At 37.2% G+C, this 144,179-nt stretch overlaps 4 protein-coding genes across 8 annotated transcripts in view; 1 reads left to right on the top strand and 3 right to left on the bottom strand.

Annotated features, from left to right (window-relative positions):
- LOC128024923 (pleckstrin homology domain-containing family A member 1) overlaps positions 1-31,814 on the bottom strand; it is a 43,651-nt gene extending 11,837 nt beyond the window's left edge. For all 5 annotated transcript variants that reach the window (XM_052610804.1, XM_052610805.1, XM_052610803.1 and 2 more), the window contains exons 1-9: positions 31,660-31,814; positions 20,490-20,650; positions 16,076-16,132; positions 15,752-15,797; positions 14,280-14,377; positions 9,758-9,886; positions 9,377-9,514; positions 8,508-8,576; positions 163-227 (exon numbers count right to left, since the gene is read on the bottom strand). In XM_052610804.1, the coding sequence (XP_052466764.1) occupies positions 163-227; positions 8,508-8,576; positions 9,377-9,514; positions 9,758-9,886; positions 14,280-14,377; positions 15,752-15,797; positions 16,076-16,132; positions 20,490-20,630 (743 nt within the window). In that variant the 5' untranslated portion in view covers positions 20,631-20,650; positions 31,660-31,814. The remainder of the gene's footprint in view (positions 1-162; positions 228-8,507; positions 8,577-9,376; positions 9,515-9,757; positions 9,887-14,279; positions 14,378-15,751; positions 15,798-16,075; positions 16,133-20,489; positions 20,651-31,659) is intronic.
- Positions 31,815-35,550: 3,736 nt separating this feature from the next.
- On the bottom strand, positions 35,551-50,039 carry btbd16 (BTB (POZ) domain containing 16). Its single transcript, XM_052610808.1, has 16 exons — positions 49,995-50,039; positions 49,744-49,897; positions 43,897-44,002; positions 43,149-43,237; positions 42,655-42,783; positions 41,561-41,686; positions 41,313-41,424; positions 40,512-40,581; positions 40,274-40,404; positions 39,258-39,377; positions 38,950-39,035; positions 37,977-38,059; positions 37,741-37,815; positions 37,449-37,550; positions 36,198-36,386; positions 35,551-35,940 (listed from the first exon to the last, which is right to left on the bottom strand). The coding sequence occupies exons 1-16, from the start codon at positions 50,037-50,039 to the stop codon at positions 35,842-35,844; spliced, it is 1,716 nt and encodes a 571-aa protein (XP_052466768.1). The 3' UTR covers positions 35,551-35,841.
- Positions 50,040-61,327: 11,288 nt separating this feature from the next.
- Positions 61,328-121,640, top strand: LOC128024922 (wings apart-like protein homolog). Its single transcript, XM_052610801.1, has 20 exons — positions 61,328-61,657; positions 63,373-63,854; positions 76,351-77,026; positions 77,618-77,940; positions 80,379-80,494; positions 90,526-90,621; positions 94,764-94,925; positions 96,822-96,958; positions 98,065-98,176; positions 98,273-98,500; positions 100,218-100,329; positions 100,485-100,582; positions 101,861-101,937; positions 106,573-106,745; positions 109,617-109,732; positions 112,922-113,086; positions 113,916-114,120; positions 116,829-116,917; positions 117,858-117,953; positions 119,871-121,640. The coding sequence occupies exons 2-20, from the start codon at positions 63,395-63,397 to the stop codon at positions 119,934-119,936; spliced, it is 3,507 nt and encodes a 1,168-aa protein (XP_052466761.1). The 5' UTR covers positions 61,328-61,657; positions 63,373-63,394; the 3' UTR covers positions 119,937-121,640.
- A 334-nt stretch (positions 121,641-121,974) lies between these two features.
- On the bottom strand, positions 121,975-122,724 carry atoh1c (atonal bHLH transcription factor 1c). The gene has a single exon (XM_052610809.1). The coding sequence runs from the start codon at positions 122,718-122,720 to the stop codon at positions 122,115-122,117; it is 606 nt and encodes a 201-aa protein (XP_052466769.1). The 5' UTR covers positions 122,721-122,724; the 3' UTR covers positions 121,975-122,114.
- Positions 122,725-144,179: the final 21,455 nt, after the last annotated feature.

The following is a 144,179-nucleotide window of genomic DNA, read 5'->3' as shown; positions in this document are numbered from 1 at the left end:
GATTTGTTTACACAGTTTTTCAACCTCTGGCTTGACCAATGGTGTACATATGAGCCGTAACTTCCGGTTTGTGGAACACTGAATGACAGGGGTTATGGCAAAGTTTATTTGGGAAACATTAAACAAAACTAAACTAAAAAAAACAAATGAAACACTACTGACCTTTGTTTACACTCCTGCACCTTGTTGACTTCCTTCAAAGGAATAACTCGCAACGCCTCCCGCTCCTAAAAACAAAGTTTCATTCAGTAATCTATTGAAAACGGTCTTTATTTCATGCGAATGGTTGATAAGCACTGAGCAAACATTCCAGCTATGCTGAGTGTGTGCAGTGAGGAAGTACAGGCCCGAGCAGGTAAGCAGTGAGCGCAGGCTTGTGATTATCAGCCCTGAAGTATCCTTTATTGACATCTACTGTATGATTTAGCCTTTGACCAAGCCTCGTTCCTATGCCTGCCCTCCTCAGACACACACACATCACAGTTGTCTTTTCCTACGGTGTTTAACACATACAGTACTTTAGAACCACAGATCATAGTCCACTAGCCTCTATTTAGATCAACAGAAATCTGAATCTAGTCATGGTTTGGTTCAGTTTAAATAGATTTGATTTAATACAATAATTTTTGTAAGATTTGTAACAGCTTCTCAATTGGAAATAGGTAAAAAATTGTATTCTGGATATGAAATGAAACCTTGGAAACATTCATAGTAAGATTTTGCTTATATGACTTAACTCCTAGTGATAATTGCATTGAAATTTCACTGTTGGAGAAAGAAGATCAGTTTACTAGTTTCTGCTATTCTTAACTTCATGGGAATAAAAATAATTAGGCTACTATAAATCCGTGGGAAATAACGTGTCAAAAAATGTTCAACAGGAAGTTGTTTGTTTGAATAGTGGAACAACTTTCCATTGTTCTACGGCCCCAGTCAAAACTATTTAAAACAGTTTACCATGATTTTAAAAAACTACTTTTAAAAAAAGTGAGCCAATGTTGGTTTCTTTATCAGACATGGTTACTTTATTTGAGAGGAAACGTATGTTGGATGCCAATCGATTGTCTAATCATCCCTTCTCCAGTGAGTTATTAAAGGCATCTTGTTATTATAGGCATCTATTATAGTTATTATAATAACATCTTGTTATTATAGGCAGTTATTATAGGCATCTTGAAATTGTTAACCCAGTGTCATTTTCAATTTTGGATTATGAAACTGTTAATTTCCCAAGCTTATAGCTGTAAGGTTAATAATTCACATGGTTTAGCTCTAGAACTGAGATTTGGAGCAGGGCTTTATATATCAGGGTCAAAGGTGGTGTTAACCTTTTCAAAACTTACACATGGCCTTGACTTGGGTTTAATATTACACAACTTAATCATAGCATAAAAAGCCTATTCATACATTTAATTTGTTATTTTTGCTATTTGCATTTGGCTTTTAAAAGCAGCTTTTCCAAGTATTAAATACAGAAATTACGACAAAGAAAATTTAATTTAATATTTGGTCCCGCTTTATATTCTGTATTCATGTCAAAAAATTAATTGCTCGGTACAATGTACTTTTTTTGATGATGTTGTATTGCAAAACACTTCTGCTGCTATTTAGGTGGGACACAGTTAAGGTTGGGAACAGGTTTGTCATTATGGTTATGTACAGGGCAGGGCAAGCAGTGTGATTATAGATTTAATTACAGAAATATTTAATGCATTAAAATGTTATTTTTTAAAATCTAAGTACAGAATAAAAACAAGAGTGTACATAATATGTACACTGGTTCAAATGATTCAGTTAAATGATACACTGTAAAAAAAAAAAGAGTTGCGTCAACTTAAAAAAATAAGGCAACTTATCGCAAGCGCTTTTTTGAGTAAACTTAACAAATGGGGACTGAGGTCCACCCAACTTAAAATAACTTAATATCACAAGTTGTCACAACATAAATAGTCATGTTAACCTAAAAAATATCAGAACAAAATATTTTTTGTTTACTGAACACAAGGCCTATTATCTACATTTAGCTGACGCTTTTATCCAAAGCGACTTACAATTGCTATATATGTGTCAGAGGTCGCAAACCTCTGGAGCAAATAGAGGTCAAGTGTCTGGCTCAGGGACACATTGGTGTCTCTAGGGCTGTCAAAATTGCTCAAAAATGATGTTCGAATATTCCCTCTAAAAAATACACGAATATTCGAACTATTCGAACATCTGGTTGCGCATGTTGTCAAAGACGCATGACCATCTATACACATGACCAATTTTTTATATTATTCAAATAGTTTAAATAAATGAAAGACCATAAAACGGGTCAAATAACTTTTTGATTCTTGTGGCATGAAGTACCTTTCAACATGTATTTAACCTTTTTGTTTGTTTTTAAAGGAACTATTATTTGAAAATTACTATATTGCGAATTTTAACATCAACCTAATCCACTAGGCAAAGTTACGTCCAGTGGACGTCTTTTTATGTCTTTGCAGACGTTGAAAAGACGCCCACCGAGGAGACAATGTTTTTATGATGTCTTTTTTAAAAATGTTTTTTATATCTTCTGTATGTCCAATATTGACGTTCACAGATCCTCCTTACAAGGTTCTGTGACTTTATATCTGTCAGACATCTAGAGAAGCTCTTATTGAGAATTAACAGAGGTTTAAATGTTGATACTTGATTCATTCGAAGTCACCATTGTGGTGGACAGTGTTTGGTTTAGTTGGGATCTTGGTCCAGTTGCTTCTTGTGTTAGCTTGTTTCTTGCTGCTGTAACGGTGCATTAGTGATTGTCACTCTTTATGAGGTCTCTTTTTGCCGCGTTCATCTAGTACGTGTCTGTGGGAGCATCACAACAATCTGTGACGCTGTATAGGAACTGTCACGCTATCAGTCTCTGTTTCCTGGGTGTCCCCTAGTGAGCGCACTTCTCCTTAGGCACTTCACCATAGGCACTTTAATTCCGCTTGTCTGGTCATGTCGTCACAGTAATTGCACTCCAATTAAATCGCACAGGTGTTGACTATCCTTAGTCATTAGTCTCCCTATATAGAGCTGTCTTTCTCTGTCGTCTTTATGGAGTCCTTACCCTATGTGTGAGTTGTGCTTGTCTTGTGAGTCTTCTCGTTACCTTCTTGTTCTTCCGCATTCTTATCCGTTTCATCCGGTTCCCTTTTTGTTTGGTTTGTCTCTCTAGACAGTTTTATTTTGTATTTAACCTGTTTGTGCAATAAACCTCACCTGCAATTGGATCCTACCTTCTCCTTGTGTTTTTCCCATAACCCAACCGTCACAGAAGGACTCCATCAAGCCTAGATCCAGCGGTGTGAGATTTCGAATCTGTTCCCCAGCCACCATGGAGGAACGGAGGGGGAGATTCCGGAACTTAACCACCCTTCATCAAAAGGGAAGCGAGGTGGGTGGCCTGGCGCAAGTGTTTTGGACTTTGGCAGTCGGGTTAGGTTACAATGATGCAGCACTAAAAGATTTGTTTAATAATTGCCTGGATGATCCTTTACCTCAATGGGAGATGAAGGGGTTAGAGATCCTGGACTTTTGGGGGTTTACCAAATACCTGCACCATCGTGCTCAGTGGGATGCAACAACCACACCTGAGTTTCCAGACAAGACTGCCACCTGCCCAGCGCCACAGCACAAGATGGCCACCAGCCTAGCACCACAGCACAGGATGGTCGCCAGCCCAGAGCCACAGCTTAAGATGGACGACTCAACGCCTGAGTCTCCAGACAAGGTGCCGCCGACTCGCCAGCGTGGAGGACGGAGGAGGAGGAGACAGGCGTCGACCGTCCCTCAAGGCCTGGAGAAAGTCCCAGAGGCCGAGGCTGTTCCCGAGGCGGAGCCCGATGCAGTTCCCGAGGCGGAGCCCGATGCAGTTCCCGAGGCGGAGCCCGATGCAGTTCCCGAGGCGGAGCCCGATGCAGTTTCCGAGGCCGAGGCGGTGCCCGATGCTGTTCCAGAGGCCGATGCAGAGGCGGTGCCCGATGCTGTTCCAGAGGCCGACGCGGTGCCCGAGACTGTTCCCGAGGCGGAGCCCGAGGCTGTTCCCGATGCCGAGGCGGTGCCCGAGGTGGTGCCCGATGCAGTTCCCGAGGCGGTGCCCGATGCCGAGGCGGTGCCCGATGCTGTTCCAGAGGCCGATGCTGTTCCCGATGCAGTTCCCGATGCCGAGGTGGTGCCCGAGGCTGTTCCCGATGCCGAGGCGGTGCCCGAGGTGGTGCCCAATGCCGAGGCGGTGCCCGATGCTGTTCCCGAGGCCGATGCTGTTCCCGAGGCCGATGCTGTTCCCAAGGCGGTGCCCGATGCTGTTCCCGAGGCCGATGCTGTTCCCGAGGCGGTGCCAGAGGCTGTTCCAGAGGCCGATGCCGAGGCGGTGCCCGATGCTGTTCCAGAGGCCGAGACCGAAGTGGTGGCCGAGGCGGTGCCCGATGCTGTTCCAGAGGCCGATGCGGTGCCCGATGCCGAGGCGGAGCCCGATGCTGTTCCCAAGGCCGATGCGGTTCCCGAGGCCGATGCGGTTCCCGAGGCCGATGCGGTTCCCGAGGCCGATGCTGTTCCCGAGGCCGATGCTGTTCCCGAGGCGGTGCCCGAGGCTGTTCCAGAGGCCGATGCCGAGGCGGTGCCCGATGCTGTTCCAGAGGCCGAGACCGAAGTGGTGGCCGAGGCGGTGCCCGATGCTGTTCCAGAGGCCGATGCGGTGCCCGATGCCGAGGCGGAGCCCGATGCTGTTCCCGAGGCCGATGCTGTTCCCGAGGCCGATGCTGTTCCCAAGGCGGTGCCCGAGGCGGTTCCAGAGGCCGATGCCGAGGCGGTGCCCGATGCTGTTCCCGAGGCCGATGCTGTTCCGAGGCGGTGCCCGAGGCGGTGCCAGAGGCTGTTCCAGAGGCCGAGGCGGTGCCCGATGCTGTTCCAGAGGCCGAGACCGAAGTGGTGGCCGAGGCGGTGCCCGATGCTGTTCCCGAGGCCGATGCGGTTCCCGAGGCCGATGCTGTTCCCGAGGCCGATGCTGTTCCCGAGGCCGATGCTGTTCCCGAGGCGGTGCCCGAGGCTGTTCCAGAGGCCGATGCCGAGGCGGTGCCCGATGCTGTTCCAGAGGCCGAGACCGAAGTGGTGGCCGAGGCGGTGCCCGATGCTGTTCCAGAGGCCGATGCGGTGCCCGATGCCGAGGCGGAGCCCGATGCTGTTCCCGAGGCCGATGCTGTTCCCGAGGCCGATGCTGTTCCCGAGGCGGTGCCCGAGGCTGTTCCAGAGACCGATGCCGAGGCGGTGCCCGATGCTGTTCCCGAGGCCGATGCTGTTCCCGAGGCGGTGCCCGAGGCGGTGCCCGAGGCTGTTCCAGAGGCCGATGCCGAGGCGGTGCCCGATGCTGTTCCAGAGGCCGAGACCGAAGTGGTGGCCGAGGCGGTGCCCGATGCTGTTCCAGAGGCCGATGCGGTGCCCGATGCCGAGGCGGAGCCCGATGCTGTTCCAGAGGCCGAGGCGGAGGCCGATGCTGTTCCCGAGGCGGTGCCTGATGCTGTTCCAGAGGCCGATGCCGATGCTGTTCCCGAGGCGGTGCCCGAGGCTGTTCCCGATGCCGAGGTGGTGCCCGATGCAGTTCCCGAGGCGGTGCCCGATGCAGTTCCCGAGGCGGTGCCCGATGCCGAGGCGGTGCCCGATGCCGTTCCAGAGGCCGACGCGGTGCCCGATGCTGTTCCAGAGGCCGATGCGGTGCCCGATGCCGAGGCGGAGGCCGATGCTATTCCGGAGGCCGATGCCGAGGCGGAGGCCGATGCTGTTCCCGAGGCCGATGCTGTTCCCGAGGCGGTGCCCGAGGCTGTTCCAGAGGCCGATGCCGAGGCGGTGCCCGATGCTGTTCCAGAGGCCGAGACCGAAGTGGTGGCCGAGGCGGTGCCCGATGCTGTTCCAGAGGCCGATGCGGTGCCCGATGCCGAGGCGGAGCCCGATGCTGTTCCAGAGGCCGATGCCGAGGCGGAGGCCGATGCTGTTCCCGAGGCCCATGCTGTTCCCGAGGCGGTGCCCGAGGCTGTTCCAGAGGCCGATGCCGAGGCGGTGCCCGATGCTGTTCCAGAGGCCGAGACCGAAGTGGTGGCCGAGGCGGTGCCCGATGCTGTTCCGGAGGCCGAGGCGGTGCCCAGGGCCGAGGCGGTGTCCGATGCTTTTCCGGAGGCCGAGGCGGGGCCCGAAGCCGAGGCGGTGTCCGTAGCGGTTCCGGAGACCGAGGCGGGGCCCAAAACCGTTCCCGATGCGGTGCCGGAGGCCGTTCCCGATGCAGTGCCCGAGACCGCTTCGCCCTGGGGGACTCCGACGGTGACCATGAGGACGTGGTGGTCATCCGCTCCGCCCTGGGAGACTCCGACGGTGACCATGAGGACGTGGTGGTCATCCGCTCCGCCCTGGGGGACTCCGGCGGTGACCAAGAGGACGTGGTGGTCATCCGCTCCGCCCTGGGGGACTTCGGCCGCGACCACGTGGAGGTGGTGGCCTTCCGCTCCGCCCTGGGGGGGCTTCTGCTTTGACCACATGGGTGTGATGGCCCTCTGTTCCGCCCGGGTGGGCATCACCTAATGTCCTCCATTTACCAATGTTTTTGTTTTCATTTGTTTTTTGTTTTTTCTATTTTCCTCCGTTGGACCTGGCCTTCCGTCCCTCCCCTCTTTCCTTCCGCCGGTCCACCACCCTCCTGGACTCCTTGTTTTGTGTTACACCTTCCTGTCTCTGCCTTTCCATCACGTCTGGTTGTTCCGTCTCTTTTCTTCCATTTTACCTGGTTGTCCTGTCTTTGTCTCTCCTTTTCACCTGGTTGTTTGTCTCTGTTTTCTGACCCTCCGTCCCTCCCCCTAGTCCGCCTCCGCTTCACCTCCCTCCTACCTCTTTTTCTGTTGGGTTTTCCGGGGTTTCAGGTGGAGCATCTGGTAGCTGCTCCGTAGGGGAGGGGGTAATGTCACGCTATCAGTCTCTGTTTCCTGGGTGTCCCCTAGTGAGCGCACTTCTCCTTAGGCACTTCACCATAGGCACTTTAATTCCGCTTGTCTGGTCATGTCGTCACAGTAATTGCACTCCAATTAAATCGCACAGGTGTTGACTATCCTTAGTCATTAGTCTCCCTATATAGAGCTGTCTTTCTCTGTCGTCTTTATGGAGTCCTTACCCTATGTGTGAGTTGTGCTTGTCTTGTGAGTCTTCTCGTTACCTTCTTGTTCTTCCGCATTCTTATCCGTTTCATCCGGTTCCCTTTTTGTTTGGTTTGTCTCTCTAGACAGTTTTATTTTGTATTTAACCTGTTTGTGCAATAAACCTCACCTGCAATTGGATCCTACCTTCTCCTTGTGTTTTTCCCATAACCCAACCGTCACAGGAACTCACTCGGCTAATAGCTGAACTGATTGCTACCTCGCTCTAGGAAATCAATTAATTACTGTTATAAATACAAAACGTCACTAAAACCTATAATTCTCAGAATCATTTTTAATGTTAAAAATATTTGTAGGGGACCCCCCCAAAATCCCCCTCATTTAGAATGTTGTATATATGTTAGGGATGCACAATAATATCGGCACAACATCGATATGAATATTTCTGCCGATGAGCCAAACCGATATTCTCCAAGTGAAATAATTGACCTGTTTTTCAGATGTGAATGTCTGTCTACATTTGTAAAATAATACATTTATGGTAGAATCAGTACAGAAGAGATACATGGATTTCTCTTCAGTAAAATTAAAGTTTAAATATATCAGTATATATTTGTAAATATATCAGTATATATTTGTATATATATTGATATCGGTATCGGCATCGGGCAAAATTATTTAGAAAATATCGGCATATCGAATATCGGCCAAAATCCAATATCGTGCATCCCTAATATATGTATATATATAGCACCCCAAAAGTTCTTTAATGTGCTCCTAAATTTTTCGACTCCTTGAAAAAAAAAGTATGCAACAGGCCCTGCGGATGTTTTTAAATATAACAGAATTATATTTGTTTCTAAATGTAATTATGAATTCCTCTTTAAATTTTAAGAGGAAGATGTGCTTCCTGTGTTGTCCTAAAGCAATAGCCACTGATGCAGACATGTTCAGACACAGTCAGCCTGTTGACACACAGCAAGAGGAATTCATGACACTGTGAACAAGCTCAAACAAACACCAAGGCATGCTCACAGACACACACACACACACGGTCTTATAGCCTCTACTGGACACAAGCTTTGACTCCCACATGAGTCACTGTCTAATTCTAGGGGCACATATGTAATTATGCTTCATTGGTGAAATGTGATTGGATCAGATGGCATGAACAATACACATTCCGGACTTTCACTTATCAGATGGGAGCTTATAGACAGGCTCACAGACCCACAGGTGCAAAACACAGTGAAAGCAAAGAGCTGCACAGGTCAATGGGTTTAAGTAGAATTCAAGGCCAACAGCAATGTGCAAGGCTGTGGAGAGATGCAGGAGGACGCGAGAGAGGGAGAGACTAACCATGTCTGATTTGAAGTAGCTCAGTGTATTGTCATCCAGCATGAAATATCTCCTTTTCCAGTTTTTCAACTAGAGAAAGACAGAAAGACAGAAATCTCTGTAAGAGATGCCAACCTAGATGGAAATTTAAATCATGTAGGTTGTATGATTATGCATTTGGTGCATGACAGGTGTTCATTCTGGATCATATTTGATATGCACATTTTTTTAATTCTCTAAATAAGTAAAATGATCATGCTGAAAAACCTGTTGTACACAGTTTTGTACAAACGATTACACTTTTTTTAAAGGAAGTAAACGGCCTTTTAGTACAATTTTAATATAACATCCCCCTTTAGGTTGTGCTACACAAGTCTTTTTTCTGTGAAATCTTTACTGGTTTTGATTTAGTAATATTGCAAGTAATATTTTAAGATAAACACTTACTTGATTGAAGCAACATAGATTTTACCTATAGGTTTATCTATATATCGATATTTTAGATTTTTTTTTTTTTAAATGGGAGTATTAAAAAATATACATCAGGTTTTAAGGAATATTTATTTGTCATTGTATTGCATTACATTGTATGTTTTCATATGCATACGTTTTATTTAGCAGTCAGCTATTTTGTAATAAACATCTCAATAGCTTACATTTCAAATAAACAGAATTCTATCTTACTTTTTGGCCATATAAATATCAGCAACTGCATAAAAGTGTATATTTTCCCTCAGTTTGGCCACTAGAATACATTTTTTCCCAACTTCTTCGAGGATGAGCTATGTATCTTCCTATAACATACTATATAAGCCATAAAAGTCTGATTGATGAAATATGATACTCAACAAAAAACTAAAATACAAATTTATTCTGTATTTCTTACTCACCACACCTCCCTGTTTGACACAATATCCAGCTTTAATGACTGACTGGTCTTGGTTACTCTGGCTCAAGTAATACGGCAGCTGACCGGGAGGTTTCCTCTGCACACTCCTGTCTGCACCATTCTGATCCTCGCCCTTTTCCTGAGAGCCAGTGCCATACAACAAAGTTTATTACATCATCCTTTTTATTCTTCTTTTCTTTTACATCAGTATTGATACTGTCCCAACATATGGTACATGAAAGTGGTAATCATATAGCACCACAATATATATCAAAGTATAAAACAACTGATATAATGCTACTGCTCAGTGTATCTTACAGAGTTTTGTTTTTGCAGTGGAGCCCCCTTTAATATATGTTAATGTGTCATGAGGTTAAGTGACCTGTGTGGTGGTGATGATGGGCACTCCTGCAATGATTTCCGTCTTGTAGGACACTTGTTTCATGGCACATGATGTGTCCACACAAGCTTCTGTTGTATTATGCGCCACTTGCTCTCCTGACTTCGGCACCTGCAGAAGAAATGAGAAAAGACAAACAATCGTAACAAATCTGTATGCGACAGCTGCTTTCTTTATAGGAGTATTTATATAAGTTCTATACTTAAAAAAAAGTCTGACAAGGACCATCAATTCCAGATCAAACCATTCCATTCATGAATATTTTCATTTAGAAAGGACACATAACATTAATCAACAGTGACAAAGACATTTATAATGTTACAAGATTTCTATTTCTATTTAATACATTTAAAAAAAAAGTCAGCTATCACTGAAATACATTTTAAATACATAAAAAAATAAATAATAATAATAATAATAATAATAATTCACAATATTACTTCTGAATTTTTGATCAAATAAATTCAGCACTGGTGAATAGTATTAAATACTTTTTCTTTTATTTTATTTTTATCTTACTGATGCCAATTACTCTTTCCAATGCTGAAGAATAATAATAAGTAGAAAAGTTTGTAATGCTTTTCATGTTGTTGCAATAAAAAAAAAAAACTCAACAAAACTAGACATATCCCCTCGGAGTAAATGAATAATTTGTCTGTCTGGTCAGTCCGATACAGTGATCAGCCTGACACTACAGTAGCTTCTTTGGGGATGGCAGTTCATTGTTTTGTGCCTTCAGGCTAAAAACACATCCCTGATCAATACATCATCATTACACATGCTACCTCTGACCCAAAACAAACTGTCAGTTGTAATCATATTAGCATGTTAGCATCCAGCGGCAAACACATCCTGCACTGCATGATAATACTGCCATTAACATTCAGAGAATGTTGTTATATTAGGAACAATTCAAATGTATTTGACAGACAATTCAAATTCATGAACGATTTAATTCAGTATTTTTAAGCATGCATTTATAAGATTCTTTTAAATACTTCTAATCTACTTAAATGAAAACAAACGAGTAAAATGAGACCGTTTGCTGCCATGCAATAGCATTTTAGAGAAGTGTAGTGACGAGCGTCATTTGCTCATGGGATAATTATTGTATTCCAGCAGTCGTGAGACAAAATCAGACACGAGGTGCTCGGAAAGCTTTTTGGAAGGAAAAACATTACCTACATGAAGCTGAGTGGAGTGAATGTCTGTGTGAGGTATACTAGAAAATGTTGCAATACTGTGTCCCATTAATGAACACATATTCAAAAAAATATGTATGTTTATGTACGCATGTATTTTTTTAAAGGGGTCATATGATGCAATTTCAAGTTTTCCTTTCTCTATGGAATGTTACAAGCTGTTTGTGCATAGATAAGATCCATGAAGCTGCAAAGACTAAAGTCTCAAACCAAAAGAAACATTCTTTATAAAAGTTGAGAATCATCCAAGCCTAATGTTCATGCAAAGATAGAAGGCTTTAACTTTGATTCCCGCTGTAGTATTGATGCTGCCGCCATCGCCATATTGTGGAGACACTGTGTACAAAGGCTGTTTCTATAAAGTGAATCAGTTCCAACTTTGAAGGACAGTCTGGCACTTTTGACAGCCTGTAAGTATTTTCATATTTAAAGAATTTGACTCTGATGATTCAAAAGTTTTGAGCAGTATAGAGTAGCACTTGGGAAGTCGTGGCCTAATGGTTAGAGAGTTGGACTCCCAATTGAAGGGTTGTGGGTTCTAGTCTCGGGCCGGACGGAATTTTGGGTGGGGGTAGTGCATGAACAGCTCTCTCTCCACCTTCAATACCACGACTTAGGTGCCCTTGAGCAAGGCATCGAACCCCCAACTGCTCCCCGGGCGCCGCAGCATAAATGGCTGCCCACTGCTCCGGGTGTGTGTTCACAGTGTGTGTGTGTGTTTGTTCACTGCTCTGTGTGTGTGCACTTCGGATGGGTTAAATGCAGAGCACAAATTCTGAGTATGGGTCACCATACTTGGCTGAATGTCACTTCACTTCACTTCACTTCTTGTTTGTAATTTCCCTGATCACAAATGCAGACATGGTTTTATTTTTACGCGGCTCGATATGCAACGCATAAAAGGGCAGTATAAGTCATTATAATCAGTAGTTACGTCATCATTGGATACAACAAATACCTCGTTAGTAATAGGTTTAATTGGTTTTGTCTCGTCGCGCCGGGACACGGCATCACAGTATGGTAAAGGATAGAGGTATTCAGCCAATCACGAAGCACTGGATAGCTGGCCAATCAGAGCACACCTTGCTTTTCAGAACGATTAGCTTTGTAAAAATTGATACGTTTCAGAAAGTCGGGTCATATGGGAGCAATAATAATGTACAGTATGTAGTAGGGGTGCCCGATCACGATCGGCCCGATCGTTAATGCGCATCTCGTCAGTAAAGCCGGTTCTCTAATTAGCAGTTAATTCCATCAGGTGCGTGATTTCACATAGAGCAGCTGTTACTACACAGAGCCGTTGTTAACTGAGAAGATGCGCCAATAAACGCTGAAAATGAAGTGGATTTGCACATCTTCTCTATTAACAATGGCTCTGTGTAGTAACAGCTGCTCTATGTGAAATCACGCACCTGATGGAATTAACCGCTAATTAGATAACCGGCTTTACTGACGAGATGCACATAACGATCGGCCGATCGTGATCGGAGCACCCCTAGTATGTAGAAAATAATGTGTTTCTGAACCTTAAAGCTGCAGTAGGTAACTTTTGTAAAAATTTGTTTTTTACATATTTGTTAAACCTGTCATTATGTCCTGACAGTAGAATTTGAGACAGATAATCTGTGAAAAAAAAAAAAAAATCAAGCTCCTCTGGCTCCTCCCAGTGGTCCTATTGCCATTTGCAGGAATACATCGCTCCCAGTAAGAAACAACCAATCAGAGCTGCGGTCCGTAACTTTTTTTATGTGTTCAAAATTTTAAAAAAAAGTATATAATAAGTGCGTACACCATGAATCCATTTTACAAACCATGTTTGTAGCCTGTCCTGAATCACTAGGGTACACCTATAATAAGTGTTTATATTCAAACTATTTTAGATTGCTTCGGGGGCACCGCGGAGGAGTAACCCAGTACCTTTGTGATTCTTCATAGACATAAACAGAGAGAAGTAGATCCGGCTACAATGTTCTTTCGCAAGACGCAAGCAGTTCTGTTTATTAACTGCTAGAGCGTCAAAAGTTACCGACTGCAGCTTTAAACAACATAAATACACTGTATTACACCAAATACACAAAATAATGTTATTTTTAGCCATGTAATATGAAAAATTGTTGAGCTGACATGTTTCAAATATTCCCGCTGGTGTTTTTTTTTTTGTTTTTTGTTTATTCCCGCTGGTGTACCTTACTGTCATGTAGATGCAACATACCGTTGTTTTTTTATCCACCACTCTCTTGCCATCACCATTTAGCTTACAGGGAATCCAAAGTGCACCCAAACACCAGACCTGTTGATTATTGGAGGATCTGGTCTGTTAAACGCATTGGCCACCGCGTACCGTGCATGAACTGCTCTCTCACTCAGCGCGTACTGAATGAGCCAGCGCCTGACTGAGTAGCCTAACATAAACATATAAGTTTGTGTTTTTTTCTTTTTTGGGGGTGTCAGGGGCGTTGCCTGTTACGTCGTTTGGGTTATTGGGCTACCTTGTTGAACGCATATCATTATATTTAAAAAATTTTTTTTTTTCAAATATAATTAATTAGTCCAACAAACCGTTCGGTACATAATGCGTACTGCGTACCGAACCAAAAGCGGTTCAATACGAATACGCGTATCGTTACACCCCTAACATACATACATACATACATACATACATACACACACACATACATACACACACACACACACACACACACACACACACATATATATATACCGTATTTTCCGGACTATAAGTTGCACTTTTTTCATAGTTTGACTGGTCCTGCGACTTATAGTCAGGTGCGACTTATTTATCTAAATTAATTTGACATGAACCAAGAGAAATGAACCAAGGGAAAACATTACCGTCTACAGCCGCGAGAGGGCGCTCTATGCTGCTCAGTGCTCCTGTAGTCTACACTGAAAACATTGAGCGCCCTCTCGCGGCTGTAGACGGTAATGATTTCTCTTAGTTCTTGGTACTATATAAATACGACTTATAGTCCAATGCGACTTATATGTTTTTTCCTCATCATGACATATTTTTGGACTGATGCAACTTATAGTCCGAAAAATACGGCATATATATTTGGCCAACACAAGTGATTCATAAATTAAAAGCCAATAAATTAACATATCATAACATTTCTCTTGTTTGATTGTTCATCTTAATTGTCTATGGCCCGAGATGCTGAAATAGGCTAATTGTGTCCGTTCACTAACAGGATCCAGTTCTCCAAAATCTGCAGTTTGGAGAACCATCTTAACTCTTTTCTGGTTAGTAAGAGGAATCTGATCCAGGATCAGTGACTTACTGTGATTTTGGTGGCGTTGTTGAGTGCACTGACCCACTCCACTAAATCTTGCTTATCATTCGCCTGCAAGTAAAACTTCCTCATTCCAGCGTTGATGACTGTGGGAGGACACAAAGATTTATATTTAAAGAATTTGGAGATGATGATATAAATCACATTTTACTGGCATTATGGATTTGCCAAAATGGATTACATCTCTTCCTGTCTAAGTGTGTGCTTCTAGGCCTGAACAAGAGTGCTTTCACACGACCACTTCTGGTGTGCATCCAGGTTTCTTTGAGGTAAAAGTTTGGTTGGATGATGTGAATACGGTTTTACAAACTTCCGCACCAGGGTTATTATAGTTATAAAAACAATTTCACTCCTTGAAATAAAATAAACATTAACTTGAGGAAAAACTAAACTAAACTAAACAACAACGCATTTAATTTAAGCTATTTGCCAAAACAACATTTCTCATTTTCAACTTGATGTGCTAAAATGTCTAAAGCTAAAACTGTAATAACAATATACATTAAAAACATGTATAGACATTAAAAACAAAAATATTAAACTTTAACTAAAATGAAAACATAAAATTTCAAATAGCGAAATACTAGTAAAATCTATAATAGTATCTCAGTAACTAAAATAATGCTAAAATAACACTTTCATCCAGGAACAAAGCATGAAAACAGAGTCCACTTGAAATGTGAACTCTGATACTTTTCAATGCAGATATGAATGCAATTGGCCTAAACTGTGGAAGTGAACCGCTATTAATGAGGTATGATTCAGTCAAACTGTGTGAGTGTGTGTGCACGCTCAATTTCCTGATAATTGGGACTGCATACTACAAACTGAAAGATTGTACTTCTCATTTCTAAATATGTCACTGTTAGTGAACCGTAACAATTAAAATCTAAAATGTTATGAAATGTCTTTACAAGTCACAAAAACAACATCTAAATTCCAGTTAAATCATTTTCTGTGCAAGTCTAAAAGTGAAAACTCTCACATCCCTTTAGTGCGGCTGGCTAGAGAGGCAGTTATTATAGTAACTGTGTTTATGTGGTCAACTTAACACATGTAAAAAAAAAAAACAGCTGTGATATCAAGATTCAATTTTATTATAGTAGTATTTCATAATATTGGTAAAAGTACAGACTCCATCACAAGTTAAAGAACAAACAGGTGTTCACTGGGCCTGAATTACACCAGGAAGGTCAGACTAATACTTTATTAAACACTTTAGAGTATGAGATGCAATGTATGACTAATTTTAGCATTTGTATTATGTTGCTCACATATACTCCTGACACTGGCCTCTCGTCTAACTCCACCGGGTAAAGTCCCAGAAACCCCAGTGTGTGATTGTCTCTGGCTCTGATCTCAGAACAATAGCCAGGGTCAGGGGTCATGGTCTAACATGCCCTACCTTCCGTGTACTGCATCCTCAGAGTGACGTGGAGAGAGAAACATCACTTTCTTACCTAAGCAGAACTCTGCCTTTGGACGCAATTTGGTGGCATCGCTAACCTTTAATGACAAAATATGACCAGATGAATAATATTGTACCCATATGCATACACATATTTTAAAGTGCACGAAAACATTTTCAGCATAAAAAAGAAGCTGTTTTATTATACATAAGAGTTTAGATCTCATGGCCAGCCATTACAAAATTTTTTATAAAAAATGGATAGTTACTTTTCTTAAGCCGCATTGTTAAAAATGTATCATTCATGCCTGTGTGAATATATAAAGTTTGTAATAACTAGTCATCATTAGTCAGAAATAACAGATCAATTACAAACCTTGGATATATATGTTAGTTTGAGGGAGCCGACACTGGATGTTCCTTCTGGAAGATTCTGTAGAATCAGAGGGTTAAAGTAATTAGAGCTGAAATTCTGAACAAACATGAACAGAATACATTTACGCCGAGTGTACGATATTCTCCAAAGTTGTAGAATTGCACAGGGGTCTATGAAAGTTTTAGCACACATCTACAGATGCAGTTGGGTAAATTATTCAAAGTCAGATGTGGCATCAATAAAAGATGCTGGCTGGAGCTACTGACTGAGTCTTAGATAAAGTGATTGGTATAGAACCTGCAGCAGCCAAGAGAAAAGAGAGAATCCATTAAAAGATACAAAGAAAGAACATGAAGAATCAAAAAAGACAGGTCCTGACATGGGCACCTCATCAGTGAACTTAGTTCTGGTCATGTTTCACCTGAGGTTTCCTTATTTACTCCAAGCTAAATGACATTAAGGCACTGAAAGGATTAGAGCAGTTAATGTCAAATCTTTCTCTCTGATCCAACTCCAAAACAGCCACATTAAACCAAATTGCAAATGAGTGCAGAATATATAATAAATAGTTGCTTATTAGTATGCATATTACTAGCATACCAGCTTTTATTAGTACCTATAAAGCACATGTTAATGCCTTATTCTGAACTTATTGCGTCTTGCGGAAGAAAATTGTAGCCGGAACTACTTCTCTCTGTTTATATCTATGAAGAATCACAAAGGTACTGGGTTACTCCGCCGCGGTACCCCCGAAGCAATCTAAAATAGTCCGAATATAAACACTTATTATAGGTGCACCCTAGTGATTCAGGACAAGCTAAAACACGGTTTGGAAAATGGATTCATGGTGTACTCGCTTATTATATACATTTTTCTACATTTTGAACACAAACAAAGTTACGGACCGCAGCTCTGATTGGTTGATTTCTTACCGGGAGCGGTCCGTAACTGCAAATGGCAATAGGATCACTGGGAGGAGCCAGAGGAGCTTGATTTTTTTCACAGATTATCTGTCTCATATTCTACTGTCAGAACATAATGACAGGTTTAACAAATATGTAGAAAAATATATATTTACAAAAGTTACCTACTGCAGCTTTAATCCAACCACATATCTAAACTTAAAAGCAGGGTAGGTGATTTGGTTCAAAAAACATTTTTTGTTATGCTGGATGAAAGTCTCTTCACATCGTGATAGAAATCACAAAGTTAAGTGGTCTAAATGTATTTATATTATCTGTGGAAGGCGTAGGACCAAAATATTTTCGTCCAATCATATCTGATGACATATCATGCGCAGACATGATATGTCATCAGAGCGTCCCATTATTCTATTGCAGACCGAGCGAGAATGGAAGGTAGGGCTGCACAATTAATCAAATTTCTTATCGCGATTACAATTACGGATGTCACAATTACGTAATTGTTCAAAGTCCACTTATGTTATTATGCACGCTTAACATGTTATCTTTAGGGTTTTTCCATTGTTTTAGCTTTAGTATAACATTATGATTACATTCCTATATTTTTTTTTTGTATAATTTACAGAATAAACCAATTTATATTTGACATTTGAGGCTTAATACTATATAAAAGCACTAAAGAGCTCTGTGTCCACCAAAGCGTTTTTAGCCAGCTGAAAATGCCAGGCACTCTGCTGAAAATGCCCAGCTGCGTTTCTGAAGCTTAAATTGGGTGGAGCAGGCCGTTGCCATCTTGGCAGTGCATCACCGCGTTCACTCCCGGATAATTGAAAATTAGCAAAAAGGAAGGAGCTGGTTGCTGAAATCACACCCACTTAGCTCAACCGCAGTGACAGCAGCGGCAATCCACCTGTCACTCAAGTTGCCATGCCCTTAATTATGCAAAACTTTAAAGCTTAATATAATTTAAACAGATGAGTTATAAAAAAAAAAATGCACCCCCTCACAGTTGTCATGAAGAGCAAAATTAACTATATACCACTGTAACAATGTACAAACTTCATAATCAAGGGAAGGAGGCGGGAACCGGCGAACATTCAAATGAAAGCTTTAATAACAAAATAAACAAAAAACAGCGCGACAGCCCCCCACGGACGACTACCGCGCACAAACAGAACACAAAACACAAAATAAAACCCAGGCCTGGTCCTATTTCATCCTTCACTGCCATCACTCCTCTTTTGTAGCCTTCCGATCTCCTCCGTGGGACACGAGACCGGTGAGTGGTGCAGCTGTCGCTCATTTCCAAGTCACTCCACCGGCCTCGCTCCGTTTCCACGGCTCTCAGCCCCGCCCCACTTGTCAAATAGACCAAAACCACTTTTTGCAGCGCTCCCATTGAGAACAACTGAAAAAAATACGCTAGCCGTGAGGAAAAACACTTTGGTGGACACGCGGCCTAAAGGTTTTTTGTTTGGGTGTGTTCTCGCTTGTTTATTTTCATATAAAAATACGGCATATAGAGGCATCAAATAATGGTATAAACATCAATTTAAATTGTGATAATCGTAATTAATAATTGCAATTACACTTTTAAGGGAATAATCGACAATTATGATTATTGTCATGATCATGCAGCTCTAATGGAAGGCAAGTTCTTTCACTGGTGAATGAGAAATGAGGTAATCCGACAGCATTACATTCAACCCTCCACCAATGCCATCTCTCATTGTGTTGCTGGTTAGCCTCTGGTCTGCCTGTTCACTTTCATGTGTTTTGGAGGAGGCGTGGCTTTGGATGGTGATTTGCAGGGAGGGTGGGTTCTTATGCTTTCAAAGCTAACTTGCTATTGTTAGCCTCTTTTAAATTGCCTACCCTACATTTAACAACTTTTTTTTTAACTTTTAATACGCAGCAATTTAGGAGTTTAGTGAGCTAATGGTTAGTTAATAGTGAGAAGTGTTCCCCAAACTAAAGTGTGAATATGCATAGGAATATACACATACAGTGTATGAGGGACATAAGACATAATGTACAACAAATTGTTAGTTCTATGCAGTTGTTCAAACAGAATGTGTTATTGTTATGAAAAAGACAAGACGTAGGCAGTACAATGGGGACAAAAATTAAGATTATTTTTCATCAAAGTCACTGTAATTACAATCCTTGTAAGTTCCTTCCATGTAACTCAGTACAGTTAGGAACAATTTAGTTTGCTAGTCTGGAGTCTCAGACAAAGACAACCTTACAAAGGTGCAAACTGCACAGCAAAGCAAAGTGTGGCCCACACAGATGCAAATACATTTACACATGTACAAACACTGTTCTCGATCTGAATGGTTAGAGTGGTCTGGAAGCAAAGACAGATCAATGACCTCCAATACTTCATGAGATTATAAAGTCCAACAGAGGCCATGGCACTCATATCCTTTATCCATATGCTTATGGAAAGTGAAACTTCTCTACGCCATTAGCAAAGTTTCAGAGGAAAAAAAAGGAAATGTCTGTGCAGAAAGTTCACAAACTGATGATTTCCAAACCTTATAATGATAAAAGGTGTGTAAGAGAGGTAATGTTAGTATCACACAATGTTTTGCATATCAACATTCTAACTGTGATAGCAGTAAAAGGTTAACTGTGGCTTATGGTTTTCCTGCTTCTGACAGCACTGACTCAGTAGTTCTCTACAGTTACTGCCCAAAAGCCACTGAGACACAACATCGTCTTACTGGAGAACTGTGGTGTGCAGTATATCTACCAACATGCGTTCAGTAACTTGGGATGGAAATCGTAAGAAATTCATGGTTCTACTGACAGAGTCCCTTAATGGTCCAATTAACTTATCTTTTAGGCCTAGTTCTTTTGAGTAAGAAATATTTTAGACAAAAAAAAAAAAAAAAGTAATTATTATTGCATTTTGTGCCTTCAGTAGTCTAATGCCCAAAATTATGATTTCATATTTGATGTTTTTGGTTCACTTCGAGATCAGACACGATAAAATTAATAACTTGCAGTTAAATTAGTAAGTCTGATCATTTCAGCAACCGCTATTAATTAATTTAGTAACAATATTTAGTGTTTTAGATTTACTAAAAAGATCATAAGAGTCATTTGTTTGTGAACTGGACCACATTAGTTGCTGTAAGTGTCATACAGTAGATTCTGTTGTGGAGTTTTTGTCCACATAGTTGGAAGAATCCACAAAAACGGAATGTTATGGTAATACTATTCTGATATATATAAAATAATAACAGTAATAATTTTTGGTTTGATTCCAAATCTTATCCGTAACACATACAGTATGTGAAACTAAACTGGGCCAATTACTAGCCCCTGAGGAACACCATACTACCATATTTTATAAAATTACATGTTTAACATGTAACGACTTCAACAGAATTATTAAAACAAAAGGAGGCCTTCAGATATAGAATGAAGACCCCCTGCATTTAACAATGCATTGACAGGATGAAAGAAATGAAGATGGGTACCTGAGGGTTATCCATGTACCACACCAGGCTGCCCTCCAGTGTGTCCAGAATGAAGTAGCGACGTAAAAACTTGCCGCTGTTCTCTAATTCTTCTATGTCTAGAAAGCCACAGATCCGATTCTGACGATCTACGTACGGCATTTCTGAGACTAAGCATTACCCTGCAACACAAAGAAACAATGCTCATTATAAAGGAGATGAGGACATTAGATGAAGGGTAGAGAAAGAGGTGGAGTGTGGTAATTAAAGAAAATTTGGAATCTTCATGTGTAATCATCTGGCAAACCGCTGGTGATTATTTCCTATGATGTCATCCTTGGTCATTCTCCATGGAAGTGGCACCTACTTAATTTCAGACCTCTGTGCTGATGAAAATCCTGTCAGATGAAGCTGCATTAATATAAATGACTTGACTGTGACATTACCACAGCTGAAAATCTTCACCTGCAAAGACTTGTGGATTGTGAATGTCATGAGGGTGAATAATTTATGCCTAAACTTTTATTTAGACGTAATAAATGCATTTTATTTTTTTTGATGGAGTGGGGGGCTGTTTAATGGTGGACAAACAATCAACTGATGTGTGTTTTTAATGTCTTTGGGATCTCTAATTTAAATTTCTAATATGTCTTTCATTTGCCATGTAATAAGCACTGTGCTGTGATACAGGAGTATGATCTTAGAAGGCGTTTCAAGTCCAAGCACTCAAACTTCAACACACAATTTCCTCCAGGCTCTGTTACTCACTGACAAAGTACAAAGCTTAACAAGCTATCATGGTCATATCATGTTTCTAGCAAGAGAAAGCTCTTTCAGCCCCACTCTTTGTAGCATGGGTACTCAAGAAAAAAAGAAGAAATCATTCATTGACTCAAAGGCTATGAAAGATTGTACACTAACGGTGTAGAAGAGATTGTGATAAAGATAGAAACAACATTTATTAAAAATAAACAATGAAAACAATGACAAAAAGTTAAATACTAGCATTTGTGGACAAATAAAAGAAGGTGGAGACAATGTTACTAGCTGTGAATTAATGAATCAATAAGAAAGCTGTCTTTATGTCTTAATTTTGGATGACATAATTTCATGAAAGGACCACATTTCACAGGTTCCGATGAGACATGTCAGCCAGGTACAGTGATTTACTGCTACATCATAAATGACAAATAGCAAAATATTTTGTGGACTCAGAATGTTGCTTTTCTCCATGGCTTCTATCACTAGAGAACGGTCACATTTCTGTCTCGAATGCATGATGAGAATTTCATGGCTAAAGTGTGTTTTATGAGTGACAGCTTCCATAACTTTAACAGTCTTAATCTGGGATTACAGTGATGGGATAAAACCAGTGTTAATTTCGTTGACTAAATATTTTCGTCATTATTTTCGTCACGAATATATTTTTGCAGACGAAAACGAAACGAAAACTAAAAAAGAAGGCACTGATGGAGACTAAAACTATGACTAAATTGACTGACATTATCGTCAACGAATAAAGGACGAGACGAAAATAGACTGTGACGAAAATCAAATCAGCAGACGGGAGAGATGCGAGGAATGAGCAAAAGAACCGGCAAAACGGAACAGGCGAGACTGCATGAGAGAAGAGAACCAATCCGAGCCTGACTTATTGAGACGTGAAGCAAAGGTTTTCAGTTTTTAAATGAGCTCCCGGGAAGTCGGCATTCGAAGAGGTGATGTCTAAAAGAGCGACAAAATGTCCACAGCTCACTTCACGTTTGACAACGAACAAAAAACAAAGCGTAAAGCACGCGGAGCGCTCATTCGTGGCAAGAACACAACCAATTTGAAAAGACATTTACAGACGAGCCACCCGGACATTTTCTCAAATGTAATTTCACAACGATATTCTTTTGTTAGATGACAGCACAATACTAATACGTAATATTATGATACATACATTTGATTAATACTAATGTTTAGTATATTTTATAATGTTCTACTTGTTGACAATACCACAAATATTTCTATATTAGTCATGTGAAACGTAAATGTTCACATCCTATCATTATACATACTAATCTAGCAATATTGTAGTATTTAGCAATATTGCTAGACAAATGAATACCTTATAAAATCTTGTTACTTTTTTTATCCACCCAACTTATTAAATATTTACTTTAAATGTATGCACTTATTGTTCAGCTCAGCTGTAAGCTTTAAGGTCCTGGACCTAACTTTATTTTTCTTTTATTGATGGTCAGTTGGCAGCTAGTTATTGTTTACATTATCATGACAGTGTTTGTTGCTGCATAAAAGCTTTTGAATCGAAATAAAGACACAGTTGTGTTGAAATAAAGTTGAATTTGTGTTTTATATATTTTGGTTAAGTTTGTTTCCTATACCAGCTGTAAAGATTGTCTAGTAAATCTGTTATTGATTTTAGTCTTATTTTAGTCGACTAAAATACCAAGCAATTTTATTCGACTAAAATACCAAGCAATTTTAGTCGACTAAAATAAGACTAAAATTAAAACAATTCAGATGACTAAAACTTGACTAAAACGAAAAAGAATTATAGTCAAAAGACTAAGACTAAAACTAAATTAAAATTTCGTGTCAAAATTAACACTGGATAAAACGATCAGTAGTATTGTTGCAACACTCAATGGATTTAAACTTAAGATGCATTATTTTTTTCCAATTCCGCAGACTTCATAAACAACTTGACATAAAAAATTAGCAGAGATATGATGAAACTTTGCTACAAGGTTTGATGACTTCAACACACCTTCAAAGTTAATTAAATTCACTATTACTGTAGTAAACTGGATGAAGGCTCCTTACAGTTAAGGCCCTTGGTATACTTCAAACGAAATCGAAGAACGAACTGATATGACGTAACTTCTATCAAAATCAGGCCAAAATGAAGTTTGTTTTGGCTCCTAAACACCTTTGAGCTTCCATTGGTTCGTGGCGTTTACACAATCGTGGGTGAGTTTTGAAACTCCACTTTCTTTGACATGCAATTTTTTTCCCTGGTTCATTCCTCATTCTGCGGAGGTTCTACAGGAGAGCAACATCTCCTGAATACACTCCTGATTTTCAAATAGCGGAGTTGCACAAATATAACCACACCTGTACTATCACTTGCGGAGAGACTTTAAAGATTCAGAGGAAGTATTTAATTCCTAGAAAGAAATTGCAACCAAGCTTGGTGTCAGAGAAACATCCGAGACAAGTTTTCCACAGCCATGAAAAGGATAAAAGGAAAGAGTAAAGAGTAAATATAAGGTAGCAAGTACCAAATACATGTTTCAAATAAATGTTACACCATACTGCTGCTACTGTTCTTCAATAAGTGAATTTAAAGGTTATACACTGTAGTAAATGCCAAACGAATATACAATAAACCCTTGTTTTTATCAAAAGTAGCCTAAATCATGACACCACATAAAATATAAAAATGTGTAACAATTTATCTAGTTTAATAAAATAAATGAACACTAATAAAATAAAGTAACAAACTGACTCCAATATTTTTTTCCACATCATGCTAAAGTTTTCAGACTATGAGACATTCACACTTCATATAAAGGACTAATTAAGAAATGGCTCTTTTGTATTGCAAACATGATACTTGATTTTGAACTGCTGCTAATCATTATATTTTTGTCTATAATATTCAGACCATTGGTCATTTCATTGTTGTTTTGTTGTTTTTATGAATTCAATAAAAACAAAGTCTCATTCTTCCCTCACAAGGGTTTATATTTTTTCCTTTTTGTTGATGATGTTGAATCATCAATTTTAGCTGAAATGAACACTAGTAGCAAACACCAACAACTTATATTCCTTTTCACATATGATTATGGGGCGGATTATCAATTAACAAAGACTAAACACTATATTATGACCTCAAAAATGTCAAAAACAGAGCATGATTTTGTAAACTAATACATTTTTGTCTCATATTTCCAGATTCATATGGCTTTTCTGATGTAGTAAGCTTGCTTGGTAGCACACCTGGTACAGTGGAGAACTTGTGAAGTCCTGTTGAAAACATAGTAAAAACATTATTAAATGGCAAAAAAAATTATTTCATTATACTATCAGTTTTGCCTAAGGTTGAGGTTAATGTAGAAGCTATTTTATTTTTTTAAAGGTGATAAAGCTTTAACCTTTTAGCGCCACTCAGTGTACGTTTCACTTCTGATATGCAAAGATGTGTGCATGAACCAACATAATAAAATGTTGCCAGTCACTTTTATCTGTTTCTGAGAAATTTCAATGTGGTTTTATGGAACCACTGACCAGACATTTCATTTACTTCCCCTTCTCTCCAAAGGAATTTCCAATCACTTTCTACTGTATCTGTGAGGGATGTGTGCACAACTAAATATATTACCATGAAAGTCTAGTCAACAGGTTGTCTGAACAACTACAGGTAGTTCAGAAGTTGGTCCTTTATAATTAGGCTGTGACTGTCCAATATTTCTATGTCTGCTACATTCTCAAAACTCAGGTGATTTGATAATACCTAGAAAATCAAAATCAACTGCGGGCGGCAGATCCTTTTCCTATTTGGCGCCTAAACTCTGGAATAACCTACCTAACATTGTTCAGGAGGCAGAGACACTCTTGCAGTTTAAATCTAGATTAAAGACCCATCTCTTTAACCTGGCTTACACATAACATACCAATATGCTTTTAATATCCAAATCCATTAAAGGATTTTTAGGCTGCATTAATTAGGTAAACCGGAACCGGGAACACTTCACATAACACTCTATGTGTCCTTTCTACATCATTAGAAGAATGGCATCTACGCTAATATTTGTTTCTCTCTTATTCCGAGGTCACCGTAGCCACCGGATCCAGTCTGTATCCAGATCCGAGGGTCACTGCAGTCACCCGGATCCAGTACGTATCCAAACCAGATGGTGGATCAGCACCTAGAAAGGACCTCTACTGCTCTGAAAGACAGCGGAGACCAGGACAACTAGAGCCCCAGATACAGATCCCCTGTAAAGACCTTGTCTCAGAGGACCACCAAGACAAGACCACAGGAAACAGATGATTCTTCTACACAATCTGACTTTGCTGTAGCCTGGAATTAAACTACTGGTTTCGTCTGGTCAGAGGAGAACTGGCCCCCCAACTGAGCCTGGTTTCTCCCAAGGTTTCCTTTTTGTCACCGATGGAGTTTCGGTTCCTTGCCGCTGTCGTCTCTGGCTTGCTTAGTTGGGGTCACTTCATCTACAGCGATATCGTTGACTTGATTGCAAATAAATGCACAGACACTATTTAACTGAACAGAGATGACATCACTGAATTCAATGATGAACTGCCTTTAACTGTCATTTTGCATTATTGACACACTGTTTTCCTAATGAATGTTGTTCAGTTGCTTTGACGCAATGTATTTTGTTTAAAGCGCTATATAAATAAAGGTGACTTGACTTGACTTTAGAGGCATTTAGAGTGGAAAGACAAATGACCTGTCACTGGAAACTTGTTGGATATGACACAGTGTAGTAGAGTCAGAAATCATGAGCTGTGTCCTTGTACTACTAATCTTGTGTTTGAGCGACTGGGGCAGCTCTGTCTTGATAAACATGCAAGGAAAGTAGAGATCTGAAAGCTGCTGTGCGTTCAAAGAGGAAGAGAGAGTGCGAGGTGGCCTAACCAATCATAGGTAAAGTGTGTACACATGAACAAAAACAAAACGAAAGCACACACATCACTGGCAAAATACTTAAATTGGGTGCTCGACAATAAAAGTGGAAAACAATGAAAACAAATCTCCAAAAATGCAAATATTTCATAGCGAATTATCACACAGGTGATGTTTCGAGTATATATATATATATATATATATATATATATATATATATATATATATATATATATATATATATATATATATATATTAAAACACACAAAGAAAAAAATATCTATAAAGTCTAGTTTAAAACATACAACAGTAATAATGATACTAACATTACCTGCATGAACTAAAAAAACCTCAATGGACAAATGTCAAAAGCTTCATTTAATCCTATAGGATTTAAATGTTTTAAAAGTAAATTATCAATGCCACCTCCTTGAACATTCAACTAATTCTATTCTGACATAATGTAAAGTAGAAAATGAATGACTAAAAGCAGCAAAATGCTGATCAACCAGAAATCTTGGTTTTTAATGGTGCAACAATTTTCTGAAACCTGAGTCTTTAGAGGTCTACATCTGCGGTCTACTTTTGCTCACATAGCAAAGACCACAAGAGCATCGTGACATGTCAATCACATCACTAGTTTTACAGGAAATAGTGCATTTAAAAAAATCTGCAGTATGAGTTTTATAAGAAAAGTTTCACTGTTGACAGTTGCCACATCTATAATTAATTACCGAAGGGTACATTGTTTAGAAAATGTGAGACAGGTGTCAAATCGCCTCAAACCAAAATATTGTGTTATATACTATGCATGTACACATGTGCATAATGTAACAGCTTTAAGTCTTTTGCTGTGGGCTCGGCTGCTGAAAGTTTGGAATGAGGCCAGCATTTTTTATTTTTTTTTTACAGAGTCAACCCGAAACAGGCCCTCAGTTTTCACACTACAAACCTTTTTTTGACACTGCTGCCTGCAACATTATTACATAAAGTAGTGATAGCAACAGCAGTATCTTGCATCTGCACTGATTTACAATAAAGGTGGAACCTTAGACAACTACCAGTCACTCTAGCATTGTGATATTTTCTTACAAACAAAAATGGGGTGAGCACACTTACATTCTCATTTTAAATGATTTAAACATCAGAGTATTATTTAAATTAGAGTAAATTATTTGTTTGTAACTTTAGGATATGGTTTGAATTGTTAACATGTTAACTAACATGAATTTACAAAGAGCAATACTTTTGTTACTATATTTATTAATCTTTGTTTATCTTAGTTTATAAAAACACAACTGTTCATTGTTTGGTAATGTTACTTCACAGTGCATTAACTGTTAACAAATACTGTACAACTTTTGATTTCAACAATGAAGGCTATAGCCTAAATGTTGAAATTAACAATGTTGTAGGAGTGCAGTTTAGTAATAGTAAATGTTAAATAAAGTGTTACTGATTTTTTTAATACACCAATTCAGACGTCTCGTGAGTTCAGTGTTGGACAGGTCAGTTTTTTAAACCATTCATTAAATTGAATCGGTTCAAAGGAATCATTAGTTCGCGAATCAGACGTGTACGTCACGCGTTGTATAATTATCTCCTGTGACCTGTGGTGCGCTTGCGGCTCTCTGAAAAGTTGAGATGTTTTTAACTCGATGCATGCCGGGAAAAAACGAGCGCGACCACATCACTCCCATTATGAGCGCGCATACCACGCGCCTACATTGGAAATAACGAGCTTGAGTGCGCAAAAGACGCGATATGTGAACGGCCCCTAATGGATCAACTATGACAGCCTACATCGCACATCCTGCGATGCGACTACACACACACACACACATTGATATAGTTTACATTTTTCAATGATATGCAACTTCAATGTATTAATCAACTTCCTTACTTTTTAGATCATCGCAAAATGTACATTATATTGTCATCCGGTGAAATATTTAAAGTTGGATATTAGTACGTCCGTTTAGTCAAGTAAAGCAATATAAACTATACAGTTGCAAAAAAAATTACATTTAAATTAAATTAAAGTTGGTTACATTCTCTGTTACATCAAACTTCATGCATTTTCATGTAAAACATCTTGATTGGTATGTGGAATATATTGCTTCACTTAAGTACACGGTATGTACAGTATGCATATAATGTTGGAAATGCTTATATATCCAACTTTACATATAGAGCTGTGTGATATTGATAAGGCCTACATCTTAACAAAAAGTAAACTATAAAAACCATATTTTGCAGTACACAGGCTTTAAGTAAGTATATACGTGGGTAAAGTTGGAACCTGCCACTCATATTTTATCCAGAAAAATTCCTGATGATGATGAATCATGGTTTAATCCACAAAATGAGCTATGTCTGTCTATCTCGGTCTCACAGAGACAGACAAATATAGACACACACACACTCATCCAGATCTCTGATGACCATGCAATATAAGCCTTGACTGTAAATATAGGCTACACATCACACCCATGAATGTTCACGCTTATTAAAAAGGTCCCATAATCTGCATAAACGTATATATCTGTAATAAGAGCAACAGTAGCATGCTGTCTGTCAGAACACGTCCTACAGGTTCTGCCTGTGCTCCTATTAAGATTCACATCTGAGTAACAGAGATGCAGGAGAGTGCAAGTTTATGTGAGGTAAAGTGGCAGTTCCCACTTTATTCACTGTCAATAGATTAGTATCCTAATATCACACTCTGATCAGCCGTACAGTGAGATGTATTTTAGCTAGAAAAAAAAACAGATTTGTCCAAAGCACATACACAAACTGTTTATGTGCAATGTAAACTGCAATGGCTGGATCTAGAGGAAACAGTACTGAGCTACTGGCTGTAATACAGAACAATCACCAACCCAGTCTCATCAGAATAATGTGCAAAATACAATTTCATTACATTGCTTCTTGCAAGTTTTGCGACAGTTTCAAAGTGAGATGTCCAGTGAGTGGCACTAAAAAAAAAGTACGTTTAGTTCTGTACGAAACATGAATCTGGCAATGTTTTATTACATTGGTTGGTGTACATACCATGAAAATAACAATCCCTATAATAGCGTTAACAAAAGCATATGTGAGATCAGTTGAAACAACCATGCCATTTTAGCTTGATTCTATAAGTCACATGGGACCCGAACCCAAGTGCTCCGCATCACAAGTACAACGCTGCACCAGGTGAACAACAGAGCAAGTTTACTTTTGGAGCTCATTATGCAATTCAAATGTCAATATATTAGTTTAAAAATCATGCACTATGTTTTTAGATCATAACGCAGTATTGTGCAAGGATTATGTGAAAATAAGTCTTTATTAATAGATGACAATTCATCCATGTAATCATAATTTGTGAAAAATAATAATAAAAAGGGTTGGTGTTTTAATGTTTCTCCTATTAATTTCAGCTAGAAACTGAATATAATTACATTAACTGGTATGTTTTTGGAGTTTTGCTAAAATTCTAGGTAAAGGCACATTTTTCGTATGTTTGATAAGCTTATGTTGATAATTTTACTAACAAAAAGCCCCAGATTTATTGGACAAAATTTGGACATACATGGTAATGACATGCTTTTGGACTGTATAATCACATTTTTAGACAAACACCATGATAATACAAAAGATTTTGCACATGATACAAATGTACTACTATGCTTTTTGAATATGAATGTGTGTTTTTTTGGCAGGTAGCATGGAGGTACCATGTTGGACTTGGAATCATAATACAACAAGGTTTTCTGGACCAGTAGCATGGCAATACCATGTTTTATGGACATGTACCATGGTACAACCAGGGTTTCTTGGAATATGTTACACAGTAAAATCAGTTCTTTTCACTACTGTCTTTTTTTTTTTAATTGTTAAGATATTTTGGGTTCAAATGCTTTTCAAAGAAGTCTCTGGTGCCCACAGAGGCTTTATTTGTTCAAAAATACAGTAAACAATGATATTACAATTTAAAATAATAGTTTTCTGCTGATAAAGTTGAATTTTCAGAGCAGCCATTATGCCAGTCTTCAGGGTCACATGATCCTGAGAAATCAAAGATTTCTTCTATTATTAATGCTCAAATCAGTTGTGCTGCCTCCTCTTTCTTCATGTTTTTTTTTGTTTTAGTTTTTTGCAGAAACTGTGATATATTTTTTCAGTGTTCAAAAAAAAAAAACTTTATTTGAAACAAATATTTTGTTATGTTCTGAATATCTTTAATGTCACTTTTGATCAATTTAGTGCAACCTTGCGGAGTACTCTAAAAAAAGGCAAATCTTATTTACCCCAAACTTCTGAACAGCAGTGTAGCATAGTTGCAATATAGTCAGTAATTTTTTTTTTTTTTGGTTTACAAATATATGTTGCTTTATGTGCAGATCTGTTTGGATTGACATCAGCACAACACCTGACTGTTTTCACTTCAGCACTGCAGTTTTGGAGGAGCTTTGTTGTATATTTGATACCCTTGACTTACTTGCTTGACGGGTTTGACATATCTTGAAATAACTTGAGCCTCACATCAAACAACAACCCATTAATTCTGCATTGTTTTTCTGTGGTGGAAACTATTCCATCCACTCTTAATGTCACAATCGGTTTACACTTCTATAATTTCGAAATGAATGAATTTTCATATTATCATGGCAATCAACAGTTCTAATTGAAACTTGAGAGAAATGTCCTTGAGTGGGTCAGAGCTTATTATTATTATTTTTCTATATAAAATAGAATACATAAAAACACCATTACACAGCCTTGTGCCTTTATCTTTTGTCAGATTGTATGTATTTATTTATTTTGTGCTTCAAATTTAATTTTGTAATTTGATTCCCCTTGTAGCTGGTTTGTTTAGGTTCATGACCTATAACGGTTTTTTAAATACCTTCAAAAATACTTCCAAAACCAAGGCCACTGAAAAAGTGGGCAGCACTTCTGAATTTCACAGTGATTTACACAATGGTACTTCTGTAGTTTTTTTTTTTTTTTTTTTTTGACTGACAAGATATCATATAATATAAATTTTAGCATCAGTAACATAAAGGTAATAGCACCTGATACTTTCTCGGCATCATTGTGAAATGGTATCAACACAGTACAGGTACCTCCACAACACTTACGAGCATCACAGGCGCGATTGTTGCGTTCAATTCATGCTAATGATGTCCAAAAAATACAGTCTAACGTTAGTAAGGCAGTGCTCTAGGCTTTAAAAGCCAGTAACGTTAACTTACATACAGATCTGTGTACGTTACAGACATAACGCATGTCAAATCTTCAGACATAATATATCATTTTGAGAGAGAGTGGTTTTACATATAAACACTAAATGACTTTATGTGTTCGGTGGTCGGTAAGTTTTATAATACATAACCTACTGTCGGAAACAGAAGCGACAGGTTTTGCATAAAGCGAGCTAGTACTGTGTAACTAACGTTACTGATTAGAACACAACTAATGACACATTCAAAGTTTAACATCCAAAGAAATATCTCGCTAGTATATGTGCAGATGACTTACACGCTTATAAGCAGCTGTAAAACTCCTGTGTAGCAGTGTTCGGTCTACATATGTTAGACTTTCAGCCCATCTCCCACAAACTTCCGACGGTCTGCCAGTCTGCCTATCTATCCCTCAACTGACGGGTGGAGAGCGGAATTGCTATTCCCACTATGACCGGGGTTTAGCTCATGAATATTAAATAGTTCGTGCTGGCGTCGCTAGCAAACCTTCTTAGAGCGTCCAATGACGTTCCTGTATTAATAAACATGAGCCTAGCCTTCGCTGCAGTTGGATTCGACAGAGCGTTAGCTGACCATAGACTGTACGCCCACGTTCCCATGTCTGCATCGAGCCAATCAAGTTGGCGTCTGTCAGCGGATATGATTAATATTCATGAACCATACTTTCGCCATAGTAGCTTTCGCAAAATAACGACTGAATGCGGAAAAGGCCCCTTCTTTTCCGGATATGGAGAAAAGGACGGTGGGAAGTGTAGTAATAAATAGAATGGATGCTGTTCAGTGTGATTACGTGTAGGTTACTTTTGATCCTCTTTACTGAAAAAGATTTATTGAAGTCATTCTAATGTGCTGATTTAATTATTTTTAATGCTGGAAACAGTTGTGCTGGTTTACATTTTTGTGGAAACTGATACTCTTTCATTCAAAAAATTGCGATTAGTGAAAAAAAAAAGGTTTTCACAAAAATATTAGGCAACATAACATTGATAATAATAAGAACTATTATTTAATAACTGAGCACCAAATCAACATAATTAGAATGATTTCTGACTGGAGTAATGGCTGTTGAAATGGATGTTTATTATTATTCTTTCAATTAATTAATGAATATTACTATTTTGTTGTATTTTAAATGTGTACTTTTTACAATTCTAAATTTAAAACTCTGGTGAGCATAAAAGACTTCTTTCATAATCAGTCAATCAATCAATCAAACAAAAGTTAATTGTTCCAAACTTTTGACCATTAGTGTGTGTGTGTGTGTGTGTGTGTGTATTTGTGTGTGTACTTCCACATTAGGTATAAATGTTCAGTTCATGCCTTTTGATGCTATATGTGACTGAAGAAGGAAATAGTGGTGTATTATGGGAAATCCCCCTGGATGGTCTCTCTGGATGGTGTTTTATTGTTCATGTGCAGTTTGAGATTTCAGCAAAGGTTAATAGGGGTTATAGTGTCCTTCAGACTGCATTCAGACTACAACTATTGAGATTAAAAACAAAAAACAAATGTGTACGCAAAGAAACTGGTCCAAACACAAGATTGGATTTTTATGCCTCTAATTAATCACAAAATTAATATATAACATTTAATTTAATTTAACATTTTAGCAGTTCGAACAATGCATGCATAGTGTTATTAAACAAGGCTGAAAACTTGGGTAACTGATACAATATATAAATTGTTAACAGTGCATAAGCTCTGTTTTCTAAGGCTGTTTCCATCACAGAATAAAAAATAAATAAATGAACAAACAATCAAACAAACAAATAAATAAATGTTACTTTTTATTCCACAATTCAGACATTTTCTCACAATTCTTATTTGTTTTCTATGAATTCCGAGTTGAGATTTTGAAATTTTTTAATAACAAAGGTCTATTGCAACTTTTTATTTCCCAATTTTGACTTTTTTATTCCAAATTTGAGTTTAGATCTCACAATTTGGACCTTTCATCTCAGAATTGCAAGTTTATATCTCACAATTCTGAGAATTGCACAAAAATGTCATAATTTTGAGGTATAACGTTGGAATTGTAAAAAAATAAATATAATTACAATTGAAGTTAGCTTTTTAAAAATGTTTAATCCGGTTACAGAAACAAGCTTCCATAGATTTCTTATCAGTCAAAAAGCGATAATTCAATTCATCCTTCAAGTCGTTCCAAACCAGTATATATTTTCTTCCGTGAACACAAAAGTAGATATTTAGCAGAATGTTTATAACTAAATAGTTGGTGTAGCCATCGAAAAAAAAAAAATACCATGTAAGTCACAATGGCTACCAGCCACTGTTTGGTTGCCTACATTTTTCAAAATATCTTCTTCTTTTTTCAAAGCCTTTCTAATTCTTGGTGACGAGTTAGAAAGAAAGAAACTAAAAGTTTTTCTGCTTTCTCATATTCATTTTGGAATGAAAATGTGGGTCAATGGAAGTCAGTTGTGGGTCATATCAGTAGAGTGACTTTATTTGAAGCCTGCAGCGGGTCATCGAGTAGTCTGTGGATGGCTGCTGTATATATCCGCACTGCTCCGCTGAGCATTTTCCAGAATGCATTGTGATTGGGATAGCTTTGTTTCCTCAGTGGCAGTTTGCCCATGTGAAAACACAGTGCAACACGCAAAACACGCTTCCTCTTCCCTCAGTTCGCAGCCCTTGAAAACAATAGCATTGCAGCACATTTCAAGAAGAGGGAAACAATTTCGAGGTTGCATGAGCCAAATGATGGCAGTCCACAGTGTTGATGTGGACAGTGTGTCAGATCTAGGCATGAGAAATGAGCTACAAAAACAAAAGCTAATGGTGCAATAGCTGCTCCCTACAGCAAATATCAACTTTAATTGTACTGTACATTATATTGTGCAAATAATATAAGCTTACTTAATGTATGCTTGAAATACATGGATGAGATTTTATATTCGCCAAAATGTGCAGTACACACTGTGCAAGATATTGTATCCCACAATGCAATGCACCATATACTTGACCTTAATATTTGTACTTTTTCTGTTTGGAATTTCCAGTGTGAACACACTACTAAAATAGCGTAAATTTAAATATGCCTTGAAGAAACTTTCTGAGAACTAAAAAAGAAGCAAGAAGAAGAAGAATAGAAGAATGAAGACTTTTAAGTGTTCGTGGCAGACTGTCACCAGCTGCTTTTGCTCCAACAATGTTTCAGATATGAATCTAGACAGAAGTGATGAAAACAATTGCATGCACAAAAAACAGCAAATTAATAAATAAAAACAACAACTTCAAATATATGCACAAAAAAAAAAAAAAAAATGAACTTCTGAAATAAAAAATAAAAAAAGCATGATAAATAGTAAAAAGTGCATTGTAATGATTATTTTAAAAATATTTGCTCTTTGTATCTTTACTTGCAGATATTTTAAGATCTCTGTTGCTACTTTCACTTTGTTTATTTGCTGCGTTACCATTTTTTTTGTGGAACACTAAGGCCACATTTGATTAAGAATTAAGCGGAATTATTGCGGAGTTTGGAAACTGCTATTTTTGTTGTATAACTTGTAGTTCGAAATGAATTAAAATACTCAGATGTGTTTCTAACCTTTAACCTTCTGTTGCTGTTCGGTATATATATATCACACGCATGTTTTTTTTTTTTTTTTTACTTTATCAGAATGGTGTCAAACTTGGTAAAGGTTATAGCACTTTCTATGTGAAAATAAATATTAAATATTAAATATAGAAATAAGTCTGTGCTCCAAACCATTCAATATTTACCACAGTTATGTCAGATTATTATTTTTTTTTTTTCAGGTCAGTGCTCAAAAAGTGGTAAATAATCCTTTAATGTAATTTAGTACAATAAAATCCTCTAAAAACATAAAATATTAAATAAAAACATTATCAAACTAAAATAGAATTTATTAATTTAATTAAAATAAAAAAGCGAGCAGCACTAGAGAGTTATTCCCCCCTCCAAAAAAAAAAAAATAATAATAATAATAATTTTATGGCTATATGTGTATAAATAGTATTTTCTTTACCTGCAGTTAAAGTTATGCACACACAATAAAAAGTTGCTTCACTGTTTTATTCCCCACAAATTGTGCACTCTAAAAAAATCTGGGTTAAAAACAACCCTTTTTTATTCTTTTTTTTCAGAGGTGGTTCTGAGTATTTTTTGGTACAAGGGCCCACTCTCAATGAAATCTCTCAATCGACATATGTATATGGGATTTTTTCAGTCTTTTATCATTGCAAGAATTGAAAGCCTTAAGTCTGATAGAAACAATATAAGCATTTCTGTGCTATTTTAAATAAATCACCAATAATTAAACATGGATATCAAGCATGTGCATTGCTCATGTCTAATTCAATGATTCTAAGGGCATTCATACTACAATTTAGCTGTTATTAGACATAGTGTCCACCATACATAAACATGAAAAACACAAATGCATTTTGACATTGGGTATAATCCATTCATTTATTCACTATGAAAAGTGGCCGAGATGCAAGATCTAAAGGGGAACGCCAGAGAAAAAGTCACTAGGATGGGTGGAGAAAGTCCTTCAATCTGGAACGGCTGTTTAAAAAAAAAAGTTACTTTATTACAAAGAAGCATATTGAAATATCTAAAAATTAAATTGCATATTTAAACAATAATAATAATAACAATGACAAAAAAATTTATTATTATGCATAAAATTTTTGTAATGTTGTTCTACAGTCTGAATGGTTGTCATTCTTCATGGGCTGTCAGCAATAACTGGACATTTTCAAACAGATTATTGTCCTGTTTCTAGTCTTCATTGTATTATTTCAGACTCTGGGAGTTAGTACCTTGCTCCTACAGCGGCGTTTGCATAAGCCAAACTCTTGAGTGACAGCTCCACTGCTGTGCTCTTTCCACTCGCCACTGGAGTAGCTTTGCACTGTGATGTGATAGCACACTGATCGATCCGATCTCACACTGTATGGACGGCTCACAATGGAAGACTGGCATAAAGCTGGATCCCAGTGTCTTAACCTCTACACAAACAGAGAGATTGTGAGATAGAAGGAGAATGGGAGAAGATGGCATATGTTCTGTGGAATGTCTTAAAGGCAGAGTTCACCCAAAATATAAAAGTTCAATCATCATTTATTCACCAAAATGCATGACTTTTTGTTTTGTTTTGTGGAATTCAAGCATGCATACGTCTAAATAAGTTGTGTCTAGCCTTGTAGACAGACTACAATGATGAAACTTAAATTTCAGTTTCTAACATACATCTAATGTATGGAACACTTTTATGGCAGTTTTATAGTTTGACATTGCTCTTCTGCTTTAGTGTGTCCCATGGAATAAAAAATCTAAAATAATTCAGCTTTGGCTGTACAACATAAGAATGCATGAATGGTGACTATAATTTGGGTGAACTGCATCTTTAAATTTATTGTAAATGAAATACATTGATAGCTCCCAACAGAAAGTGCCATCTGGTGGATACTTAAGACATAATAAGTCTTAACTTGGTATACATACCCTTGAAAACAAGTAAACTTTGGAATACTTATAAAAGAAAAAAAATTATTACGGTAATAATTCACTCTAAAGGTGCAAACTGAATGTAATTTCTCAAACACTTAATTACATGTTATTTAATATTAAACAAAAATGGATCATTGTTTAAATTGATATAAATTGCAAAAATATTAATTTAAGAGTGCTTTTCTGATCCAGTTAAGCAGGACTTTGAAATGTGGTTAAACTGCACTGCTGAATGTATTGACAAGCATTTATGGCTAAATAAAATATATGTGTCACTTCCATTGAAACATGCATGCCATAAATATATTTCTTATTACACATTTCTAATGAAGTCACAATTTAGTACATTTAAAATATTTTAACTTTTAATGAACTTAAACAACTGCTTTAGTATGTTTTTCAACACATCAAAATAACTGTTCTTTTTTTAAAATATAGTTTTAAGATTTGAAGTATAGCACAAGTGCACACTTGATACAATTATGTGCATTTCTTGTTCACAAGGGTATGTATTAGCTTTGTATATATTATATATTATATTTAGCTGTGAGGACTCTAACCTCAATGGAGAAGCTGTATGAATCTGATTCGCCCATTTTAGCAGCTTGGAGGAGAAAGTAAAAGCCATAGAGGCTGATGGTTTGAGTGCAGCACACTGGTTCCTGTCCAGAAACACAGGGAAAAACACAACACAAAAAACATTGCCTTACAAGCAAATAAAGAACATAAGCATGAAAGAAAATGCATGGGTTGACTTTGTTATATAGTAACAGCAGTAACTGTAAGCGATTGAACGACTGAAAAGCTCTGGGGACAGCCATAAGTGTTCAAGTGTCAGAAAGTGTAAAGCACCCTATCAAACATCATTCCAAACCGGATGGCTTGTTTGGAGAAGTCAGTCACAGCCATGTCGCCCCCGCTGTAAAGCTATGGGAAAAAAACAACAACATACAAATCAACATTGAAGCTACTGAATTAGGTGACAAAAAAAAAAATCGATACAACTTGTATTGAAACAAGCAGCGTGTGAATTATGTATGGTGGGTTGAATGTAGTGTTGTTTTTCTGTCATCACTACACACACTTACAGTGTGGTAATGATTAGACAGGATGTGAAGCAGCCAGGATTCAGGAAGAACTCTGATGTTCTGCAGCTCCTGCAGATGCTGCCCTGAGACACAGACACATATAAACCACATAACTAGAATATAATGTTAGCAACGCTCTAACATAAGTTAATTTGTCAGTAGTGTTATTTCCAAAACAGTGTAGCTTTTCCAGTGAAGTGATAGTGTGTGGTTGAACGAATAGTACACCCAAAAATAAAACAAAATTTTACTCTTGCACCATCCAACAAGTAGATGAGTTTGTTTCTTCATCAGAACAGATTTGGTGAAATTTCCCATAACATCACTTGCTCACCAATGGATCCTCTTCAGTGAATGGGTGCCGTCAGAATGAGGGTCCAAACAGCTGGTTAAAACATCACAATAATCCACACGTAATTGTCCTGACTCATCATTTAGTCTTGTGAAGTGTAAAGATGTGTTCATAAACAAATCCATTATTAAAGTATTTTAATACAAAAAATACCAGTCCAAAATCCACTGGATTGTTTTGCTCGTAAACAGTGTTTAGACAACTTTTTCTCTGGAGAAAGCAATATTACGGACGGAAGACTCATATTTTGGCCGCACCTTCGAAAAGTTTGAAAACACCTTTGAAAATGATGGTTTTGTTTATAATAAACACGCAGCTTGTTGATTACTTGTGTACTATTGTGATGTTTTTATCAGCTGTTTCGACTCTCATTCTGACGGCACCCATTCGCTGCAGAGGATTCATTGATCAGCAAATTATGAAATACTAAATTTCTTTATATATATTGAAGAAACAAGCTCACATACATCTTGGATGGCCAGAGGGCAAGTACATTTTCAGCAAATTTTCATTTTGAACTATTCCTTTAATATTACTGGAAGACACCAATCTAATGTTGTAGACTATGTTAGTTTGTGATATGAGCTAATGAAGCATCCATCACAAAGCCTCCCAACTTACATTCAGTAATGCCATGCATACGAAGAGCTTGAAAGATAGTGATGTATTTTTGACCCTGAGGCTGTTCCAAGAAAACAGCCGTTTCCCTGGAACAGAGAGATATATGATGAAAGGGATGTCATTAAAGCAGCATATGTGCATAAAACTCCCTAAGCAGCATCAAGGTCATTTCAAAAAGAAGGTATAGTGTACTTAATTGTTGTAATGTCCTCCGTAAATGGGGTTTTTATTGTCAGGAATTATACTAATGGCTCACACGTGTTGGGTTGTTGCTGACAGCTGTAAATGGCAAGAAGGAGGTAACATACTTGGAGAAGAAGGTGATGACGGTGCTATGGGCTGGTAGGGTCTCTCTGAAGGGGTTTAACTGCAGGTACAGCCAGTACAGCACTGCTCTCAAGACCTCATACTCATTAGATGTGAACAGTCTAGACACAGAAACCTTATTAGTTTCCTGCTGATTTACTCCATATGCTCATTTTGGATGTTTTAATAGCCGTTATGTATGCAGAAGGTGACTTGAAGTACAGAAAAGTGCTTATAAAAGCATTACAAAGAATGTCCAGGCCATATGCCATACCAAAATCAATAGAAATTATATTTTGCACACACACACACACACACACACACACACACACAAAAGCATATTTAAAGACCATTAAGTGTTTTGCAGAGTAAAATTGCAAAATCACATTTCACCCATTACAATAAAGAAAAATAGATAAATAATGGCATTGGTCAACACATCAAGATATTAGATGGTGCACTGTATTAGATGTTGATGTAAAATACAAAAAGTTTGGAGAAAGGATGGTTTTTCTGACTATATTACAGTAATGAGACTCTAATGAGAATTAGCATTAGTTATATTTTGAGAGCAGTAAGTGTTTGCAGAATGATATTTCTAAATCACATTTCCCCCACTAATAGATCGACAGACAGATAGATTATTTGTGCAATATTTAGATCTATCCATTATGGTAGTATTTGGTGCAATGTACTTATTTTATGTTCATGTAAATGAAGTAAACAAAGAAATGAAGTAAATGATGTAAATGAAGAAAACATTTGCAGAAATGAGAGTAATGAGAATCTAATGAAAAATACCACTGAGAATAGGGAAAACATAAAAACACAGAAGTTAAACATCCTGATGCGCTTCAGTAATGAAGCTTTGGCAGGAAAATGTCACGATGTAAAAAATCCTAATGGTCTTATAAATAGGCTTCATCTTCTTTATGCAAAAGCAATAGAATCAAAAAAAGATCCTGATGCAAGTGCTTCTCAGTGTGAAAGGCCGAAAAGAGAAGAAAAATCATGAGACCTTGGACTAAGCAGGGTCTTCAGCAAGAGGTCAAAGGGGAGATCTCTGAGTTTTATATGGCAGGAGAGTTCAATCACAAGGAACAGCTCCAACCAGCGCTCACATGCTCTCTGGAGAATAGTCTCTTTGAACTGAAAAACACGTTATAGACGTTTACACACTGAATAAAGAGCTCCCCCTATTGGTCATTTAAAGAAAAATAGAACAATACATCAATACTACTACTAATAACAATTACCTTGCAGGAGACTCGATGAAAGCTGCACACAGTAGAAGATGAGATATTTGTCAACATCTCTTTAAGACACCTGTCAATCATATCCATCAGCTTTAAAAGGACAGAATATTTAACACACTGTGTATTCATATATGTCTGGATAATTTCTGATATTCTGCACTGACATTCTGAAACTAAACATGCAAGCATTCGTGACTGTGTGTACAATTTGCATTAACGATTACAAATTGATGCACCCATGACCAGTGGAGAAACGGACTGTTATGCAATGCATGTTGTAGTTCAAACTCTGCTGGGTGGATCATGGTTGATCTTACTCGAAAAACATGTTTCAAATAAATACGGTAACTGACTGCAGTGCCAAAACTCACATACAGTCACACCCAACATCCTGTATATGAATCATTCCAAGATTGGACAAACTAAAAATGTGTAATCGTTTGAGCACCCCACCAAACTTGTCACTGCAACATTGGCTCAACCAATAACGTAAGGATCTATTTGACCATTTAAACTTCTGTAGAGACCTAGATGTGGGCTTATGCACTAATGGATCAGTCTTTATTACTTAATATGACACATTACAGACGCACAGGAATAATTTGTTCTTGACTTTTTTACTACTTGCAGGAGACATATTCTTGTCTCTTCTTTTTATTAGGCATATATTTCTGGCCAAAATATATGTAGAATCTAAATATATGTTGAAAACAGCATGGCTTGAGGGGATACAGTTTGCAAATTTAAACTATGTTTCATTTTAACCACCAACATATTGTGAAATATTATTACAATACTAACTTCTGGAAGAGGTTGGAGATTCCCAGTAATGCGGCAGTAGAGAGCACAGTCTCTCCCCATTCATTGGGGCGTTCCTCTGGGTCGTACAGTGTCCGCAGGGCAAAAGACAAAGCTAGAACACAGCAGAAGTTCAGTCATTAGTCAACATCACTGAGATCAGGAACTCATGTGACAGCAAGTGATGATGACACGGCTTGCTATCTACTGCTACTAAGTCATAATAAGTATGACATCTTTTTAGAGCTTACCCTCTTTATTGATGGACGCATCTGTGACAGGCAGTCGGAGAATCAAAGGGCCACTGAGATGCCACTTCCTGTAGGCCAGTCCTCTTCCACACGTAGACTTACTAGCTCTGCTTTCTTTACCAATGACTGCAATATACAAACAAAATAGGAGGAATTTCTGAATTTCTCTCTTGAACGGTTTCTTTTATATATATATATATATATATATATACACACACACACACACACACACACACACACACACATATATATATATATATATATATATATATATATACACACACACACACACACACACACACACACACATATATATATATATATATATATATATATATACACACACACACACACACACACACACACACACACACACATATATATATATATATATATATATATGTATATATATATATATATATATATATATATATACACACACACATATATATATATATATCAATTCCACCAACTCTAAGATAGACATGTAAAATATTTATAAGTTACATTTGAAGCGGTCTATTTATTATGACTATAATGGGATCTTCAGTTTTGCATCATTTATTACATAATAATGTTTCACAAGTTATTATTCAGTATATTTTATGACTGTTCTAATAAACTCAATAATAAATACATTTTAATTATAAAACAGTTCTGTCCCATGCGCTCATAAAATAATTACTTTTGGATGGTATCTGGATGGATGGTTTTACTAGTGTCAAAAAACTGAATTGCAAGAAGAATGACTGTTTTCAAACAGGTTTCCAGAACATTCTCCCCTCTTCCACTGGTTAGTCAAATAGATCTTCACGTTATTGGTTGAGCCAATGTTGCTGTGTCAAGCTTGGTGGGGTGCTCATACGATTACACATCTTCAGTTTGTACTGTTAGAAATAAATACTGATCCTACTTGAGTGTGTTCATGCAGCATACTGTTGCTATGGTTTTTGAAACAATACACTATTGACTAATTTGCTCTGTATAAGATCTTGAGAGACCTGTTTGAAAACAAGACCCTTGGAAAACAAAACAATGCAGAACAAATCAGATAAAACCAAAAAAACAGTATACACAATAGATGGGCATCATACCAGCTCTCTCTTGTAGCTGAACATCTCTCTGTCTTTTGCTGTTGGTATACATCTCAGATAATTTTTCTGAACCACTCAGGACTGAGCAATGCAGCTCCCACCTGACCCCCAGACATTCCAGCACTGCATCTATGAGCATGAACAAGCAGGGCATATACTTATATTGCATTTTGTAGAAGCATGCATAGGAAAATCAGTAATGAGTAATGAAATAGGGGGTTGCTAAGAGTTGCTTTTGGTTTATTCTAACTTTAATATTACTCTTGGCTTAGTATTACCAAATGAAAATTTATTTTTTAGGCTCTAGATATGACTCAGATTTCTCATTCAAAGCCTACTATCGTTTTTACTATCATTATCAAGGTGAAAATCACTTAAAAATGCAATAACACAAGTCACATCATCTGCATAATTCATTCCCGTAGAACATGGTTGTTGCTATAATAATTCCTGCCTTAGCAAATATCCCCAATTAGATTTTCAATACTTCATACCTGGTTTAGCGTTTTGGGTCAGACTGCGAGACAAAATGTAAAATTGTTCCGCTGGACTGTCAAGCTTTGAAGACCATGTGACATCTTTGCTGCATATAAAGGTAAAGAGAGACATTATAGGTGCATCCACACACACACACACACACACACACACACACACACACACACACACAGGTTTACATAGCTATTTAAATGGGGATACTCCATAGGTGTAATGGTTTTTATACTGTCCAAACTTTATATTCTATCACCCGCCTACACCAACCCTACCCCTAAACCTACCAGACCTATCCTACCAGAAAACTTTCTGCGTTTTTGCAATTTTTAAGAAAAACTTTGTTTTCTTTATTTTTTATACCAGTTTTACAAACGAGGCTGTCCCCAAAGGGAGGTTTTTGTTGATTTTGTCAGGTTTAGCTCACTTTTGGGTTTAAATTTGTCCAACACACAGTGGGCACACACACACACACACACACTTCGTCAGTTTAATCCCCTCTAATCCCACAGTGCTTCAGTGCCAAGTGTTGCCCCTCTAGATACTCTTTGTGTTCAAAGTCCCACCAAGTAGAAAGTTGTCATTCTTTAATGTGCTACCCAACCTGCTCCATAATGATAGCATGTGGCCTGGCAGATATCCCATAGATCTATCCCTGGAGTGAGATAAACTGTCCCCCTCTCTCCTCATCTGCCTGTCTCTCTCTCCCGCTAAACAGTTGTCATGGTAGTCAACTTGTCCCTGGCAACATACCAGAGTCTGGTACGTCGGCTGGCAGAAAGCGGGTGAACGAGACGTGGCAAAATGAACTGTGGGCAGCTAGTGGCACCCTCGTGCCAGTGGAGTGCCATGGGGTCAGCTGCAACATAAACACACAGTGAGAGAGGGTGTGCGTGTTCAAGAATAGGATGAAGTGATCCAGATATTTGAGCTATGATTAAACATACAGTATGTTTGTGACAGATGACTGTTTGCATTAATGCAAATGAGAGCAAAGGATGAAAAATATATGCAAATTAAGAATATTCTACTGTGGATTACTAATACTTCATACTTCATTGGCTATATAATTTGAGGTAATGTATACCATCTAACATGAATACATTTGCACTTCTTAATAAAAGAATAGCTCACAGAAAAATGAAAAATAAAAACCATCCATCATCTGAGCAGATTTGGAGAAATTTACCGTTACGTCACTTGCTCACCAAGGGATCCTCTGTGAATAGGTGCCATCATAATGAGTTTAAACAGCTGATAAAAGCATCACAATAATCCACATTATATTATAATTATATTTTCGCAATATACAAATCCATAAATATGTTTTTTTTTATCTTAAATCCATTGCTTCCTACTAAAATACGAGTCCTCTGTCCATAACATATCTTTCTCCAGTGAAAATCGTGTGTAGTCCGAACCAGTAGAAAAATATGCATAGATAAAAAAATTGTCAAAAATAGTTCTAAAGAAATGTGTCTTGTATTTTGCCTTGATGGATTTGTTTCTTACAAACAAGCAGCTTTTTACTTCACAAAACAGTAACTGATGGATTGGGATTGTGTGGATTAAATGTGGTTTATTGTGATGTTTTTAGCAGCTGTTTGGACTCTCATTCTGACAGCACCCATTTAGAGGATCCATTGGTGAGCAGGTGATGTAATGGTAAATTTCACCAAATCTGTTCTGATGAAGAAACAAAGTCATCTACATGTTGGATAGCCTGAGGCTGCGTACATTTTCAACAGATTTTCATAAAAAACCATCAACATAGCTTTTCCATCCAATCTTTACAACACTGTTAACAATATTTGATATGACTGAATGCAATTTAAAACACAACTTTGCATGATTTTGTTATATTGTAACAATAACCTCTAAATAAATATTAAAAAATATTGAATGCAATTAATGCCTCAAAAAAAAAAAAAAAAAAACACTATCGACATTGAGATTGTTAGCTGGCTGAGAAACAGAAGAAGAGTCATATAGGTTTCAAATATATGATGGTCAGTAAATTTTTTTTTTTTCAATTTCAATTATTTTTTATTAAATAGTTCTCTCTATTTAATAAAAAGTACTAAAGTACTTTTAAATAAAAGTAAAAGTACTAGGGCAGCACTTTGTTCCCTATTTATGGAAAGTATCTGTTAGCATCCTTTTATTCATCCTTATACTGTCTCAACAATAAGCAAATCTATAACTCCAGTCATAAGAAGCATTCAATTCAAGCAGACACCACTCAGCATGCACACCTCTATTTCATCGCAATATTTTGATTATTTCAAATTAAACAGACTCACAGAGACCTGGCACAGGAATCAAAAGCCATACTGTCTTTCTTATTGTTTCACTGGGTAATGGGTGTTCAAGTGCATAACTGCCAATGCCTCTTATACCATCCCGCGCCAAAACCCTACAGGTGCCCATCTCTAAAATGATGCCAGGTTTGTGACACCAGGTCGGCGGGTTGGCACAGTCTGGCACTCGCATCCCCCTGGTCAACCCAGGATTCTGGCAAAAGTTAATGCTGAAGACACACTGTGGCATTATGGGTAAAACTCATTAATGCAAGTTGGATATTCCTTGATATAATAAAGCTTTTGCCAAATCTGAATACCGTTCTGGAAAGACATGTTTATTCATGGACTGGATTTGTCTTGCTCTGTGTGCTGTATTGCAATGTGATGCAACACACACACACACACACACACACACACACACACACACAGACTCCATTTTGTATAGCTTATATATTGCATTGCATTTTTATCATATAGTATTATATGATAAATGATATCATTATTCAAAATTTCATTATACATATTTATTCAAAATCTTAAACAGTAATGGTAAACATAAAAAAAAAATATATATATTTTTTAAAAATAAGTTAAATATTGTTGAAATAAAGATAGTGATATTGAGACAGTTTGGGATAGTTAAATATTAGTGAAACGTGTCTCTTTATACATCCATTAAAAACCACTGTTACATCTGTTGATTAAAAGACATTGCAAAGTACCATTTCATGTTATTTCAATGACATTCTGGCATTGCTTTAGTGCCTCCAAAAGTGTATTGTGTACTGTAATTCATTGTAATATATATATATATATATATATATATATATATCCACCTATTTCCTCAACGCGTAAGTATGCTCAACTTCCGTTTCATTAGCCGTTATAGGTAAATAACGAGGAGCATAACAATGAGGAGTAAACGGTAAAACAGTTTGTGGTACAAACCAGTTTGTTCTTAATTAAGATAACAGATTAAAACTAGAATTAAAAGTTAGTGAACTAACTTTGATGTTGGCTTGGCCATCTTGGCCATGGAGCAAAAGAGCCAAAGTACTTGTGTGCCCAACATTGAGTTGCCCCGCTGCAAAATTAATACACATAATAATGCCATAAAAAAATACACCTGCAACAGTCTTTTTACATGCTCCCTTGCTGTTTTCTTTTTTTAATAAAAAGCCTGGGCTATGATAACAGCTATGACAGGGTTGTCTAGCTGGATGTGAAATAAGTCATGCCTATTTTTCTCGTGTATGTATTTCACAGTCCTGCCACCGTTGCGTTGTGGGCAACGACACACAAGATTACTGAAACAATGCATTTTAAATCAAGGAGATCATAAGGGGTCCAAGCACAATGGTTTGTATAGATGATGCAGTTACACACTGTTTAAAATTGTTTAATTTGTACTGTATGTTCATTCTATTTATTTATTTGTGCTATTTACATAATGTTTACTTTTTTTTAAGTTTGTTTTTGTTAATGTAAAATAGCACTGCATAGTCTTCACTGTAAGATAAAATACACAATCAAACCAAAATGTATTCAGACACCTTCAACATTTCTCACATAATCACAGTTTATTTGCTGTAGTTTAGAAACTGGTAATAATATATGACAATAACTCAGAACAAATTCATCTTGATAATTTCGGATAACTTTGATAAAAAGATATGTAATGGAATCAACCAAAACTTCAGACTGTCAGTATGACAATATTTACACAACTATCAATACTTTGTTGAACAGTTACCAAGCAAGAAATGCTTAATTTGGTTCAGTCTGTGGTGTGAAAAGGTTGCATTAACAATTAAAGAAAGAAACACTTAAGCAAAACATGGGCAGGTCCTTAATTATTATTTTTTTAAATCAATTTCACTGGTAGCCTACTGTATGAAGAATTAGTGGGTATAATATTTCACAGATCACTATTTTGCCATACTCACTTACATAAATTAACTAGTGGCCTGCACCCACTAGTAAAACAATTCTATCTTATTTTTGGATTGACTTTGGATAAATTCTTGTACTACAAGGTAATTCAGTCAAGAGCAGTGAGTGATTTACTTTCATTTTCATACATTAAAGACTCTGACAGCAGAGCTAGTAAATTAGGCGCGGTCCCTTTAAGAGACAAACGCATCCATTATGATGATACACATCCGATTTTTTTTTTTTTGCAAATCTTTACTTTCACTTAAGACATAACCACATACTTATTCGAACACACTTTCCAACACGGGTATTTCGACATATTTTGTATGTATTTGTTGTCGGTACAAAAGCAAGAAGACTTTGAGACGCGTCTCTGCTTGCTCCCTGAACAACACTGCGCTGCTGAATTGAGCTCTTTTGCTTTTCGCTCTTTTTTCTGTTTATTTAAACTGCGATTTGAATTTGTTCGTTCAGGTCCAGGAGGAAGTGAACGTCCTGAACGACAGCTCTGTTCAGTGTTGCTGTCCCTGTCCGCGATACGTGCGGCTCTCTCTCGTGCACACGCGCCATCAGCTGCTCAGTTCAGTTTCCCGCAGCGCGGGGCTGAAGCCAACTTGATGTGTTGAATGCTCGGAGCACGTTATAAAACGTATTCTTAAAATACACATTTCTGTTTTAATAAATGGTCATATTAAATCATAGCATAACACATAAGTAGGTACAAAAATAATCAGTGATGCATGCGACCCTTTTGGTCTCAGTGTAGCTCCCTGCTTTACCATGTTATGCAACGCTGAGCAATTGCTGCGACGTTAAGCCTGACAGAGAAATCTCACAAGCACATATAAACACTCATTTTCATATGTGTAATATATTCTTCTAATTGTTTTGTGCCGTTTCGCTGCAGTGTTTTAATGTGAAAGGCTGTAAATGTGTACTTCAAGTGTTCAGAGAAATACATCGCGAGCTCATATGTGACGTTCAGCATGATGATTCAGTTAGAAACCAGCTAAGACCAGCGTGACAGTGGCCAAAACTACTTTAAAACCATATAATATATTATTCTAATTGTTTTGTGCCGTTTCGCTGCAGTGTTTTAATGCGAAAGGCTGTAAATTCTCTGTGGACTTCAAGTGTTCAGAGAAATACATCGCCAGCTCGCGGACATTTGGGTGCCGCGAATATATCATGTTATTACTTTAAACAGTTCAGAAACATCTGAATTTAGCTCTTGGTGTGTTCTAACGTGTGGATTGCGTGCAATCGCCGTTTTAAAAGGTCTTAAATTAGAATGAATTCGCTCGTTGTGAGCTCCGTGGAGACAGACTGAGCTGAGCAGCAGTGATTCTTCTCTCGTCTTTCTGACTGCTCTCTGCCCAGAAATAAATTATTAATGAGCCCTGACCCCTGTAATAATCAGATATGTTGGTTTAGCTTGTCAGTTTGAGGGAAATTGTATTATTTACTTGGTATTTTTAACCGGTTTAAAAGTGAAACGAAACCCGACTCCTCCCTTTAATCTCGGTTATTGCAACTAGGGGCGCAATTTTTCTCAGATAATGTAAGTCTATGGGTAATGTATTTTGACATTTAAAAATTAATAAAAAAAAAAACTTTAAGTCTGATCAGTCTGCAAAGATATAGCACACACCACCGCTCTATCCCGCAGGTTTCTGCCGAGTTTGGGGCTTGTGGCTTTAAAGCCCTAGGAGGAGTAGCGTTCAGAATTTCTGTCAGAAAAATAATAAGAAGAAAAAGAATAAGTTTAAATAGCATAACAGTATGTTGGCTTGTTGCCAAGCCAACATAATAATATGATAGGACACATCAATTGTCAATATCAAGCAGCAAAACAAACTTGTTTTGTACATCTAAAAATAGCTGGATGCAAATGAGACCGGAAGCTAGACCTATAGAATTTACAGATGGCGACCCTCATTTTTAAGTCAGGAAAAAGGTGTGTGTGTATATATATATATATAAAACTCTGAGAAAACTCTGTCATCATTTACTCACCCTCTAGTTATTCCAAATCTGTACGAGATTGTTACCTCTGTTGATCTCAAAAGATGATATTTTGAAGAATGTTTGTAACCAAACAGTTAACAGTAGCATTGACTTCCATAGTATTGTTTCCATACTAATGGAGTCAATGTCTACCGTCAATTGTTTGGTTACCAACATCAATTTCAAAATATCTTAGTTTGTGTTCAAAAGTTGAAAGCTGAAAGTTTATACAGGTTTGGAACAACTTGAGGTTGAGTAAACGATAACATTTTCATTTTTGAGTTATTTTTTTATCTGTGCACTGAGTCCAAGACAATTTTTCTGGAGTTTCAATATTCCAGACCATGAAGATCACCTGATAGAATTTTTCTGTCTGCCAATTTATCGCCAAACTCCTCTGCCCTCTGAACCTGTGCCTGACCCAACATGTCGCTGCCTGAAGCACCTGCCAGCTGCCAGCGGTTAGTGTACCCAGCTTGTGTGCGCTGACATAGTGAGCGAGCTGACACCTGTTAGAAGCATAGTATAACAGTACAGTATGTGCTAAATATTGCAAAGGGAAATAAATACATTTGGTACCGAGTCATGAATTTGATTTAAACTTACACTTCTTGTAGAGTTTTGTTGTGAATTGTGGGAGGTTATAAACATCGACCTGTAAAACAAATACACTGAATGAGTAGCCTAATAAAGGTTTACACACACAATACCTCAAACTAAATAATGATGCCGACAATTCAGCTTTGCACGTTTTACTGTTTACAGAATAGGGATGTGCAATATACATCGTCTACGATAATATTTGACATGATCGAGTACATTACAAAAAAAAAAAAAAAAAAAAAAAAAAACACCCAGAGTGCACATTTACAATAGGCGATGTAGGCTTGGTTAGACGACTGTGCACGAGCCCATTTATAAAATAAAAAAAATTAATTTATGCATTTATGAATTTATGAGACGCTTTTATCCAAAGCAACTTACAGTGCATTTAGGCTATAAATTTTTTTATATACCATGACATTTTAGACACAAGTTCCTGTATTATTAAATAAATAGTTTCAAACAAAGCCACATCATGACTGTTTTACATCTCTGAGCAACACCCAACCGTGTTTCAGTTGAATGACTCAATGGCTCACTCGTGCAGTAATTTGCCGCACCTACTGCCGATTTTAGGTTTATATTTTGAGTTTATTTTCCCTTTTTACCCCAAATCATTAAAAAAAAACTATATTCATTTTTTTAAACATCTGATATTTATTTACATTTTTCAATTTTTATGTATTTGTATAAAATTGTCATGAGTGTATGTCAAAGAGAACACAGTTGTATTTTCTAAATACTGAGTGGCATTTGATGGAAGAGTTGCCATGGTGACTATACTACATACACACTACAGACATACACACTACATCCAAAACTCAATCACTCAACGCTACTGATCCTGTTCAGTCAACATCATCATTCAGTGTAACTGGATCAGGGGGCATTAGAATGGCCAGAACTGACACAAAGACAGAAGTACAGAGGATGCTTTCTGATAATGAAAAACTCAGTAAGAAACTTCTTCAATATATGTCTACACCTACACAACATAATACACTGCCACAACAAACTAGTACACGACATACAATCCAACCTGAAGTTCTAAAGCAGCTCCATTTTGACAAGGTGTTCCCTATTAGCAGCCTTTCTTACATTCCACACTGGGAATTTAAGATAAATGGGGTCAAATTGGGGATCACACATCAGATATCACCTATAATAATAACGACATGACAATCAGAGAACTTAAGTTTTTTTTCCATTTGCATTTTGGTGACAGAAGTAGCAATGAATTGTTTCAGGACTTAAAGGGTTAGTTCACCCAAGTGTCCCGACTCCCACAGTCAGCAGATGTTAGAAAAAAAGTGTTTATTACATTTGAAATCTGGATATTAGCCTTACAAAAAAGCATGGATTCGCTACAGGGAGTCATGTGAGGGACATTTTCTTACAGACGGGTGCACTTTATTTCACATCTTCTAAACATTTAACCACAAACACCAGCTTACCTCACTGAAAGACTTGGAAGAGCAAGGACAATTTAACTTTGATTGGATTATTCTGAAAGAGGAAAATCACATCACCTAGGATGATTCGAGGGTGAGTAGAAGATGGATGCATTTTCATTTTCGGGTGAACTAACTCTTTAATGTACACCAAACAAAGTGAACATGAAACACACCAACAGTTTCGGTAAAGGGTCATGGGGCTAGGTCCATCTCCTAATCAAAGCCCAGCATGGCAAGTTGTGCGCAACTCAGCGAAGAGCCTACTAAGGAGAGAAAGAAAGCTGTGAAAGAAACCCATGAAATGAAAAGTCATAGTGATACTATAAAACAACTTAGTGCAAAAATGTATGCACTTACCAACATGGTGAACACTATGGAGCACTCCATGACACAATCACCCAGAAGCAGCTGTGAGTAATAGACCACAAATGGAAGGAGCAATACTTACCGGATGTTAAAGTGAGACCACTCAATGAACTCCTGGGGTATAATGACAACCTGGAAGTTTATGCTGTGAATGGAGAGTCAATCCCATTTGATGGCTGGGCGATCATAACTATGAACCTATTCGAAAATTATGACCACTGTCCTTTAATGTCCCTTTCCTCGTGAGCAGACTGCAGATTGAGAGGCCACTATTGGGGTACAATGTAGTAGAGGAACTGATACAAGAGAACCCTGAATGTCTTAGGCCAACACTTGTCTCGTTGCTCACTGGAGCCATTGATGTATCTAATCGAACATCGCACAGTTAGACTCCAGGCTGTTTGAACCTCAGGAAGACAGTGTAGTTCTATCACGTCTAGTCACTGGCTGAGGGCCTCCTGGAGATACACTCAAAGATTAAACCTTATGTGTCTATAACTATTGGAAACAACACTTTGTTTATGTGATGTGACTATACCACAGGGTACAGTAATTGAAACTGTAAAGTTAATTGAAGAATAGTGGACCTTGATTGATCAATTACTAGACCAGTGCACCTTGCAATGATTCAAACTGCTGCCACTTCAGAAGATGAGGTGAATCCTTCATTGTGGTATCCCCCATTGACCTAAGACATTTAAATGAGAGACAGCAAGGAATTGTCAAGAGAATGCTGTAAGAGGAGTCTGATGCATTTAGCAGAGATGCAGATGACATTGGGCGTATACCAAACTTACAAATACAGATAAGCCTAAAGGATGACATCCCAGTTAAACAGTACCAAAGCCTCTGTTTAATGAAGTGAAGGGTTACATACAAGACCTTTAAGCAAAAGGATGGATCATTAAATCAAAGTCTCCATTTGCTGCTCCCGCGGTATGCGTCCGAAAGAAGGATAACAACCTGCGACTTTGTGTTGATTATCACCTACTGAATAAGAAGACTGTCCCTGACAGATATCCATTACCCAGGATACAAGACCAGATTGATAAACTTGAAGGTTACACCTGGTTCAGCATCCTAGATCAGGGCAAAGCATAACATCAAGGTTTCATTAGAGAAGGGTCTAGGCACATGACAGCCTTTATCTGCCCTTAATGCTGTAAACCTTACCTGGACAATATACTATTCTATGCAAAGTCCTTTGAAGAACATGTGGCTGAAGTTGAAAGCTGAAAAATGTGAGTTAATTCACAGTGAAGTCTGGTACGTTAGAAGCTTGATATCGACTGAGGGGGTGCGAACAGATGTTAAAGAATTGGAAGCTATTCAGTCGCTCTAAAATAAAACACCCCACATTGTTGGTGATGTAAGAAGACTACTAGGCTTCCTTAGTTATCATAGTGGTTTCATTCAGGACTTCTCCAGAATAGCAAAACCATTGTATGATCCTCAACAGGCAAAACCTGATACTCTAAGAGATCTGCGCAGTCTGAGGAATGTCAGAGGTCCACAAGTCCCATCCAGAACTCCAGTGGAATGGGTTAATGACCATCAGCAAATTCTGGAAGAGTTAATCGGTATGTTAGTAAGCTCACCTGTATTGGGCTACCCAGATTTCAACTTACCATTTACACTCCACACTGATACACTAGTGAGAGATGAACAACTGCTGCATATCACATGGATTCCTAACATAAGTCAAAATGAGTTGATCAGGGCTCAAAAAGAAGATTCAGTAGAACATGGAGGAAAGTGTAAGACCGAGAACATCACACTTACCAAAGAGGTGAGAGGAGAGGTGATGGGGCTAGCAAAATATTCTTGCATGAGTGGAACAGGTTATACCAGGAGGGAGGACTTTTATACCGACAGACGGGAGAGAGGAACAGCTTCTCCTTCCTAACAAATACAAACAATTAGTGTTGGAGTACCTTCATGACAAGATAGGGCATGTGGGTAGAGAGCGGGTGCTGAATCTAGTGAGAGAGCAGTTGTATTGGCATTACATGAAGAATGACGTGGATGAGTATTTCTAAGAGGTGCCCATGTATAAAACAGAAAAAAAAAAAACATCAGTTCATGTTCAAGCACCTATGGGCAGCATAAAATCATACTTGCCAATGGACCTAGTGTGTTGACTACTTACACCCGGAGCCAAGTCTTGGAGGTTATGCATATACCCTTGTCATGGACCACTTCACAAGATTTGCGCAAGCCAAAAGAAAAAAAATAAAATAAAACAAGTCAGGACAGACTGCTGCTGAGTGCCTTTTTAAAGATTCAATTCCATGCTTCGGTTACTCTGCCAAGTTGCATCACGACCAGGGTCGAGAGTTTAAGATTGAGCTCTACCGTACGGTCCTCACCTCCCAGTAGACCCAATCTTTGGTCTTGTGGAAAAGACAGACAAGGTCACACATAAAGGGTACACGGAGCAGTGGGCAACCAGAATGGCTGAAGCATGTTGAATTGCAGAGGAGCACAGCAAAGTGTTAGGGGCAAAGAACAGTATGATCGAACACTAGAGGAGTCATACTGAAGCCAGGAGACAGGTTACTTGTCAGGAACCTTGGAGGACAGGGAGGCCCTGGAAAGCTAAGATCCTACTGGGAAAAGGCAACTTATGTAATGAAGGAACAGATGTCAAACAACCCTGCATATATAGTTTGTCCAGAGAACGGAGGTAACAGAAAGCCCAGAATGTTACATTGAAACCGACTTACCTGTGGAGGCTCCACCGAAATCACCACTTACAAAGTAACCTGCAAAAGAAAGAAATACACATATACAGACAAGCAAAGACCATAGAGACAAAGAGAGAAGTAACTTTAGCAGAGACAGTGACACAGCAGACTCAGATGAGGATTGTGACTTGGGAGGATATTCGCTTGTTAAGTCTGACGTCACGTAGCAGCGCTTCCGTGTCCAAACGCTCTATCAGTTACCATGAGAAAACAACAAAAGGTTCTAATATAAACTCACAAGCGAAAAAGTTATAATCTTAACATTCAACTCCATACCGAAGTCCCAGATAGCCAGACAATAAAAATATAAATATTAAAAAAATTTATAAAAATTATTTGTGTTTGGGACGCTGTGAGCAGGGAGACTGTAGTGTATACCGTAAGTTTGAAAGCGTTTAGCTTAAATTATTAATATAAATAAACAGTGCTCATAAATGGCTGCTTAGGTCGTATTCTCAAGTGAAGTGAGTTGAGGCTTGGACCCGGAAACAGCGCTTCTTACATCATCACTTAACAATCGAATTGGTTGACCATCCCTGCCAATTTGACAGAACCAAGTAGAGATGATCCACCTGAGCGAATGCCTGCAAGAGACCTATTCAGTCAAATACAAAGAGAAGAACCCATGCTCAATAAAATCACATGGATGATGAAATTGGTGCAGATAGTGTATGTGCTATACCTGAAGAGATGTCAGATGTAGTAATTGCAAGCCCAGACCTGAAAAATCAAGCTGAAATTAGGCAAGCTACCAGAGATTGGAGACCAAGACAGACGTTCACATATGAGACACTAGGTCAGCCAACATCGCAGACACTTACAGCAGTTAACACTGTAGGTTTTTATGGGCCACCAGCTAGGCAAAAAGGGGCCTATACATCATAATATCTTACACCAACATATTGTACTTACCTCCATACTACATACCTTCAGGTGACATACCTTTTATGCCATGCCAGTCATTCACACCATTTACATACCTTGTATGTGTCTATTGAGACAATGGTGGTTTAAGAAAATTTGGGAGGTATAATCTTTTTTGTCTAGGAGAGTGTGACCCCCACATGGAGTTCAGGTCACAGTAATATTGAATTGAATTGAAACTGAAAATTTAAATTATATTTTATTTATTATTTACATGTGTCTGTGTACTTATATAACATATAGTCTATGTATTTATATAGCATATTGTCATGGTGTATGTCAAAGAGAACAAAGTTGTATTTCCTAAATACTAAGTGACATTTGAGGAAAGATTTGCCATGGCGACTACGGTGCGTCTTCAGTCAACAAAGAGGACCGCTTGACTAAAGGCAAGTACACCGGGTGGTATGGAAAATCTAATATGGACTAATATGGTCACACTTCCTGGTTCTAGTAAGAACACTTGCTGCTGCATTTTGGACAAGCTGTAGTTTGTTTACTAAGCGCGCAGAACAACCACCCAATAAAGCATTACAATAATTTAACCTTGAGGTCATAAATACATGGATTAACATTCCTGCATTTGACATTGAGAGCATAGACCGTAATTTAGATATATTTTTGAGATGGAAAAATGCAGTTTTACAAATGCTAGAAACGTGGCTTTCTAAGGAAAGATTGCGATCAAATAGCACACCTAGGCTCCTAACTGATGACAAAGAATTGACAGAGCAGCCATCAAGTCTTAGATAGTGTTTTAGGTTTTACATGCAGAGTTTTTAGGTCCTATAATTAACACCTCTGTTTTTTCAGAATTTAGCAGTAAGAAATTACTCGACATCCAGTTTTTTATATCGACTATGCATTCCATTAGTTTTTCAAATTGGTGTGTTTTACCGGGCTGCGAAGAAATATAGAGCTGAGTATTGTCAGCATAACAGTGAAAGCTAACACCATGTTTCCTGATGATATCTCCCAAGGGTAACATATAAAGCGTGAAGAGTAGCGGCCCTAGTACTGAGCCTTGAGGTACTCCATACTGCACTTGTGATCGACATGATACATTTTCATTCACTGCTACGAACTGATGGCGGTCATATAAGTATGATTTAAACCATGCTAATGCACTTCCATTAATGCCAACAAAGTGTTCAAGTCTATGCAAAAGAATGTTGTGGTCAATTGTGTCAAACTCAGCACTAAGATCCAATAAAACTAATAGAGAGATACAACCACGATCACATGATAAGAGCAGGTCATTTGTAACTCTAAGGAGAACTCTTACTATAATGTACCTATTAATGGGTTTGCTTTAATGTTAAAGTTAACAACTGCCAGTATGAGGATACAAAAATAAAATTTAACAGATACTGTTATTACTTACCCATATTACTTGAATTATTGAATACCTGTATTCAGTCTGCTATGTGAGTTGTGTGAAACATTGATAGGATTTATTTCTTTGTTTATTTATTCAACTGTCACAGCAGTCACACTCACAACAGACCCGGAAGAGAAGACAATGCTGAATAAAGTCGTAATTTTTGTTATTTTTGGACCAAAATGTATTTTCGATGTTTTAACAAATTCTAACTAACCTCTTTACAAATTCAGTATCTCAAAAAAAAATTATATTAAATTTTGAGCTAGATCATTTTGATTAACTTTGAGTAAAAATACTGTGTACCTTTTGGGCTAGTTTAGAACATGCAACCACAATTATGGGAAAGACTACTGACTTGACAGTTGTCCAGAAGACAATCATTAACACCCTCCAAAAGGAGGGTAAGTCACAAAAGGTCATTGCTGTAAGGGCTGTATCAAAATATATTCCTAGAAAGTTGACTGGAGGGAAAAAGTGTGGTAGAAAAAGGTTCACAATAAACAAGGATGACCACAGCCTTGGGAAGATTGTGAGGAAAAGCAGATTCAAGAACTTCACAAGGAGTGGACTGAAGCCTGAGTCAAGTGCATTAAGAGTCACCAAACTCAGACATCTTCAGGAAAAGGGATAAAGCTGTCACATTCCAAGAACCAAGCCATTCCTGAACCAGAAAAAAAAAAATACATCAGAAGCATTTCACCTGAGGTAAGGAGTAAAAGAACTGGACTGTTGCTCAGTAGTCCACAGTCCTCTTTCGGTTGAAAGTAAATTTAGAATTTCATTTAGAAATCAAGGTCTGGAGTCTGGAGGAAGACTGGAAAAGAACAGAATCCAAGCTGCTTGAAGTCCAGTGTGAAGTTTCTGAAGGCAGTGATGATTTGGGGTGCCTTGACGTCTGCTGGTGTCAATGCAGGAGATTATGGAGCACTTTTATGCTTCCATCCCCTGACAAGCTTTATGGAGATGCCGATTTCCTTTTGCAGCAGGACTTCAGAACCTGCCCACACTGCCAAAACCACACCACGGTGGTTTGCTGACCATGATATTACTGTGCTTGATTGGCCAGCCAACTCACATGACCTTAACCTCACAGAAAATCTATGGGGTATTGAGAAGAGGAAGAAATGTAACATTTGACAAACAATACAGAGGTGCTGAATGCCGCTATCAATGCAACCTGGGCTTCAGTAACGACTCCGCTGTGCCACAGGCTTATCGCCTCTATGTCACGCTGCATTAAAGCAGTAAATTGTGGAAAAGGAGCCCCAACCAAGTACTGAGTGCATAATTAAACCTGCTTGGAGATCTTGAACATTTTTGTTTTGTAAATGTTTTTTTTTTTTATTGATCTTTCAGAAAATATTCACATTTTTGAAATACTGTATACTGATACTGTAAATCATAACCATCAAAACTAAAACAACTCTTGAAATATTTCAGTTTGTGTGCAATGAATCTAGAATATAAGAAAGTTTGCTTTTTTTAAATTAAATTACAAGAAATAAAGAACTTTTCCATGATATTAAATTTTTTTGAGATGCACTTGTAAACGGACTTTGATAACCACACTACTTAAGAAAATTACCCTTTGCTTTAGAAGTGGACATCCAAAACTTCCTTGTTCTCGGTTGTTAAAGCTCTAAGACTGGCAAGAGCGGCATCCAAATCTTCAATACTTATCTTGTTCACTGCTTTTGACATGGTTAACCACCAGATCCTCCTGTTAGCCCTATTGGCAAAGGCCATCTCAGGAAACGCACTCCAGTGGTTTGAGTCTTACCTCTCAGATAAGTCCTTCAATGTATCTTGAGCTGCTTGCATCTTAGCATGTCTGACAGACATTTATTGCTGGATGAAAGACCATCACCTTCAACTTAACCTAGCTAAGAAAGAACTGCTTCTGGTTTCAACAAACTGCAACAAACTGTGCTCTGCATTTAACCCATCCGAAATGTACACACACAGAGCAGTGAACACACTGTGAGCACACACCCGGAGCAGTGGGCAGCCATTTATGCTGCGGCACCCAGGGAGCAGTTGGGGGTTCGATGCCTTGCTCAAGGGCACCTAAGTCGTGGTATTGAAGGTGGAGAGAGAGCTGTTCATGCACTACCCCCACCCACAATTCCGTCCGGCCCGAGACTAGAACTCACAACCCTTCGATTGGGAGTCCAACCCTCTAACCATTAGGCCACGACTTCCCCCTTTTAAAAGGAAAACATGTCACAACAATGTCATTAATTTGCACTGGCTACCAATAACTGCTCGCAAGACATTGATGTTCGCCTACAAAACCATCACTGGCTATGCACACCTTTACCTAAATTCACTACTTCAGAATTATGTGCCCTCTAGAAGCTTGCATTCTGCAAGTGAATGGCACATTATAGTTCCATCCAAAAGACAAACACAAAATCACTTTCACTGACATCTAGGCTGCATTTACACTGCAGGTCTTGATGCCCAAATCCGATTTTCTGATTTTTTTGACGACCCGCTTACATCATCATTTAAAAGTGACCCGTATCCGATTTTTGCATTTATTGCACACTGTTGAAACTACCAAACGTAGACGTAACTAACCAGGAAAAGGAAGTAAAACAGCACAAAATACAATGGATGCAGATGCAAATAAAATTATACAGTGTTTTGCTTTCCACAATATTTTGAAAAGTCAAAAAAAAAAAATCTGCAAAACATTGGTCTTGTACGGCAGAGAAAAAAGAGGAGCCCTTGTTGCAGCCTGGGCGAATTTCGCTCCTATAATAAGTCATGTGATCTCAGTTGGTGGTGTCCACCTGAGTTGAAGTCACTTTTTTAATGACGTATGACTCGCATTTGCTGGGGAATATCCGATTTGTCTGCTTACATGGCACACGCAAATGCACGTATCCGATTCATATCCAATTTATTACCACATATGAATGAGGCCTGAATCCGATCTGAGAACATTGGAATCCATGCGGTTTTTTCCTGTTTACACGTTCACCGGTCATATCCGTTCTGTGCCACATGAGAGGAAAAAATCGGAATTGGGTAACTACATTAACTGTTCCCTCCTGGTGGAATGACCTGCCCAACTCAATCTGAGCAGTCCTTAGCCATCTTCATCTTCAACAGCTAAAAACACACTTCTTCCATCTGCATTTGATCGTTTAACTCTAACACTCTCTATTCTAATTCTAAGAAGAAGAACAAAAACTCTACAAAAAACATGAACCTCAAACACTTGCACACTCTTTTGTTTTTCTATTCCATCTTCTTGTTTTCTTTTTATTTACTATAATGAATGACCCTCGAACACTAGCATTTTTAATTCTTTTTCTATTCTTTGGACTTTTTATTTTCATTAAAAAATAACCTCTAACACTACTGTTCCCAATTCGTTTTCTATTCTATCTACTTGTTATTGCTACGTGTAGGCCTACTGAGATAGACTGAGACTTGTCACAGCACTTACATATTATTGCCCTTTTGTTGGTTTTGATTGCCTCTGTTGTCCTCATTTGTAAGTCGCTTTGGATAAAAGCGTCTGCTAGATGTATATGTACAGTAAATGTAATTATCATTATCGATAAGATTCCAGAAATTATTGAGATATCAGATTTGGTCAACCCTTACAATAGAAAGCATTCATTTGCAATGCTATTGTATTTCACAATATGAGAGTTTCAACTGTAACAGTTAATTCTAAGCACATGAATGCACTGTTGGTAAGCATAAGAGACTTCACTAACAGCATTCAAAAAAATCGTGATGCTTCTGTACATGACACTTCCTATGCATTATCACATTAACACACCTTGTGCGAGGTCTGAATGACATATTCCTGCTGGATAAGCGACTCCCCTGGATGTGCATTCCTTTTAAATCCCAATACTTTCACTGGCGGTGACTGACAGTCCACATAAACACATTTAAACGCTAAAGATGTTTAATAAGTATAGTGTTGTTTCTCACTACATTCTGAATAAAATTAATCCTAAAACAAACCAGACAGTACTGTACAGGTGGATGAAGAGTAAAATAAACTTAGCGATAGAGTTTATGGCCCATGTCTTCTTGTTGACAGGTCCTGTTGCTAGGAAACACAAGTCACTTGACTTGACCCACCTAATGCCAGATGACATATTAATATATTCCTGACCAAAACAAAGCAAAGAAAATGTTACACAAACAAACGAAAATATTAACTTCTGGCCTAAAATTTTGACAATGCTAAACTGCCATTTATTTCATTAAGTTGTATTACTAATTACAAGACATTTGTACTTACCAAAGATTCAAATCGAACATAGCCTAATTTTACGTGTAGGCTGTATATCGTTTTCTTCTAAACATTATTTCATTAATTTCCATAACTTATCATCAACAAGTTCCTACAATTCCCATAGTTCAGTGAGAAATACGTGACGCCCATCGCGTTCAAGTTCAAGACCAACCAATTACAAGCTGCGAAAATCGTCTGACGTAAGCACTACGCAGCCCTTGATTGGTCAACATTTTTACGCCTGTGCCTCTACGCAATTGTCGTGACGCGAAAACGCGAGGGAGGAACGCGAATGGAGGCCGTTGATAATACAGAGCCGAAACAATCGAGGGATAATTACATTATTAAAACTTAAATAAAAAGTCTGTAAATATTAATATTCCCTTATATCGAAACTCATATCTCAGATACACGTAAAACTGTTTTGTTGGATCTGGAGAAGCAGTGCTTGTCAGTATTAAGTGTTTGTTTATACTGTTGGTGGAGCTCAGAGGCCCGGATTCACTCTCTTCACTAACCAGGCGAGTCTTTAACAACTTTTGGTCCTGCTGTGGGTTCAGTACTTTTGAAGATTTAAAAATATGCATTTTAATCATACAGTGAATGAGTTTTAATGCCGGATGTAAGAGTACGTTTCATAGCATTGTCTGATTAGCCTGCTAGCTTTTAATGCTAATTCTCTGGCTAGCCCATTAGCCGTTAGCATGGGTATCTTGTTTGTATCAACTGAGCAGGATTTTAGACACCTTTTTTTATTTTAATCCAAGTAAATAAGTTGTTTTAACGTCTTATTTGCTTAGCGAAGGGAAGAAAGTTGCAAACTGAAAGGCAAACAAGAGAACCGGTACACTTATTAGCATTGGCTTATGTTCATACTAGCATGTAGCATTCTTAGTTTATTGCTGTTTTTTGAGGGAAAGTAGCTGTGTTTGCAGTAAATTCGTTTAAAATTATAGCAGAATATTTGTTAAGTGTTTTTTGGGGTTGTTCAGTTGGCATTAGCAAGGTTGCAAAGCAGTAAATGGCAAAAATTGTTATGATGGTAATACCATGGTATTGAATGATTGCTATATTAATATTGAGTGGCATTTTCTTGGTACATCAACGAATGCGACTCTAAAATCCTTGGTAGTTTTTTTGTGCCGTTTTAGTAGTCAGGATCTTGGAACTTTTATTATTTGTTGTTGATTATATGAAATCTTTTATATATATTTTTTTCTAAGTATTATTTTTTTATATCGTTAGTTTTCGTTTCGTTTTTTTTTTTGTAGGTCAAAATTGATTTTTAAACCTATTTATCTCGTTTTTTTTTGTGATGGCTTTGTGTGCAAACAGTGTTAAATGGAATTTTAGCATACATTTAGTTTAATAATTTTGGGGTTTAAACTGCTGGCACTTGCTAGGTTGCAAACCAATTAAGTCCTCAAATACACACAGCCCATACAAGATGTAGATGATGTTGTTTCTTTATTAGAACAGATTTGGAGATATTTAGCATAGTCATTCATTCGCCAAATCATTTGCTCTTCAGTGGATCCTCTGCAGTAAATGGGTACCATCAGAAGGAGATTCCAAACAGCTGATAAAACAATAACAAGCAAAACAATCACAATAAATAATCTACACTACTCCAGTCCATCAATTAGTGTTTTTTAAAGTGAAAATCAGTCTGTTTGTGTGGAAAGCTGGCCTGAAGCGAATGTTTAAAGTTAAAAAGCCTTAATTAAATAAGCCTTAAAAATGATGTATTAAAAACGCACTATTTTTAATCTCACAAGACCATAATTGATCATGTGGAGTCACATGGATTATTGTGATGTTTATCAGCAAGTTTGAACACTCATTCTGATGACACCCGTTCACTGCAGAGGAGCTATTGGTGGACAAGTGATCCAAAATTTCTCCAAATCTGTTCCAAAGAAGAAATAAAAAAATCATGAATGGTAAACTGTCAGCACGCATGTATGTGTTTTCGTGCAAACTTGTTTCCCACTCTTTATCAGCACAGAAATGCAAGTAGTTGTCAGGTTTGAATGAGTTTAGGGATGCATCTGGTTTATAATGACTAGCCCCATGGCCTTTCACCCATGTAGAATGCATAATATTGGTGAATTCATTCATTGGTGAACTTATTCATGAACAGATGAAACTTGAGGAAAATTGTTAATTAATAGCCAACATTTGATTACAAAACAGCCAGTGAATTATTCTTGTAACAGTTTATGATCTTTCACAGGGAATATGAGACAGATGCCACAATGACATCTAGATTTGGAAAAACATACAGCCGAAGAGGAGGCGATGGGACCTCCAAGTTTGACGAGGTGTTGTCCAATAAAAGAGCCACGCTCAGCACCAAATGGGGTGAGACGACTTACAAAGCCAAGGTTGGAGCAAAGAGGCCTGGTTTGAAGACCGAGGTGACAGATAAGACCAAGAGGTCCAAGGTCTCGGACGGTGATGGCTCAGAGGATCCATTCGGATTTGACAGTGACGACGAATCCAGGCCAGTCACATCTCGTAGCGTAGGCCAGCCTAAACCCAAGATGACGTCAACAGGGGCATCCCAGGCCAGCCTAACACTGGAGCCCAACAGCAGGGTGAACCAGCCCGCCAGCGTAGAGGCCGTGGCACCCAGCAGAGCCCCCTTTGCTCTCAGCGCTGAGAGAAGTGCTCACAAAGTGCCAGAGGACCCTGGAAAATACACCTCTACTACAGGTATGTTTTTTCCAAAAAAATGTACAGTGACAAACAGGAAAATAGTTTGTTAATAATTAGGGCCGGGACTCGATTAAAAAAATTAATCTAATTAATTAGAGGCTTTGTAATTAATTAATCGTATTTTAATCGAATATAAATATTTGACCTGAGAACAGTAATAAGTAATTTTTTTTCACATGGATTTATAGTATACCATTGAATAATGACTGAATACATAAGCTTAAGCAACAAAATATTGTTTATTTTTGTTCAACCAAGTCTAGCAGACCAGTGCAATTTTTGCCATGAAGTGTAGCAATAGCATATTTAGAAACAATTTAGAAATAGTACATTTCAGATATTCAGGAAGCTTATAGGTGCTGGAACCTTCTGTAAAGTGTTTTTTAAGTAATACACAATACTGTCAATTACATTCAGAACATTAGAAACACTGACTATTAGAAAACATCTCTCTGTTGCTTCAGAGGCCATAACATACTAAGTCCAACTCTCAATAACCTTGGCCAAAACAATAAAGAGTTCAACATAAACTGTTGCACCAACAAAATAATACATAGTTCAACATAAAATGTAAAGTCCACACTAGCTGCTATATGTTTTGCGTTGAGGTGATACTTGAGGCTCGATGTGCTGCATGATATGCGAACGCTAGTTGGTGCTTCAGTATAATCGGTCCGCCGAAACTCATCCAGTGAGAAACGTTCCGCGGTGCAAAAATAAGTTATTAAAAATGCGGATTTTTTTTCCCTGTAATTAATTAATCTTAGTTAACGCGTTATTTTTTGTGTAATTAATTAATCTCAATTAACGCGTTAAAGTCCCGGCCCTATTAATAATGCAAGAAGACAATAACAAAGAGTAATTTTTCCAGCTAAAGTCAGTAGATGCTGTCTGAGTCTTTCAGGTGTTTGACCTGTTTAACTTTACACATCATATAAACCTGCCCTAGATAGGGTTTTTGTGGTCTCTTACTTGCCTGAAACATTTGAGCAAGCAACTTTAATTTACTGAAATTACTTGTACTTATATTTATTAAGTTACTTAACTTTGATGTTCTTTGATGTTCATTTTAAGCATTAATCACATAATCAAAGGAAGCATATACTAGGGATGCATCGATCCGATACTTGCATTTTCACCAGTACACTGAACCGAGAAGCGTTTCTGTCGGACGATTTCCGATTCGAGAACCGAGGAGCTGATGATACTGCACATTGCGTGATTCAGTGTGAAGCAGACTGACACACAGCGCGTCTGAACCGAGCTTGTTCTTTTACTGATTGATTCTGAACTGATTCTGTGCTAATGTTATGATCTCTGTCCACTGGAACGCCATCGCTTTTAATTTAAAACTGTTTTTTTTTAAACAATTACTTATCAAACACATGGAATTAGAAATAAAGGCCTGCCTCTAATAAAAGCCTGCTTCCAATAAAAGCCTGTTACCTTCTGCAGTTCAGGTAAATAAAGGCCCCGGCTTTTATTTGAGGAATTACGGTATTACTATTTTAGCCTTCTTAATGCTACTACTGCTAATACATATTAATAAATCTTTATTTTTAAAGGAATATTCAAATTTGTTTTCTTTTTTAAATTTTAACAGTAAACCTCTGTTTTGCAGCAATTTGTTTGCCAAAAAATAAGAGTTTAATTTTCATTTGATTAGGATAAATTAAACTAATGTTTTATGCCTAAATAAAAATAAGAATAACATTTTATAGGGCCCTATTATTGTTCAAAAAAGGACCCTATAAAAAAAAAAATAAAAGGTTTAAAATACAGTCCCGTAGTTCTTAATTTGCTTTCTATTAATTCACCATTTGTAAACTGATGTTTACTGTTATTTTTAGAAATATTTCTAAATTTTTATTTTTATTAAAACTATATTCACTGAACGTAATAAAAAAAAAATTGAGAAACGAATCGAGAGCTTAAGAATCAAAATCGAATTGGGACATCCGAATCGATACCCAGCTCTATTTAACACACAAACGAGCGACGATCAGGTCAACAGAGGAGGATCAAAATTATACATTGAATTAAAAAAAAAAAACTGCACTGGTATATCGGATCAATTCTGAAAAAATGGTATCCTTGCATCCCTGGCATATACATTTTCATCACCAAAGTGATGTCACACATTAATTTGCATATTTATGCGTCATAGTGTCAGTCAGGCAAGTTTTGGCACTTCAGATCTATTCTATTCTCTGAACTGTCACATACTGTAATGCAGGTATAACGGGTATAAATAGTGACTAAACATGACCCATTAATACTACATATTAACCAGGAGTCACTCTCACTCTACTCCTTAAATCCTCATTTATTATCTGTTAAAATCAACATGCATCTACACTAAACAGCGACTATATGATGGTTTTAGCTATATTACTTTTTTTTTTTTCATGCAACAAACCGTGCATATTAACAGATGAACTATGTTCAATTTTATAAACCCAAACAGTCAGTAAGTTACAGATGCTTGGAAGCGCTGTTTATGCTCATTTATTGACGAGTCTGCTGCGGTACGGCCAACTGAATGCACAGCTTCTCTGCACAAAATAGGCACAGAGAGAGGTGATTCTGCTCTAGGAAAGTCAGACCATGAAGCAGTACTGGAGAATTCTTCAACGTAAACTGAATGATAATTCAAGTTTACCCCAAAAGGTTGCAAATCAATCATTGAGTTGTCCTAAAAAAAATAGTTTGATCTTGTAGATACGGATGGATTCTCATGCTTGGGTGGATATATGAAAAAACTTCCTGCTCATACCCAACAAAATGCAAAAAAAAAACTAACTGTCACACTTCAGTTTCCTATTTGTGTTGTAAGGAGGGTAAAGAAATGTGGAAGTGAATGTGGGTGGAATTTCACATGCATGTTGCTGTAGGGATGTTGGTTGTAGCAGTTCAGACCTGAGATAAACTGACTCCTCAATCATTTTTAATAATAAAAAAAAAAAATCATTCATGTTTTTCAAAAAACTTATTTGAGGGCATCTGCTGCCATGAGTGCTACAGCACTACAGGCTGTAGACTTGTGTAAGACCCTGCTTAATATCACAGTAATGGATACGGTGGACTGACTCTTATAACAACACCCTAGAGCTCCCAGCAGCCCAAGAAATGAAAGTCTTTAATTGACCCAAACTCTATTTTACATTTCTTCTGCATAATTGGTTTTTCAAATCAGTACTTCTCCAGGGTCTTGCAAATAATTTGGCTGACTAAGTAATCAATGAGGTGAAGTTTTCAGAACACTGACACCCGTCAGCGGAGATGTTAATAAGAAGAGAACACTTAGACGGCGATGGAGCGAGGCATCTGGACAGGCTCCTGTGAGCTGTTTATCTAATTTAGAAACTCAGCACACAGAACTCATCACCTTGCCTGTAACCACTATGGGTCTCTTATTATAATGCATGCTGATGAGTGGCTCTCACTGAGACACTCTTTGTTGCTCCTATGCATATTGCTTGTATCAGTCCATTATCTGGCAAAAAGTAGATGTTTGTTCATGTTGTTCTCTAGACAGCAAAACAAAACTCGTTGAATCAAAGAGGAATTTGTACATGGACAATAACTAAAAGATTATAGTTTTAATAATCATTCCAATTTTATGAGAATAAAGAAGGCCATGCCACAGCTATAACGATAAAAACACAGAGGTATGATATTGCTGGTTTTTGCAGCTGACAAATAGGGATGTCCCGATTCATTCAACTCGCGATGCAAGTCATCATACTGATTTCATGATATGATTTTCTCACAATTTTATTTTTACAAAATGAATTAAAATTTAAACACAAATGTAAGAAATGCATTACTGAAGCATGTTACAAAGCAGGGCTGTGTAATATGGACAAAAACCTATCATGATTTTTTTTTTAATCAATTTTGCGATTTTTGACACAGACATGCTTTACAGATATAAATGCTTTCAGTATAAATTTGAAACATATTTCCAAAAGAAAACCAATGAGATCTTCATCAAAAAGTTGTAAAATGTCTCTAGAACAGACATAAGTCACAATAATCAAAATAATCAAGTAAAGATGTCAAACTAAATGTCTAGACATATGGCAATAAATAATAATAAAAAATAAAATAAAACCTGTGTTCAGGGATTTATTTATTAATTTTTTGCCATGCATTGATCATAAAACTCACTGTAGCGGTGCCTCAGGTGTTATAGGTTTTGCCCAATATATTTATTGCCCAAGGTTCACACGTACTCCGTCTGCAGTGCGTATACAGTAAGTTATGTGTACGCGATTCAGAAGCTGCAATGAGAGCGCATTATTGTAAGGCGAAAGCACATTAAAATCATGCGCGAGTGCGAATCTATGCGCTGGCACGCAGATTTTCTTTGCTCTGTTAACAAAACCAGATGCACGTGCTCTGATCATATTAAATCTTTTCGCACCTTTCTAATTATAACTTTTTCTCTTTTTACTATGTGCAGTGTGAACATTCTGATCCGTTAACATGGGCTCAAAAAAAAAAAAAAAAAAAAAAAAGGCTACGCATCTCAGACAGTGTGTGAACCTGGAGTTAGGGATATGCCCAGTCTGCTCGGTTCTTACGCTCCACTTAGGCGCGCTGCATCCTGATTGGTTCAGTTAACATACTGCGGGAGGCTGGGAAGCGCACACTCAAAGCGCGATTTTATTTAGATTTCGATTAATTGCGCAGATTAATCGAATAATCGCAATTTTTGCTTCACGAGGAATAAGAGAGGAATAAGACAATTCTCTTCAAGAAAATGTGATGAGGATTACGTCAGAATTTTAGATTTCCTCAGAAAAAAGAATAAAACGCTTTATTCAGCAGAAATCATAAACATGACTAAATCTCTTTTTATTTATATACTTGTATTAGTTTTCACATAATGTGTAAACCATTTTACTTGTTAGACTTTTTCCAAACTATAATTCCTGACTAAATGTATAATTTAGTGAAACATTATTAAGGTTAATAACATTCAGAAGCTTAATGTAACAAATGTAACGAACAATGCTGTTCTTTCAATTTATCAATAAAAAAACCCCACATTTCCACATTAATAATAACAATAATAATGATAATGATACTAATAACTAATTTTTTTTTTTTGTTGTTGTAGAAAATCAGTGTGTGACTGGAGCAATGATGCTAAAAATTAAGCTTTGAAAGTCAGCTGTGATTGTTCCTAATAAACTGTTTAACTGCACTTGCAAGTGAATATAAAATTATTTTGTGGGATAATTAAATATATTATAAATAAACATAAAAATATATACATTTATTTTGTCCTCACATTCCTTCTTGTAACTCTTCCCTCTCAGTCACAAACCTGACTGAAAGGCTCATTATGCAGCTCATTATGCGGCCCTTTGTTTATTAAAATTATAATAATAATAATGATGGAAAATTCTATAGGCAATAAATAATTGGACAATGTGATGCCAATGCATATAAGATCAATCGGTTTAAGTTAAATGTGAGGAGATTTACAGCCCAAAATGTAATTATCCAGTATGCAAAAATAATAAATAAATAATAAAATAAATAAATCTTCACTTTCTCAAAGTAAACTTCTCAAATGTTCCAGTGGAGTGTATGCATTATCCAAGATGAATGGCAAATTACTTCTGTGGAAATCTGAACAGCAGGATAGCTTAATAACACCTGGAACGTCCAGAAAAAAACACATTATAGGGAGAATAGAGCTTTAACTCTGCTTTCCATTTATTGCATGACTCACTCATATTTAAGTGTGCTTTCTCTGGACTGAGAAAATGCTATAATAGGCATGGTAAGTAGGGGTGTAACGATACACAAACATGATAGATTGGTACGTACCTTGGTTTTGATGTCACTTTTTGGTAAAAATATTTTGGTACAATTTTCTATACTACTTTCTCAGAACTGATCCCGATCCGATACCAGAAATTCTGAGTATCTACCGATCTGATTTAAGCAAAGTAAAAAAAAAAACAATATATATATATATATATATCCGGGTTTGAATCCACTGTGCGACACCAATGTGTCCCTGAGCAAGACCCTAGTTGCTCCAGAGGCATGCGATCTCTGACATATATAGCAATTGTAAGTCGCTTTGGATAAAAGCGTCAGCTAAATGAATAAATGTAAAATATAATTTAAACATTAAATAATTAAGACATCACTAACAGGTAAGTGAAATATAATAATTATAAATACAAATTTCATAAAAAAAACGCTCTTCTCTGAACTGAATTTCTCTGGTGAACTAACGAGTTGTGGAAACTGATGCTACGTGACATTTTGTTTACAAGCTGTTTTATTGAATTCAGTCGACCTGTCACTCAAATGGCCACACCATTAATTATGCAGAACTTTAAGGCTTGATAAAATTTGAACAGATAAATATCTACCCCACTCACAGTTGTCATAAAGTGCACAATTAGCTATATAGACAAAAAAAAAAAAACTTTTTGTACGAAGCTGTAATTTTTTTTTTTTCCTGCTATAAAGTTGGCCATTTTACCATAGCGGGGTCTATGGGATTGACTCCCTTTTGGAGATTGAATTGCAGTTAAAGTCACTTCCGTGTTGGATTCAAGAGAGAGGCCGGAAGGTTGCTGCTTGGTCTGAACATATTATACATCGTATTTTTTATTTTAAGCACCTGTGTACTACTTATGTGCACCCCTGAATATAACCATGCTCAGCAGCATTTAACATGTAAATACTCCCACACAGTCGAGGAGCTTCCTGTTTTTGAATGCAAGCACCGTCCTGGATGAACTGCTCCCCAGTTGTGGGTTTTCAGCTTCACATTGATATCACAAACCAGAAGACAACCGTGTACATAATCTTTCCTATCTCTCTACATGAAATCGTGAGTTAAAGTGACTTCACATTCAGCCAAGTATGGTGACCCATACTCAGAATTCGTTCTCTGCATTTAACCCATCCGAAGTGCACACACACAGAGCAGTGAAAACACACACACACTGTGAACACACACCCGGATGTTAATGTTAAAGCTGCACCTGAAAGGAATATGAAAATATTTGACAGTATTTTGTTTAATTGTTTCCTAAAATGTTTGTGTGAGCTGGAAATCATCTGCTCTAATAAGAATCCCCAGAATGTGGCAAACAAGTGTCCCGTGGTGGTCATTGGACAGGACGGGATTAGAGATGACACTGACAGGGATAAGACTCAGGCTGAAGTAGAGCAGGAGGAACATTGACGTGTTTGTTCCTGGTACAAATGTTGCGGGTAATTTTGGTGGAAACGCGGCATAAGCCTTGAATTGTGATGCTGATGTGGCTTAATGCATCTCATTCTAATGAATTTTTTTTTTTAACTTACATCAATGTTACTGTGATGTACTGTACACTTGTACACATTCACTTTCCGAAACTATAATGCCAGACTAAAATATGTAGAGTGCAACATTTTAAAATATGATTCATACGAATTGAAATACGACCTTTCATTGAATTGTAGGACTGTAAAATTATTAATATTCTTATTATTATTGTTTTTCTTCCTAAAACACCAGTGTGAATTTAGACAAAAATGCTGTATCGCAACTAAAATGCTTTTTTTTCTTAGTTAAATTTTCACACTGGAAAAAAAAATGAATTTGCATTAATTTTGATCCCTCAAGGTGCAGTACATAGATTAATTCCCCTACAGGGACCCAGGTCCACCTACCACAGTCTCACAAAAAATCTGGTTGGAAACACTGATTTAATACAATTTTATTATCAGTGGTAATCAAGTGAAGGCATTAAACACCAACAATTTAATCTTTCAAAATGTAATCAAATTAAAATAACTTTTTTTTTTTTTTTGGCAATCAAAGTGCTGGACACCAATTTTTTATTAAATCATGGGAGAAAAATAGTGTTATTCCTGAAAATATAAAGCTTTAATAATTGTATATCTTGAAATACATTCTACTGTATAATAGTAATGTGTTTCTGCCAATTTCAAGTTAAACTGAATTTACTTTTGACAGATTGTCTTGAAAACCTAATGAGTTCCTGTGTGCATGTGCTATGACGATAGTTTTATGAAATTAAATAGTGAAACGCGCAAAGAATACGTTGACTTAATATTTAAAAAGCAGTCTTTCTGCACTTTAATTTTCACAGACAATATTCCATACCACAATTTGATTCATTGTGCAGTCTACTTGTGATTTATCGCTGTATTATGTCATTGAGCATTTGCATAGTTCACTACTGTTTAACGTTGTTGCATTGTCAATAGGGCTGTGCGATATGGACAAAAAAAACCTATCACGATTTTTTTATAGATTTTGCGTTTTCGATTTTAATCGTGATTTTTACATAGACATGCTTTACAGTCATAAATGCATTCAGTATAAATTTTAAACATATTTCCAAAAGAAAACCAATGAGAGCTTTATCAAATGTCTCTAGAACAGATATAAGTCAAAATAATCAAGTAAAGATGTCAAACAAAATGTCTAGACATATGGAAAAAAAATAAAATAAAATAAAACAGTGTTCAGGGATCTTTTTTTTTCTTTTTTCTTTTTTTTTTCTCCATGCATTGGTCATAGAGCTCACTGTAGTGGTGCCTCAGGTGTTATGTTTTGCCCAATATATTTATTGCCCAAGGGTTACGTACTCCATCTGCAGTGCGTATACAGTAAGTTATGTGTATGCGGTTCAGAAGCAGCATTGAGAGCAAATTATTGTAACGCGAAAGCACATTAAAATAATGCACGAGCGCCAATTTTTCCCAGTGATGCGCGGGTCAATTTATTAATAACCTGCACCCGACCGACGTTTTCAACTAACCCGCCAGCAACTCGGCAGGCAAAAAAAAAAAAAATATATATATATATTGTACCCGACTCGCATTTTTAAAAAGCTGTAAATTCTCATCGTAGCGTCATTGGGCCATAGGAACGTAGGCAAAACTTAATAGGCAAAAAAAAATCAAGACTTAATATATCATAATTTTATGAAGAATTATAAAAAAAATTGTCAGTAAGCTCATAATTTGTACGAAAATAGTCTAGTCTGGCTACGTATATTTGTATGTTTCTGAAGGTCAGCAGAATGGCCTACTGGTTTCAAAATATGCAAGGAGTCATTTAATTGTTTAGTAATAAACTGATGATGACGATGCAGACTCGCCATGAACGCCAGAGAGAAATGCACATTTCATATGGATTACATCATCAGAGAGTAGCCAATTTATTTTGGTTTGAATATTTTCGTTTAAAGACATTTCAAGCTTTCTGTAATATATAGCCTATATTTCTCGAATCTGAGGCACACGCTGACAATGCAAGTGATCCTGCCGGCGCTTTATTACATAGTATTTACTTCTTATTTATTAAATACGAGCAACTGATTGATAAAACATTGATCAAAATTAAGATATAATTTATACAAAACGAAAATCTTTTAAAAATAGTTTTCTATAAAACAAAATTTAATGAAGTCGTTAAAATCATGTTTTACCAAAAACAGCGACGCTGCTCCCCATGCAGGCTTCTTTGCCACCTCCATCTCTACGTGCAGACTGAGCTCGTGCATCATCTTCATGCCAGTTATTCAGCCAATAAAGTGTAGGACTATGTATTTCAAAAATGTGTCTAGTACTATATAAATGACAGGTTTAATTGGCATTTTTATTTCAAAGGATCCGACCGACCGCTACCCGAATATCATTAAAAATATTTTTGGATGACTTGTAACCGCAGGCACCCGCTCATTTTGGATCAACCCGCGCATCACTGACTCGCACACAGATTTCCTTTGCTCTGTTAACAAAACCAGATGCAGGTGCTCAGATATATGCTGCCTTACAATGTGTCTCCTCTCATTCAACCTGTGTCCTGTGCACTCACAACTCTCTCTGTGCTTACGCGCAAGATATACTAAATATTTTCGCACCTTTCTATTTATAACCTTTTCTGTTCTAATCTTTTTACCGCGTGCAGTGTGAACATTCTGTTCTGTTAACATGGGCTCGTTAAACAAAAAGGCTGTGCATCACAGACAGTGTTTGAACCTGGAGTTAGGCATATGCCCAGTCTGCTCTGCTCTCGCGCTCCACTCAGGTGCGCTGCATCCTGATTGGTTCAGATAACATACTGCAGGAGTTCAGGGCCGCGGAAAATTGTGCTATACAGCGATTTAGAAATCGCGCACACTCAAATCGCGATTTTATTTCCATTTCGATTAATCGCACAGCCCTAATTGTCAACCCCTTTTAAAAAAATGAATGACTTCTGCTGCCCTATTCGAAACGCTTCGTATGAGCACTCTTTGACTTGACGTTTTCATACATTACACAGACTTTAATTCAGATGTGTTTATAGGTCTGTTACATAAACCCATTTTCAACAAAGATTTGAACATAATTCAGTCTTTGGTGAGTGATGACAGTGCTTTAAACTGTCTTTTATAGGTTTGTGTTAAATTACTGGTCATTTGGATGAGGTTTTACAAAAGTCAAGATGTTTGATATGATTGTGATGGCCTAATTTGTCTTTCACCTCTTCACACTCTAATGAATAGGGTAATGTTCTGAATTACCAACGTGGTGATATAACCGAAATTGTGTAAGTGTTGTTGTGTAATAGATGGTTTTTAGGCCTAACAGCCTTTCTGCAACACTGACTTCCTTTGGAATGGAGCTCAATGGGGGTATTGTATGTTGGGGACCTTTCTCCAAAGCTGCCATTAAAATTTTGTCCTGTCTTCTGGTTCACAATAGATATACTTAATTGTGCTTATAGGTGTAATAGAGAATATGTACAGTAATGGAAAAATGGTAAATGGCCAGTGTTGTCTGCCAGACTATAATGTAAACAGGTATGACTGCAGACATGTGATTATTGCTTTTTTAATAATCAATAATCGAATAATTAATAGGGTATTTTCACAATGTTGTCAGTAACTGAAAATGGTACTTCACATGTGTCAAGTATATATATATATATATATATATATATATATATATATATTTAAGGTAGGGGTGGGCGATATGGCCAAAAAAGTATCATGATAAAAATGTACATTATCAATGGATATGGATAATTATCACTAAATATGTTTAATCTTTATTTCTTTCAAGTTTAAGGGCATATTTTTGCTCCTAAGTGAAAGTTGTAGAAACCAGATTGTTAATTTTGCTTGAACGCGTTATGGTCCGAACATGACAAACACTTCATGTTTTTGATTTAAAAAACTTTTCCAGTCATTTTAACCTTTTTTTTTTTAGGTGTTGTATGAAAAACTGTGGTCTAAATATATTTAGTATAAATGCACAAATGAGATATAGAAAAATATTATTTTTGTTTTCCATTACTATACATGTCTACATTAATAATATAATAATATAATAATTCAATGTGAATATCCCACCTTCTGCCACAATACCATGGTGCAGTTAGTGTTACTACAGTAAATCCATAGTTAATGAAAGCAATTTGTAGATCTTTTTATTTAAGTATAAGTAATTGTTTGTATTTATTTAAGTAGTGGTTCAAATGAGTAGCGCTGTTTTGTGATATTGCACATTTATCAATCTGTTGTTATTGTTTTTATTGAAGAAAATTATATCACGATAGTTATTGTTTTATTACCTAGCCCTAGTTTAAGGCTCAATGATTAATCGTATTTAAATTTTGATCAGGTTTTTCACTTCGGTTCACTCAGGTTTTCTTGCATTGGTACCAAACCTCCATAAGATTTCAAGATTTGGGCTGCCAGATGTCAAGAGATTTAGTGTTGTGTTGTTTTCTACTCCTAAATGGATACATTTAGACAACCTGGCAAATGTGCTCTGAAAAAAAAAGAAACCCTGATGATTTGAAAATACCTACATACATGGAGTTTAGAGATCTGCATTATTAATTTCTGCTAAATGGAAAGTGTAATACAGCCAGTCTGCATTTCTTCACAAGGCTGTTTGTTTTTTCCTGTGACTAAATCTGTGTGCAGAGCCTCTTAGTGATGACCTATAATAAATCCAAACATGAACCTCGACTTTATTGTTTGCATTTGTGGTTGCGGAACAAATGCACTTATGCAACCACTGAATTTTACTGTTTTAGCTTTTTGAGAGAAGGTTTTGAGTTTTGCCAATTTATATAATGTAGAGAGTGTGGAAATGTATATGATAAATACAGTAAATCAAGAAAACTAGAAGAGATGTGCTATTTGTTGTTTGCATGAAATAACAGATAGAATACATTTTCAAATCAGTCGTAATCACTATCGTGGAGCCATAATAGTCACTTTGACCAGAGACACAAACAAATGAGGCAGTGCAACTTACTAGTTATATCGATTTACAAAAGTATTTTGCTTAGCTAACTGATCTTTGCTGAAAGTTTAACATTAGACTTGTTTATTAATGTAGCTATTTTTCTGTAATATACTTGGTGTTGGTTTAGGAACAAGACTGGTCAAGAGCTCTGTTACATCTGATTGATGTTTGACTTCCTTTTCTGTAGGAAAAACCCAGAGCTGGTCAATCGAGAGCACAGACCACCACAGCTACTCATGGTACAAAAACCCTTCTGAAAGCGACACAAGACCTCTCGCCCAGACCACCACTTTAAAGTCTGAAAAAACAGAGGACAAGGATTCTTACGATGCCTGGAGCGCTGTGGTCGGTCTGGGAGCACGCTCCACATCCCTTTCCACCGGACCTAAAGATCCTCCATCTACTGTGTGGGCATCAAGTAGTTACAGTCGCAGCAACAATCAGGGCAAATCCTCCACTGAGACTCGGTTGGATGAGTTTGGCCAAAGGGACTTTAATGTTCCCGTTGAGCCATCTGAAAGCGAGGACCATTCTCAGTCTGTGCTCAGGGCATCCAACTGCAGAACATACTGCAGACCCAATAAAGGCAAACAGTCTGGTGAACCCGATGGAAGCGTTTCCAGTCATAGCTCCGCGGGAGTGTTGGAGAACAGCGGGGCTGAAAATGCTGGGAAAACAACAAACCGAGGTCGGACGAGAGACTTTACAGTGCTACATCCATCTTGTGTTTCCATGTTTAACGTCACCATCCAGGACTCTATGGACCGTAGTATGGAGGAGTACACATCCAGCGCCCCAGCAGCTGGTCCAGGAGATGCAGGAAGACTAAAGAAGAAAACCGAGACCGAAAGCAAACCTTTCAGGTAATAGTTGCATGGAAAAACCGTGCTGTAATCACAAATTCAATGTACTGCATTTATATTGAACTGTGCTTGATACTATTTTTGGACAGCAGTCTCTTTTTAGGTCTCTTTAGTACTCCCTTTTTATTTGGTTGCTTTTCTTTTAGTTTTGTTTGGAATTTTATCTTGTAGTGTTTTAGTTTTTCTTGTCCAAATCTCAACCACTTAAAAATGAGATGCAAACACCAACATCAAATTCATTATCTTAGAAAATATTTATTTGATTGCGCCTTGTTTCAATCTTCTACACCTCATTGAAGTGGCTCTGACAGAACCCCTATGAAAATCTGTCTGTCATGACACCCCTACTTAACAAATACAATTATTTGAGATTGTTGGAAATATTTTTTTTTGTTTGTTTTATTTTGCTTAACCAGTGCTAATTGGGAGACACCAACTGATCAGGTATACGTAGATGATGTGATAAAATCCTCAGATCTGATTGTAATTCTGTCAAATTCATAATTCATTGGTTTCTCTCACTCTGCCTCATACATTTGATTTGAAGTCTACTTGTGTGAGATTCAGACTGTTTGTCTGTTGGCTTTCTAGTCAATCCAGACCCACACAGAGCCAAATGAAGAGCAGTAAGCTGGAACTCTTTGGGTTTGATGAGACTGATGCTGTGGCAGAGGATGACGACTTTGCTTCAGGAAGCTCTAACTACAGGATCAAATACTTCGGTTTTGATGAACAGAGTGACAGTGAGGAAGAAGAGGGTTCCTCTGAAAGAAGGAAAGTCAAGCGGAAGGCTGCAGCAGGTGTAGCAGTGCCACTGATGTATACAGCGACTAATGTTGACACTCCTCAAACCAGAGTGATGCAAAGCTCACAGAGCAGTCACGCTGCAGTTCACAGTCACAGCCTTGAAAACGGTCAGTATTTACACACAACACATTAGCTATGGCCTCTGTTTACGTTGCAGTACCTGTATAAATCCACAATAAATCTGCACAGAGGTTTTTTTTTACCTTTTGCCTAGAGAAAAATGTTTTTATTTATTTATTTTTTTTTTTCGTTAAGCACATTTTTCCAAAAAAGTGTATGTTTATTTAGTTTTTTTTTTTTTTTTTTTTTTTTGTTAGCTTTTATCTATTTATTAGTAATTGATTTATATATTTGTTAGTTAGTTTATTTGTTGGTCAATTGTCAAATATTTCCATTTTTGGTGACACTTACACTTTTTTACATTCAACTGTTATTTTGCAGTTTTTTTTATAATTATTTTATTTAATTTTTTGGTGTAATTTCTAGGGATGGGTACCGAAACCCGGTATTTAAATGGCCCCGGGGCTAAATTATTAAAGAACATTTCTAATGTGCGATCATATTAAGACGTTTGTCTGTGAAATCTGCGAGATCTCTCATGCATGCCGCGGAGGCTGTCTGTCGTGTAGTTTTTTCCTGACGCGTCCGCACCGCATCGAGTTAAAAACATCTCAACTTTTCAGAATGCCGCAAGCGCACCGCAGGTAATGTAATGCACCTTTTCTGTAACAACGTTGAAAGCTCAGCCAAGATGAAGGAACAGCTGATAGCTGTACATGGATTTTTAAATTAATTTAGTAGCAGAGCTACTGCAAGCAGTTTTTAGTGCTGCAAATCCATTTATCCTTTGCTGAAATTTCCACGTCTTCATGGAGAGAGCAGGTCATGGTTGCTTAGCAACGGCAGACTCCTCATGAGCGCCAGTGCCCGAAGGCTTTACTTTGGGGGAAAAAATCAGAAAGTGGCGTGCCTAGCGTTTTCCACGCGTTTTTAGACGAGATATGTGAACGGCCCCTTACAGTATGAAAACTCCTGCTTAATACAAAGAGTGAATGTAACGGCATGTAACGGAAACACAAAGCATCTTTCAAAAGTGCATTATGTGCAGACAGAGAAATGCAAAGTTTTCGACTGCCTAACACAACACAAAGTACCGATAAGAATACTGTTAAAGTACCGGACCATTAAGCAGTATCGGTAAGAGTAGTAATACCGTTTAAAACCTTAAAGATACCCATCCCTAGTAATTTCACATATTTATCTATGACTCAAGTAGGGCTGGTCCAAATACTATTTTTTGAACTTCGAAGCTTTGGTAATTATAATCAACCGAATATTCAGAGAAAGGGGGCTAAACATATTCTTCTCTCTAATAAAGTCAAGTATCTCTGTTTATCTGTCTTTCTGTTAGCATTTTTATTATGTCAAGAACAGTTCATCCAGTCGACTTCACGCGAAGCAGGTATGTTGCTGTGGACACAAGGGAGTGCAGTGTCGCATTTTGGTGCAATATGAACACGCGACACGTTCAGAATCAATAAACATTTAATAAACTGCAGAGCGGCGCGAGCTGGAAGCGGTACGCCTCACACTGGCAGGGCTTATATTCTCAGAGAATGGGACACTGCACTAGTGATATAAAACACACAGGCCTGTTAAAGAGCAATACTATAAATATAGACAAATTATTATTATTAGGCTGGGCTACTGAACGTTTTTATTTGAAATTCGTATTCGAAAATATTTTCCAAGCAAATAAAGTTTACGTTTTTATCATGTGTAAAAATGCTGATTAACATGACGGATAAATGCAGGTTTTCCTTTAATTTTTTAAAATTTTTTATACTATATACTCTATACTAAATACTATATATACTATGTACTGCTTACAGAACTCAGAACCTTTCAAACTTGATGTGCTGTTGTAGGCCAGTTTTAAATCGCACTTCTGACACACTTCCTTTTTGTCCTCACGCAATATAAAGTGCTCCCACATAGCTGAGGTCATCAGCGTTTTTGTTTTCTTTTTCAGATGAACTGAAGCATGATGTTCATAATGTTCACTCATGGGCTATTCATAAGTCGCATTTCCACTATCAGGCCAAATGGTTCTCCTTGCTTAACTGTTCTATTCTGTGTCGATCCAGACCAATCAGCACGGATAGGGTTTAAATTTCCACTGTGGTGCTTATAACGAAGCTCTTTGGAATGCAATACAAGTGTGTCAGTCATGCTTCCGTGTAGCCAGTCAACAGAGTGGTGACATGCACTCTAATAGCACGGCTAAGCATGGTTGTCTAACCGGGCCCAGAAATCCAGGCTGAGAGTGGTTTGTAATCATGCCGCACCATACCAGACAGTTGTGGAAATACAACTGTAACTGTACCTGACAGTCCTTAGAACAGTTCCGTCTAATAATAAGAAAGCGGTTATATTCATGCGTGACTGAAGACCATTTTGTGGGGGATGCCAGTTGTAAAAAATAAAATAAAAAATTAATTATTTGAATCTCAAAATGGAAAATTGTTTGTTTGTGTTTTTACAGATACTCTAGAGTTCCCAGAACTCCTCATTCCCTCTGAGACAGTAAGGAAACCTCAGGTCAGAGCTCAGGAGACAGCCAAGGAGAGCAGCAGGAAGATCTTCAGTGGACCTAAGAAGGTGAGTCTATACATTTCTTATACATTTTATACATTTATACATTTTTCCCATTGTTGAGCTGATGATTTGTGGTGCCAGTATTGGTTCTGGAGCGTGTTGTACTGTGTCATGTCATTTAGAATCAAAAGGTTGTTTTGCCTACTTCACTAATGTAAATATTGCCCTTCTGCCAACATGTAAAGAAATGATGTAGGCGTTTGAGTGTTGTTTTTATTTTTTTTTATTTCCACTAACGGAAGTGTGGTGAAGGCAGAGGGTGGAACGGCATCACACTGTTGTCTTCAGCATGACCTTTATCTTTAATGACAGTAATGCAGTTATGTTGCTCAACCCCGCTGACAGCTCAGCCGTTATTACGAATGTTCCTGTGGCTGCTGTATGTGCACACAGGCTTCTCTGGGGTTATGATTGATTAAGTCATGATTGAACTTTAATCATATAAATGCTCAAACAGAGCAATGTTTTGATGGCATCACAGTGTTGACATTATCGGGGAATTAGATTGTGAATGGCTTGCTTATCGATGACTCTACATATTTGAACTCCATGGTTCCCTTGATCACCATATCAAATACTCCCGATCTCTGCTTATGTAAAGTGAAAAGTGAAAGTGACTTGATGTGGCCAAGTATGGTAACCCATGCTCAGAATTTATTCTCTGCATTTTTCCCATGCAAGTGCACACACACAGCAGTGAGTACTGATCTCTCAATGTGAACGAACACCCGGAGCAGTGGGCAGCCATTTTTGATGTGGCGCTTGGGGAGCAGTTGGGCGTTCAGTGCCTTGCTTAAGGGTCTCACCTCAGTTGTGGGTATTGTGAGTGTCCGACCCTCTAACCATTAGGCCACATCTTCTAGAAGACTGATTTTAATGACATTGCAGCTCAAATGTTACCATTAGGGTAAATTTTTCAAAACTGAGATTTATACATCATTTGGAAGCTGAATAAATAAACTTTCCATTGATGTATGGTTTATTAGGATAGGACAATATTTGGTCAAGATACAACTATTTGAAAATCTGGAACCTGAGGGTGCAAAAAAATCTAAATACTGAGAAAATCAACTTTAAATGAATTTCTGAGCTATGCATATTACTAATCAAAAATTGTTTGAATACATTTACAGTAAAAAAATTACAGAATTTCTTCATGGAACATGATCTTTACTTAATTTCCTAATGATTTTTGGCATAAAATAAAATTCTATAATTTTGACCCATACAATGTATTTTTGGCTATTGCTACAAATATACCCCAGCGATTTAAGACTGGTTTGGTGGTCCAGGGTCGCAAATAACTTTTCCTGAATAAATCATGTAAAGGGTAAGTGCTTCAACAAAAATGAGCATTACTTTTGTGCTAATCAGTATCATCCCTCACATGATTTTGATTTGAACGTGTACTGAATCCACATTAGTTTCATTGTGTTTGCAATTGAAGTTACAAGAAGAATAAAGAGGGCTGTTTTTATTCATGACAGTTGTGAATTATGAGAGATGTTTGAATTGGTTCAAAGCTCAGCAGGGTTAATTTCGTTAATGAAGATGAAACAAAAATGTTAACAAACATTTTCTGTGAAGACAAGACGTTCCACTTCTTCAGTTCTCATATACAGTGCTCAAATACACACACAGCTGTCCAAATGTCTATCCTGTAGAATATCTCATGTAAATACCGTTTTTGTATGAAGTGAACATGAACTGGTGAGTGAAAACTGAACGTGTCTGTATTGCAAAAACTATAAAATGTTAAGACTAAAGACTATTAAGCATTTATGTCTCAAGATATACTAAATACTAAATAAAAAAATCCTGTCAAAATTAACACTGAAGCTCAGCAATGGAGTGACATTTACTGTCACTGCTAAACATGCCATGAACAGAACCTGCTCACCTCTTGCTCAATAAGGAAACTCAATGACTTATTCTCATGCATGAATCATTTGTCGAGGTATTTCACTTGCACTGTGTTTGCGCTCTCTCTCTCTCATGCAATTCTTTTAGGGTTGAATTTAGAAACGGCTTCTCGGAGATGTTTTAGTTTATTGTGCTTAGGTTTGCTAACTAAACCACTAGACTGTTAGTGATAAACCAGTGTGTAATTTTTTTTATTATAAAAAATTATCATAAAAAGTAGAGATTCACCGATCGATCCTCCATATAAATACCAGCTTCAGCTAAAAAAAAAGACTAAACATCCGAAGGTAAGTTAAAAGAAAGAGTACAACTTTACTCCGTGTAATTGCTCAATCACTGTTTCACACACGCAAAGACGTAAATATAACACCTTGTAAGCAATGTCACGTAATGTCACATTTACCTCAGAAACAAACGTATTTGGTGACCATAAACTCAATAGTCAGGTAGAAAAAAAAACTGTAGAGAGTGGAATTATGCTAAATATATGCACCATATAAATATTTTTTTTTTTTACTGTTCTTATGTTTAATATATGTTTAAATAAATCAATCATTTTTACGACAGCCACCATTAAAATTGTATATTAAAAAAATAAAAATTGAAGTATAAATATTAAGCAATTCTTTACAATGAACTTGATTATTTTAAAAACTTAATTGTGTAATTTTAACAGTTGTATGCTATAGCTTTTAAATCAATCAATTTTAACCTTTAATATTATAATAATGTAGTACCAGTTGACACATGTATATTTTACAGCATTAGTTGAGATTTTTTTGTCCTCAAGAAAATTTGACAAGAACTCTACCTGATATAAATCCAAAGTCTATATTGAATTGGTAATCTAATCGAATCGAATGCTAGGGAATGAGAATCAAATCGAATTGTGAAATTTATGTCAAAACCCAGCCCTAATGCAAACATTCCGTTGGCGTGGAATTTGTTTTACTCTGAAGCCCCTTTCACACTGCACGTCGGACCCGGCATATTGCCAGAACATTGTCAGGTCGCCTTCTGTGTGAAAGCAACCACGTCCCGGGATTGATTCCCGCATTGTACCTGGGTCGGGGCCCTAGTAACATTGCCGGGTTTGACCTGGGACGAGCGCTGTGTGAACAAAAGCCAGATCTAATGCCGTGTCGAAGTGATGCGCGACTCTTTTACCGGCTGAAGGAAGATCAACATTCACAACGAAAAAATATGTGCAAACTGTAATGAAGCAGAGATCAGTTAGTTCCTCACTTTCCGCGCTGACGCAGAGATCGTTTGCTTGCTTCAGTGAAAGTATAACGTGCCTAATGTTTTCGACTTCGACGTCACGCCCTGATGTCACGTGTAATTACGGGATATTTACGGGTTGTGTGTGAAAGCACGCGCATATCCTGGGTCATCACTGGCAGTGTGAAAGTGCAAAATCTAGCGACCCAGGAACAATTGCCGGAACACTTTACCCGTGTATTTGCCAGAATGGCAGTGTGAAAGGGGCTTGAGTGAAGAAGACACTTGTGCCCCGTTTCCCACCGTAGGAACTTTACCCAGGAACTAGGGACTTTGGCCTGGTACTCTGTGTGTTTCCACCGCAGGAACCAGGAACTAAATAAAGTTCCAGGTAAAAAAAAAAATGCTCCTCAGAAAGTCCCTGCTGGTGAGGTAGTACTTTTTAAAGTTCCGGAACTTTCAGGGGATGGGACTTGGGCGCTAAACATCCTGATTGGTTGAGTTCACGCAGCATTGGTTGAGTTCAACCACCCTTTATTTGGATCATTTTCAAAATATTACTGTTATTGTGTCATGAAATGTAATTTTAAAAAGTATTTCAGGCGAGAATGTAGTTGTTTAAAACTAAAATCTGTGGTTTATTTATGAAGACCGCGCTTATTTAAAAACGTTTTTCGCCAATCTTGGAGACGGTGAGCTCCACGCGATCAGCAGGAGCTCAGTCTTTATGTATCTGCCGAGAGCAGCCTCACCTTGGCTAGACTTTCTGATATGTTCCACTGTCTCTGATTTCTCTTTCATGGTTAAACATAAGAAATTATTAGTTTTGGGTGAATCTAACAGGTTATCTTTGGTCTGTATTCAATTTATCTATGTTAAAATGAAAATAAAAAGGCAAATTTATATAACATTTCATTTCATTGTAATGGCTGTATATATACACAAATCCCTGAACTAAGTACATTTCTGCAGCTGTTATTATGTTTAAATGAAAATGAAACGAGGCAGTGGTATTCGATATCCTATTTCATTTTATTGTAAATGTACAGTGAGGAAAATAGCAGTAGCCAAGGCGAGCTGACTGATGTTATCAAGTAACGTTACGCTGCTGTTTGAAGAATTACCGGATTTGTGTCATCGCGGACATCACACTCCCGAGTTGAATGCGTAAAATCTGAACTACAGAGGATGCACATCCAAAATCAGCGTACTATAGTATTGAGAAACGCACGCAGACCTACGTCACCAGTCTATTTGCCTAATCTTCCCGGTACTTTACACCTTGGTGGAAACGCAGAAAGCAACAGGTCTGGGGGGAAAAAAGTTCCTGGGGGAAACAGTTCCTGGTACAAATGTACCGGGTAATTTTGGTGGAAACGCGGCATTAGGTTTTACTGCACTATTATTATTTGGAAGTGTTATGTACACTTCAGTTTTGTTCATTCATAGGATTCTAACTTTAACTTTTGTAAGACAAGGAAAAAAGTGAAAAAGGTATTTTTTTTTTTTTTTTAATAAAATAACTAATTTTCAATTAATTGTTGTTTTTAATTAAATTTTTTGAGTTTAAGTGCTAGAATATCATGTTACTTAGGAAATTGTAATGTTTAATAATTCCTTTTATCATGAAGAAAATTTTTTGCTTTGAATAAAAGAACAATTATGTTCGAATAAGCTGTCAATTATAATTCTTAAAGAAAATCTGAAAAAAATTGGTATCGGCAGATCACACTTACAAAAAATCGGAATCAGCCAAGAAAATTGCAATCAGTGCATCTCTAATTAAAAGTAATTTCCTTTTATTTTCATTATTAGTTTTTATTATTATTTAAAAAAAATCATTCTATAGTTTTAAAATCTGGAAAATGTAACTGTAAACTTTTCATTGATGTACATTTTTTACATCTGAGACACACTTAATTATTTGTATCAAACTGATGATTTTTTAAATTTATTTATTTATTTGCTTGTCCTAAGTCCAAAGTATGTTGTTATGTGGTAGTTGATGATATCCGGCCCTATATTGTGTATGTATTTTTAAACCTACTTCCTGATGATGCAATTGATTTCAGTAACTCTGCTGGAGAAGTGGCTGACTGTAGTGAAATCGCCTTGAAAGCTGCAGACTTTAGCTACAGTATGTGTCTTTGACTATAAAACCATTTTCTCTTTTCCTAAGCTCTTTAAACACTTTGTAATGGCATAATTATAAGGAGGCATGATAAATTGAAATTAAATGGCAAAGGCAATAAATCACAATAAGGCAGAAGCTGCGATTGCCGTGCATATTTTTCAGTAAAGCACGGTTCTGTGATCAGCAGTAAATCTCCAACCGAGGTCCAGAGGGCGTGTTCGTGCTAAAACTCCAAATATGCTTCACAGAAGAAATCCAGGAAATGCCTATTGCGATTGCTGAATAGACAGAAGATTTAACTGCTTTCATTGATTCAGCGTGACTAATAAACACACGACTATGACAGTATTTGGTTTATCTGAGTATAATAAAGTATATAATAATGCTAATGCTATTTCCTGGTTGTTTTGCGATCACATATTTTGTTATGTTAATATAATAAACTGAGATTATGCGCATCTATGGAAGCCCATTCCTGCTACTAAATAAAAAATAAAACAAGGTAATTGCAACTTTTTATCAGCTTTAAAATTCTGCTAAATTCGAAATCAAGCAATAAATACAGTCTTTGCAGTCTTTAATGAGGCATGAGCAATCACTTTGGCGCATCAGTTCAAGCCGAACGTAAACCCATCATATTTCTATTTACCATATTTTTCCGGACTATAAGTCTTCTTTTCATAGTTTGGCTGGTCCTGCGACTTATCTAAATTAATTTGACCAAGAGAAAAAATTACCGTCTCTATACTGCTTAGTGCTCCTGTAACTGTTAATGTGTTATGGTAACCTACCGGCACCTATTCAGCCTGTTGTTCTGTGTACTATTGTGTACGGTTAGCTGAATAACTTGTCTTTCCAGATTAGCAATATCTGTTCTTGGTATTGGATTTTGTTAAATTAAGTTAATATTTCCGTTTAACAGTTTTCAGTTGTTTTCATTTAATGTTTTCAGTGGTAGGCTACAGGAGCACTGAGCAGCATAGAGTGCCCTCTCGCAGCTGTAGCGGGTAATGTTTTCTCTTGGTTCTAAATAAATGCGACTTATAGTCTGAACAATACGGTACTACTATAATACAAAATCAACATGAACGGATATATATTTTAATTATATAAAATAATTTGGTGCCTCAATAAGTTTCTTATAGGAGCCATTTTTTGTTGTTGTCTGGAACCCTGAAACTGTTTTATATTTTACGGTGTATGTCGAACGCATGTGAATACTACTCAGATGAGTTCACTACTCATTAACTTTTCGTTCACCTGAAGACAGAATTAGTCAGTCACGCTCCTTTTCTTTTCACAGTTTAAGATTTGTTTGTCTTTCCATATGTGGTTGTTATAAAGGCTTTGGTCAGTTCCCACAAATACAGGGATCATGAGTTTAAAAATCCAAATTTCCTTGAACTTCTGAAAGAAATTAACTGGAAAATATTTCCATGTCAGAGTGAACGGTTTTTTTAGAGCACACCCAACTATTTAACATCCTCTTCAGTACAAAAAGAGCATTTATTTAAGGTAAGCCAAAGTCCTTTGAGTGTGGGTTTTTTAACATCACAAGGGAACAAACATTTGCATATAACTGCCTCTAGAGTAAAATATAGATCCATTTACACCGCTGGCCACACCCACGGCTCTGATGTGCTTAAAACTAGTGCCACATCAAATCAAAAATATATGGAACCCATTATAATCAATGACATCTGACTACACAAAAGACAGTTGACAGATGCCATGTTCTGTTTCTGATGTCTTGTCTTTCATACGCTTGAGCTAATACCTGCAACCGCACAAATGCATGAGGAAAGGAGGTGGTCATTTTGGAATGTTTGGTTTGATGCATCCTGTTTAGATGGCATTTGCATTTCATGGCACCTTCCAAATAACACCATTGTTAAGAACGATAATTAGTTTATAACCAGAGGTGTAGTGGTAAAAAAAAGAGGTGGGTAAACTATAAATTCTGGGTGACAACATCGTGGTCACTGTAAAGTGGGCCACTGCCTACACGTGATGGTCCTCAAATGTCCCGTTTGTCCACAACTCAAAGATATGCAGTTTACTGTCACAGAGGAGAGAAGACACTAGAACATATTCACATTTAACAAGCTGAAATCAAATATTTTTTTTTGTCTTCCTCTCTCTGTCTCTCATCTCTGTTCTTTCTTCTTCGTATTGCCCTTTCTCTGTTTCTTCATTCTCTGTTTGTCTTACCTCTTTTCCTCCTCTTTCCTCATCTCCTCTCTCTATCTCTCTCCTCTCTACATCTCCTCTCTCTGTGCTCTCTGCATAATTGTCTGTCTCACCTCTGTCTGTAAATTAAGTTAAAATGGAGAAAAAACAGCTTAACACACCACATTTATTTAGACCCAAGAACCAAGAGAAAACATTGCCGTCTACAGCTGTGAGAGGACGCTCTATACTGCTTAGTGTAGACTACAGGAGCACTGAGCAGCATCTCAGGCAGCATAGAGCAACCTCTCGCGGCTGTAGACGGTAATGTTTTCTGTTAGTTAATTTCTCTTGGTTCATTAAAATTATCAAATTAACCTGACTATAAGTCACAGGACCAGCCAAACTATGAAAAAAAGAGCGACTTATAGTGCGGAATATACGGTAGGTACCCAGTCTGAATGCTATAGCAAAACAAAAACAACAAATATTAAGAATATATTTATTAAATATTTTTTGGAATGTAGGATATCAACTACACTCTAACCACAACTAAATTGTAGCTTGGTCATGCTTTATTTCAAATCTGAGGATGATATTTCTCTAAAACCTATCATGGGAGGCTTTGGAAAAGTTTTAGAAAATGCTGATAAGATGCTTTCATATATTTTTACCAATGACACAAACTGAAATGACACAGAGAGCATCATTGCAGAAGGACATCCTTTTGGTCAAGTGGTTCACGTGAGATGATTGACAGCTTTACAAACTAATGATATCGCACTGAGGTCATAGCTGATGCGAATCAGCTAAGAGGAGAGTAATCGCTAGCTCTGATAGCTGTTTGAGCTCTTCAGATCGCATAAATCAATGCAAAATGAATAGAAATGTTATTCTGTATGATGAAATATTTTACAAACATGTCATAAAATTATTATTTCTCATAATGTGCGCACCATTGGACTATATAGCCCTGGTGAATCATGGATAGTGTATATGTATATGAACACAAATAAACCGGAGATGTGACAATCCTGACCATGTGCACAAAAAGCATCCACCCTTTAACTGGCTGAAACAAACACTTTAAAAAAAAAAAAAATTATATGCAAAATTTTTAAGGTGCTATACATTTTGGTATGTAACAACTCCTGAGCTTTCATAGCTACAAGCTATATCACATGGTTGTGAGTACGTTTCAGCGGCATACTTGTCAGAGTTGCTCATGGAGTGAGAGACCTGCCTGTTCCTCTTGGAGGTCTTACTTGGCAGCATCATTCCCAGACATTAGAGGGGATTCCAGCTCGAAGAAAAAACACATCAGGGGGCAGTTTTGATTTTTCTTTGCAAGACCTTCTGAAAGCTTTTTGCCCAGTGTGAAGAGCTCTCCATAGGGTGGAGCTAGATTTTCACTCCCTGCTAGCATGAAGAATACTTCTTAATTACAGAAGATTAAAACCAGTCTCCTGCAGAGTTATGTTGAGGGCCAGAATATTTCTCTTCATTATTAATAATAACCCAGCCACAGTGTTGCCTAGTGGACTGTGCATACACCTCCTCCTGTAGCCAAGTGCCCTTTTATCACCCCTTCTCTTTTGGCTATTTGTGTGCCGTCAGTCCCTGCAGTTTGACTCGATCTGGCATCCTCTGTGAGTTGTTCATATATAGAGTGTTCCTGCAGTCTGCTTTGAATGAACTCCCGCTGAGGCAAATGACCTGCGCTTCAATTCACACTCCGCCAACACAAACAAGCTGAGAAATGTAGCACTTCTTAATGAGCTTTAATTACAAATGTGATTACAGTTGAAAAAGGAATATAGCCATCTTTGTGGAGCAGAAGCTTGTGCATTGAAATTTTGAACTCATTTGTGATTTCACTTTCAACCCTCACAGGTTTCTGCTCAAAATGTTTTTTTGTTTTTTTTTTTAATATATATATAACTCAGAATCCTGATATGTTTGCTTCATTACTATGAGTAGCCTATTAACAGCATTTTTCTTTTTAACCACTGTAGGTAATTGCCAAAAATGATTCTTCACTTCACATTTTAGTGGGGTTTGCTGAGACAAGCTTATTGCTCTTATTTTTTTCATATAGGAGTTTACTTTTGCACAGACAAGCACAACTTGTAAAAGTTGCAAAGATAGTTCAAATCCCAACTAATGGTACTTTACAATCCTGTCTCTCTGTCATCTACATCGTTTCCTAACCAGACATTTAGGCTGAATTACAAACTCAGCTTAGGACAAAAACATGAATTAAAATGTAAAATATGTATTTTATTGTGTGTTGCGGTTTGTTCACATCAGTGGTTCAATCAACATTTTTTACTCCATGGCCCCCTATTGTTCAATCTCAAAATGTATTTGTTGTTCTTGATGCAAGTCATGTCAACCAAATGATCCCAAGCTCATGATGTTCCAGGTCTCACTTGTAAAAGAGTTTTCTTTTTTTTCTTTTTTTTTTTTTGATGTGAATTTCCTGTTTAAATAAAGGTTAAGAATGTTCAATGAACCCAGGTCTGCACATGAAGCTCTTGTATTAAAATGCCCTTAGTGTAACAGTGTTTGTCTGTTCTTTCTGCAGTCGCCTACTAAAGCTGTGTATAATGCAAGACACTGGAACCAGCCAGAGCCAGAAGAGCTGCTCCCTATGCCTCCATCACGATCTCAGGCTCCTCCAGTGAGTACAACACTAAACGCAGGGTGCTTCACTAAACACTACACACTCCTACACAGTCACAACCTACTTTTGAAAGCACTTCAGCACAGGCAATTCTCATGCCATCACAACAGTGTTTATATTAATCTTTGTGTAAAAACATGCTGGGAGATTTTAACCATCAAGAATTTATTGGATGGGAATTTGCACTAGATTGTGGAGTGTTACTTTCTTTACCATAACCTTTATTATATTAACGCAAACCATCATTACATTTCTGCATTAGCAAGGTTGTCCTGCATTATTGCATAAATACTTTCTGCTGTTATTTTCTGCATTGTCCACAAAGGTAGCCTAAGTCACTAAATTATTTTGGGGTTTGTTTCCCAGAAGCAACTATGGTCGCAAGTTCCTTCGTTACCAATGGTGTTCACATTCATTATCAGCTTGGATTTGCGCAGCTTGTCAGTTAACAACGGCTCTTTGTAGCAACAGCTGCTCTGTGAAATCACGCACCTGATGGTATTTACTGCTGATCAGATAACCAGCTTTACTGAAGAGATGTGCATTAATCATCACCCCATATATATCGTGCACCCCTAGAATATACTCTCACTCACTCACTCACTCACTCACTCACTCACTGGCCACTGTATTACAGGGCTCTAGAGTGCAACCTAATTTCTCAATGGTGTGACTAAAAAATATCATAGGTCGCACTGGTGCAACCAGCCGTTCGAGGGAAAAAAAGTCTCTGCGACTCTGAAAGTCTTCCTGTGGTTCAACAACAGACACTAAAGCCCTGCATTTCAGCCTGAGTCTGACGGGCCCCAACTTTTTTTATGCCCCTCGAGGCGGGCTCCGGTCCAATTTTCACATCATTGTTTAGACGCGGGCCGGTAACACCGGTCCTCCCGCCTGTTTTAGACTCCTCCTTTTATATTTTAGACATCAATCAAATTAGAGATGAAAAAAATTGCCGTGCTGGTGGAAACAACATAGACCATGCTACCGCGACAGTCAAGAGCAGCTCAACAGTGTTTATTGTCTCTCAGCAGCAGTTTGGTGTGTGCCGTCAGCTCAGCTGAACAGTTCTGCGTTCAAATACATGCAATAGTTATATTGTTATATGCTTGAACTGTTTTATATTTATAGATTTTATTTTAGGCAAGTTGTGATGATTTGAGAAGGCTAAATTGATTAAACCTAGGCTCACTGTTTACCGCTGGCAACTTGGTCGTTACTTTTTTTTTTTTTTTTTTTTTTTTAACAAACTTTAATTTAACTTGATAAACTAAACAAAATATAATCGCTTTGCTATTACATACAAAACTGAACTCTTATAATAGCTGAAACAGGAGTATAAGCCATTTAGGGACTGTTTAGCTGTTCAAATCAGACACTAGAGCATCCCTTCATTCAGACACAGTGGAAGATCTGATAATAATCAGTGTAGAGGGGCCAAGTGTGGAAGATTTTGCTGCTAGAGAGAGTGTGGCCTGCTGGTTTAGTTAAGCCGAAAGATCAAGAAGGCCAAACTACAGGATTTGGCCATTGGAGGTGACTGCAATGGAGTATAGTCCATAAGACACTGAGATGTTCAGTTTGAAGCCCTTAAAACCTTAATTTAGATTTTCTTATTTCATTTTTCTGGAGTAGGCTTGCCGCGATAGACTGTGTTGACTGTGTTACCAGTTTTAAGCCGCAACACCGGTTACATCACTTTCCCACCGTGACACCATCCCCACTGTCGTTTAGATTTTTTTTTAAGTATTCGTTTTTCTTAAATATTTATTTGAATTAAGTAAAAACAATAATTATAAATAATTTAGTTAAAAAGAGAGCATACACTATAATGCAAAAGCTACAAAGCTTCGTGCCAAGAGACAGTCACATCACAGATTAGCATGTCCGCGTCATCTCTTCTCCCTGTGCTGCGTCTCATTAAAAATTTTTTAATCTTCCTCATTCCAGTAAGATGCTGCGGCCTTTCGGACACAATATTCAAATCAGTCCCGGTGGCCTGCAGCTTCTCCCGGTGCTCTCAATCCAGGACAATGACATGCTCGATAAAGGCCTAAATATCACATATTTTGAATTTATTATCGTAGTATTACCACTTTATTCCTTGAATATTACAACTTTAATCTCAGTCTTAGATTTATTTTTTTCAACGTGGCACTAAAACGTCATCATAGTATTTAATATCAGGGTTTTTTTTTTTTTTTTTTTTTTTTCATTTAAACAATTGATGCGGAATTGCCAATTGACCCTAATTCAAAAGTGAAAGTATAATGCGCATGCATTTATAAGGTATTTAAAAGCAAGGAAGCAACGAAAAGAGGGCACCCCCACCACGGTGATACCGGTGTTGTCACACGTCGAGTAACCAGTGGGAAATTTTCCTCATTTTCCAAAGAACTTTGTTGACCAGATTGTTAGTTAATAATTTAGGCTACTAGTCAATATTGCCTATAAAGACAGCAATTGATATAATAAAACGATAGAATAAGAATAGAGCAAGCTAGTGTTAGAGGTCTTTTTTGCTTTTGTTAATTGTATAATAAATGAAAAGAAAAAATAGAATACAAATTTTTATATCATATAAAATTTTATAGCATATCCTACATGACTACTTAAAATGAAAAATTCCATTTAATTTTATTTCAAATAAAAGGAAAATAAAGGGAGTCGAATCCAAGCAAGTTCTCTGCATCCTTCTGAATGCACCCTGTGTTTGCGGTGTAGATTTGACCATTTAAATCTGTTACTGTAATTATACAAACAAAATGTTTAGCGTACTGTCTCTGGAAAAAAAATATTTACTGTGATTGATTAGCCTTTATGTATTGTAGACGTTATTACTAAGCAAAGCAAAATGTGGAAATATTGTGGAAATATCCATAATACAGTAAAAGAGCTCGCGGTTTATCTATCGATCAGATGCTCGTCATTGCGTTCGTAGTTACCATAGCACAACAGTAGATCAAGCAAATCAAACAATCATTGTAAACTTTCATTTACGTCGAGATCATGAGAAAATTAAGTCGTGATCAAGAGAAAACAATTTTCTTGTGATCTTGACATAACGAAAGATAAGTTGTGATCATGAGAAAACAAAGAAAAATAGGGAAAAAAACGTACTTCGAAAAAAAAAAAACGACTTCCATAGAAATGCATTAAGTGAAAAAAAATAAATAAGAAAACCTAATAACAGTCACATTGGTGTTTAAGAATACTACATTTATTATAAGAACCAAGCCTAAACTAAATTATCTAAAGCAAAACCGAAACTATTGACGTGGGAAATACATCCAAATTTGCTGGTGCTGCATGGTTTGCTGGTTTAACATTTATTTTGTTTTGGAATATATGTTGGCATGTTTCAGATCAAAATAAGGTAGTCAATTAATTTAATGATTTGTAGATTACATTTAAAACACAACACTTTCATAAAAACATTTATAATTAGTAAAAGGTGTCTATGCACATTTTGACTGTTCACATTGCATTTACAGACGTCTGCTTGCAATATTTCGAGAGCTTCGAAACACTAAATCATGTTGCTAGGCAGTCGGTTCGGTTGATTCAGAGTTTGGAAAATATTTGTTTGTCCCATCACTGATTCAGCTCTTCAGCATTATTAATTAATTTATTTTTTTTGGAATAGTTGACCCTGATAAATAATTCACTGTTAAGTAAATGTTGTATTTTGAGATAGCCCCATTATGCACTTCTCTTTCAACTAGCAACCTGTCCCTTGCTCTCTACATTTGCCATCCAAACACAATCAATCCCATACAACTTAGCCAGCCTGCATCTGTTACCCCCAGTGTAATATTATGCTCACTGACAGATATGCTTACACTTCACTTGAACGGTTTGAATGAATTCTCATTAGAGCAGCGCCTCTGTTTCTACTGTTCCTAAAAACAAGGCTACAGATAAACGCTTTTATTTAGGAGCGTTTCTGCTGGTCATTGATTTGACCTTTTAGTAGCTGCTGCATGAGGAATCTATAATGTTCTGTAGCACTATATTTAGTCATCTTGTTGGATAACCAGCAGTGGGTCGATTGTTGGCAGCTCAGTGTGTATGTGAATCAGCCCTGCAGTGCTTCCAGACATGTAATGCTTTAACTCTGAGTCGTCGTTCTCTCACAGGCCACTTCATCGGGAGGCAGTAAAGATTCGAACTCGCACAAGGATGACGGAGTGTTCAAAGCTCCAGCTCCTCCTCCCAAAGTCATCAAGTCTGTCACTATCCCCACAGAACCTTACCAGGACATGGTCACTGCACTTAAATGTAGGAAAGAACACAAGGAGGTGAGTGCAAACACTTGACAACCCTGTCTGATTTGACACAGTGTAGAAACTTGCTGCATGCTGCTTCCTTTAATTCAATTCAATTTATAGTGAGTGAGTGAGAGAGAGAGAGAGAGAGAGAGAGAGAGAGAGAGAGAGAGAGAGAGAGAGAGAGAGAGAGAGAGAGAGAGAGAGAGAGAGAGAGAGAGAGAGAGAGAGAGAGAGAGAGAGAGAGAGAGAGAGAGAGAGAGAGAGAGAGAGAGAGAGAGAGATACAGGGGGAAAATAGACTGCTGAGTTAAGAGATTTGTATTTCACTAGACATTTTAATATTTGGCAACTTTATACTGAAAGCCCGAGCAGGAGCCAATTAAATTTGAAAGTCAATGGAATGGAACCATTGATAAAGGCATAAAGCTCTATCTTAATATGCATACAAAGTAGTCCAGCTGTTTTTCAGTGAATTTTGAATTTGAAAGTCTCAGTGGCAGCATATTGAAAACCCTGGCATGATCATTAGGACTGTTATAGTAATGCAAAAAAAAGATCCATTGATGGGGTCCAGAAATCACTGCAATAATTCTGATTGTGGGTATGTTCAGTAACTAATTCAGTTGTTCAGGCCCACCTACTTTACAACCTTCACGTCTTACTCTGCCCTCTTAATCGGTTTTCATCTAAGCTACAAGCTGTAAGCTGTTTGGATTGTTTTCTGACCACTCTCATATTTATTATAACCCTGTTTAACTAAATTTTTTTTTTTTTTGGTCTTTATATGTGACTTTGGACCACAAAACCACTCTTAAGTTGCTGTGGTATATTTTTAGTAATAGCCAAAGAAAAAAAAACATTGTATGTGTCAAAATTATTCTTCTTTTATGCCAAAAATCATTAAGATTTTAAATAAAGATCATGTTCCATGAAAATATTTTGTAAACTTCTTACCATAAATATATCAGAACTTAATTTTTGATAAGCAATATGCATTGACAACTTTAGGGCAATTTTCTTAGTATTTAGATCTTTTGGAACTCTTAGATTCCGGATTTTCAAATAGTTTTATCTCTGCCAAATATTGTCCTATCCCAACAAACCACACCTCAGTGGAAAGCTTATTTATTCAGCTTTCAGATGCTGTGTAAATCTCAATTTCAAGAAATTTCCCCTTATGACTGGTTTTATGGTCCAGGGTCACACATTAGCTTGTATGCCAATCAGTGAATAATGAATAATGCAGCATAACGTGCAATACTTGCTGGCCTTGTTTACATATCTTTGTATGCACCATGTGGAACGAAACTTAATCTGCTCAAGACAGCTGATTTTTAAATTATTATTATTTTTTATATGATAGTAATTAGAGTAGCTATTGTTGTAGTCTGTACCCTTAACATTCAAAAACATCAAAATCAATAAGTAGTAGGCTATTTTCTACCCTGGTTTTGAGGCTGTCTATTATGTCATATGTAAGCACATTCCAGGTTTTGGCATTCGCTGGGCCTGGTGTCAATAAAAGCTTTTATTTCAGTAACAAAGATGTTTTCAGTTCTGAAAAGGATATTCTTTTTAGAACGTTAACTCTTGAAAGCTGAAGTAAAAGTTGATTTCTCAATTCATTAACCCTTTAAGTAATAGAATAGATTTAACTTACATTCAAAGACTTTTGACATATATATGTATGTATGTATGTATATACGTGACGGTTATCACTATCACTGTATGCTGAAAGTGTGTGTTCCCTTTATAATTACTGAAACTGTCAATCAATTTAGTTTAAGTCTACATGTGTTTACATATAAATGTATATCAAATGTTGTCAATGAGTGGTCTTTGTATTTAGATACACACAGAGTGCAAACCTGTCATCAAACATTATTTCTGTCATGAGATTAAACACTTGCTTTCTCTTTCTAAACAGTTGTACACCGTCGTCCAGCACGTGAAGCACTTCAATGATGTGGTGGAGTTTGGCGAGAATCAGGAATTCACTGATGACTTTGAGTATCTTGCCACTGGTCTGAAGACTGGTCAACCACTTAACACACGCTGCCTTAGGTGAAGAAAACATTTCATCAGTTTTTATTCTGACATTCTTCAATATTTAAGCTAAGATCTAAGCTATACAGTTATTCACATTTCTAATCACGATTACAGTTGACCTATTGGTAAGCCCCTTCTCTCGAATGCAGATGAGCCAATGGCTTTTGCGTACGGTAGTTGAGTATCAGCTGCACGGTTGATTTCAGGTATCATGAGATGATGGGCAATGGAAATTGTTTTATTCCAATATCTAAACCCAAACAACACAAAGCAAAATGTCCCTAAGCATTCAACCCCAATCCCAATGAAGAAGGAAACATTCATTTTCTGGTTACACGTTAGCGAAGGTCTACATTTCAGTGCCTCTCCACATTAAACTGGTTAAATCTAAATTATTTTATCTTATCCTGCAGTACTTGAATCCTGGATGTTTGTCGTCTGCGATTGTGATGACCGTAACATGCTTGCATTGTGATCTGTAAACCCTCGCTTCCAAACTGAAGTGCTTTTATATATCTCTCTATGGCATATTTAAATCCCACTTGAACCGTGGTCCTTCTATGTCCTAAATTAATCAAAAACATCTTGGGACAAGGTTTTTTACACTGACAGCTGTCATTGTAAGATAGCAACTCTATTTGTTTGTTTGTCCGAGTTGGCAATAGTAACTAAGTGGGGGCCAGGCTTGCCGATAGGCCTATTATGGATGCCACAATTACATAATCGCTCAAAGTGGCAATTAATCTTTCAAAGTCCACTTACGGTATTCTGAGTGCTTAAGATGTTTTTTTTTTCTACAGATTATCTTAATGGTTTTTCCATTATTTTTGTAGTTGACATTTAAGGCTTAATCCTATAGAAAAGCAATAATTTTTTTTTAGTCTTCGTGTTTTCAGCTTGTTTATTTTCATATAAATATATGGCATACAATTCCTTCAAGCAATGGTATAAACATCATTCAGTGTAAATTGTGATAATCGTAATTAATAATCGCAATTAGAATTTCAAAGGAGTAATCAACAATTATGATTTTTGTTATTATCGTGTAGCCCTACTATGACTTAATTTTTGTAATTGCAAAACTGTTTGCTCATTACAATTCTCTTTGCGTTTGTGTGCAGTGTTATTAGCTTGGCCACACGTTGCGCCATGCCCAGTTTCAGGATGCACCTGAGGGCACATGGGAAAGTGGCTCAGGTCTTTAGAACTCTCAGTGATGCACCTCAACATCCAGTAAGTCAAAATAAGTTTGGAGTCTTCTAAAGCCTTCACTGCCTGATGTTTCATGTCGAATCAATGCTTCTTGCCTGTTCTTGCCCCTTCCTCCAGAATCTAGCTCTATGTACGGCCTCTCTGATGTACATCCTCAGCCGAGACCGCTTGAACATGGACCTGGATCGGGCCAGTCTGGATCTAATGATTCGTTTACTGGAATTAGAACAGGACAAATCCATTGCTGATCAGCTAACGACAAAAGAGATGAATAAAGTAAAAGAAAAGATTCGCAAACTCTGCGAAACCGTCCACAATAAGCACCTCGACTTGGAGAATATCACGGTAAGCTTGAGATCAGTTGTGCTTGTTTATTGGCCAGAGTTTCTTGCTGCAGTGCAGGAGTTATGTTTCTCAAGATCTGCTAAATTTCCTGTCTGGGACTTGCACTTTTTTATGATTCTGCTTGTGTGATGATAGACCATGTCGATGAGGAACTGTGTTCATTTGGGGCTTTTCAGAAAGGTTTAGCTTCTGCTCCCTCTAGTGGATACACTTCATTGCTTTTGTTGTACATTGTAAAAGAAAGTTTTCAAAAATGTATCAGTCAGTGGGTTGTTTCGACAACTATTTTCTGTGTTAAATAAAAGTTAGTCCCAAAATTGCAGTATATTTAGTCATTTAAACATGTCAGACCAAACCCTTATGATTTAACTAACTTCTGTTGAAAGTTTTTAAGCTTCAGTAAAAGTTGTAATTTGGTGTATCTTCTGAAGCTTTGCAATAACTTAGTGTGAAGAACTGAAAGAAATGTTGACACCTGACAAACTCACAGGCAATGAATCTGTTGTCATTGGAGTCAGTCAGTGAATCAGTTGATTTGGTTCATAATGCTGGTTTTATGAACCAGATCAACTGATTTATTTATTAAATGATTCTAGGACTGAACAATAAAGTCTATTTTAATTGTTACAAGATTTCTGCTTTTGGCATTTGTGTTGTCTTGCATTGTTAACAAGCCTCCAGAAGCTTTCATGTTTATGGTTGCCAGATGTTTAGAGTCAAAATCCCTCAATCAGAGCTTTACTCTCAGATCAGTGCATTTTTTCGCCCAGTTGTTTACTTAATCTTCTAGGAGACGGAATAGCCAGAGGCCTCACGATACGATATTATCACGATACAATATTATTGCGATTTTAAGTATATTGCGATATTCTGTGATATATTGCGATATTACAGTGCAACTTGAACTTGTACAAAAAAGTTGTTCAGACCTTTCAGCAATTGGATAATTTTAAAGTAAATTACTGTTAATTATTATTATTTATTTTTTTTAGCAAAATAATCATGATTAACTGTTTAACCATTATTATATAGGACTTTATTGTTGAACTTTGTAAATTATACAAAAATGTTTGTTTAAAGAATTAGCAATTTACGCACTATTTCTCAGAGAGGGTTTAGTATGCTGCTGACAGTTTAATTTTTAATTGTATTTTTTTTTATTTAAATTTTAGACAAGTTCTGGGTGTAACACATCAGAAGTAAACATTTCAGGGATTTGAAAACTTCAGCTGTTGTTACTTGACACTTTTTAAGTTTACTTGACAAGTTTTTAAATTGTGCTGAAAATGATGAAACGCACAAAAAAAATGATGACATGACGCACCGATCAAAGATCTGGAGCATGTGCGCATAAACCAGCAATTAAACATATACAGACAGAACACAATGTACCCGCATGAATGCCCACTTAGACTATACACTGAAGAGCAGCTAGATAAAACAGTCTTTAAGAACTTGTCTCTAAATCCATTCAAAACACCCTTTGTTAAACTATTATAACATTTACTTGTTTTCATATTTTTTACTTTAGCCATCAGAGCTTGATCAAGAGCTCTTTTCAGGTTGTGTTCATTGCTTTTCACGTCCTCTATTTACATTTGTTTTAATGTTCTGTTTAGCAAATAGACTTTTACATTTGCATAATGGTGTCATTAAAGCTGAATGTGTTTTTTATAATATCTTTCAGACTGATTGTGCATTGTCTTTTTCTCGGCAGACGGGACATTTAGCAACAGAGACATTGTTGTCGTTGACGTCAAAAAGAGCGGGGGACTGGTTTAAAGAAGAGCTCCGGCTTCTGGGAGGCCTGGACCACATTGTAGATAAAGGTCTTTTGCTTTTAATCAGTATTTGCTGAAGTGAATGGCATATTATTAAATATCTGATTGTTGGCAATTATTTGTTATAAATAGAAGATATTATGTTAATATTGTGACCATCCCATTTGCCTGGGTTTCACATACATGCATGTCATACCCCACAGTTAAAGAGTGTGTGGAGAACCTGAGCCGAGAGGATGATACGGAGAACCTAGTGGCGTCATTGTGGGGGGCTGAGAGATGTTTGCGTGTTCTAGAAAGTGTAAGTCTGATGCACTTTTCCACGCTTTTGAGTTGTGATTCTTAGACATCAGTTTGTTATGCATATTTTAAGTATGGTAAATGTAAACAAGTGCAGTATAAAGTACTCTGGATAAGTTTTTATATCCAGACTTTTTCTCCTTGAACCTGCAAATACATTAACATGGGATACAAATATCTCAATCAAAATTAAAATGACAAACTTTTCAGCATTTAAATAAAAATGATAAATTATAATTGCTTTCATATAAATTTTACAATAAAAGGCATTTTTGGTGACTTCCTGTAGATTCATGGCGAGTGCAATGCTGTGACAAACACTACATATGCTTTATTTAAATACAAAAGTGTTTTTAACATTGATGATAAATATTTCTTCAGCACCAAATCAGAATATTAGTTATTTCTGAAGGATCGTGTGACACTAAAGACTAATGGCTTCTGAAAATATAGTTTCTTAATTTTCTAATATTTTTTTCAAAATGTCATTTTAAATGTGACCCTGGAGCACAAAACCAGTCTTAAGTCACTGGAGTATGTTTGTAGAAATAGCCATGGGTCAAAAAGATAGATTTTTCTTTTATGCCAAGAATCATTAGGATATTAAGAAAAGATCATGTTCCATGAAGATATTTTGTATTTTTCCTACTGTAAATTCAGTATATTAAAACATTTTTTTTATTAGTAATATTAAGTAATATTCAAGATTTTTAAATATTTACCTATCCTAACAAACCATATATATTAATGGAAAGCTTATTTATTTAAGCTTTCAGATGATGTATGTATATTAATTTTTAACAATTGACCCTTTTGACTGGTTTTGTGGTCCAGGGTCACAAATAGTTATATCTCACAATATTATGAGTATTGCTCTTGCTGTATTAAATTCATTTACTGTTTTATTAATTAAATGCAGGTGAACATAAAAAAATATATAATAATTGACCCCAAACTTTTGAAAGTTTGCGTAGCAATAAGTGGAAGTTAGATTCCAGTCATGTGTAACAGTTAAATCCTTTGCTATATCTTTTTCCCTTTAGACCTAATTCTATCATTTTATGAGCGAATGTTGGTTATTGTACTTGACAGAGTGAGTCAGTTGCAAACCTCAGTAGATTTCGCTGAGGGATAAACAGGCTGCATTAACCTTGATATTAACCTACTGTATATTGAACAACTGTGTCTATTTTCTGCTGGGCCTATTTAGAATTAAAAAGAAATTTCATTGTGGTTCTGTTTTTATTACTTATTTTTTATTTGATATTTATCGATGCAGGTAACTGTTCACAATCCAGAAAACCAGGCCTACCTGATCGCGTACAAGGACTCTCAGCTCATAGTGTCTTCAGCGAAGTAAGTGCCTCCAAACTAAAAGCAGTTGTCTAGCTGTAGTTTTACAGTAATATAGCTTGTCATGTTGTCATGTTTTCCTGACTGTTTTGCCAGTAAGCCTCTGGTACTGTGTGGTTGGGCAGGGTGCAGGTTAACTGTGCACTTTGTGCTAGCTTTCCTCATTACAGCAGACAGCCTCCAGACTCATTAACAACCTCACAGCAACAGGAACACTTTATCAACAGCACCAGCTGCCAAGACCATAAGCGCAGAGCTGCTGCACCAGAGAACACCCTCTGATACAGCTCAAGCCATGCTGACATTTCTTGGAGAGGCCAATCATTTCAAATCTTAATGAGTTGCATACAGTCTCAAGTGTACAACTTCAGACCACTTAAAAGGATAGTTAACCATAGTCATTTAGTCCCTCGTGTCATTCCTAAAACCCGATTTACTTTCTTACATGTGTTCACTCTGCATACAATGAAAGCATGCAATATTCAGGAGCCATCAGGTAAAATAAAGCTTCTGATTCTGACATCACACAACATCATGCTTCATATCTGAATATGAATGAATTATCAGAGATTATCATTGAATACTTGCATTTAATCTGTTTGCAGAAAACGAATGCTTCAGACAGCTTTGGAGTTTTTTGCACATTTACTTTACAGGATAAAGCTCATTAGAGCTACAAAGGGAGCAAATTTGTTCCAACAGCGAAGTAAATGGGAAAAAAATCCATTAGTGCTTTTCCACAGCTTTCCAAAAGGCATGGGTTATGGCAGTTTGATGGGAAAAAGATGTGCTCTGAATTAGAAAGAAGCCCAGTTAAAGAACCCAATAACACAACGTATAGTAGGGCTGGGTTTTGACGCACATTTCATGATTCGATTAGATTCTCATTCACAAGCTTTCGATTCGAGTCGATTAGCAATTTGATTCGATTAGTTTCAATTTAAATTATTTTGGCTAATATCAGTTACAGTACTTGCTGTAAAATATACAGGAGTCATTTGGTACTACATTAATATTGAAGCTTAAAATTGACTGATTTGTAAGCTACAACATACAACTGTTAAAATTACACAGAGTTTTTAAAACAAAGTTACAATTACAAAATAATATTTCTACTTCAATTCGTTTTTTTTATGAAAAAAAATGTAAATGGTGGCTGTCATAAAAAAAAATTGATGGATTTATTCAAACATAAATGAGACATGAGAACAGTAAAAATTATAATAAATATGTTATATGGTGCATATATTTAGCAAAATGCTCTCTCTACAGTTTATTGTTCTAACGAATTTATGGTCACGGAAAAGGTTTGTTTCTGAGGTAATATTAAATATGACGTTACGTGATATTGTTTACAAGTCTTTATATTGACATATTTTCATGAATGAAACACTGATTGAGTGATTACATGATACAGGAAACGGATTGTAAAGTTGTACTCTTTTAACTTACCTTCGGATGTTTAGTCATGTTTATTTTGTGCTGAAGCTGGTATTAATGTGGAAGAGATTATTAGTTCATGTGCGCCTCGCGCTGTTGAACTGAGGCGCAGCAATCCGTAACTTCACATTAAACACCAGCAAAACAGCATTTATTGTTTGAATACTGCAATACAATGAACATAATTTGAAACCATAGACTTTGTTTCGTATTAAAACCACACTGCTTATTGCGATTAATTGGATGGGAAGTGCCCTTCAATGTTCCATCCATTAACTGAAAACAGGCTAGAATAATCGATTTTTGGGGATTTAATAATTAATATCATTTCATAAAAAAGATAATTGATTAATATTGAGATTAATATTTTTTTATCTAGCACTAAAGTATAATATCATGCATGTATTGCTATACAATGATAATTATTGTGGAAATGCTTTATCTCTTTCTGTAAAAAGGGCCCATATAGCGCATAAGTTATAGTGACTAATTTTATAGTTGTACCATTGTACTTTTTACCAAGTGTTGTGTTATGAAAGGATTTAATTTTTTTTTTCCTGCCGCTGGGTTCAGAAATCACTGTTGTGACTTAGATATTTTTATCTCTTCCACTGCTAATGTAATTACAAGCTGATGGTCCAGCTCTCTAGATGGGGTCAGACCCTTCAAAGTGCACAGAGAACTAAACACTGGTGCTCAGGATGGTGAAGAGGATCTAGATGAGTCAACAAAAGTCAGCTCACACACATTCTGCTGGAAGAGCTCATTCAGCTGGCTCTAATTCAATTAGAGAGTACTGCAAGCCTGCATTAATAATGACCCCACTAATATATGAATACACGAACCTCTACCTCCATTTCCCATCTCGCTCTCTAATAACCTCTCATTATGCCAAGCGTATTAGTAGCATTTTCCATGAAGCTGGTCGTACTGTAGTACAGGCTGTGGATGCAGACTTTCTCTACTGCTATCTCAGTCACACACACATCTTGGGGACTAATAGAGAGGAAGAGTTAAGTTTTCTCCATCTAAAGAACGCTAATGCAGCTTGTGTTCGTGTCTGCTGACCTTGGCCGTGGCATAAATGCAATCCATTAGGATGTGCACATTTCCTGCTGCATCTGTTATCTGCAGGCTGTTTTAGCTTCTTGAGTGTAACTCTGAACGGCCATTATTTTATGCTGATAGAGCACTTGTAGTACCAGACTCAGGAATCTGTCAAGAGGCTTTGATGCCCTGTGATAGGCTGTAAATTAGGATTTTATTTATTAAGGGCTGTTATTTTTATGTTTACAGTAATATATGGAGTTTGCAAGAGTCTTTAAAGTAGTATTTCTCAGCTGGTTCTGCTGCAGGACACAGATTCTGTCCAAGTTCTAAGTGCATTGAATTTACAAGGTTTCTGCGGGGCATTGAAAAGCATTAAGCGTCTGAAATTAAGGCCTTAAATGGCATTAAAAGTAATTAAATCTTATTTTAAATCTTATACAGGCATTACATTAAATGGTTTTGAAGAAAACTAATACTGACAGTAGGGCTGGGCTAAAAATAAATTTTATCGATTAACTCGAATGTGTAGTTTAAATCGATTTGTTTGAATGAAAAACGGTTTTCTTTTTAACATCCACCGGCACTCCACTCAGGTCTCCCATAGTTCAGAATGGGCTCAACCATCCATGAAAAATTGTCTAATGGAAAAAAAATTATTAATTTATAAATATAAAAAAATGTCAAGTCAGATAAAAAAGAAATAAAATGCTAAATTTAAATTAAATTTAATATTTATTAATTTACAAAACATTGCAATTGTACATGGATAACAAATATTGTGACTGTATTATGTTACTTTTATTTATTTTTTTTCTTTTATTTAAAATTATAATATTAGTACAATTCAGGATACAATAATCATATTTGTCATAATTTCTTCTAGTTAAACCAATTTAGGTGGTTTGTTTGAAAGATGTTTGAGGTTCTGTGTTTATTTGACGGTGGTTTTTCTCAAATTAAATAGTGAAAAGTTTGTGAAGTGACTCTCAGAACAACTCTGAAGATGAAGTTTGTGTTCCTGGCAGAAGTTTAAAACATTGTGAGCATCACATGTGTTTGTGTAATATACAAAATGGCACCCGCAAACACACACAGAACAAGCAGACATTTTAGAGAGACATTGACTAGCAGTTTTCGCTTTTTTACTTGCTGTGTTTTAGGCTGTTAGATTGAGACATATCGAGCAGAGCCGATCATTCCTATGTATGCATGATGCCTAGGGTCCCCGAAACATTAGGGGGCCTCCTTGCTCTCAGTGATTATCACATTTTTGTTTAATTTTGGCCAGAAGTAATGAAAACATGTATGTTCCTTTCCTTAAATGCGATGCGCTATCGCCCTTTCCTATGTAACCAAATCAGTCAAATAATATAATATGATTTGATGTCAAATACAGTCTCCTGCCGTTCTTGGTCAATACTAAAAAATGAGTTAAATTCACACTGAGCAACTGAAGAAACACTGTTCCCCAAGTGCTTTCCGTGTGCGCAATTCGAGTTGGACTGAAACACTGACAAATATAGGCTACTTTTTTGCTCTTTGTACGTCAAAATGTCCATCTTGTGGAGTTTTTACTAAACACAAGTCAGTTATGTCTTTAGTGAAAATAAACAGTTTGAAAAGTCATTTTTGTGCATTCCATGGCTGCTGTCTGTCATCATCTGTTAATTAAACAACAACAAAAAAATTATTCTCTGCTTTTCACTGAATATTGTATAACTTTATGAATCGATTTCTGTTTAAATGATATGCTAAAGTGCTTTATTTTTTACATTTGATTACTTAACCCCTGGTAAAAAAATTCTGCTGGGGAAATTCTACCCCAGAAGTCTAGGATCGGCTCTGATCCTGATATCAAGTAAATGTCCAGAGCTTATCATTGTTATGAACATACTTGATTGCGATCTCAATATACCATTATGTCACAGCCATAGTTCACGCTGCTCTTTTCCGTACAATGAATTTGATTTGTGCACTAAACAAGAGATCTAAAGCTATATAATAAATTCTGTGCAAGTACAAGATGTAAGAATTGAAATCTTTTCAGTGATCTGTCCCTTTAAGATGTTTTTTAGAAACTAAAAGAATAATTTACAATAATTCTTCAAATGAACATTACTTTTTTTTTTTTTTGTCTGTTTGTTTTAGGGCATTATGGCACTGTGAGGAGATGATCCAGAGGTACAGTCGAGAGGTGAACCGAGGCCTGTGCTCGTCCGGCATGCCGCTGCCTTACTGCAGCAACAGCAATGTGGGGAAAGCTGTAGAAGACTGTATGCGAGCCATCATCGGAGTCCTGCTAAATCTCACACATGACAACGGTCAGTACAAAGACCCTGATTGTCAACTAAACAAACCTTCTACTTTGACTGTGATGGAATGCATTTGTGAATGTAACAGTGTTGAAAAGCTACTTTTCCCTTCATTGAAAGTCCATACCCAAAAAATGTTATTGCTTTATTAAATTCAGAAAGACATTGTAAATATAATCCATATAAATCAATTTGTATGGTGAACAGACATAATTCAGACATAGAAACACTGATCAGCACATATACAGTCGTGGCCAAAAATATTGCCACCCTTGGTAAATATGATCAAAGAAGGCTTTGAAAAATCTTCTGCATTGGATTCAGGTCATGTGACTTCTTCACCTTTTCCGTAACAACGTTGAAAGCTCAGCCAAGATGAAGGAATAGCTGATAGCTGTATGTGGATTTTTAAATTAATTTAGTAGCAGTGCTACTGCAAGCAGTTTTTAGTGCTGCAAATCCATTTATCCTTTGCTGAAATTTCCGCGTCTTCATGGAGAGAGCAGGTCATGGTTGCTTAGCAACGACAGACTCCTCAGGAGCGCAAGTGCCAGAAGGCTTTGGGGAAAAATAATCAGAAAGTGGCGTGCCTAGCGTTTTCCACGCATTTTTAGACACGATATGTGATCGGCCCCCTTACAGTAAGGGGGAAACTCCTGCTTAAAACAAAGAGTGACGATGGCGGAAACAGCAAAACGTTCCTAAGCGTGGTAATACTTCACTATTACCATTAAAACCTTAACGATACCCATCCATATATATATATATATATATATATATATATATATATATATATATATATATATATATAAACACGTTACCAGCAGTAGTTGTTCCCATTACCTTGGTGGTAAAAATCTGCCATCATCACAGCCCTAGAATGAAGACTGTTTCGTGGGGGATGCCAGGTGTTAAAAAAAGAAGATTATCAGAATTTCTAAATTTAAAATGGAAAGCCAACCCACCGAACGTATTTGGTGGTATTTAAAGGGGGGGTGCTAGTTTTCACTCAATATCCTGTTAATCTTGAGTACCTATAGAGTAGTACTGCATCCTTCATAACTCCAAAAAGTCTTTAGTTTTATTATATTCATAAGAGAAAGATAGTCTGTACCGATTTTTCCCAGAAAAAAACGACCGGCTGGAGGCGTGACGTGTGGGCGGAGCTAAAGAATCACGAGCGCGAGTAGGCTTTTGCGTTGAGAGCGTTTGGAAGCTGTGACACCGTGAGGACAAAACCAACCAAAACAAACCATGGCTAACAATCAGATTCAGCGTATATTTATGATACAGAATCAGATCCCGAGGCTGAAACTGAACGAGAGCAGCAGCAGCAACGACTCGCTCCGAGCGGGGCTCGAACTCGGGTCTCGGCATGGGAGGCGGACGCACTAACAAGAAGGCAGAGATATTTGAAGCAGTTTTACTCACCGCCTGCGGTTCCAACACATCGTGACCCTTTTTCGTTGGGATGGCATCATCCTTAAGAAATAAACGATATGCAAATCCGTCGTCAAACTGGGCCTTATTTGTAAAACAAGCATCTTCGAAATGCAGGGAACAAACAAAAACACTTGCACAACTCCGTCGATGCTGTGTAAAAATAAACTCCATCCACTAGTCCCTTAATGCTGTTTTTTTTGCTAATCTGTGCAGGGTTGTCTTGCCCTGGCAACCAAAAACACACTTCTTTTGTGACATTTCGCGACGCTCTCGCTCTGATCACTGAATGTCTCTGCTCTCAGTGCTCTGCTCTACGGGAGCGCGCGCTCTTCTGGCAGAAGTGCCCTTAGGACCCATATAAGGAAATTCCGCTCCATCTAACGTCACACAGAACCATACTCGAAAAAAAACTTTCCGAAACTTGTGACAAACCGGAAGGAGTATTTTTGGAACAGAAATACTCCTTCAAACGTACAACTTAATTTTTGAAACTTTGTTAAAGAGTTGGATTCCCATGCTAAACATGGACAGTGTAAAAAACTCAGTATGCATGAAATAGCATTTCACCCCTCCTTTAATTATTTATTTTTTGCCGTGTCAACTTTGTACACTCAGATCACTCTTACACAATGAGCACTCGTGTGAGGGGAGTGATACCCGCAACTCCAGCTTAAACAAGATTTTTAATTGCCCATAACTTCTGGAAAGAAGTAGCACAGACAATGGGCATGAATGAATCGTCCTTGTTCAAATGTGACAGACCTGTGTTCATGCTAAATTTTACATGCTATATGTTTTACAGTATGCATATGCAAAAATGAAGTATGCTTTTGGCTTTAGACAATTTGGTACCTTTCCCACGGCAACTCACTTTTTAATTGCCTTTTTTCAAATGCAATTTTTGCCCATAGAAATGCAGTTTTCACTTCTGTGTTCGCTAAGTGTTTTCACGGACAAAGGTTCTCCATTTTCAGCAGGTTGCAACTAATCAGTTATTAAATTCAGTTGGTTATTATTGATTAGTCGTTTCCGAACTATTACCTTTACTGCTTTTCGTTAGTTACTCCTTGACACTGAAATATAAAATGTGCTGTTTAGCTAAACAATCAGGCGACTGGGCTGCAGCGGCCCTCTCATTACATTATGCCTTCTAGAATGTTTGTTGTTCTGCTTTTATAAGGCTTAAAGTCAATAAGAGTCTTTTGGCTTTCTTACATGGGCTTTGTTCAGTGTGCCAAATGGATTTCTGTTACCAGTGCTGCTTTGGCTATCTGCTCACTAGTATTCCTGCCAAAACCTTCAGCATAATGCAGGAGTACTCTGTCATATGCCAGATGTGAGCAGCTTGGAAAACAACAGTCAGAGAAAATCCCTGATTAACTAACGCTGAACTCGTATGTGCAGCAGCCATTGAGTGGGTTGTCTTTCTTTCTGCAGAATGGGGCAGCACAAAGACAGGTGAGCAGGAGGAGTTAATCAGCACGGTGCTGAACTGTGTGCTCAGGGTCCCACAGTACCTGCCGCAGGAGCAGAGGTTCGATATCAGAGTCCTGGTGAGTACACAAGTCTAGTAATTTCACTCCCGAGTTTGTATACATTCAGTGGGAACCAGCAGTGTCCACTAGGAGTCCCTGAGTGCTTTCAAACAACATTACAAAAAAATAAATAAATAAAAATTCAGACCGTGATCACATTTGTAATAGGTAACAATGCTACTAATCAAATATATGCAGTGTTTATTTGTGAGTTTTATTTGATGATTGTTAAAAAAAACTAGGTAACATTTTGTAAAAAATTGTAATCATTTCACATAAAAGGTAATATATATATATATATATATATATATATATATATATATATATATATATATATATATATATATATATATATATATATATATATATATATACACCTTTTTTTATTGTTTTGCAAACAAACTACATATTGATTTCCATTATTAATTTTCAAAAAATATATTTTTTTACATTTTAGTGCAATATATATGGATATAATCTTTGCTGTTTTCTATGTATTCAATTTAATGTGGAGCTGTGAATAATTACTTTTTTAAAACTAATTTATTGTAAATGTCTAAATATAACCATTCAACAACACATTTTAATAACAATAAGCCAACTGATAAATATCAGACTGCTGTTTATACATTTAATAGTCATCACATAAACCAGGAAGTAAGAAAACTGAGACTTTTATTTAATTATCTTTTAATAAACTGTGTTAAATTAGCAATACATATTGCAAAAATGAATGTTACTTTTCCCATCCCTAATTAATATAACTGAAAATTATTAAATCTTACTCTTGTGTGCTTTACCATATTTTTTCGGACTATAAGTCGCACCTGAGTATAAGTCGCATCAGTCCAAAAATACGTCATGATGAGGGAAAAAAAACATAAGTCGCACTGGACTATAAGTTTATATTTAGATATTTATAGACCCTAATATTTAGACCCAAGAACCAAGAGAAAACATTACGTCTCCAGGCGCGAGCGGGCACTCTATGATTTCAGTGTAGACTACAGGATTACTGAGCAGCATAGAGCGCCCTCTCACGCTTTAGATGGTAATGTTTTCTCTTGGTTCATTTCTCTCGGTTCATGTCAAATTAATTTTGATAAATAAGTCGCACCTGACTATAAGTCGCAGGACCAGCCAAACTATGAAAAAAAGTGTCACTTATAGTCTGGAAAATACGGTAAATTAAAAAAATATGGAAACCATTTCTCGATTAAATTTAAGAAAATGTTTTACTTATATATTACTATATATATATATTACTATATATATTACTATATATATTACTATATATATATATATATAAATCAGTAAAAAGTATTAGAGAAAGTTTAATACACGAGTGATTCTGAGAATGGAACACTGATGAATCATGATGAAATTCAAATGGACATTTATGTTCAAAACCTTCAAAACTCAAATTTTGTGCAGAATCTTTTATCTTTAAAATCACCAAGAAGCGCTATCTGTAAGTGCTTAGAAGCTTCTGTCATCTCTCTACTACAGTCTTGGCTCATTCATCCCCTGAAAAAGCTTCCAGATCACTGATAACCTTTGGTTTTCTCACTGACCACTGCTTTCTTTAAATTTAACCAGATATTTTCAATGAGGATTAAATTCTGGAGACAGAACAGGCCACTCAAGAGCATTCTATAACTGATCACTGAAGCAAGCAGAAGTAGATTTGGATGTGTACTTTGGTATGACTGGCCTGCAGGAAAGTCCATTGATCATCAGCTTCAGTTTTTGCACCAAAGGCATCACAATTCTTATCAAAATGGTCTGATACTTCAAAGGATCCATGATGTCCTTCATACAGTCATGATTTCTACTTCCTGCTACAGTTAAGAAACCCCATGACAGGAATGATCCACTTCCAAGTTTGATGATGGAGCTGGTGTTCTTCTGCTTATGGGCTTTGCCTTTTTTGCAGCAGACATACCACTGATCCATGGATCCAAAAAGTTCCAGTTTGGTCACATCACCCCATAAAACATTCCTCCAGAACTCCACAGGTCTACACAACTGAATTTGATCAAATTCGAGTCTGCCTTTTGCTCTTCTTGATCAAGAGTGGTATTCATCAAGATGTCTCAACATGTAGGCCATACTTGTCTAGTGTTCTTCTTACACACTGCACTGAAATGGTTTTCCTCCTTTCATCGAGTCATCTTGCAAGGCTTAACATTGCATATTTTATTTCAGTTGCTTTGATTAAACATTTTATGATATCGTGCACCCTCAAAGGTTTTCTGGTACAACATGCTTTAGGCTAAGAAATAAAGCTGAGAACTGTGTCTGTGTCTTAGAAATCTTCATACGTATAGCCTTAGCCTTTCTAAAGTAATACAATATTTATTCTCTTTGGCTTTTGTGAGATCTCTGTTGACATACTAAATGTATGTATGTGTAACAGCTCAAGCTAATTGGGGAAGTCGTGGCCTAATGGTTAGAGAGTCGGACTCCCAATCGAAAGGTTGTGAGTTCGAGTCTCGGGCCGGCAGGAATTGTGGGTGGGGGGAGTGCATGTACAGTTCTCTCTCCACCTTCAATACCACGACTTAGGTGCCCTTGAGCAAGGCATCGAACCCCCAACTGCTCCCCGGGCGCAGCAGCATAAATGGCTGCCCACTGCTCCGGGTGTGTGTTCACAGTGTGTGTGTGTTCACTGCTCTGTGTGTGTGCACTTCGGATAATGCAATTAAATGCAGAGCACAAATTCTGAGTATGGGTCACCATACTTGGCTGAATGTCACGTCACTGTTTTTTTAATTCTGTTTTTAATAGAGTTCCTAAAAGCTTAATTGTGTTTTGAGACTTTTTTATTCCCCACCATGCAAATAAGTGTTTTTAAAAAACAGCAATGTTGAATAGGTTGAATAATTATGACAGCAGTATTATTAAAAAAATCTTATAACTCAAAAATAGTACATTATATATTGACTATCACTTTTAATATTCCAGTGAACTGTTATAGATGCAATTTTAATTTTTATTATATGTATGTTTATATATGTATGTTTTACTATCATTTATACATCTAAAAAAAAGTTACAATATTTTTAGATTGTCCAGTCAAATTTTTTTTATGTTTGTGCAATCCAGTTGTGTGTAATTTATTGCTATCAAAGTGAAACCAGATTTTCTGGCTTTTTTCGGTTGATCTAAATTAGGTGTTTTTATTGTATTTGTGTGTGTTTTTAGGGTCTGGGCTTGCTCATTAATCTGGTTGAGTACAGCGCGAGAAACAGACACTTTCTGGTGGAGCTGCAGATGGAGGGAAGTGAGGTCTGGGACTCCATGTGTGTGTCTGACAAAGATGAGTTGCAGACTCAAAGATCTTGCAGTGCCATTGCTGCTCTGGTGAAGGTATAAACACAAACAGAGAAACAGCTGCATGTATCCACGCTTCACACTTAAAGACAGGACCTAGTATAATTACACCTATTATTATGACAAGTGGTCACTCAAAACACATTGCTGTTTTGGTAGTAAAATGTCTGCATCCTCTGTGACCGCTAGTTATCAGATTTCGTTGAGAAAGTTCTCAGATTTCATGACTACCTACATCACTGTTGATAGTGCATCAGTGCATGGTGTTCATACAATTAATCGCTAAAATAAAATTATACATTAGTGTACAGTTTGGTATTCAAATTTATGATTAAGCAGATCATTAAAGGGATAGTTCACCCAAAACTGAAAATTAACCCTGACTTTATTTCAGACGAATATAGTCAAAGTTCTATTAATAAATGTCCTGGTTCTTCTAAGCTATATAATGGCAGTGAGATTTTGAAGTCCAATAAAGTGCATCCATCCATCATAAAAAGTACTGTACACAGCTCCTGGGGTTAATTAAAGCCTTCTGAAGAAAATGTATGCTGTCGTGTATGAAAATGATGTGGATATGAATAAAAATATTCAAATTATTCTTCTGAAAGAAGAAAGTCATATACACCTATGATGGCTTAAAGGTTGAGTTAATCATGGGGTAATTTTCCTTTTTGGGTGAACTATCCTTTTAATGCATCTGCGCACAAATAGAAATATTACGTGTAACAGAATAGCATTTGGTTTTTGTGGTGAGAAATTTCACTGATTTCCAATATTTTGAATGTCCACCAAAAAAAAAATTGTTTTCACAGATTAGTTGACAAGCAAAACACTAGTAATTGCTTTGTCTCTGCATGTATAGCTTTTTCTTCAGAGAGAGCATGCAGCCATGTTGGCGGAGGCGGAGACGGATGACTTTATCAATGATGCACCGAAGCCCAAATTGGACCAGAGTGGAGAATGGAAAGAGACCAATGAAGAGATCCAGTGGGTAGCTTCAGAAAACAACAGCACAGAGGACAAGACGAAGAAGGGAGAGGAGGATGAAGAACTTGATCTCAACAAAGGTAGACACTACACACAGGGATTAGGTGCAGATATTGCTAATATTTTTTGCCATGCCGTGAATTTTGCTTAATGTGCAAGCCACTTTGGTGGACAACCAATCTCGGTTTGGACACGGAGCAATTCAGAGTTTTGCTCAGTTCAGCTCAATGGATGTGCAGCACACCTGTATTTGACGTTCGAGAGTCTTACCACGCTGAATCTGCACACTAGATGTAAACTATATTCTTTATTGTATTTTCCTGTCAGAATTATTCTATTTTTAAGAGCAAGCAGAATGTATGCCAGTTTTTCCTGTAGTGAATGGTAGGGCTTTGCAATTTGGGGAAAAATATACAAATTAGATTTTTTTTTTAATAGATATTGCGATTTGAGTTGCGATTTGTGAGGTGCGAATTTGGCTTCAGCTTAATATTGTCAGTAGTGTGCAGCACAGTATGGGTATCAGTACCCTGCTGAAAAAAACAAACAACAAAACATAAATAAATAATAGAAACCATCACAGAATTTCTTATGGTTTCCATCCATCATCTTCTGCTTATCTGGGGCCAGGTCGCAGGGGGAAGCTGTCTAAGCAAAGTCACCCAGACTTCCTTCTCCCTAGAAACTTCCTCCAGCTCTTCCTGGGGGGATACCGAGGCGATCTCAGGCCAGCCAAGAAACACAGTCCCTCCAGTGTGTCCTCGGTCTTCCCCGGGGCCTCCTCCATCCAGGATGCATTCGGAACAGGTGCCCGGGCCACCTTAGCTGGCCCCTCTCGATGTGGAGGAGCAGCGGCTCTACTCTGAGCTCTTCCTGAGCTCCTCACCCTATCTCTAAGGGAGCACCGAGCCGCCGTACGGAAAAAGCTCATTTTGGTCGCCTGTATCCGGGATCTTGTCCTTTCGGTCATGACCAAAGGTGCAGAAGCTGCACCTATCCACCTGTCTTGTCCTTTCGGTCATGACCAAAGGTGCAGAAGCTGCACCTATCCACCTGTCAATCTCCCACTCCATCAATCCCTCATTCGTGAACAAGAACCTAAGATACTTAAACTCCTCCACTTGAGGCAGGAGCTCTCCACCAACCTGATGGGGACAAGCCAACCTTTTCTGGTTAAGAACCAAGGTCTCAGAATTGGAGGTGCTGATTCTCATCCCAGCTGCTTCACACTCTGCTCCGGTCCCCCTTCTTGAAAAGAGGGACCACCACCCCGATCTGCCATTCCAACGTACTTTCCCCGACCACCACTTGATGCTGCAGAGGCGTTTCAGCCAAGATACCCCCACAACATCCAGGGACTTGAGGTACTAAGTGCGGATCTCATCCATCCCTGGTGCCTTGCCACCGAGAAACTTCTCAACTACCTCGGTGACCGGTGACATCAGCTTGGGTGATGAACGAGTCCACCTCCGAGCCTTCTGCCTCTCCTTCCTCAATGGATGACAAATTGGTGAGGTTGAGTAGATCCTCAAAGTATTCCTTCCACCATCTGACGATATCCCCAGCTGAGGTCAACAGCTGCCCACCTCCACTGTAAACAGTATTGGTAGGGCATTGCTTCCCCGTCCTGAGGCACCGTATGGTTTGCCAGAATCTCTTTGAGGCCAAACGATAGTGGCCTCACCAAACTCCTCCCAGATCTGAGTTTTTGCCTCCACAACCACCCGGGCTGCACCACGCTTGGCCTGCCAGTACCGGTCAGCTGCCACAGGAGTCCCACAAGCCAGCCAGGCCCGGTCATCATCACTTGCTAATAATGTTAACAACATGCTAGAAACTTGTTAGTGACATGATAGTGACTTGCTAATTATACTAGCGACATGCTAGTCATTTGTTAATCATGCTTACAACATACTAGAGACATGCTAGTCACTTTGCTAATCATGCTAACCACATGCTAGTCACTTTGCTAATCATGTTAACAACATGCTAGTAATTTGAAAATCATGCGAACAACATGCTAGCCACTTGCTATTCATGCTTGCCACTTGGTAATCATGCTGAAACTTGTTAGCGACATGCTAGTCACTTTCTAATCATGCTGGAAAGATGCTACTGACATACTAACTTGCTAATCATGCTAGCGACATACTAGTCACTTGCCAATCATGCTAGCAACATGCTAGTTTACAATTTATCTATTTATCAATATTTTGGTTTATTTATTTTTCTGATAGGTTATATTGCCTTCAAAACTTTAAAACTACTTCAAACTTTCTGGCTAGGCTTTTTCAAGCCAACTTAAAGTTTGTCTACAAACGTTACTATCTAGTTAGTGTTGTTTGCATACTCTTCTACTTTTTTTTATGTTTCTGAAGTATTACACTTTAAAAGTAATGTTTTCTATTTTAATAATTTAAAATTTTAATTTATGTTTTTGTTGTTGTTTAATATTATTGTGGAAACTGGGATGAATGTATTTGTTACTTTTAAACATTTGACACTGAAGACTGCTTGATTTAGTTGCTGCTTCCTCCTTCCACAACAATAAATATTTCAAAAACCATACGTAATTATTCCAAACTTTTGTGGGTAGTTTAATTAAAAATGTTCTGAAATGAAGAAATCTACATTCATTTTGACTTCATTGAAATAAACACACAATAGAATATTGTTGTTGTAGTTTTTTTATGGGCTCAGATATTCAAATAATAATTAAAAACAAAATCAAATTTTAACTAATCTGGTTTTATCTGTAATCATTTTTTTCTTTTTCTTTTTCTTTCAGCTCTACAGCATGCTGGCAAGCACATGGAGGACAGTATTGTGGCGTCATACACTGCACTTCTTTTGGGCTGTCTGTGCCAGGGGAGCCCTGTAAGTAACACATTCAGTGTTTCCTATTTTATATCTTTGATTTATGTCTTGTATCTGTGTCTGCTTAGAACTTTTCCCTCATATACAAATAGTATTGTATATTATTAATGTTGGCTATGCATTAAGCTCTGCCAAGATTACTACTGTTCATCTAGATACCCTTTATATCCTTGACTCGCTAGTGCCCTGAGTAGTGGAACAATGCCACAGTCTCCATAAGGTCAGGAGAAACCCAGGCTAGCCCAATAAGAGCTCAGTGTTTACTGGTACCGAGCTTTTATTGTAAACATTTATTTGCTTTTGCTGGGTTTGAGTGTTGTTTGTCTAAATTGCAGTTTTCAAGTTTCAGGGCAGGTATCAGAAGAAAGCTGCCCATGTTGTGTTCTGGTATTATTAATGGATTTATTTTCAGGATGTTAATAGGTGGGCTGCAGAATCGGCTGTAATGGACCCCTCTGTTTCTCTTTCATACCAGTTCTTTTGCTTTTTGACTGACATACACAGCCATTATCTGTCTCAACAGTATAAACGCAGCCCAGATGCCGTCACAAAAAGAGATGCCATTTCATCCACTTTTTCTTTTGGATTCAAGTTTGTACACTTTCAGGGTCAAGTTTGATTTGGTTTTAGAAAAACAGATTGACTTAAAATAGGGTTTCTTTAGGAAGGCCCATCATCCTGTTTGCAGCTTAGGTCCATTTTAGGGGGCATCAGAGCATTTAGAAGGAGAGAAATATTTGATTTGGATGTGTTTTTGAAGATTGAGCACCATGGAGACTCTGAGTGCTTTGAAAAAAATGATGGCTAGAGATGGAGTGCTTGCTGCTTTGATCAACCGAAACTTGCTATAAAAATCTCCAGACTCTCTTTCAGTGCAGGCCTGAAGTGCTCTGTAACCCCAAGGGGGGAATGAGCGGCTAATGCTGTGTCTCTCTTTCAGATGAATGTGACTACTGTGAGGGAAAACTTGCCAAAGGGGGATTTTTCAGTCATGACAGAGATGCTGAAGAAGTTCTTGAATTTCATGAACCTTACAGTAAGTACACGCGTTAGTGGTCGACCAGTTTAAGGTGGCTTATACTGCAGTTGCTGCAATTTCAGTAATCAATACAGCAAAATTTCACTATTCGCAAACACCTGCCTGCAATTTAGTAATCCTGAAGACAATTAGCTTTGTTCAGGTGTTTGATCAGGGTTGAAGCTAAAATCTGCAGCACAGTGGCACTTCAGGACCAATGTTCCCGTGCTGAGCAAAAAAGTTCTTTATTGAGCGGAAATTTTAGCCACCTCAGTTAGAACATTATATAAACCATTTTCACAGGTACTGAGAAATAAATTGTAAAAACAGGTGGTAATTGTCACATCAGTTGTTTAAGCTGGAGATGGCATGGGGGAAAAACTGTTTTTATGCCTAGATGTTCAGGTGTACAGAGATCTGTAACGCTAGTTACGTCAAAAACAAAAACAAAAAAACTTTGCTTAATTTTCAGTAATTAAAAGTAATTAAGGCTTCAAGGGAAAAAAAGTTGTTGTATGTATTCAAATAATTAGACATGCTAAAACACAGAATTTGGTAGCAATAAAAATATATGGTGAGAAGAAAATTAAAATTTCATAGGGCCCTAAATGTAACTTTTATCAAATTGATTTGAAAATGTATAAGTTTAATGGTTTTAATTAATTAGACTTGCTTTTTGACTAATAAACTTTAAATTAACTTTTAAAAAGAAATGAAGAAACATTTTTATGGAAAAAACAGAATCCAGAAAATTTTAATTGAAATAATGGAATTTTGGAAAAAATAAATAAAACAGAATTTAGTAAAAAAAATTAAACTTTCATAGGGCCCTATTAGAGTGTGGTAATTTTAACATTTAATATTACTATTATTATTATTACTACTACTATTATGATTCAGTCCTTTTTATTTATAAAAAAAAGGCACTACTAAACTATTTTTTGTTCAGTATCCATTTAATAAAAATTTCAGTTAATCCGTATCGGCTAGTGTGGTCCAACCTAGCTATCGGAACTGGCAAAATCCACCGTCAGTCAACCTCTAGTACAAGTACAAGTAATAACTCTTTTTTTTATTTAAAAAGCAGTATTGCTTCAGTAATTAAATGAAGATCTGTAAAAAGAACAGAAATTACAAGTAGTAGAAATAAAGATACAAATAAAGGACGCTGCAGAAACTATTCACATGAATGCTTTTTTGAAGATAAATCAATCAACCCTTATTTTACATAAAATTAGTTTAAAGCATGTTTGAAAAGGCTTTTTGTTTTTGAAGCTAACATGAGAGTAACACTTTCTATGTGCCCTTATGTGTAATTACAAGCAACTTACACTAGTCTCAAGTCTAGTGTATCTATAGAGCCCTCTCCACTACAAAATAGACCAAAGGGAAAGTACAGTAATATTAAGAGCAGAGCAAAAAGGCAAGCATCAATAATAACAGGAAAAATTAAAGATAACATTAAAGAAAGATGAACATCCTAAATTCTACAATCAAAATCCATAGAGAAAAAATGTTTTTAAATGAGATTGAAAAATGTCAGTCCAGGGTACAGATCTGATACAGGTGGAAGGGAATTCCACAGATATCTAACTAAACCAAACCTAAACCTATAGAAAGTCATTGTTAATTATTAGCATTTATGTAAATACACTGTAATAAGGACGCATCATAATAAAGTGTGACCCATGAGAGAAATGCTACTTCTGTTAATTGGCTGAGTGGGTAAATTGAACCACTGTAATCTGAGAATTGGCCAACTGTCGACTGATAAAATGGCCTGTCACTAGAAATTGTGATATGAATATAAAAAGTAGGTAAAGATACGCTTGAGCCTGCTGTAATGTCAGTACTAAGGTTCTACCTCATTTCATGAGGAAAACTAATAAAAAGTCATGCTTATTGACTGAACAATTGTCTTTTTGTACCTAACAGTGTGACGTGGGCACCACGGGACAGAAGTCTATCTCCAGGGTCATTGATTATCTGGAACACCTCTAGTGTGTTTGAGGAGCTCCACACACAGACCTCTGCTGAACCGCTGTCCAACCCAACAAACCTGGAAAACAACCCACCACCATCATCATCATCATAGTCATCAACCAGTATCTTCCTCATTCAGACTGTAAAGAATGAAGTTTAAAGCACATCATCCATGGAACTCTTTTAAAAGGAGCTGTTTTGATTGAGTTTTTCACAAGCTGTTCAACCATTTTGTCTTAATGTTTTAATCACGACACAATTGTGTTCCTCTCATCACAGTCCTCCTTAATCTGGCATCTATTGATCAGTTGGTTTTCATTGGCAGAAATGGAGAGACTAAAACTTGTTAAAGGATGTCTCCCCCTCTGTTTGTTTTATTCAACTTTCTAGTCTGTCAATTTAAAAACGCTCGACACTGACCTGAATGATTGGAGGGCGAATCCAAAGCAGCATTTGAATTTCTGGTCCTCTTTGAAATGCTGCAAAGACATGCCCTCCTGGTTCAAATCCATTCTCTTCACTTCAGGATGTGCTCCTTTTGTGTTGCACAAATTCGTTTTTAATCGATAGCGCTGGGTCAGAGGTCGGCGAATGAATAAATTCCATCACTTTCTATTTCGCTAGGGCAGGAAAGGGACAAAGCGTGTTTGGAATGTTTTAGTAGTCGTGACTTATAAATATATTGTTCAAATGCCAGAACGTTAACTGTGATGTTAGTATCCCGGATTTCCAAACCTCATTTGGCTGAAAACCAACAGTAGGACAATGATTGGGAATTTGAATGAATTCAGATTTGTTTTTGAAGCCAGGAAATCTCATCTATAGGTTTGGGTTGTGGCTACATGGTAACCCAAGTTTAGCGAAAATTCTCCTGCATACGCTGCTACTGAGGTTTGTTACTGAGCTGAAGTTGATGTGAGAATTAAAGATAAATGCAATAATGGTTTCGATGAACGCTGGTTGCCATCTAGCCATGACCTTTGGACACTCAACTATTAAAGTGAGCCACGCATCAAACTTTCACCCTACGTTTCACTAGTTTGTGTCATAAACTACATGCTTGATAAGTCCGCTCTTGTTTATGGTTGTTTTGTGTTTTGTTTTTTTTTATACAAAAATTTAATTTAGCACTTGACATCTCTCTCGTAAGTCCAGTAGATTCCAATTTTGACCCTAACTGTTCTCATCTTCTCAAGGTTATCAGAAGTGCTCTGTTCTGCTCTGTTTGCCTTTCAAAGCGATTGCCCTCAGCAGTACGCTTGATGTCAGAGGCACAGGCGTTTTGCTGCCATTCACGACTGAAGTAACTTCAGTGCACACAGTTTAATGAAAGCAAAGGATAATTTTTTTTTCCGCTCACCGTTTAACTGTTTCGGTATCACTCTGTTACACGGAACACTAGGAGTTTTGAATATTTTCTGGGCAGTCCTGCATTGTCTCTCTGAGCTCCAAACATCGCAACGGGATTGAATTCACACAGCGGGGAACTGAATGAAGCAACTGTAAATACTCATGTAAATATTGGCTGTTGGAGAGAACTAGATAGACTACTTTTCTGAATCCAATCGTTTTATTTTATAATGCATTTTTCTCAGTTTTGGTTTTTGAGGTAAGAGTTATTGAAAGCCAACTGCAGGAACATGAAATTTGTACCAATTTCAAAATAATGTCTTTGGTTACTTGTACATAATTTTAACGCAAATAAAATTGCTACTTTCAGTACTTTTTACTTGTCATTTTTGTTGTCCAATTGGCATATTAAAATTAAGTGTTGCTACTTAATCAACTAATTTTTCAGGCGGATTTTTCAGTTCTCAATGCACATTCTACTGACTATTTAGTAACTTTGCAAGTACCTGTAAACTTATTCTACAAAGAATAACCCAGTCTACAAATACTGTAATTACACTTTGTTGACATACAGTTGCAAATTCACCAAGAGAATGTCTAAAGCGGACTTTCTAACTTAAGTGTCACCCAAGTTTATTGTGGACTTAAGAAAAAAGACAAGCTTTTTGCTCTGAAAATATTTATTTGTATAGCATAAAAAACAAAATGTAACAATTCCAGAATATTTAAATTTTACTACAAAATGTCCAAAAATGAATTAAGATTTTTTTATAATCAAAACAAAATCAAGTTTAATACAAATTAAGGCTGAGAATGTAAAATCAGTGTCAAAAAAAATATAAATAGTCATTTTGCTCCATTGCTCCTCTCCGTATAGTGAGAGTCCGCTGATAATTCAGGTGTTTTGGGGTCACAGCAAGTGGGACGCTCAAAATTCCCAGCATATGATCTTTTCCTACAGGTTGGAGTGGTTTTCTGCTCTGGTTGGGTCTCTTCGGTTGGCACTGAACCCTTCATGATGGCCTGATCCTGCATTTCTGTTGCTAACATCGGGTAACTAAATTCCGGGTAGCAGTCTCTTTCCTCAAGCAGCTCACTCAGAGTGCTGATGTAGATCTGCGCCATCTGAAGCGTCTCAGACTTGGACAGCTTCCTGTCACTCTCCACATTAGGAATGACGCTCCTCAGGCGGTCGAAGGCCACGTTCAAGCCCAGCATCCTCCTCCTCTCACGGGCATTGGCAGCCAGTCTGCGGCGTCTACGGGCTCTGGCGATGGCACTCTGGTCTTTGTCAGGGCAAGTGAGTCCAGAGAGCCGGAGCTGGACGAGAGTGCATGGGTCACAGCTCACCCTGCCCTGATCCCTCTCTTCCCTCCAGCCCACTGCGGCTCCAGGACGTGGGTCTGCCTCTCTCCAGATGAACTGCGGGTAAGAGCTGTCCGGACGGGGCATGCTGAATTCTTGAGGATTAACTGACACTCCAGAGAACAGAAGAGCAGTATTTATTTGAGGAGAGGCCACACGTAATGAGGGGTGGGTGTGTGAGGGTCGTGTGCGCTGAGAAATGAATAGAAATGAGTCTCTTTGATAATGACCACAGGGAGTCTATTAACCCACTTCATCAAAACTGGATTAGATGCGTGTGAGTGATCACTGACGGGCCTCCTGACACTCGGAGGTAAACATAGATCACTGCTGTCTTTCTGCCACTGCTTAATGGCTACAAAAATGTCAATAAACAAATGTCTATGCACTACGCACCTCCACTTTTCAGAATAGTAATACCTTCAAATACCTTCAAAAGTATGAAATAACACAAATGACACTTGACTGCTTTTCTTTGACTGTTCAGTTCAGCTCATCCATCAAATGTGTTTGAGAATTTATAGTTAATGTAGTTGTATGAACTAAAGCTTTTACCTCCTGAAGTTTTTAAGATCATGAGAAATACAAGCATTTTCAATCTGGTAATAACTGTGTGTGTGTGTATGTGTGTGTCTATATATATATATATATATATATATATATATATATATATATATATACTGCACTTAATATATTTTAGTTCAGGATAATTTTTTCTATTTTGTATTTTTTGGTGATTTTATGGTACTAAATTATATTCAAGGAATAGTTATGATCCATTTGTTACCTGTTAACCACTTTTTTTTTTTTTTTTAGCATAGAAGTGAAAATTAACTTTCCAAAAAAATGGACTATAATAAATCTTGAATGTTTTGGAGCACGGACCATGGTCTTTTTTATTTTTTATAAACAGACACTTGGCAGATCACTGCTGTAGTGAAACAAGTTAAAGAATTAGTTTATTATTATTATGAATTCATTTTTTATGAAATTTTCCAAATATAGAGCAAAGTATTTTACTGTAAAACTCTCAAAGCCATGAATCCAAACAAAATTTGAGGTTAATATCTGAGGTAAACAAATAAAAATAAAAGTATGATTTTGATTGGGCACAGAACCAAACATTTCCACTACATAAAATTAGCTTGCCATCCATTTCATTTCCAATATGGTACACTGTGAAAACAAATGACATTTACGGTAAAAAAAAAAACGGCAAATATGGTTGCCAAAAATCTTCACCGTAAAAAAATATTTGCAACATTTTAGGTTTTACAGACTTAACAATAAATTACATAAGATTCACAATAAAATACTGTATTTCATTAACTGATGCAATGTTAATAAACCAAAATATTGGAATACTAATATCTGTTTTGAACCAATATAATGCACTGATAATCACCTAAATCTGGTGTTGATGAGAAAGTCACGAGATGAACCACAGCTCATCACAAACAGCTTTTCTACAAGCTGAGGAAGGCAATACTTGCATATAGGAGGTGCACAGTATCATTCACGCAGACACTAAACCCCACAATGGTGACACTGACACACATGATACTGAAATAATACAATAAACATTAAACAATATAAGATTTAAGATTAAACCCTAATGTAGACAACCAAAAAGAGAAAAAGCTAAGAAGAAACCATCAAATATGAAGTGTCATGCAGGGAATTCTGGGAGTGTCAGTTTATAGTCGATCACTGTAAATTATACAATGACTTTTTTCTTTTTCACTTCCAAAAAACATTACTGTTAAAATTGTAACAGTATTTTACTGTAAAATTACATTAACTATAATCACATTTATTCATTGGATATTTAATGGAAACCTACCGTTAACCAGTTAAAAGGTTTTTACTGTAGCATACATATATATATATATATATATATATATATATATATATATATATATTTTAGTTTTTTAGTTTTTTTTTTTTTTTAAGAGTTTTTGACAGTAAACAGTAATAGTGTGACTTAGTGTGTAATATATATACAACGCATTGTATTCACATATCAAGTGCCAAAACTTTTAACAAGTTTTGTACCATTCTGGTGAAGTAAAAATTATAAATGACCGAAATGTAAAAACAGCACCAGGTGTACATGTAAAATATATGGTTTTGTATCTGAAAAGTGAAAGTTTTTGTTTAAAGTGTTTTATTTCATTTTTTAAATGCCACTTGCCTAAATATTTGGTATGTAATTCAATGACATTTAAGCATTTTATAAACACAACTACAATTCCAAGAGCAATGATACTAACAACATATATTAATAATCAGCTCCAAGCAATAAAATAAATTGTTTAGTCGTATAACTCATTACTTCAGCTGGTTCACAATAAATAAACTTGGTTATTGTTTATAATGACTTTTGCAATAATGCATGTGAGATAGCAGTTTAATTTAAAGCCCTTTTCTCATTCTGTTCATATAATCTGCTCATTGTACATGAAATAATTCTCAGGCAATAAAGTGCAGTTCATAAAGCACTAATTGACAGGCAACATCCGCAGCACTCAGTCTAATCCAATTATGCACAGAACACACACCGCCAGCACAGAAACCCCCCACACACACTCCACGTACTGCAGTATTCAAGAGTAACAAAAGAAAATTTCAGTTCGCTCATGGAGAGGGTTATTCATTCCCTGGCCGTGTTGTGGCTGTGTAGGTCTTGGCACACTTCACATATTAAAGCTAATGAAGCGCCTCATTGAGGCGAGGACGCAGGCTGAGATCAAACCAGCGTGGGGTGGGTGCATTCATGGAAACCCCACGTAGAGGGTAAATTGGGGTGGATTCACGCCTGTCAGAGCGAAACCGGCCCGAATGAAACCAAATTTTCATTGAGGGGATTAGTGACACAGGATGAATCGACGTTAGCAACTTCTTTTCACTTGGTGCCAGTGAAGCCACATTTTGCAGGGTGCACGAGCCAAAACCAGCTCAGCCCATATTGCTGCAAAGTGACACTTGTCACAATTCATTAAATCTTAGCATACACCCTGACATGCACTGGATATTTATGCCAAAAAATATCCTGTCATGCAGTTTTTTTTTTGTTTTTTTTAATCAGTGCATTGCAAAATAATAAACATCTGCCTGCACACTGTTGGAGTGGGCAAACAGTTTGGATTAACAAGGTTGTGGTTAGTAGAAAAGTTAAGATAACAGTGTAATATTTAATAAAGGTTTGCAAGCTATAGCATATGCCTGTTCTTTTTCTTTTTTTTGACAGAAGCATATTTAAGTTTCATTGTGTTAGAATACAAATGTCTCCACGGCAGAAAGACTGAAAAATTTGACAATATTATGCTTATCTCTAGGAGCTTTACATTAATCTTTCAACATGTCTACATGGAGTTCATAATGTAAGTTCAGGAGAAACTTGTTCATCTAATCTGAATTTAGGAACAAACCTTCAATCATGGACAGCACAACAAATCTGTTTCCCTATCAAACTATTTTTTTAATGAACAGCTATGCAGAGGGGTGTGGAAGCTTGTTTCCACAATGCGAAAACAAAATTATATAAAAAGGTAATTGTCACAATTCTGAATTTATCTTCACAATTCTATCACCCCCCCCCAACTCCCCCCAAATGCAAGTTTATATCTCACTGTTCTGGCTTTACCTATCAGAATTGCTTGTTTATGTAAGTTGTCATTGAACGCATTTTTGGGAAAGAATTGCAAAAATCTGAATTGCAAGGCGTTAACTTGCAACTTACAAGATACACCTGTAATTTTGAGAAGAAAAGCCAGAACTGTGAGAGAGAAGCACACAATTGTGAGGAAATGAATAAATGTAATATACAAATTAAAAATTAAAAAAAGTAAAATTACCATTTATATTTTATTCGGTGGTGGAAACATAAACAAAATGAGAAAAAAAAAAAAAACAGAATAATAATAAAAATAAATAAAAAACAGAATTGCAAGATTTAAACTTTAAAGTTTATTTTTCTCACATCTTATTTTCCCCCCTTGCAGAAACAGGTTTCCATATAGAGGCATCTCCTATATAAAGATTATTCTATATTAATCTGCTGGTAAATGCAAAATTGCCACAAATGTGCTGCTAACAATAATCATTCTCTAGCAGCTCATTATTATTACTACTATTATTATTATTATTATTGTAAACAACAAATACATAGAAAAAAAATAGAAAAGAGAAGAAAAAAATCATATTAGGATATAAGTTTTGCAAGTGAATGGATTTTGAAGGGCTTTTAAAAAGCAGGTATTTTTCCCCTGTGTACTTCTAATTTACATGAATCAGTCAGTTCATTTTTTATTTATGAATATTTATACCATGGTGCTGTTTGATTTTGATAGGTTGACAGGCTTTCTAAAGTGTGCAATATTTCAGTTAACAATTAACAATTCAGTATATCACAGCTATAATAATTCCAGACAGGTCTTCACCATGTTATAGTTCAAAATTATTTCTTTCTTTCTTTTTTCTTTTTTTTTTACGAAGAAAACAGCAGCTTATAACAACAAAGACCACAAATTCAAGAAGCTAAACATGACAAACAGAAAAATAAAATTAACATAAATAAAAGTTTTTCTAGTGAGCTGCTACATAACATTTCACAGGAGCAAGGTGTTAAAAAAAAAAGATAAAAAAGATACAGGTACAAGAGTTCACTAAACTTTAATGACAGTAAGAACTAAAATCCCATGACGCACTGAGAATGTCATAATCAAAAACAGCTTTAACTTGTGCATGCTGGAAAATGACTAGGCAGGATAACCCACCATATATAATTCAACGTCTTGTTGTCAGTTATTCCCTATTATTAAACTGTCATTCAAATAAGACCGCAGTTAGTTCCAGTCCTCAGACTTGATTGGTCGAGTAGTGCTCCAAGGGTGCTGATATTTTATCCATAAATTGTTTTTATCACTCCGCTTAATCTGTGTTTGTGTACAAAAACAAAATGACGGTGACAACATCTCTATTTCCTTTAGCTGTAGAATGAAGCCAAGATATCACAAAAGTGGCCTTTTTCATGTTGCGCTGATGATGTAATTTGGAGCCAGAGTCCTGAGCACTGGTGATCGCAAGGTGGAGCCGTGGTATCAAACCCTGAAATACATGCAGTTTTATGCCATTAAATAACAAACTAAAACTAAACTTAATAGAAAGATAAATAACTGAATACATACAGGTATAAAAAGAATACACGTCAGACCTCTGTTTATCAATTTGCACTGGCTACCAATAGCTGCTCGCATAAAATTCAAGGCATTGATGTTTGCCAACAAAACTACCACTGGCTCTGCACCCTTTTACCTAAATGTATTACTTCAGACCTCTAACACTAACTTGATCTATTCTTTTTCTATTCCATCTTTTTCTTTTTATTTATTATATTATTTAAAAGCCCTTGCTATAGCACTTATATTTCATTGCTCTTTTTGTTGTTTTTGATTGCTTCCACTGTCCTCATTCGTAAGTCGCTTTGGATAAAAGCCTCTGCTAAATGAATAAATGTAATGTAACTACCTAAAATGCCAGACATTGTAATTCAATATAAACTTTGATGCATATCCCATCCCTTTACATGGAGATGGTGGGGTTGTTGTCCTATATTGCAGTCAGCCACCAGGGGGTGCGGAATATGTGGGATCAAAATATTTTGGCTTCACTTTTCAAGGACGTATGTGGCACACTTGTACCAGACCATCATTCTATGTATTAGTTGGAAGGATTTTTCATTTTTACTTGTCTTTTCTGAGGGATACAATGCAGTTGTGTTTATGAGTCATTGAATCATTTACTTAATCATTTTCAAAACCTTTATGCGTCTAGGAATGAAACACCAATGCTACTGTATGTGGTGCCTTGCTTGTGTTATATTGCATAAATATAGAGAAATATCATATAGGAAATAGAGAAATACAGATTAAGAAATGTAGGAAATACAGATTCAGCTGACAGCTCTGTAGACACTTGATTGCTAGGAAGAACTGTCAAGCAGAGCTACATATTAAGTAAATAATAATATTATTATGATTCAGAATAATATATTCAGAAAAATATATTATGATTCAGAATAAATAGTTATATTTAAATTAATACAGTAGATCAGATTTATGAACATTATTGTTTTTGCACATGCATCAGTGCCTGTATATTACTTTTTGTAGTCGAAATTGAGATTATGCATTATTACAAACTTGTTGGGATAAAAAAAAAAAATCACAATTATTTAGTTGTTTGAAGTTGTTGTAAATTATTTTAATAGGTTTGCGTAGTCATACTTTTGAATTTTAGTAGTTAGATGGACATTTGCATTCACCTGAACTTTATATAGGATAGTACTTTGTTAACCCCTACAAGGAAATTGGTTTGCATGAGCAGCCAAACATAAACCATTACAACACAAAATAAATACAAATACAATATATCAAAATAAATGATAAAATACTCTATACAAAATATACAGTATTGTTCAAAATAATAGCAGTACAATGTGACTAACCAGAATAATCAAGGTTTTTCATATATTTTTTTATTGCTACGAACAAGTTACCAGTAGGTTCAGTAGATTCTCAGAAAACAAATGAGACCCAGCATTCATGATATGCACGCTCTTAAGGCTGTGCAATTGGGCAATTAGTTGAATTAGTTGAAAGGGGTGTGTTCAAAAAAATAGCAGTGTGGCATTCAATCACTGAGGTCATCAATTTTGTGAAGAAACAGGTGTGAATCAGGTGGCCCCTATTTAAGGATGAAGCCAACACTTGTTGAACATGCATTTGAAAGCTGAGGAAAATGGGTCGTTCAAGACATTGTTCAGAAGAACAGCGTACTTTGATTAAAAAGTTGATTAGAGAGGGGAAAACCTATAAAGAGGTGCAAAAAATGATAGGCTGTTCAGCTAAAATGATCTCCAATGCCTTAAAATGGAGAGCAAAACCAGAGAGACGTGGAAGAAAACGGAAGATAACCATCAAAATGGATAGAAGAATAACCAGAATGGCAAAGGCTCAGCCAATGATCACCTCCAGGATGATCAAAGACAGTCTGGAGTTACCTGTAAGTACTGTGACAGTTAAAAGACGTCTGTGTGAAGCTAATCTATTTTCAAGAATCCCCCGCAAAGTCCCTCTGTTAAAAAAAAGGCATGTGCAGAAGAGGTTACAATTTGCCAAAGAACACATCAACTGGCCTAAAGAGAAATGGAGGAACATTTTGTGGACTGATGAGAGTAAAATTGTTCTTTTTGGGTCCAAGGGCCACAGGCAGTTTGTGAGACGACCCCCAAACTCTGAATTCAAGCCACAGTACACAGTGAAGACAGTGAAGCATGGAGGTGCAAGCATCATGATATGGGCATGTTTCTCCTATGGTGTTGGGCCTATTTATCGCATACCAGGGATCATGGATCAGTTTGCATATGTTAAAATACTTGAAGAGGTCATGTTGCCCTATGCTGAAGAGGACATGCCCTTGAAATGGTTGTTTCAACAAGACAATGACCCAAAACACACCAACAAAATTAATGTTATGGAGTGGCCAGCCCAATCTCCAGACCTTAATCCAATTGAGAACTTGTGGGGTGATATCAAAAATGCTGTTTCTGAAGCAAAACCAAGAAATGTGAATGAATTGTGGAATGTTGTTAAAGAATCATGGAGTGGAATAACAGCTGAGAGGTGCCACAAGTTGGTTGACTCCATGCCACACAGATGTCAAGCAGTTTTAAAAAACTGTGGTCATACAACTAAATATTAGTTTAGTGATTCACAGGATTGCTAAATTCCAGAAAAAAAAATGTTTGTACAAAATAGTTTTGAGTTTGTACAGTCAAAGGTAGACACTGCTATTTTTTTGAACACACCCCTTTCAACTAATTGCCCAATTGCACAGCCTTAAGAGCGTGCATATCATGAATGCTGGGTCTTGTTTGTTTTCTGACAATCTACTGAACCTACTGGTAACTTGTTTGCCACGTAGCAATAAAAAATATACTAAAAACCTTGATTATTCTGGTTAGTCACATTGTACTGCTATTATTTTGAACAATACTGTACACAATATGTAAACAGGTAATTTCCCTTCAGATTACAGGATAAGAATAAGGTATGGTATAGATATATCTAACTACTGTTCACTAGAAGGTCAAAGGTGCCTTTGCACCTGAGAGATGTGTTATACAGACTAACTGCATTAGATACATAATACCTTCTTTACCGTTCACTATTGCACTATTGCAGGCGAGAGCATTCTCCAACTAAACTTAGTCCTCAATGCAAAAAGCATGTCATTTAGAGGGTGAGTAGTGTGTTCTCCATGATAACTAGGAATCTGTGCATCATTCTCTTCTCAGCAAGCACCTCCAGAGGGACCAGATCCTGTCCAGTGACAGAACTCGCATTTTTGATGAGTTTATTCAGCCATTTAGCATCATCCCCTTTCATACCAACATTTTACTACATACATTGAAGAACTTAAGTCTCAGCAGGAAATACAGTTGACTTTGTCCCTTCCTGTATATTGCCTCCATATTTTTAGTCCAGTTAAGCTTATTGTTAAAGTAGCCCACCAGGTATTTGTAGGAGTCCACAATCTCCACATTACAGCCAATTATACAGAACGGGGTGAAGTGTGTCTTTTTCCTTATGAACTCAATAACCAATTCTTTTGTTTTTGTAAAATTTAGCTGTAGGCGAATAGTTCCACACCACTCCACGAAGCTTTTAATGAGTGCCTTGTACTCAATCTCCTGCCCATCTCTTAAACACCCAACCACAGCAGAGTCGTCAGAGATATTTTGCAGCTAACAATGCCTTGTGTTGTACTGGAAATCAGATGTGAAAAGAAAGGGTTACTGAACAATTATCAGGTGAGTACCTGGGTTGCTAACCACCTCCTGTGACACACAGTTCCCCAGCCTCCCAAACTGTGGTCTGCCTGTGAGATAATCGGTGACCCAGGAGATCATTGCAGCAACCACTTGCATTCCCTCAATTTTTTCCCCAAGTAATGCTGGTTGAATAATGTTGAAAGCACTGAAACAATCAAAGTTCATGATTCTCACAGTATTAGCATTATTTTCCAATCCAGAGGTACACTCTTCGAACTGAGGCTCAGTTTAAAATGTATGTTCAGAAAGCTGTTTATAAGTCCTGTACATTAGGTTTAAATCCATCCAAGGTTAAAAAACATTGTCATTTTGTCAAAATATCATTTTAAAATTACCTCAATTCTCAGAGATCCCCAAACGGTTCGTGCGAATCTGTTCAAAAGATTCAGTTTCCTTAAACCCCACCTTTCGGTAGCATACTGTGTTCTGATTGGTCAACTAACATAAGCAGTTTGGATTGGTTGTTCCGCACACACCTCCACGGTAAACTATGCGTTAGCATCTGTTTGGGGTGAATTATGTCTTATTACTCTCACCGTGAAGCAAACAGTAAAATAAAAAACTTGAACAGTCTCGCTGCTTTTTCTTCGGTGTGGGTGTATTCAAGCCGCGCGCTTCAGTTTGAATCTGAATAGCGCGTTCAGCAAGGGGGTGTGGTCACATTAGATATAACGAAGGGAGACATGAAAAACATATTATCACAGAATATCTGTTTTTGGCAGCACTTGTTTAGTTTTAAAGTAGACATGTCAAGCTTTCTATAGATATCTCTCTCATGTCTCTTCGTTGAGTATTCACGGAGTTACACTTCATTTTAATGACTTGTTTGTACATGAAGATCAGCGCAGACAGGCTGCAGACAGCACACATACTAATAAGACGCTCGGGAGAAAACAAACACATAACTTCATAATCATACTTCGCGTTGTGATTCGGAGATGCTCGTTGTTCTAAATAAAGTTGGTAATGAACCATCTTTTATGGCCAAACGCTTTGAAAATCCCGCTGTACTCACCGAGATTAGAAAAGCAGTCATCAGTGAAATATTGTAAACACAACAAAAAGGATTAGTTGTACTGCTCTGGTATTGTGGTGAAAATGAATTTTAGCCATTGGTTCTTCTGATTTTCATTCTTTGGCAGGGAAAATAAAACAAACTTGCCTTACAATTAAAAAACACTCTGTTTCCTCGACATGATGCTATCACACCAACCAGAGCGTCTGTGTGTGGAGGTGGGGCAGGTCAGAGTTCCGTTTCTCCCAACATGGTAGGCGGAGATTATTATGCAAAGTGTTCCTAGTGACGTACATAGAGATGGGCAAAAGATTAGAAATCTATAACGACTCGTTTCAGCGATTCAGAGTCGACTCCTTACTTTAGAAGCCAATAACTTTATAAATAGTGTACTTTTTGGTTTAATTATTTGCACATTGTTTACACAGATTGACAGCTACATCATACACTGTAATACAGGTAATTTTTTTATTTCCCATCTGTGTGGCTCTTTAATGAAAAGGTACTTGTGAGAATAAGCATAACTCAGCATTGAACAAAAACTGCATTTTGAGCGATGAGTGGATTCTAACTTAAACTACTCTGATTGGCCATTGCCTGCAAGAGATCAATTATTTGTGACAATATCTTGTAAGCAATGCAGGTGTTTTGTAGTTTGTATAAAAGTGAACATAACGTAGGCAAGGCAAGTTATTTATATAGCACATTTCATACACAATGGTAATTCAAAGTGCTTTACATAAAAGAAAGTAAAATAATCATGAAGAAAAATAATAACAAAAATAAAACAAACAATTTAAAAAAAATTAAAATGACTAAAACATTTAGAAAATGATTTTACATTAATAAAATAAAATAAAATAAAACAGTGAAAATATAGTGCAATCAGTTCGGACATTGCACAGTGCTCATTCAATAAATGCACAGCTAAAAAGATGCGTTTTGAGTCTAGATTTAAATGTGACTAGTGTTTTAGCAGATCTGATCTCTTCTGGAAGCTGATTCCAACTGCGGGCAGCATAGTAACTAAAGGCGGACTCCCCTTGTTTTGTGTGAACCCTCAGTATTTCTAACTGACTTGATCCTAGTGATCTGAGTGCTCTGTTAGGTTTATATTCAGTGAACATATCTGCAATATATTTCGGTCCTAGGTCATTTAGTGACATATATACGAGTAAAAGTACTTTAAAATCAATCCTAAATGTAACTGGAAGCCAGTGTAAGGACCTGAGGACTGGTGTGATATGCTCAGATTTTCTGGTTCTAGTCAAAATCCTGGCAGCAGCATTCTGGATGAGCTGCAGCTGTCTAACGGTCTTTTTGGGAAGGCCAGTGAGGAGCCCATTACAATAGTCCACCCTGCTGGTGATAAAGGCATGAACAAGTTTCTCCAAGTCTTGACTGGAAACAAAACATCTAATTCTTGCAATGTTTTTTAAATGATAGTATGCTGATTTAGTTACTGCTTTGACATGACTACTGAAACTAAGGTCCGTCTCCAAAATCACACCAAGATTCCAGACTTGATTTTTAGTTGTTTGACCCCTAGAGCCAAGGTATGCATTCACCTTGAACACTTCATCTTTGTTTCCAAATGCAATGACTTAAGTTTTTTCCTTATTTAACTGAAGATAGTTTTGGCACATCCAACTATTAATTTCATCAATGCACTGGCAGATGGGGCTGTAGTCATTTGGAGATAAGGCTAAGTAAATCTGGGTATCATCAGCATAGCTGTGGTAGGCAATTTGGTTCTCTCTCATTATTTGACTTAGTGGAAGCATATACAGGCTAAACAAGAGCGTTGCAAGAATTGACCCTTGTGGGACTCCGCATGTCATGGACGTCCACTTAGACTTATGCTCTCCTATACTCACATTAAGACTTGAAGTATAAAACATTCATTGGTCTCATACTCTTCACTTTTTACTCAGTATGTTGGTTAATGCCACTTGTCTTCCCATAATTCGTCACACTTGTTTATTTCCTTCCTGAATTGTTAGAGCCACCTCTTTCTCTCTCTCTCTCTCTCTCTCTCTCTTTCTTTCTCTGTCTTTGATGATTTTGTTCCTGCACTAAACATCTGGACATCTTGGGAGTTGTACCAATAACAAGATTTGCAGTGTTTCTAAAAAGTGGGCGGATGAGAGCGAGAGGTGGGACATGCCAGTAGCAGTGACCCCTGACCTCTGCGCTCAAAGGGTCATCTGCTTCTCCACTGACCTCTCATTTGTTTCATTTCACACTGCTGGGCACTGCATGCGTGTGTGTCCAAAGCTCCATGCGGCCCAATTACTAGCCATCGATTTGCCTGATCACTGGTGTGAATGTGTGTGGTGTGTGTATGTGCTCAGCATGAGAATTCGGGGAAACCTGTGGAAGCCAGGTTGTGTGTGCGTGTGTGCGAGAGAGAGAGAGAACAGAGAGTGAAAATCAGTGTTCTGATGTGAAGTTGAGTGGATGCATCTCTGGATGGAAATGCACACTCCACTGACATGCCAAATACCATTTCAGCAGCTATTCAACTGAGGTGGCAAAGGTCAGCTGTGTCTTTTTCCCACCAGGCTACATTCACACATGACCTTTACTCATGTCTGGCTGATAGTTAGAAGGAGCTGTGTTTTCCTCCATCCTTTTTTCTTTCATTTTTCAGAGTTACCCCAGTACTGTCACCCTCTTCTTCTGGAAAAGGTAATTGCATTCCATTCATTGCGTGTCTCTTCTCTCAGCATGATGTATGTTCATACAGCTGTTATATTTCACAGCTCACTCCTTTACTCCCCAAACAGATCATCAGGTAACCATTTGCTGGCACCACCATCTTAAAAGTACTTTCCTCTGATAGTTGTCTTGCATTGATTTACATTTTTACCTAAAAAATTTGATTTTCCAATGGTTCCTTGTAACTTTAGGTTTAGTAAAGAACACCGAAGATCAGTATTGATACTATGGAGGTTAGACAATTCCATGCTTCATTATAGGCCTGTTTCACATGAAAACCAATGTGGTTTGTGTATTGTTTTCTTTCCTTCTCCACCTTCTCCTGCAGCAACATATGGGCATTTTAAGTAGAAAATACATTTTCTTTGTGGAATGTATTTTATGAATGGAATGCATTAATGAATGCATAAATTATTTTCATTCCTTCATTCCTTCATTCAATTACCCATCCAGTTAAATATTTATAATATTTACCTGTGTAAGCTGTATTTCAAATTAAAACAGTTGTAGTATACTTCAAGCCAGGGCTCACACAGAGAAAGGCGACGCAAAACGCTTGAACACCGAATTTGCTTATTTTTGCTCTTGTGCCAATATATGCATACAAAATATGTCAAAATATCCACCTTGGAAATTATGCTTGAAAAAACTGTCAGTAATTGTGTAAATGGCACTAATAAATAAAAATAAACAAACATACAAATTAAACAATTTCAAACAGGGCCCACTGGTACAACCTTCAACGGGTCACCGCTGACCCCAGCTACGGCTCTGCTCACACCTGTTTCACACATAATTCGCTGCAGTGCGTATGCAGTCTGTGTGCGTTACGTATGTGGTGCAGCACAGACTCAATGTGCTTTTACACAGGATGCGTTTGCAGTTCGCTACTCGGTACGCACGATCGCTGCACTGCTGCAGATGCAATGCTCCTGTAACGCAACTGGCATCCGTTAACATGGGTGCGCTAAAAAATTTGCAATGCATACGCACTTGTGATGCATTTTGAAACCAGGAGATAAGCCCCTTTTCTAATGCACCACCTAGCTTGATAAACCCCTTCTCAAAGACTTACTGTTTGTCAATTTTATTTGGGTGACACACATATTCTGAATGCCTTCGGCAGAATTCGAATGAGCCATTTTAATCTAGATTAATTTCAAGATCACAGTTAGATTAAAGCTGCAGTAGGGAACTTTTGACGCTCTAGCGGTTAATAAACAGAACTGCTTGCGTCTTACGGAAGAACATCGTAGCCGGAACTACTTCTCTCTGTTTATGTCTATGAAGAATCACAAAGGTACTGGGTTACTCCGCCGCGGTACCCCCGAAGCAATCTAAAATAGTCTGAATATAAACACTTATTATTGGTGCACCCTAGTGATTCAGGACAAGCCAAAAACACGGTTTGGAAAATGGATTCATGGTGTACTCGCTTATTATATACATCTTTCTACATTTTGAACACAAACAAAGTTATGGACCGCAGCTCTGATTGGTTATTTTTTACCGGGAGCGCATGACTTTCTGCAAATGGCAATAGGACCACTGGGAAGAGCCAGAGGAGCTTGATTTTTTTCACAGATTATCTGTCTCATATTCTACTGTCAGGACATAATGACAGGTTTAATAAATATGTAAAAAATATTTTTTTTACAAAAGTTCCCTACAGCACCTTTAATCTAGATAAAAAAAATTAATCCATGCCCACCACTTTTAAAAGGTACTTGAACTCCATTTGAGATTACACTTTACTTTATTTGAGCATCTAACAGTCTTGTTGAGAGCAAGTAATAAGTTCAGACCTAATAATATTTCATTTTTTTAATAGCACTTCAAACAAAGCACCTGCAGACAGCCATCACTATAAAATTCACAAACTCACAACCATCACCGGAGCACCTCCACAGAGCTGTGCTTCTGAAAGAAATTGCATTTATGGTTTGTCTTTACTGTGTTTCATAACTATGACTGTCTGGTTCAGAGTATTTAATCTCCTATAGCAATCTGTACCACACTGAGACACTGTTGAAAAGCATTATGTGTTTATAGTCGATAAAATCAAATATATTAATAGGCTTTTACAAAGACTGTAATTTTCTATGATAACTGTCTGTGAAGTATCATAGATATTTGATTAATGCAGATACAACGATGATATCCAGAACAAGAATAACATGAAAGATGTGTTAAAGAGACTTTGAAAGAATCTGTCATGAGTGTCAAAATATGATGTCTGATTGTCACTGAAGTAGTTATTTGCTCTGATATGACTGTGATTGTGTCCTCCGTATAATTAGATACCTTTCAATTTTGCACAAAATAGCTAGTAATAACTAAAGAGATAAAGCATAAAGAGATTTGTCTGGCTTTAAGCCTCCTTTGTCACAAATAAAAATAAACATCTGCTGTTGATATATATATGTGAAGAGTTAAGATGCATGCCTCTAAGTGCCATCTGAAATTTTCATCTAAAATTAGGATTTTTTTTCAGGCTCCTATATTCATGTTCAGTTATTTCACTTTAATAGCCTGGAAAAGGACCTGCGCATTGCCATTAAAGTAAAATCACTCAACCTAAGATAGGAGGTTGATAAAAATCCTAATTTTAGATGAAAATTTCAGATGGCACTTAGAGGCTTTTGCATCTTAACTCTTCATATATATAGTACTTTGCAAAAGTCTTTATCCACTAGAATTTTCACCAACAGAAATAGTTTGAAGTCATCTTTTTCAGTAGTACGCCACTAGTAAATATCAGTTTACATTTCCAAACATTATGTTTGCCATTAATTGTAATAATCCAGTGAGAGTCTGACAACAGCCAGTGCTCAACACAGAGATGTGATCTCATCATCATCAGTCTGTCCGGAAAAATAACGGAACAAACAGATGTTCTGGAGTTAATACAGAAGAACTGTAGCCATGTCTCCAAGATGCTTCAAGAAACCTGCAAAGCTACCTGAAAAACAATGCGCAAGTAGAGCTAGGACAAAACTTTTTTTTTTTTTTTTATACGCATAGTGTGGTCACAACAAATGTTCATTTAATTTAGTTTAGTTAATAGAAGTTAATTAATAAAATTAATTTATGACATTATTTTTTATACAGTATCCTCACTTTACAGCATTATTAGTTCCTAAAACCTTGCCTAGTACTGCAGCTTTGCAGGATTCTTGAAGCATTTTTGGAAACATTGTCACAGTTCTTCAGGATTTAGTCTGTCTCATTTGTTCTGTTTCATTTTATTCCAGACAGACTGGATGATGGTGAGATCAGATCTCTGTGTGGAGCACTGGCTGCTGTCAGACTCCTTGTTCACTCAACAGTCTTACTGGATTATCGCAATTAATGGCAAAAATAATGTTTAAAAATGTATATTTTTAAGAATTAATTACCCATAAATTCTTTGCCATGCACAAAATATTATATATTTCCAAATTTATGTTATACTAATTGATTGCTGAACAGTATATTTCATTATATTTAATATATATGGTAACACTTTGCAATAAGGTCTCATCTATTAACATTAGTTAACATGAACTAATTTTGAGCAATATATTTCTTGAATATATATAAGTAAATTAACATTAAGTTTAGCAGAAATATTGTTCATCGTTAGTTAATGTTAACTAATGCAGTAAAAGAACAAATGTACTTTTGTACTTTTTCTTTTTTTGTGAACCTTGATCATGAGCATTCTTCATTTCAAAGATACATCTTTTGCTTTCTTTCACAGTGTCTGCATAATTCACTGACCTTGAGTTCTGTTTCAGCCAGGCTGTCAGGCTACAGCCAAAAACCAGTTAGTCACACAAATCAACAAAATCTCTGTTCCATATGTCAGATTCTGCCCATAGAGTTTTTATTTATATTTAATAGTCTAAGTGCATCTTCTACACTGCTTTTGTTCAGGGAAACGTGATGGTGTGTTGCAAGACGTGAGCCGGCTGGCCGTCAAGTCAACATTATTCCTGTAAATGCTCATATGATGTTTGGGAGTAGGGTACAGTGGCATTTATCTTCAGCAGTAAATGAAAGTGGCTCAGTGTCATTCTCTGGAGACAGCTGTAAAATAAATGAAAAGCCATTTCATATACAAGGTCACATAATCTCTCTCAACTGCATATTAGCATTTTTATTCCCACAGTATGTCACAGTGGAGCTCATGCTTTCAGTCCATGCACCCATTTCCTAGAGGACATGTGTGCCGATACTTTTTAATCATTGAGCTGCAGTATATACGTTTAGATAATTGTTTCCGAAGTTGAACCTTTCTTGTTTACTCTTTACACTCATGTGAACGCAGGATTTTATAAAATTGAGCATATACTTTTCAGCTTTCAAAACAACTATCTGCCATCTAATTTTGCATAGCCAGACTTTTGGTTTTAACTAACTATTGGTACTAAATAATCCTTGGTTCAATAGAGCGTTGCAGTGATGTATTTTTGGAGCCCAACCTGGAAGTAGCATCACCCTGGTTCCTCTTCAGTAACTCGAGCTGCATCGGAACGCTTTGGGGAACGCGTTTAGCGTGAGCTACTCTGAATATGATATATAATCTGTCTCATAGAAGAGTGTGACGTCACAGACGGGGTGACGTCAGCGATCAGGAAGCTATAAAGGCACGAGCCGCGCATGGCTTCAGCTTCTGCATTTTCAGCAAGCGCTCTGTGTGTGCATGTCATTCTGTCTTGTCAGTCTTATTTATTGTTTGTCACTATTAGCTCCTCAAAGAGTAAGCAATAGTCAAAGAGCAAAGCTAAGACGAGACATCTGAAAGGCGTTTCAGATTGTGTGTTCATCACGAGTGAGAATACACGGTCTGTGCCTGTTCTGCCTGGGATTGAGGCACGCTGTTTCGGCTCTTGAGGGAGCCGACTGCCTGCACTGGTACAAGCCAGTGTGGACGCTTCGATCCCGGAGGACTCTCTTGAGGGTGAGTCTTCGCCAGCGTTCCTCGCGGTGTCGGTCCTGCTTTCGCCGAGGTGGAGCGGCGCCTGCACTCGCTGGGTTCGCAGATAAGATCTGCTGGAGGATATGGAGACAGGCGCGTCCCTATCTCCTACCTCACCCGCCAGATCTGCCCGATCTCCGGGTGCGGAAGCCCGAGTGCTGCGGTCCTTCCCCCCCGAGTGACGGCCGTGACGCACCGCCTTTTAGTTTTGGAAATTCTACAGGCCAGGCTATCTACAGGGTTGACCCACTCCACGCTGAAGGTTTACGTGGCGGCCATTGTGGCCTACCACACCCTTCTCGATGGCCAGTCTTTGGGAAGACACCCCTTAGTTACATGTTTCCTCCACGGTGCGCTGAGGCTGAGACCTCCAGTATGGTCCCGTGTTTCCCCCTGGGACTTGGGTGTGGTGTTAGAGGCTCTTTACAAATCTCCATTCAATCGATTCAAGATATCTCAGATAGACATCTGACTCTTAAACCACAACCTGTAGTGCTGCAGGCCTTCTTTCCTCCTCCCTTTCCAAGAGAACCAACGCCCGACCAAGAGAAGCTAAATTGTGTGTATCCAGCTTGAGCGCTGGATGCATACGCCCACAGAGCTGCCCTGTGGAGAAAAATGGACCAATTGCTTGAATGCTGCGGTCCCCCCAAAATGGGTTTTCCTGCTTCTAAGCAGACTATTAGTCGTTGGATAGTTGAGACTATCAACACCACTTTGAGTCCTCTGGTCGTCCCCCGCTGTCGGGAGCCAAGGCTCACTCTACATGGGGTATGGCGGCCTCCAAGGCCTTTCTAGCAGGTGCGTCCATGCTGGACATCTGCAATGCTGCGTTGGTACTTGTTCCCCAAAGCATTCCGACGTAGCTCGAGTTCCTGACGAGGAACGTCTCTAAGTTACGTATGTAACCCTAGCTCCTCGAGGGAACGAGATGCTGTGTCTCGAGGCCATACCCCCGGAACCCCTGCCGGCGCTTGCTGGTACTCAAAGCTGAAGCCAGCTGCGTGGCTCGTGCCTTTATAGCTTCCTGGTCGCTTACGTCACCCCGCATGTGACGTCGCACTCTTCTATAAGACAGATTAGATATCATATTCAGAGTCGCTCACGCTAAACGTGTTCCCCAAAGCATTCCGATGCAGCTTCTCGTTCCCTCGAGGAACTAGGATTACAAACGTAACCTAGAGACGTTCCCTTGTCAAAAACCCAATAGGAATGTTTTCATTGGTTTAATGGATTATTGCAGAAACTAAGCACCGTGACTTACAAAAGTATTTTTATTCCTAAACATTTTGTTCATCATGACAATGTTACAAATTGACTAATGAATTTTGAAGCCTAAATACAATCTCATTACAAAAAAGCTAAATGTAGGTTATAAATGAATTACACCACGGTCACATGACTTAAAGTCAAATGAAGTTTGAGTTGGAATAGATTGAAAGAGCGTGAGGCTATGAGTGAAAATTTGTTTTATATCTTCTGTTGAAGTCTCAGGATCATGAAATGTTTTGTCCAATCATTGCATTCGGCTTGATGCCTCTCATGTCATCCTATGCATTAGCATACCTCCATGCAATGCTCCCTCTGATTTATTTTTTATTTTTTTCTTGCTGAGCAAAACGTTTCTCTATTGGGTGGACGTTTTGGCCCCCTTAGCAAAAACATACCAGGCCTTTACAGTGCACACATATATAAAAAGTGTGTAAATTTTAACTTTAATGTGGTATTTATATTTGGGTTGACCCATGATGTAATGAAATTACATACATTTTAGGTTACCTGAATTTCCTTTTTTTTTTTTTTTGACAGTGCTGTGTTTCTTACCAATAAATTCTATTAAAAATATAGTTTAAAAAATATCACGCAAAACAGTTTAATTATTTGTTATAAGTAAAAAATTAAGCTTTTATGGCTCATGAATTCCAATTTTGAGGTCAATTCATTACTAAGCTTATAATACATATAAATAAATTATATATATATATATATATATATATATATATATATATATATATATATATATATATATATATATTATTGGTCTGGTATACTATTTTCATAAGATGTGAATTTTCTATTTAAAAGTGTTTTTTTTTTTTTTTTTTTTTTTTTTCAGCATATTTTTCCTTGTCTTAGGACAACACAAAATCATAAATTACCCTTTTCACTACACATAATAAGTGTTTCATATAAATGTTTAATTCATAGTAACAGCCTTCCATAAAGCTCTTACGATCAGACTTTTCATTTGCATTTGTATTATTATTCAGTTTCATATATTTGCTTATTATTTAATCTAACTCATCTTAATGGTTACTCAGTGAATCAATTGGTGCATCTAAAGATATATATGTAGATATAAATTCAGTGAATTTATGGATAATAAAATTATTTTTACACTGTAAGTGATTTATCTTAGATGATAACCACCTCCAAGGGAGAGAAATGGTGTGTAACTGTAATTGTCTGAATTTTGTTACCCTTCTGTGCCCATCATCCATGTTTCCCAGCTCTTAATCAAGCCACTCTTCTTTGAAACATGATGACATTTTATTTCACGTCACTGTGTTTGCATTGACTCTTGTGTCAAGATATTTAATCTGCAACCATTTGGGGGCAGCTGTGGCCTTACGGTTAGAGATTTGGACTAGTTACCTGAAGGTTGCAGGTTTGAGTCTCTGTGCTGGTAGGAGTTGTAGGTGGGAGGGAGTGAATGAACAGCGCTCTCTTCTACCCTCAATACCCATGACTGAAGTGCCCTTCAGTAAGGCACTGAACCCCCAGTTGCTCCCTGGGTGCTGGATTTATAGCTGCCCACTGCTCCAGGTGTGTGTTCACAGTGTTTTCACTTCTCACTGATGTGTGTGTGCATTTGGATGGGTTAAATGCAGAGCACCAATTCCAAATATGGGTTACCATACTTGGCAAATGTCATGACTTTCACCATAAAAGTATTTGATTTCTACATTGACTGATTTGGCTCACATCATTCTCTTTCTATGAAACCTAAACCACATTCACTGACTCTATAGCGACATCAACTCTATAGCAGTTTGTCCGAGCATTGCAATTGTTTCGCATTTATTACAATTCAATCAAATGGCTTTTCCTCAGAACTTTATTACTTTATTTAAAAAAAAAAAAAGAACTGTACTGTAAAAAATATGGTAGCAACATTTTAGGTTTCACAGACTTAATTTAAATTCACAACAAAATACCATATTTCATTAACTGATTTAATATTAATAAACCATTATATTAGAGTACTAATATGTGTTTTGAACCAATGTAATGCACTGATAACCACCAAACACTAAACACCATCATGGTAACACGCACGATACTAAAATAATGCAATAATATTAATTTTACAACATTAGATGTAAGATAAAACAGAAATTATAAGAAAAAAAAACAAACAGAAGAAACCGTTATTTCAACAACAACAACAAAAAACATAAAATGTCAACTATCATGCAAGGAATTCTCAGAGTGTCAATTTATGGTTTTCACTGTAAATTATAAAATTACTTTTTCGTTTTCACTTCCAAAAACTGTATTTGTAACAGTATTTTACTGTAAAATTACATTAAATGTAATTAAATGTATTCACTGTATATAGTATGGATACTTATTGTAAACCAATTAACAGGTTTTCACTGTAACTTTTTTTACAGTGTCTTACTGTTAAAATCACAATAATCTTTTACAGTTTAGGTCTGGAATCTGTGGCAGATTTCATTGCCCAAGGCCCGCCCATGAGGCAGTTTGACTGACATGTCAAACAACCAAACACAGTTTGTTTCATTCATTGTCCTGTTTCCAGGTGTGGAAATGTCGCCACAATAACAGATCGGTGTGTAAAACTCTTTTTTTAATGCCGCAAACTTTAAATATTCCACATACTTTAGAAATTTCAGAATTTAGTTGATCCTGATAGGCGCCCGTCAT

This window comes from Carassius gibelio, chromosome A12 (assembly GCF_023724105.1).
Source record: "Carassius gibelio isolate Cgi1373 ecotype wild population from Czech Republic chromosome A12, carGib1.2-hapl.c, whole genome shotgun sequence".
Classification (NCBI taxonomy): Eukaryota; Metazoa; Chordata; class Actinopteri; order Cypriniformes; family Cyprinidae; genus Carassius; species Carassius gibelio.
The sequence above is the reverse complement of the archived record's forward strand: the minus strand, read 5'-3'. Positions and strand labels throughout refer to the sequence as shown.

Coding starts and splice junctions, on each gene's coding strand:
- btbd16 (XM_052610808.1), bottom strand. CDS start 50,039: ATGTTTATAACCTCCCACAATTCACAACAAAACTCTACAAGAAGT. Junction 41,425..41,560: donor TGCGTCCATCAATAAAGAGG/GTAAGCTCTAAA, acceptor GCTGTGTTCTAG/CTTTGTCTTTTGCCCTGCGG. Junction 40,405..40,511: donor TTCATCGAGTCTCCTGCAAG/GTAATTGTTATT, acceptor CGTGTTTTTCAG/TTCAAAGAGACTATTCTCCA.
- LOC128024922 (XM_052610801.1), top strand. CDS start 63,395: ATGACATCTAGATTTGGAAAAACATACAGCCGAAGAGGAGGCGATGGG. Junction 90,622..94,763: donor CACGATCTCAGGCTCCTCCA/GTGAGTACAACA, acceptor GTTCTCTCACAG/GCCACTTCATCGGGAGGCAG. Junction 113,087..113,915: donor CCATTGCTGCTCTGGTGAAG/GTATAAACACAA, acceptor CTGCATGTATAG/CTTTTTCTTCAGAGAGAGCA.
- atoh1c (XM_052610809.1), bottom strand. CDS start 122,720: ATGCCCCGTCCGGACAGCTCTTACCCGCAGTTCATCTGGAGAGAGGCA.